This window comes from Charadrius vociferus, unplaced genomic scaffold (genome assembly GCF_000708025.1).
Source record: "Charadrius vociferus isolate BGI_N301 unplaced genomic scaffold, ASM70802v2 scaffold186, whole genome shotgun sequence".
NCBI lineage: Eukaryota > Metazoa > Chordata > Aves > Charadriiformes > Charadriidae > Charadrius > Charadrius vociferus.
Genome location: NW_009648793.1, coordinates 1521251 through 1665429, shown reverse-complemented (window position 1 = coordinate 1665429; position 144179 = coordinate 1521251). Strand labels below are relative to the sequence as shown.

The 144179-nt window shown below is 37.8% G+C and overlaps 1 protein-coding gene across 1 annotated transcript in view; it reads right to left on the bottom strand.

Moving 5' to 3' along the window:
• Positions 1-141066: 141066 nt before the first annotated feature.
• The window catches only part of DTHD1 (death domain containing 1), a 20320-nt gene continuing 17207 nt past the window's right edge, over positions 141067-144179 (bottom strand). The window contains exons 9-10 of the mRNA XM_009886821.1: positions 142770-142827; positions 141067-141356 (exon numbers count right to left, since the gene is read on the bottom strand). Of these exons, the coding sequence (XP_009885123.1) occupies positions 141067-141356; positions 142770-142827 (348 nt within the window). The remainder of the gene's footprint in view (positions 141357-142769; positions 142828-144179) is intronic.

Sequence of the window (144179 nt, the reverse complement as noted above, 5' to 3'; positions counted from 1 at the left end):
TTGCTGAGTGCCTCAGTTGCTGCTGCGGTTATGTGTGTTGCTGTTTCCTAAATGTGGAGCACATCCACTAGCACTAGCAGGGCTCTCGGCTATCGTTATACCTGAACCAGCACCACTACTGTCTCTCTCCCTCTGTCATCATTGTTAAATTCTGTACTTTTTTCTGGGATTCTGAGGAATGGCGTGTTTTAGGTTAGAATTAACCAGGCATGTTTAGTAAACCTTGTTACTAACTGAAGGCAAAAAAAGTTATTCTCCTGATTCGCCCCTGATTACAGCTACTAACTATGGACACCTTTGCCCCATGGTACCAGAAAGAGCAGAAGCCTGAAGAGCACTGCTTGTGCAATATTCTACAAGGAATTTAAATTTCTCATGCTCAGTTTGAATGTGAATTTTATACACTTGCAAATTTTGTTATGACAATGATTTTTTTTTTTTTTCTGCTAGTACGGTATTTTTTCTTTTAATTTTGTTTTATTTTGAAACGTATCCTCTAATATTTGAACTGTGCTACCAGTCACATCTTAGCCTGTTCTTTATGTCTTTAGCTATTTGACTTTCCACTTTTTTGATTAGAGAGTATATTTAGAATCTGTAATTTCAGTGGTTTCTTTCTGGCTATGTTGTAGATTGACATGTTATTACTAGCTATGACATGTTATTGCCAGTTATTGAGACAATTCAGTGACATGAAATTAATCTAGAAATAGCTTTGGGAGATGCTCTGCAGGTAAGCTGGTAGGCCGGTAAATATACCTTGCTGTTGTTAAATGATTGTTTAAAGCATTTTGAAAGAATGTTATAGCAGTAATGGAACAAAATAAAGGATACGGTATGAAAAACTAGCAAAGAGATCACCAGCCTGAACAGACACAAATTTAAAACTATACCTGCTCTGCATTGCAGCTGAAATTGTCTTTCATAAGGAAATCTCTGCCTATACCTGTTACCTATCTTTTCTGACTGACTAGATGCTAGGAGAATGGCTATGACAGGTTTTGCTGCCTAGAAACTGTAAGATTGTGATTGAGAGACAAAACCCAATAAAAAAACACCATCGGTCTGTCAAACTCATCTGACCTTCTGTCCCTTTGAGTTTATTCCTAATTAGCCTCATTGCTGTGCTTAACTTAAATAATTATCTGTTTCAGTCATCCACAGGGATTCTTCCCTACCTTTCACTAATTCGGGGGGCTATCCATAAGACCTTTGATCATATGTGTAATTGTCCAGTGTAGTTCTCTGGGGATTTTGTGTGTTTTATCATAGAGGGAAAATGTTAAGGTCTAACTATAGACCTGTGGGAGGATAAGGACATGGCCATCAACTTCACCGTTCATTCTCCCTTTCACTTGGGAAATGTGCGGTTTCATTCCTCCTTCTGCAACAGATGTCTCCCAGGGCTGGGTCTGATTTTGCTGCAGCACAGTGGAACCTGCCTAGTGTCTACCCTGCCATGGACCAGCAGCGGTCAAGACCACCCTACTTCCTTTCTGCTGCCTTTTTCCTAATGAGATTGGTAACTGTACTTCACTGTTCCAGCAATGTGAATTAGTAGATAGTTTTTTGATGCTTCCTTCCTTCTATACCAGATAATTTGCAATAAGCATTGGCCAACTTTTAAGATCTGTTTTGCTAGTGAAGGAAGAAAGTGAGGTATGAAAGCAGAGTAGGAATGTTGATCCACTGAACAGTAAAAATAGGCAGGATTTGGCATCAAGTACAGCTCCACTCCCTCTAAGCCCTCAGAGGGAAAAAAAAAACAAAACACCAAAAAAAACCCACCAAAAAAACCCCAGCAGTTAATATACTGCATTTTTGGTGTAATAATCTCTAAGCGTAGTGTAAAAATGAGGTGGGGATTGTCTGCATTGTGAATGGATCTTTTAAATCTGTATCTTAGCCTGAATGACTTCATTCTACAGCACTCTACTGCTTCTACTGTAAGGTTTCATTAGGTTTTTTTTTTTTAAAGAAGATGAGACACAAGGCCATATTAGATTTCAGAAATTGAATTTGGATGAACCCAGATTTCAGAAAGCTGGGTATTTAATGCAATTTCCAAACTGCCTGTTTGACTGTGAGCCAAAGATATTGTGCTTTGTAGACACTAAACAGAAAGTTGAAAAGGAATCTGTAGCCAAATCACTCAGTTCACCTTCATAGTCCAAGAAATGACATATGCAACTTGTTAAGATCAAAAACTTAAGCAGCCCAACTTTGGAAAATGACAGGAGAAAATTTGTTTATGCAAACTTCTTTCGGTCTAGTTGCTAAGATGGGCCAAATAAGATTCATTGCAGTGTCTTTGCAAAAGCTACTAAATGATGCAGTATTTTTTCCTGCTAGATGTAGGTTTTAGCATTTCATCTCTAGGCTGCTTTAATAATAATGTATGAGGTGGCAGAAAAGAGTACGGAGATTTAAAAGGAGAAATATTTCCATGGAGTTATTGAATGCATAACAAACTCAGATATTTAGATCCATGGCACATAGATGTTACTTTCATTTAGAAAAGAAAAAAAAAAAGGAGCAAGCCTCTAGGGAGACGTAACATATTCTTCAGCTGTTTACTATCAGTTGACAAATAGGCTTTCTCAGAATTTTTAATGCACACTCTGTTAGAGGTTGGAGCTGATTATGTAGCTAGAGATGGTTTTACTTTCTTGCAGTCATTTGTCTCATCTTCCACTCTTTCGTATGTGCCTAATTTTCTCTCTTTTCCTTCTTTCCAAGTTCACTAGTTGCTGTCTCTATAGCCCTTGCTCTTTCATGCCCGTAACTCAATCTTTCTATGTTCTTCCACCTCACCCTTTAGACTCCTCTTGTGTGCAGCCTGAGCATCATGAAGGGAAACTATGGAAGGTGCATCTTTTTTCTGATGTCCAGTGCTAGGGTTCAGTGCTTGGCATCAACAGAGAGAGACCATTGACAACGGTCTCCAGGGGTCCAAGGCAGGCCGCTGACAAGGGCCTCTTTGATCTCCTGAAGTCTGGGATGGAACATTCATAAAATGGAGTGGGCACACTCTAGTAATTTACAAAGGAGCTCGAGCATACTGTGTAGGACTAAAATTAGAGGTGTCTCAATTTTGAGAAGCATGTGCTGTGCATGTGTGAGTGTAAACCTTCTTATAAGTTGCTTGTAAGTTGCTCATGTCTTATAAGGGGCACAAATATATCTCCATTCCATACTTGCAACGTCTGGCTTTTTATCCACTCAGTAGAAGGCTAAAATCTTCATAGTAAAGAAATTAGAAGCTTATTTTATTCAGAGCCTAATTTTAACCCAGTTTCTGAATGTAATAAGGCTCATACTGTGACGTTGTCTTCCTGTTACTTCTCTGATCGTCAACAGGATAGAAGAAAAGAGGCCCAGTGAAAGTATGGATACAGACTCAAAAAGAAGGGTTCAAAGTGGAGTAGTTCAGTCTTGAAGAGTAAAAAGTTGCCAGAGGTATAGGAAACTGCAAACCCAATCTCAAAGTGGAAGTAGGCAGGCGTTGCGGTGCAAGCACTCTACCTCATAGCACAGAAACTGAGCATTTTTTGTGCTACACTGCATTGCACTGCACTGCACTATGCTACGCTACTCTCCTGTCTTGCTGCTTCCTTCATCTGGCATGTTATCTTCTGACTTTCTCTGAAGATTTTTTTTTTTTTTAATGCGTGCTCTCCTTTAGATAACTTTCTTTCCGGATTTCTCTCCTCTCTGCACTTCGCCCCCGCCACCCCCAGCCGTTTTCAGGATATATCGAGTCTGGCACTGTTCCAGTTGGTCGGCTCAGAGGAGAATGGCGATTTCTGAAAACTCATTTGCTATGAGGGGTGGAGTTTGCCAAAGTGCCTGTTCAGCTTAAGGGACAAACAGTCGGCTTGCTGCCAGTCCTAAATGCATACTTAAGCAATTGTCCTAGACAAAGCCAGGATATTGAGAAACTTTGTGATGAACTCAAAGCTGTATATTTCCTCTTTTTATTATGCCTTCAATATCCTAATGATCTCAAGTTATAGCTTTGTTAGCAAGATAAAGCCTTAGTTAGGTGGTTATGAGGATAGTTTTTGATGTAACAGACATTACAACCCTGTGAAAAAAGAAAAGGGGGGCAATTATTCTTTTTCTCCTTGAGCCTGCTCTTTGCCTCTGTACATGAGTGAATTAGTGACAAATAAATAATCACAAAGTTTTCCTTAAATGGAATTCTCTAAATGTCTCCAGGCATTATCATGAATTGCACTATCACAACCTTAAGTTACCAGCTTTGTGAATAATAGAAGCAGGCAAATAAAATACTATCACTACACATAACACAGAAAAAAACCCCAACCCTTACTGATAATGATTACAAGTGACAGTTTCTTTCATGCAGTCCATAAGCTGGGGCTTGAACTTGTATTAGTGCCACATCTCATTATGCAAAGTGATTGTGGTGAGGGAGAGCAAAACAAACAAAAAATAACATTCATATAACATTGAGGAGCACTCAGTTAAACAGAAATGTTTACCTTCCGCTCAGGAGTGTGTTGTGACAAAGACCACAAATACATAGGTGTCTGATATAAATCAAATTTGTGTGAAAAGCTCACCTGACGTAAGCATACAAGTAGCCCATATAGCTTAAGAAATGCAGGTCAAGAAATATTAGGTCAAGAAAGCCTGAACTATATAGTCTCACAAATAACTGAAGTTATTTATAGTCTCTTGAAATAACCAAACGGGAGAAATCAATTCCTCAGAAAGATAAATAAAAGAAACTCTATTCTGCAGTAAGATTCTGTAACCCAGCATCTAACACAGGGATAGTCAAAATTCAAATATCTTTCAATGAAAATTTTTAGACATTACCTTTTTTGCCTTTCAGAGTCTCCTGTAACAGGACCAAGCATGCTGAAATGAGAGTTATGCTTCCTGTCTGCTCTAGCCAGTACAATGGGTTTTTTCTTTCTTGCTTTCCATTTGACCTCAGTGCTCTCTATCTGGCAGCATTCCCGTTTGATTTCAGGAAAAATATTCCACGTGTTGACCTTACGTGATATGTGGCACTTGTGACTTCAGTCATTCTTCTGGCAGGTTTCAGTCTGGATCTTGTGTTTTCGCTATTGGAGGAATAGTTTTTTGTCCTTTAGATGATCAAGCAAAAGATCAATCTTTTCCGTGTGGAGAAAATGCCTCCTTCTTTATCTTCTCAAAGAAAAAAAGTGATGGATAATTTAGTGCTGTTATAGACTAAAAGAGAGGGAGGGAAGGATTTCTTGCTTGGGTCTCAATGTGAAGGCCTTCAGAAACACCCACTAAGCACCACTGGTTGTACGGGTAAAATGGAGGTTCAAGGTTTTAGACAATCTTTGCCAGGAGTCAAGGATTATTGCCAATATATATATTATTGCCAAAATATATTTTGATTATTGAAGCAAAAGTGCACCTCAGAAGAATGCCTCATGCTATATTCATGTGTATTGTGCTCCACACATCAATTAAAAATACACTTTCATCTGCTGCAGACAGCCTAGGAAATTTTGAAATGTGTCCACGCAACAAAATTTCTTATCACACTGTGGATTCCAAGACCCAACAATTATCCAAAGTGTTTATCTGAAAAGCAAGCAGGCTTTAAGATCCACCTTAGTTTTAAAAATATTTTTGGTATCACCTCAAGTGGTTATCAGCAAGAATTGGAGTTTACCATGTAATTAATTTGTTTGTCAGGCTAGGCTGTTGACAAAAAGTAAGGAATAAATGCCAGTCTCACTGCTTGCAAATATGGCAGTTACTCATCTCCTAGTATGTGACATCGTTTGTTTGAGATTTTCTATTTATTCTTCAACACCATAAGGGAGAAATGCAGTAGAACTAGCCTTATGATTCTTGGAGTTCTTTTGTTTTGTGAGTATGTGTGTATACATATTTGAAGCAAATCTGTGCGAAGGAAAATTGCTACTTCTTTGAAAACAGAATTAGTGATCCTGCACATACACTTGTCAAAAATGCCAGAGAATACTCTGAAACCTTGATATTAACAGAAATTTGGTCTCCTTCATAACTGCCTACTTTATAGTGGATAAGCATCGTAATTCTCTATATAGAGAAACTGTGGGGTTTTCTTAGTATATATTTTACCGCATTGTTCACCATCCACAGATGAAAGTTGTTACTAGAAATATCTTTGGAATATTTTTCATCTATTTTTAAAATTATTGCATAGACCTGGATGAGCATATTTGATATCTATAAGATACGTTAATGTATTGCTCTGCTGAAGTAGAAATGAAACACGTTAATGATTTTTTCCCCCTTTAATAAATCTGTATAACTTCAATGCATTTTAAAACAGTGGGAACGAATATTCTGTATATCACAAAGAACAGATTTTCATTGAAGCGTTGAGGTCTGTTAAGACCATCAGATTTTTAGAGGAGGCCCTCAAGAAAGCAAGACCGCTTCCATCCCAGACCCCCAGCTTCGTACTGAGGCTCAAACCTGAGGCTGCCAGACTTAGGATCTCACAAGCATGACTTAACCAATCCCACACAGATGGTGCTCAGCATCTTGCAGGTTAAGGAGCAATTTACAATTAGTAGCTAGAGTTCACAAATTTGGCATACCGCTGTTGGAATCTTTGCAAATAGTTATTACATGTTTAATTATCAAGTACTCTGTGCACATTGTTAATTTGCCTTCCCATAATTTTGTGTTACTGTGACTGTGTCATAGTTAATGCATAAAAATAGGGCTAATTAAAGAAATAGTTGTTAGGTTTTCTAATGGATCCTTCTTTAAAGGCACAATGGTTCTTTCTGATATTAAATACACTTTATACATTTGTATATCAGTGCATATAAATACCGTTCATTGGAAAATATGAGCCAATATGTAATAAGATGTGAAACTATGCAGTAACTCTTGTCATGTAGTTTGTAGGAAATGCTTAAATGTTGCAAATCCCACAGTAAAACAGCTGTGTGTTTTTTTTCAAAGACAATGTAATTATGTAAAAATGTATGAAAGATAAATTTAATGAAAAATGAGTTAGGATACTTCCCTTTTTAGTTTTCATAATGCATCCTACTGCAATGACTCGTGTCGCCTCCTGTGCACGGTGTGAGCAAATGGCTGTCACCAAGAACTATCAACACGAGCTGGCGGAGTGTGATTTGCAGTAATTTATAGACCAGTTCTCCTTGAGTTTAACTTTTTAGGATGCTTAAATGTGCCTTCAGCTACCCGTTAGGAGTGCAAGTTGTGTAAAATAGTTACTTGCAAGGTATATCATTCAGGAGTGATACATATTTTCTGTTGAAACTGTTTTTTCCATCCTCAGTGAAGTGGGGATGTTGTAAAGGTATTGTGAGCTGGGGTTTTTGTTGTTTATTTGTTTCAGCAGGTTGTTTGACTCAAATATTTCAGCTGTAAATCAAAACTGTTTTGACTTGAAATGTTGTTTTTGTTCCCACGCAACCTTTTGTCTTTGTTCTTCCTGAAGAGGAGATTGAAAATTTTTATTGAAAAAAGCATAGTTCATGTAGTAACTACAATTTGTAAATCTAGATTTACTAGTAATTCTAGAAGCCTGTATTTTTAATTTGGGAACTTCAGATTGCCAGTGGAAAACTGCTTTAGGGTTTTCAGTGAAACTTCAAAATTTCATATTTGAAGTTTTATTGAAAAACACATTCCAGTTGAATGTAACTTTAAAAATCTTTTAACATTCATAACGTAATGTTTGGATGTTTCTGTAGAGTATATTCTGAACGGGTCTGGAAGGCTTTACAATGTTTTTCTGATCAATTCTTATATTCAATTCTAGCAGTGTATTTTGGCATCATAGATTTTGGCAGATGAAGGCTAAGGTAATTCAGACTTTGCTTTGTAGCTGGGAATTTAATGTTTATATTTAAGCATATGCTTAATTTCTGCCTGTGAAAATGAATACTTCGTTTAAAAGTAGTATTATTTAGCACTTAAAGTGAACTAGTTAGTGGCCTAAGTATGTCCTTGAAGAGTCTGGACATAAAGTTCGTACTTACTTATATTGTAATTTTATTTATGTGTGAGATGGCTCTTTTGTGTTGTTTTCAAATAGATTCACTACCTCAACTTCTTTCTTGAATCATCCTGTCAGTCATTCCAGGATGCAAAATATATGTAAAAAACTTGTTTGTATCCAATATCTGAAAACCTAGCTGTTGGGATGGACTCACCAGTCAGTGCATGGGTTTCTCTCTTCTTCCCAGGAGAATTTTTTACATCAAAGTTTCTTAACATTCAAAGCCTATGTGTTGAATATTCTTGCCATTGAATGCAAAGTCGGTGACAGTGTCAATCAGGTTTTTTTGTGAGTAACAAGAAAGGAAATATGTTGGAGGAATCCTGTAGTTACCGTTGCTTTTGAATCCAGTATTGCAATCTTCTTGACACAGATGCCTTCCTTTACTGGATGGAGCCATTCCTTGCCGTCCCGAGTCAGCAATATAGCGCTCCTTTCCTCCTCAGAAATGAGGGATATGAGTCTAGTTAGCCTGACTGGCATGTTTCACTTTTTGGAGTAATGCCAGTGGAGCAAAGCAGGGACTTGCCTCTCCTGCTTACTCTTGGGCAGCAGTCTCTTTGGGATAGTAGCAGAGAGCAGGGGGATGCAGGTGGGAACCTTATGGTGTTCCTGCCTGCACCTTCCTCTCCCAAATGCCACCTGCAACCTGCTGCATGTGGCCAACAGAAACCTCTGCTGCCTTCTACCATCTGGTGATACAAAAGAATAGCAAAGAAACCCATAACAGAGGAGGATGGAAAAAACATCTCCAGCTCCGCCTTTTTGGCTGCCTCTCAGTACATGAAGACTAACGCTGATCTTTGAGCTAAGAGAAGATGTTAGAAATAACAGAGATGGCGTACTGTTCATGTCAGCTCTCATTCCTGGAACCATGTTTTCCTTACTGGTGCCTTACTGTACAGCTCCAAATCACACCAGTCAATTGTTACTTGGATTTTCAGTTGTTTTACAAATTTTTTTACAAAGACTTTCTTCAGTGAAGGCTTGGTGTAGCTACCTCTGGCTAGCTAGGTGATACACTCCAGCATCTGGGTATGTGTGTGCACCTGTGTAAGTCAAATTAATAATACAGTTTCAATATATGAAGAGAGTCAGATTCTAAAGATGAAGTGAGAAAAATACTTTTAATAAGTTTACTTTGTTCCATACATAAGAGGGGTGTTTTAAGGCTGAAGGGAGGGTTCTGTTTGTTTGATTTGGGGTTTTCTTGTATTTTAAATTTCTTATTTAAAATAGTGAATAATGAAAATAAACCAGTATGAAAAAATGCATATTTTGATTAAACAGATTTGAAATTGAAAAAGCTGATCAAGATACACTTAAAACTTTCAAATTTTTCCTATTAGTTTTGTTTCTGAAACTAGTGCATAACAAAACCAAAAGAAATTCTTGAATCCAGGCCAGATTTTAGATTCCAAATGAATACATTTAGAACTCTTCTAGTACACAGATTATTTTTTTTCTATTGTATTTAAAGCACGTGTCTTTCTGTCAGATTAACAGTCTCCAGAGGAATACCATTATGAATAAAACTGTTATTAGTTATTTCTAATTCCAACATTTCTTTAAAATTGTTTCCATATGGAAAAATGGAGGAATTAATTTGCAATTAAAATTTGCCTATATTAGCTTATACTGATGATTCACTGCTTCAAACTGAATTAGATTTTTTTGAGTTGTTAAGTGCAAATGGATCCATGACTTCATTCAGTTTTCAGGTAGAAATGATAATTAAATACCAGAATGTACAAGTTAAGAGAATAATATTTTTAGTGACTGTTGCATAACTAGAAAGGCTGAAGGTCATTCCTGTAGCAGGCACACAGGTATACCAGCATACAGTGTTCAGGAAAGATGAAGACTGAAAAAAAAATATCTGAAAGAAATTATTCTGTAGAAATTACTCTGAAAAATTTCTATAGTAAGAAGAATTTGTTGATAATTGCCAAAGTTTCTGGAAATGCCAGTTAGTTACTGGAATATCCCCCTTGTTTTCAGATTAATACACCTGTCTCTAATGAAAAATAAAATAAACATGAATGTGTAAGCATTGTTTATTGGGACTCAACCATTCTTCTGTCCTCATGCAATGATGTATCTGAAATGTTGTTAGGGGCACATAGCTCACAAGCTAATAACATTCAGGTGAAGGAAGGCTTGTGATCAGAAAACATAAAACCACAACAAACAGAAGAAATATTAGTAATATGCTGAAATACAAGTCAATCTGAAAGATAGGCCTTAGGACATACTTTATACAGAATGTATGTTCTTGTGCTTAATGTGAGAAAGATTCCTTGAGTAAGGTGAAAAATTGGCTGCTGTACTATGTGAAGTGAATGTGACTGAAGAAATGATCCTGAATAGATTAGTCTTGGGGCAATACTTTCCACAGAAGTGAATAACCACCTAAATTTCTGCTAAACTTTGGGAGTGCAATTCTGCCTTCACCTCTTTAGCTATGATATTAATTCTTTTCATGTTTGTCTTGTCAGAGAGAAGGTTAAAGAAACTGTGAAGTGCCAGGTTAGATTTATGTGGTCTTGCTCAACAGCATGCCAGGTGCATCTTTAATACCAATTCTGCAACTAACTTCACTGCTGACAGATGCATTTTCAAATGCTGAGAGCATCAAGAATTCCTTGGTGCTTCAGGAAACGAGTGCTGTTATCAGAAACGAGTTGCAAACTGAAATTCTGTATCACAAGTAATGGAAGCTTTAGTGCTAATAATAATGCAGAAACCATGTAGTTCTGCATACTGCGTAGGCACATGCTTAGTGTTAGACATGCAGGTCTTATTGCTCAAAACAAAACTACTTCTTCAGATTACAAGTTGAGACTAAGAAACTTAATTTTGACAGGGATTTTGTTTGGTTTTTTTAAAGAAAAAAAGGTGGTCTTTTAGCTTTTTGTAAACATCTCTTTTACATTGAGAGAATTACTATATTAAATTAGGAACTGTTAATAGTTTATGTAATGAACAGGAAGTTTAATTTTCTCTTGAATTATAGTTTCCTCTTTTCAAATGATGAAGTGTACATGAATGGCAGCCTGTGCCAGTGCTCAGTGACACTCACAGTGAAAAGGTGTTTCCTGATGTTCAGAGGTAACCTCCTGTGTTTCAGTTTGTGCCCATTGCCTCTTGTCCTGTCACTGGGCACCACTGAAAAGAGCCTGGCTCTGTCCTGTTTGCACCCTCCCTTCAGGTATTCATAGAATGGTTTAGGTTGGAAAGGACCTTGAAGAGTTCCAACCCCCCTGCCATAGACAGAGACACCTCCCACCAGATCAGGTTGCCCAAGGCCACGTCCAGCCTGGCCTTGAACACCTCCAGGGATGGGGCATCCACAACCTCTCTGGGCAACCTGTGCCAGTGCCTTATGACCCTCAAAGTGAAAAACTTCTTCCTAATGTTTAATCTAAACCTGCCCGCTTCCAGTTTAAAGCTATTCCCCCTTGTCCTATCACTACATGCCCAAGTAAAAAGTCCTTCCCCAGCTCTCCTGTAGGGCCACTTTAGGTACTGGAAGGCTGCTATAAGATCTCCCTGGAGCCTCCTCTTCTCCAGGCTGAACAGCCCCAACTGTCTCAGCCTCCCGTCATAGGAGAGGTGCTCCAGCCCTCGGATCATCCTCATGGCTCTCCTTGTCATATACATTGACAAGATTCCCCCAACCCTTCTTTTCCTCAGGCTAAACAGTCCCAGCTCTCTCAGCCTTTCCTCGTAGGAGAGATGCTCCAGTGCCTTCATCATCTTAGTGACCCTTCTTTGGACTCCGTCCAGTAGCTCCCTATCTTGATTTTGTTTTTTATTACACATGTACAGATACCCTTCTTTATGATCAAATTTGGCCACAATGCTCCTTGAAAAGTGCTACCTGGTAAAAGCTCAGCTGTTGACTAAGTTTATTGCTACTGGCCAGCTAAGACTATAATACAAAGTGGATATATATGTATGTTGCAAAATGAGTTTACCTATAGTATTACAAGGAAGTTAGCCATAGCAATATTGAGCTCAGCTTGGGGTGTTGACTTGCATTTCAGCTTTCGCCTTTTCTTCCTTTAATCCTCTTTTTTTTTTTTTTTTTCCTTGATATTTCTCATCTATTTTAGGTCTTAGGCATCTGGGCACCAGCACTGTCCTTTGCCCCAGTCTGTGTTCTCTTACGACAGAGGTGTGTCGTCCTGCTAATGCTTTTCAGTATTACTGTAACACCTGCTTTTTAGTGTCAGGCAGCATATTTGAGGGTTTTCCAGCGCTGAGGTGGCTACTTGAGCTTTCAGATTTTGTGTGCTTATCCTAACTAATCTTCTATTCCTTTGAAGTGTGCCCGTTTCTAATATTAGTCCAAATTATGAATGATTTCAGTGTCAAGAATTACTAGTAAGAGTGTATTAAATAATGTGAACTCTTACTAAGCTTCTTAACTGGAGGAAGGCTGAAGAATCCTTTCATACTAACTTTTCATACCTCTCCATTAGAATTTGGTCATGGAAGCACAGAAAGAAATGAGATAGTCTCTCTACATCATCAGTGAAAACTGTGGGAAGTACAAGATGACCTCTTCATTCTAAAGAGAGCTTCAAATGCAGTCCTCTTCTGCAGAAAAAAAAAGTAACTAAAATCATTCTGAGCAGTAAGCATTCCAGTTATATTGCTCACGTGCACGCAGATAGAAACGCATGAGGTGGCTTTGTGTGTCATTCAATTTAAAGTCACTTACACAAAAATGAATATTAATAAAGTCAGAATTTGAAGAGGCAGCATGTATTCTGAAATGAAAATATTAGAACGGAGACTGAATGGCCCTAAAATGGTGCTCTTTCTGTGTCAAAATATGCTATTAAATTCCCTTTTTCCTTCTAAAATAGCTGGAAAATAAACTGGTAACAACCATCATTTCTCCTTGCTTATTAGCACAGATTATATTGCTATTCAACCCACAGTTTCATGAGTATTTAAAATAAGTAGGAAAATAACACTCACTGTGTTTATTTACATTAATGTTAACTGATCACTGTTATAAAAGCTATAGTACAATGAATGTAGCGTGCAAGCTGATTTCTGCAGCAAATCACTGAGGCAAACTACAAAATTAATTAATCAGCTCTATATATATGAAACATACAAAACCTAAGTTATGAAGGTGACGTTTTAACTTGAGGTACATACGCTATAGTTCAGATCATTAATGAATATCTACTCTGTATTTTGAAAGGACTAACTTAGCAATTAGAAAGCAATTATAAGCCCATTCAGGTGGAAGACAATTTAAACTGAAATAGGGTGATATTAATTGGGAGCAATTTAAGAACATTTAATTAGATGCCCCCAAAGCCCCAATTCCATAATTGGAAGGGAAAGCCATGCTGTTTAAAAAAGAAACTAGCTTATATTGGGAATAAACTTTATTTATAAAACAAATCCCAGAGAAGAGGAAGAATAAGAGGTGGAAGAGAAGATAACTTGGTAGGAACCAGTATTATCATACACTGGTAAATTCCTTTAGAAGCTAGGAATTGGAAGAAAAATAACAGAAACAAACTGGAAAGAACTTAGTGACCAGTGAAGCAAAGGTAGATATCTTACTTTCTAAAGTGTAATAGCACTCGTATCTATCCATTTGATTGCATTAGTAGCTGCAAGTTGTGGAAATCTCCATCTTAGAGACCAAATACAGATATTTTTTTTTTCAATAGCTGTTACTGTTCCATGTTTGTAGGTGGGGGCCAGATACTTCTTTAAGTCCTGATGAAGAAACTGTTTCTTCTCAGTTGAAGCTATTATGAGTGAGAAACGACAGCAAGATACTTTTTAATTAGGAGAATGAGTATTGCTTTTTTTTTTTTCTTTTGTCAGAAGAATGACAGAATTTCTATATGATCTGATCTTTTTGGCTTGCTAAATTAGCATAAGTGCTAATGATGACACTTTAACGTTAGTTTCTTGGTGCAAATCTTTCCAAATTCCAGAATATGTCACTTTGTCTTAAGGACATAAGGGGCTGCAGTAGTGTGTGATGTATTTTCTGATGTTATTCTAATAATGGTGGAAAACCAAAAGAATTCCGTTTTGTCACGTTTCCAAGCAGTTTTCTTGATAATTTTTGTATAGTTTTTACTTGTTTGTTTTTATGGGAAATCTTGAGACAGAAAGGGCAGTGGAGTTGTTAAATGCTTTAGAAAAGGTAAACAGAAGAGAGGAATTGTTAAGTTAGAAAAGGTCACGTTTGGACAGATTGAATTTGAGATGATGAGACTGCTCCTAAAATGTGATGTCTGAGAGGAAGAAAGGAAGACCCTGAAAGGCAAAGATATACCCTTGAAGATCACTCTTACAAGTCTAAATCTGAACAACAGAAGAAGCAATGATGAAAGGAAGCCATCTTCATACCCATATTGTAGCTCATGTAGCAGAAGTAAGAATTGTTCTGTAGCTTGAAAATCAGATTTGCCTTTGTAGCCCTAATGATCCTTTTATTTGGGAGGACGAGTTGGAGGAACCTTGTATTAAAAAGGCTCCCACACTCCCTTTTAGCCGAATCCAAAGCCTTTTTGTTATCACTATAAAAAGATTTAATGAACCACTCCACAGACAGGTGTACTTTGGGTAGCTTTGATATTCACAGCCATTCTGGTTCAGATTCTACTCCAAGTTGTCCTGATTCCTGACCATTCTCTCTGAGAAAGTAGTGGGGCATACTGCATTATCCAGGTTACAATCAATTAGTTCTCAAGCTTTCTATAGAGGGTTTTCTATGCCAATAATTCTTCTGCAAAGATTTTCCTGGAGGATAATCCTATCATAGTACTAAATCTAAGGATGTGCAGGGCAAGCTGTCTGTCTTATTGTTGGAATTAAAAGCGATGATTTCTGAGGGGTTAGATTCAAAGCTTTTATCAGCATTTGACTGATGAAAGCAATCGCTAATAGAAGTGTTTGCTTTATGTACATCATACCTGATTACCCTGCATTACTTATCTCAAACGTCTTAGCTGGCCTAATGGGACTATCTGAAGTGAAGAAGAAGATGAAAGCAAGAAGCAGCAGGTACTTAAAAAACACTCAGCTCTGACTAGTGAAAAGTCTGCTTTGGGAAAGTTTTAGCTGCTGATTTGACTAAGGAAAGTAATATGACAATTAACGTAACTTTGAGTAAAAGCCTGTTAGCTTCAATTTGAGATTCTGGCCGGACCTATGTTTGTTTCAGTTTGTGTTATATCCTGGGGAAATTGGTATTGAATTGAAAGCCTCTTTTTTTACTCTGACTACTGAATAAAATGTTAATGCTTCGATTTTCTAGACTTGCTGCATATCAAATCAGATGCAAGAATCTCTGCATGTGCTTGTACATTTTGTCTATTCAGTCTTGACAGTTGGTTGTGTTGTCGACTTTGTACAGTTGTTGACTTAATTTTTAAAATGGTGTCTTCAAATTGAATAAAAAAAAAAAAAGTATCTGGGGGTGTTGAACTTCATCCAGGAATTTACAACATCCCGATATGGCATGTAGCTTTAACTATTAGGTGAAGTAGGCCACTGCTTAGAGTCTAAGAGATGTTGCTGGAAATGATTGAGTGCTCCCTCTGGTTTAGGCTGGCTGCATCAGAGAGTGTCTGAGAGCCCTTGCTACCCATCAGATAGCATGCACGTGGGTAGGTGAGTTTAAGTGCTCCTGCCAGGGAGGAATCTTATCAATACTTAGAAATACTTAAAGGGAGGGTGCCAGGAGGATGGTAACAGTCTGTTTTCAGTGGTGCCCAGTGATAGGACAAGCAGTAATGGGCACAAACTTGAACGTAGGAAGTTCCATCTAAACACGGACTTCGTTACTCTGAGGGTGGCAGAGCACTGGCACAGGCTGCCCAGAGAGGTTGTGGTCTCCCACTCTGGAGACGTTCAAAACCCGTCTGGATGCCGTCCTGTGCAACTGCTGTAGGTGACCCTACTTGGGCAGGGGGGCTGGACTAGATGATCTCCAGAGGTCCCTTCCAACCCTGACCATTCTGGGAATAGGTGGGGCTGTGACTGCAGCCATTATCAGCCCCTCTTGCTCCCACCAGCCCCTAGCCTGGCAGAAGCAAGCATCGCTTTCCAGAGCCTTCCAAATCCACCCCTGACTTACTAAACCATTTCTGTTCTCAGGCTGTTCCTCCTCTCCCTCCTCAGATGACAGCAGCCATGGTGTAGAGGAGGTATAAGACTGATGCAAGGAGAGGAAGACCCTTTATCTGTGGGGAGGGAGGAGGAGAGGCTGGAGCAGGAAAATGATGGTAGAGGTAGGGATGGAATTGCCAAGACAGAAAGGAAGTAGGAAGGAAAGTCCCAAGGCTGGACCCAGTCTTTACTGATGTTTTTGTTTCTAAACAAAATTGTGTATCTGTCTTTGTATTTTTCTTTTTTTTTGTTTTGGTTTTTTGTTTGTTTGTTCTTCTATTGGTTTACAACTTGATTACTTCTATTTGTTGTTTGTATGACATTCTGAATGCTTTTCTCTGGGGAAGAGTCCTCACAATACCTTAAGTAGGTTGTTTTTAAAAGCTGTATTGTTTTCAGGCTATGTCTGAATAACTGCTTCTTGACATATTTACCTTGATAAACAAGCTTTTTTGAGTCCTGCAGAATATTTCCCAGTAGAGCAGACAAGAGCTCACAATGTTCCCTGAAGATTGCTTTGTTTAATGTCAACTCCTCCTCAGTTATCCATCTTCATTTATGAATTAATCAAGGAGAACATTTTTTGTATCCTTACCTACCCCAAATCATGGCTTGGTAATACCAACATTGGGACTTTGGGTGCTGTTTCCAGCTGATGAATGTGATAGCTTTAATACTAATGAGCATATTCAGCCATACTTTTCATAGGATAAGTAGTCCTCATGAAAGATAGACTATTTCCTCAAATGCAGCCCACTTTAGAATAGCAGTAACTGGTAATAAGCTCCTTAACAAGAGTCCAATATCCTTATAGCAAGAAAATGCAGATAGAGCTGATGGCAACTCTCCGAGGAGTGAGACTTACCCATGAAGTGCTTTGTGAAGCGGGCAGGCGCTTTGTTTGCATTGCTCAGAGAACAGAGAAAACTGTAGCATATCATGTCTGTGCAGTTCTTTGCTGTTCTCTCTGATCTGCCGGGTTGATGCTCAGCTTGAAAGGTTTTCAAACCTGGTACTATCCGATTTGGGAGGGTAGAGGTGGCAAGACGAATAAGGGAATGCTCCTGCCCTGAAGACCTCATGTCTTTTTGTGTAAGAGACAGGAGTCCCCTGCATATTTTACCCTGCAGTGAATATGGGAAGGAAACCTTGTAGGCTTCATGCATAGGGCAACATTAGAATGTCTTGTTTTATTTACATTATTGTGTTCTGGACAAGGCCTTTAGTAGGAGAAGGACAGCTAAACTGAAAGACTACAGGAAAAGGGCAGTGGAGGAAGGGATAGAGAGCGAGCAGGATGCTGGAGACCTGAAGTTACAGTTTTCTGGATATTATTTTTGGTGGCAGTTTGGAATTTGTTTGTTCATTCTGTTTCTGTGTGGCTGTTTTAATTCTGGATCTTTTGTGTCTTGCTCATTGGTGGTAATAAAGCAGCTCTGCCTTTACCAAGGGAGTGATGCGGAACGAATGGCCGGAGGTGGTGGCATGGCAAAGCAACGAAAGAGGCAATGAAAAAATACTGGCACCTCTAAGGAGAGCAATGTCCTTATGCTAGTCTGAGATCTAGGAAAGGAGTAGTTAGGATGGACACAGTCAGCACTGAATAGAGAGCATCCGCATTGTACATTGTGGAAAGAGGTGTGGTAACATCTGAACAGCACGGTTCCTGAGAAATGCAGTTATTTCTTGTCTAAATATCAGAAGTTCTTTTTTTTCTGTTCTGCTGAGATACTTTACCTTTAAATAAATAAGAACAACTCTGGTTTTGGTTTTTTCATAAGGATTTATGCTTATTTGCTAAATACAATAACATTGTTTTTACATTATTATTATTGTAGCATAATAATATTTCACAAAAACATTTTATCTTTTCTCTTCCGGATGTTTTCTTTGTGTCTTCTTTTGAGGGCATTCTGATAATTGATGAAATCATTGGAAGTGAGCCTCATTATTCATTATTAGTTTCATTTTACCCATTAGATGATACTTCATGCCAAAATTACTTTTCTCAGAGTGATTAAATCTTTTGTTAACACACAATACAAGATTTCACAGCGAATGTTTCGCCTCATCTTTGCCTGCTTTTAAACGCTATCAATAGATTAATCAATTATTTCCAGTATTTGTGTAACCATCCAGGTATACAGAGATACAACAGAAAACAAAGTAATCTCTGTAGTCCAAAATGGACAGGCCCTAATTAGTGTCTTTCTTGTACATATTGGCAGGAGAGGGTGCTGCCACGCAGGCCCAGAGAAGCGAGGAGCTTGGCTGACTGATCCCGAACGGGAGGTTTTGGAGAGGAGGAAGTTTTGCAGACCTGTGTTCAGGAAACTCTGATTTTTCTCTCTTTAATAGATGGGCTTTTTAACTAAATGTTAATTTAAATAGATCATTGTAACTTGTTACGAGTAAGACAATATAATTGTCAGGCGCACAATATGATCTTTCATCTCTGTCTTCAACTATTGTGCTTATAAAGGTGTGAGAGGTAAAATGTTGAGCTTTAAACATAATATAACAGCTTTAGTATTTTGGCACAGATTCTTCTGACTTTAGTATGAACAAAATTATGAAAAGCAATTTGCTTGATAGTTATGCACAAAGCATAAGACTATTTTAGTTCTTGCTTATTGTTTCATCTCTAAGCCTTTTTCAGGGCTGCTATTCCACCTTTGTGCCTTGAATGGAAGAGTTGGGACTGGTGAGGAAGAGCAGGGAGGCAATGCTGAGGAGACTACGAGCATCCCTTCCTTTCCTGCCTTTATCAGTGGAAGAGACAGGGAATCCAAGTTACTCTGCACCTCCCTTATGTTTTTCATATATTCTAAGCCACTTTCCCTGTAGTGTGGTGTAAACTTTGCACGATTTGGAATGCTCTGAGCAGGGGCAGATTAGCCACTGCACCACAATGTGAAGCTTTTTGCAGCCCCAGGACACTCATGTAAGATCAATAGCTTTTTGTCTGTGAAATTGCCAGAGTAAATGTTAAATGTCAGACTCTCCACTGTTGACCTGTATGAGGGCAACCTCCTGTGCTGGTCATATGGCAGCTGTATAATAGACAGGGTACTCTGCACAATCCTTTTGCAATACGTTTAATTCTGCTGCTGCAGCAGGGTACTCAGCATAGCTCACCTTTGCACAAGGTCTGCTGAAGGAAGAGTACCGGTGCTATTTCTTGTGCTGCAGGACATGCAAAACGCAGGTGTGTGTAGCCTGGGTCACAGTTCCCTATGTCACCACAGCAGCCTTCTCTCTTCCAGCAAGAGCCCGCCTTTGCCTGCCTCGTAGGCTTTGCTTTAAACACTTGGGCCAATGTTTTGTAAGCATCCGGGTGAGTCAGTTATTCAGCTGTTCTCCAAACTGGTCCTTTTTATTTCACATGTGATTTTGACTAAGTGTACTTTGGAACTGTATTTATTTAAGATTGAGGTAACTTGTATGAGGTAGTAGCACGGGGTGTTTGGAGGTGGCTTTGCCTTACCACTTTGAATTAGTTGAGGATTATACATGCCATGCAAAAGAAGCTACTTCACTTTGAGATGGAGCATGGCTTTTCATGGAACAAACTCATAGTCTGTACCATGGCACAGTTAAGCCCTACCGGGGTACAGCACCCAGAGCTGGTGGAAAGGGCTTGTATAGTACATGTTGAATTGAGACCATCTATCACAGAGCTCCATCTTCTAATGGAACTTGCTCTTAAATCATAATTCTATGGTCAGACTATTATAATGCTGCCACATAAGATCTAAACTTAAGAAAATTACCTACATGACAACACCAGGGTAAGTAAAATTATTTTCCTATAACAGATCATGAACTGTATCCAAATGAAAATTTTCTCAGACTCTTACCAACAATGCCAAATGGATTAATTTCAAAGGGCTATAGTATCAGCCAGTGGATTCAAAACTGTAAGTTCATGGACAAAAAGAGGAGGCAGATGAACTGTGAGGAAAAAAAGGTGTTCTCCATCTGTTGCCTGTGTAAAAACTGTTTGCAACATGTTCCTTGACGTATGTTGAGTGCGTAAGTGGGTACTGCTGCTCTTGGTTTGGCATAATGGATATTATGGAATTAGATGTTGTTGTTGCAGCAAAAGAATGGTCTCTGGTTCAGCTTCATTCATAATCACTGAAAAGCATCGCATTATCAGTGAAAACAAAAGCAGTTCTATATTTAATTTATAAGTCTTAAATAACTTTTCCACTTCATAGGGCAACCTGTTGACAGCTAAGGTCCTTGCTCAACAGATTTTGATATTCAAAGTACTTCCCATGTGATAAAATTGCCTCATTAAAAAAAATAGCTCAGTCACAAAAATTATTTTGATCTTGTATTGTTTTCTCTTTACAATTTTTTTCCAAGTGCTGAACTGTAAAGCTTAAAAGCTTATACTTATGTATTTTATCAGTTTGAAGAGCTATCATGGATTCCTTGCACTCCCCTAGGAGAGTTGTTACTGCTGTTGATTTGATACATGATTATTCAGGCTCTTTCGTAATGGCGAGACCAAATCTTTCTCAGAGGAACAGACAGGCAGGTTTGAGGTCCTCCCTTATTTCTTTTGTAATTTTCTCAAGTTATTACTTGCTGCTTCCTGGAAATGCAAATGAAGAGAGCTTAAAGGGAATATTTGGAAATTCCAGACCATGACAGGACGGTCTGAAAGGGCCTGTTGCCTTCTAATACAAAATGCAAATGCATTTTATGAATAATACACTATACTTATTAGTCCCAGCAGGATATAAGTACAATTGAAAGCAAGTAAAATAACTATTTAAATATCAGGCTGTGGAAGTCTACTGCATTTGCATCAAGATCAACCTGTGCAGGCTAGTTAGGGAATAATTAAGGGAAATTATATTCTCCAGTACATTCTCCGGGATGCCTGTTTTCTGTAACTGTCTACTAATGAACCCCAAGAGAATTCCAACAGAGCAGAGAAACAAAATGTGATCTGATTTATTCTTAACAATTCTCGCTTCTTTCATAGTAATATAACACATAATTAGCAAACTTGCTCTTCTGGGGTTTCATAACTTTTTGACTGGAAAACTCCAAACTGGTTCTATGGTATCTTTGATAAGATTTTAATGTAAGATAACTGAAAAAATGTTCGATTTCTGTGAAACGTAGAATAGAGCTACTTTTGGAGGCAGACTGCTGTCGCAGAACCAGAGCAAATGATAAATGCTGGCAGTATGAAAATAACGCCTGTGAATTCCTTCAGTCTCTTGGACAGAGTCTTGAACACAACCTTAAAAAATACCCAAAGACATTATGCTATGCAGAAGCCCAGGACACATAGTCCCAACATTGTATTAAAAGGTCCAACAGTAATGACAAATCTTTGAAATTATGAACTTTCTTGAATCCACTGAAATGTTCCAGAAAAAGATGAGAATCTGGGGAGTAATGCATAAAATCAGTTGTATTTCAAGCAATTCAATTTCTTTAAAGACGAAGTACTTCACTGAAAACTATTCATTGTCTAAACTGCAAATAGTTTGATAGGACTTATTTCTGTACCTTTGGGCTACATAAATCTCACTGGCATTAGATTCTCAACTTGCAAAGCCACTGTACTTTTGATACTAAACGACTGCATGAAAGAGAAAACCACACCCAAGAGAACATGATCAAAATTAAACGCTTGTGGTGATATGCTTTCCAAGCTTTAGCCTGTATAATAGGCACGAGGATGAAAAAATAACCTTTTTGGAGCCTTGTTTTTTTACAGTTCATAAAATTGTAAGTCGAAAACTAGCTGCATAGATAGCACAACTGTGGTAAAGTAGTAGATGAAGGCATGTTATGTTTTATTTGACACCGTTATCAGAGTAACAAGATAAGCGACCCTGAGGTAAATACCACTTGGACTTTCTCTGTATGAACTGATGACTAGTGATATTATTAACATCTCTCATATATTTGTCCAGCAGCTCTTCCAAGAACTTTGCCTCTTCTATTTTTCTCATCTTTAGCTGAAGGCATGATTAGTGTGGTCTGGTGTTTGCAAGCTGTCCTATAGCTTAATGCAACTTCCCCTCACAAGAACTATGTTAATTAGTTGTTTTTGCTTTACAACTGGCACTGTTTTAGAATTAACAATGTCGTATTAGACAGACCCTATGAACATGCTTTTCTTTCAAAATTGCCTTTTTTATAAATCTACTTCCCTGATAGAATACCCCTTAATTGACATTTTCTAAAGTTTATTAAGTGCCATTTATCATTTTATAGCAATGCTGAGTTTTGCCCTCAAAACAATAATTCACCACAATAGCTACACGCAAAGGATTCAATGAACTTTTTGATTCTTGAATGACTTCTCAGAGATTTCACAGATGTACTTTCTGAGGGATAATTTTGTTCTTACTGTACCATCTTGGGTGAGCCAAGAGCCACAGCAGATCTGCTCATGACTGCCCTTTTCTTTCCATGACAGACACCAACTTTATTTAGATTCTGGAACTGCTGTTGGGAAAAAAAACAATTCCTCCTTAAAATCTGGGTTCTGGATACAACTTCTGTCATACACACAACATCTGTGTTGCTTGTTTTCATTTTGTTACTGTTTGACAAGACTAATGTTGGTATGTAACTTACCAGTTATATTAAATTGCTTATTTCAAACACTGAAAAGAGAAGTTTCCCTCTCATATGTGGAATATCCATGCCTCAGAGTGGAACAAAGCTGTATAGCGGAGGTGGCTGCTCAGAAGCATTCTGGTGTGTGCATCAGTTAAACGCCTCTAATACTCTAAATCTGGTGTTCCTCTGTTGGCAAAAACTTTGGAGGTGTCTAAAGTCTTTTACGTACTTCTATTAAGTTGCCTTGCAGAAGCTCAGAAAACCCTGTTATCTGTTCCCACTATTTGTATAAAAATCTACAGGACCCCAGCCCCTGGGTCTTCCAAATTAGGATTCCTAAATAAGAAACAAATAGTACTGAAGGAGAGGGTCTTGAGCAGGCTTCATGTGTAGCTCTGGTGCGTAGCTGCTTTGTCAGAGAGGCACACCAGGATTAGGTGCTTAAGCGCCAATCCTTTCTCAAAATCTGTCTTTGATGCTTCATATATTTTTCGTGTGAAATGATCAGCTTCTGAGCATCTCTGTTTAGCTGCTGCTGCTCTCATGATCTCTGTGGGGAGCTGAGTGACTAGCTCAAAACTTCTGGATTTCACTTCATGATAAGATGCCAGGCAGTTATTTGTTGTGAGTATGAAAAGTGAATAAAAACTCATTTCTTTCTCATTCATAGGGTATATCAAGGAAGTATGGTGGTAATTAAACTAGCTTATCGAGGACTGGTGTTTCTTGTTATTGTAGTTTTTATCCAGGCATCTGGAATTAGCTAAGAATTATAACACTGAGTAAGTAAAAATGTTAAACAGTTTGTAGCTGCCTAAACAAAAGTAATCGCTCTGCCTACATTTCAGAGCTTTAGATATTACACCCAGATAATTTTCTGTATATGTCTTGTGGATATGAAGGAATTTTCCTACATAGTTTTCCAGTAGATACTCTGCTGCTAGCCAAGTTGTAAGGGTGTTTCTGCTGGCAATGTTCCCATAAACTACTTCCTCTGGGCAAGACATTTTACGGAAAAAAAATATTGTGACAGCAGATCTTTGGAAGGAAGTCAGTTCAAATAGGGAGGGAGTTCACTGATGGTAAGAGTGAAATATATCTGCAGAGAGAAGGGACCAAAGTAGCTTAATTTTTCATTTTTATGGGTTTGAGGCTTTTTTTCAGTATCTGTTGTAGGCACCTAAGCTTGGAGTTTAGGTTGTCTCATTTGCCCCTGCTGTCAATGAGAAGAGAGAGGCAGCACATTGGAGCAGCAGCTGGACTTAGAAGCCCTGAATATGACTCTGGGGAACCCTACTACTCTCCACTGACAATAAATGAAGAGTTATGGAGACAGAGTATATAAATTAATAGCCCACATTGAACACTGGGATGATAGATATCTTTCTCCTTGTCTCAGCTCTGCTGTATACTTTTTACTGGAGGCTTTTTGTGCCATAACTGGTAATTCAGTCAACCATTGAACTTTGTCAAGTAGCCAGTTTGCACGCAATTGTTTGATCAAGAGGAGCTGATCCTACTTTTGTGTTGGGAGTTGGGCAATGGACCTGCTGATTCAGCAAGAACTCTGTCTTGTCATTTTAATTATAAATGACTTGGCCTGAAGAGGGGCTGGAGATTAAAGATATTGCATTCAAACTGTAGCATGGGTATTATAAGAGAAAATGTAAAATAACTCTTTACTTTCCCTTCTTTCCTTACCAAAATGCTTTAAAAAATGATTTCCTCTAATCAGAACTAGCATGGTAAAATATTAGCCCTGTAAATATACATATTTTTATCACCAATATCAAACAGAATTAGACTAGAGTGTTTTCACACTCAAGTTCTTTGTACCTTGACATTTATTATTATCATTGTGATTGTACATTGAAAGAGTCCAGTATTTCCTTGATTTATGAAACTTGCTTTAACATAATTATGGCATCCATGCTCTCCCAGCTTTAACTCAGTATTTAATATATCGCAGTCTTATGTCAAAAGAAGGAAATTTCTTCATGTTTCCATTAGAAATGAGATGGAAAGGCAGAATCAGACTTCAGAAATCTCCAATGGTAGAAACAACTTGTTGATAATCATTCTAGATTACTTTCTCACTATTTTTGTCTTGAAATTATGTGGAATTGAAGTATTAGAGTTTGAGTGTTGTTAATTACCTTTTCAGGATGCTGCACCAGTTAAACAGCTTAAAATTGCTTTTGATCATACGGACTTCCTAAAATTTTTTTCTTTCTTGCACAGAGATATCACTGAAAGGATCTTTCATCAAAAAAAAATGAAGTGTTTATGTTCTAAATAAAAAAAATATCTTAAACTTTATGAAGCATTCAGATGATTAGAATGATATACATGCCTGAATTTAATTACAAAAATATATAGCTTTCTATCCTGAAATGATTTACATAGTTACAGGGAAATCTTTGATTAGTTTAATAACAGTTGTTCAAGTAGCTGTCCAGGCAGGTTTTGAAAATCACTCCAAGGATTTTTTTGAAACCCTCCAAGGGTTTCTCACCCCATCACCTTCTCCAGTTGGTGAAAAACTGGAAGAAACTGACTGAGGAGAAAGAGGAATCCTGAGAGCTGATAGTCTTTAAAAGCAGATGAGAAAAGCATCGGTTAAGGTTCATGTGAGCATTGTGATCCTGCCACCTAGTGAGGAATGGACTTTGACCTCTTGATATTTTCTTTAGCCCTATGATTTTATGAAATGGAGCTAGATATTTAAACATCCAGCATCAGATATTAAAGTGTATGCCTTTTAGATCATGAACACTTAATATTTGATTTAAGAAAGGATATCAAACTAGACATCTAATTCCAGTCACTTCTTAAAAGCTTGGCTTAAGAGCAGTGGAAGGCCATATGTCACCGGGGATTATAGCCGTTGCTTTTTCAGACTGAAAGGTCAAACCCTCAGAAGTTTATTTTTCAGCAAATTCTGCAGCAATGTGAACCTCACCTAGTGCAGTTTTTTAGTTTGTTTTTTTTTCCTATAGTAAAAGCTTTCTATTTTCTCTGTACAGATATTTATGTTTTAATTATAATGCTTTTTGACTAATCATGTTTAAGGGGGTTCCTAGAGTATTTCCTACGATAAAGAAAATTCAAGAAATATGTGCAAAACTGACTTCACTACTAGGTGTGGTAGGAAGTCTTTGAAGTATGGTATAATAGAGCATAATAAAATTACTTTCTAATTCTACTAGCAACAAAAAAGACCAACATTTGTCTAATTTTTTAGTCTGTCCTATTTGTAGGAAAAGACCTGAATTGATTTTATTGTGTAATAATCACACAGTATGGTCCAAGCCAGGGAGCTTTTGGAGGAGAAAAGAGGGAATTTGGCTCCCATTTCCCACTGACTTCCAGAGGATCGGCAGGGAAATCTCTGAACAACCATGTGGCAGCAGAGAAGATACTTTACTGTTGCCTCAGGCTTGTTTGCAGATACCGATTTCTAAAATGCTCTCTGTCTTCCTGCTGCCTCTGGCCCCTGATAAAGGGAACAGAGTAGGTCTCAACCGACCTCCTCTGCACACGGGGCTGGCTGCGAGGGGCCGTGCAGCCACACCACCTCAGCTCTGTCTGTGCATCAGGGTGGTCACTGCATCACATTTTCTAGTTTCCTCTATCTCCTTCTGAAAATCCATCCCTGCAATTCAAACACTCCTGAAGGAGAAGGTCTTAATAGTATGTTTTCATTTGCTCAGATTTTTTCTACTGTTTTCTTCTGGATTTAATAAGCAATGCTGGAAATTAACTTAACTTTTTCTTTTTTTTTTTAATCGTATCTATTGGTTGCATGGTCCCAGGATCCCCTTTGTTACACTTCTGAAATTTTAGGACCTTCAGCCTGTCTTAGTTCCTTAGTTCCTCTGACAGTTTTTGGTGTACAGTGGAGATAAACGTCGATGTATTGAGACGCTTTGTAGATACCAAGACTCAAGCTAGCATGTGACTAGGGAACAAGTGTACTGACAGATAGATCCATTAGTCTTTCAATAAAGTCTTCAGATACTGATGTCATCTGTACTTTGTTTGACGGAGGAGACAAAGTGTTGAAAAGCAGGATAAAAGAGGCTGCGCTAAGTTCTGTGATTTCCCAGCTACAATAAGAGTGATAAATTGTATTACAATAAAATGACCTAAATTAATGTCTTTTAGTAGAAAGGTCTAAGGATTTGCAGGAGTGTATTTACAGACAGTGAAATAGAAGTGAATTGCAGGGGTATAAGGAGATATATACCAATAAAACAAGAAGAAAGAGTGCTGCCCTAGCCACTTACACAATTTCAAACCTTTTCAAGCATATTACCAAAATACGTTTTTGCTGCCAGGTTTTACTTCACACCTCTTTAGCGTAATGCTAAAGACCCGTCAGTCTGTCAGAATAAAGTTACAATTTCAACCAGAAAACATAAAAGAACAGAGTCTTGTGTTTCCAAGTGTTGAATAGTAGATGATGTCTTTGCTTGGAAACACTGTGTTGAAGAATTTAATTTTTTAGCATAACTGAAATCATTGTCACAGGATATAAGTGGTATTGTGATTCTCTTGGTAGGGTTATTTCTTACAAAACATCTGGTCTGAGAACATAAGTCTATCTCACAAAGAACACAGAATGTGTATTGGAATTAGCTTTTCAGATCCTAACCGTGATCAAACCAGAAGCTGTTAACTTCACAGAGGATGCTCTGCATCATGTTAGCATTACAATCCCCAGAGCAACTGGATGTTTCTTGGTTTCCTGTGGAGCAGTTGGTTTGCAAATTCGTACACTTTGCAAGAGGTTTTTCATAGTTTCCTAATATAGTCTAAAATAAATTTTTCCAATGCTTTTTATGGATTCCCTGTATTTCTGCTGTCAGAGGAAGACAGCCTTATCACATAGGATGAGTTTATCTTATTCAGAATAAAACGGACTGTTTAAGAGATCAGGATTAGAACGTGTGTTATGTTCAGAACTATTGGAAAAACTGTACTTGTTAGTAAGCTAATGTTTTTCGCCTAGTTCAAAGAATGTTTGCAGTAATTAAAAACGTATTCTGCGTTCACACAGGAAATTACTGCTACCTGATATCAAACAGAAAATGAAAGATGTTAATTTGCACAAAAGAGTCGTTAATGGTAGTACAGATTCAAAAACTGTAAATGCCCACATGTGGGCTCTGGGGACACAGTAGTCCAGCTTGCATGCTTTCTGATGTTCTTCTTGATATGGGTAGGTGATCCTCTTCCCTATAGAAGCAGGTGCATGCTGTCAATTATTCTTGTCTATATTTCCCCACGGGATGCTTGCTGTCTTATTAAGACTAATTGGTGGGTTGCTGAAAGCAACTGCAGGGCTTCAAAATCTTGAGCTAAGATAGTTAACCTGCTGTTTTCTAGACATTTTCATCCATCCCCATGACTTCTTACATACTTGTGAGCTCTATGTTCTGTACAAAATATGGCTTTGTACAGAAACTTCTGTCATTCTGGCTTCCTGAAGGAATGGAAGGAAATTCAACAGAATGAAAATCTTTTTGGTGTCAGTATTCTCCTTCAAAAAAGTTCCTGGAAATCACTGAAGTTGACTTTGCATAAAGTTTGTGAGAATAAACTTTGAATTGAATTAACACTTCGTGCAGTGCTACAAATATAAATACATTTACTTTCAATAATCTGGAAGTTTTCTTGCCTTCAGAGAGAATAAACTTTTTTTTTAAAAAAAAGATATTTCTGCTCTGAAAGGTGCTCATACAAATGTTTCATTAAAGGTACAATTTCTTTTGAAAGTTTTATTTGACCGTGTCCATCTAACGTATATGTGCAGACACAAATTTTCAATGCAAAAAGATCTTAATTTTCTTTCCCATGTTCTCCCTGGTGCTAGGGAATTTCTGCCCATGAGGTCAACAGCAAAATTCTGCTTGAGTTTCTGGTATTTTGGTGGTGTATTATCCTGCTGTTAGCGAGTATATATCTGGCTCATTAATTTATTTTTTCCATGTTTGAGATTTAGGATTCATGTTCATAGAGCCTTCCCTGTTAGAGGATCTGTGATGAATCTGAAACAATATTGTGGCTGTGTGTTATGATGGCAGAGAGAAAAAAGGAACTTCAGGCAGGTGGGGTTTTTTTGGGTTTTTTTTTTTTTTTTTTCATTTACTTGGTAAGTGAGGGGATAGGAATATGGACAGAAACACTTTTTGCCATACTGTTCTTGAATCCAGCTAAAATGCAGTTGGGATGAAACATCTACTCAGTACCACTCTCCTTTCCTTTTTTTTTTTTTTTTGCTATTAAGGTAGACTAGAAAATTATCACAGTACATTTAATTTCTTTTAGGTGCGTGCACTTAGGAGAAAGGAATCTTTCTGTAAGTGATTTTGTTGGTTGTTTGTTGGTTGTTTTTTTTTTTTTCTCTAGATATCTAGGACTTTCTTCTTAAATCCATTGTGAATTTTGTTTAATGACTTTGTTCGACACAGCAAAAGGCTGCCAGCAGAGATTGTCAAATCTCTGTTCTTGGAGATGTTCAAAACTCAACAGGAGAAGGTCCTGGGCAGCCCACTTGAGTTGGTACCATTTGAACAGGAGGTTGGATGGGATGATCTCCACAGGTCCCTTCCAACCTAAATTACTCTGTGCTTCTATTAGCCAAGCAGAATCTATTCCCCACGGTACTTGTGCTATTACAAGTACTCGTTAACAAGATTTTATCAAGTATTTTCCTATATAGAAGTAGGAATAACTTTTGATGACTGTAGGACTTAGAAAAGAAACTTACAGACATGAAAAAAGGGGAAATGATCCCCAATGTCATCCCGTGTTGAAAAGTTTTAGTTGTTTTTATTTTCTTGGTTTTGTTTCATTACACTAGAAACAAACAAAGAGGGTATTACCATTGCTCTAGTGTCATTGAAAAGAGGTGGGTGCGTTACTGTTTTGCACTCAGGCTCTTCATACTGGACTCCAATATGATAACAGATGTGCATCCACCCAGGAAATTATCATTTTCAATAAGAAGCAGAGCAGCAAATGGATTTTCATGCATGGAAAAATAATGTAATAAACTGAGCAAGGCCTTGGCTTGATAAATTTTATGTTCGTAGAAGGGAAAAAGTACAATTTGTTTAAATTTCCGAGCCTTCAATAGAGCCATAAACCAGGAACGCTTTCTACTCCCAGTGATAAAATAACAAGCAGAGGCTTACCTGGTAAATGCATTTACAAGTCTGAAGCTCCACACAGTTTTTATGTATTTCCCTTTAGACAATTTTATATTTAGTGTCAAGCATTGGAAATAGGTAGGAAATAGTAGGCGTGCTTATTTATTCATTTATTTTTATAGTACAGTGTTCTTTCTCAGGAGACTCAAAATGGTAGGAAGAAGGAAAATCACTTTCAATCCTTTATAAATCTTTCTATTCCCTAATTCCTTACTGAAGTAAACGAAAAGCTCGCCACTGAAGTCTAAGGATGTCATATGGACCTTGAGGACTGAAAAGAAACAAGAGCATTGTAAGTGAAAAGTTGACTAAGTCTAAATAAAGAAAACATCAGAAAGACTTTTCATCCAACCTAAAAATTATTTTAAATGCATACACCAACAATTGGTGTAATGTATTTCAGTATCATTGATGAGGACAGTGTAGAAAAGGGACTGAATTTCAAGCATCAAGGTATTTGTCAGAGACACTGGACAACCTAAAAATGAGTTGAATTTCTTTTTCAGTGGTGACCTCGGTTAAACAGATCTTGTTGGGAAAGACTTGCCAATAAAATATGTAGGGTGTACATCAATAGATGTCTTCTGGGCAGTGTAGAGTGGAAAATGGGTTTCTCGTATCATACTTCTTTCTGACCACACAGTTTATTCCAGGTTCAGCCATTTCCTAGTTTTCCCAAGCCTATTCCCAGCACATTGCACAATTTACAGTAACTAAGACCATGAGTTAGGTCACGATTCTTATTTGTTACTGATGTACTGACAAAAATGTGCTAGCTGCTTCACAGTCTATAAAACAGGGCTTCTGCTTCAGGGATTTTGTAGTCTATTCTACAGCTGGCCTTTTGCAGGGGGGGCAGAGGAAAGGCACTGAAAATTTTTTCTCACCTTGCATTCCTAAACAGGCAAAGTACAATATCGTTCGTTTGTTGTTTGGTGAGTGACCCAACACATGTTGTCTGATGCTAGTCTTCACAGCTGCCGGCAGAGTGATTGCTTGGGATGGTGGTGTGATCCCAATAAGGGCAAAATGGCGCAATCAGACTCTGCCTTCCCGTCACTGAGCTGACCTACATGACGGTTCTCAGCCAAGCAGGGGAGAGGACATTAAGAAAAGCCTGCTAAGTTTCACAAAGGAAACAGAATAAGTAATTATTTCAAAAACCCCTTTTGCTGTTTTAGCATCTCATAATCAATAGGAGTCCTGAATTAGCTGAGTCATGCAGACAATCCGTTATGCCGAGTGGATTTATTAGCAGCTGCCACACCTAAACTGATCACTCTGATGCCTTTGCAATCATTTAAAACCAAGTATTTAAAGCAAAATGCATTAAAACCATCTATCATACTGCTTAATCAATCACACTTTGGAGCTGTCTACGGGATACCAATTCATGCATTTGGGGCACTACTAAAAATTAATTGCAAGTTAGAGCACACATTTTACAAATGCAACCTTTAACGTGTTTGCCAAAGTAATAACTGCAATAGAAGTCAGAAGATTGGACATTGCTTTAAAAACTTCAGCTCTATTTACATTAACTTAATTTGAATGAAACATTGAATGACCTAATGGGTAGCACAAACTGCATAAATAAAAAAAGAAATTACAGATAATTTATCTCCCACAAATTGCTCAGCAATTTGCAGAATTTAGAACTATCATATGGCTAGAGGGAGAAAAAAGACTAATAAATGTTATTAGTAAAAAATATCAAAATTAAAAAAAAAGCTAGTCAATTTAAACTCCAACAAAGGTACACGTAGCACATCCATAACTTTTCAAAAATTGAGAAAAAAAATACAGCAGATATCTCAAAAATTATTAATTATATGAGTCCTCTTCATGTATATTGAAGAAAAAAATCTTAGCCATTCTAAACAAATTATTAAACTTAATCACAGAAAAAAGAGAAATAAAGTGCTACCGTGAACTGTAAATGGATGGTGCAGTATAACAGGTGCAAATGAAGGAACCATTGACAGAGATCCATCTATGTGCGATAAGGATACTGAAAAATTAAGAAATGCCATGTCAACATTTAACTTGAAAGAAATAAGGAAGGCATCACATTGGCTTGTATCAGAAATAGTGTGGCCAGCAGGACTGGGGAGGTGACGGTCCCCCTGCGCTGGGCACTGGTGAGGCCCCACCTCAAATACTGTGTTCTGTTTTGGGCCCCTCAATACAAGAAAGATATTGAGATTCTGGAGCGTGTCCAGAGAGGGGCAACAAAGCTGGTGAGGGGTCTGAAGCACAAGTCTTATGAGGAGTGGCTGAGGGAACTGGGGTTGTTTAGTCTGGAGAAAAGGAGGCTGAGGGGAGACCTTATCACTCTACAGCTACCTGAAAGGAGGTTGTAGAGAGGTGGGGGTCGGTCCCTTTTCACAAGTCACAAGTGATAGGACAAGAGGAAATGGCCTCAAGTTGCGCCAGGGGAGGTTTAGATTGGATATTAGGAAAAATTTCGTCACTGAAAGGGTTGTCAAGCATTGGAACAGGCTGCCCGGGGAAGTGGTGGAATCACCATCCCTGGAGGTATTTAAAAGATGTGGAGATGTTGTGCTGAGGGACGTGGTTTAGTGGTGGACTTGGCAGTGCTAGGTTAAAGGGTTGGACTCAATGATCTTAAACGTCTTTTTCAATCTAAATGATTCTATGATTCTGTGATTTAAATTAAGCAATTCTCTGCTGAAAATCCCTATGAGATAACATCTGTGCTGTATCGTGCCTCAGAAAAGCAAGATTTAGAAAAGATAGAATCTAAAGTTGAATGTTTCCAAAATGTCATCTTTTTAATACTGTCTTATGTGCGATAACATGAATGTTTCCAGAGAGGAATTTTGAACTCAGATAAAAATCAACTTAACAGAAATCAGACTTCTGATGAATTTTGTTTGTGATCCTTTGTAGCATTCTATTCGCTTGTCTATCTTTTGCAATTTTTGTATGAGCCACTTCTCACTGTTCTCACAATTGTCAGTTGTTCCCTTCATTAGTTTTAAATGAGTCAGAGCTAAATAATTTCTATGCGTTTCTACTTACAATATTGTTTTTAATGCAAGTATGTGCACAAAAATATAAGTGTAAAACATACTCCGGAATTTATTTTGCTACTCGTGTGATTGAACTGTTTATTTTTGGTCATCCTCAAGCAAATATCTTGCTGTTGGCATGAAGTGAAATCACTGGGTGATTTGATCTTTCTCTAACACCTTGAGGAAAGGTAGCTGTGCAAATAAAAACACAAGTTTTAAAAGAATCTTTTTACCTGAACATACCTATTTAAACAGCGCTTTCTTAGACCTGTTTTACAAAGACACAGTGTGTGTCTTCCTCAAAGTCACTTTTATGGACACTTCAAATAGACTCTCCATCTCTGTCTTACAGAGTGTCAGCGGCCGTGTTGCCGTGGTGATTGAATATTGCTTATTGCTTAAAAGACAATCATTTTAAGCGCTCTAAAATCCATTGGATTTCATTGGAAGTGCTCTAAAACATACAGTAAAGACCTAGAGAGGTGAAAGATACAGACATGAGGCATGGGCATCTGCTCTGTCTTTGCCTGATTTATTCCAGGGAGCAAGAGACAATAGAGGAAGTTTGAACACTGAAGAAATGTTTCAAACTGTGTTGTTTCTCCTGCTGTGTGAAAGGTTCAGTGGGCACACTTACAGCACTTACTGCCCTTTATGTCCCAAAAGAGAGGAGAGTCCACCTGCCTTCCCTGCGCTGTTTTGGGGTGATGTGTTTTACCAGCATCAGTTTTGGGCAGGGGGATCACAGGCAAGTGGTGTTAAAGCTACTTTTTCATGCACTTTCGACAACTACTGTGTTTTAGGCTACAAAAAATTTCTAACTTAAAATTTTCCGATGTCTGGTGAGTCAGTCTTTCTGTTGATAGCAGGGATCAATTCAAACCCTGGTGTTGTGCGTATCTTGACAGCTAGCCTACGTTGTGCACAGATTGCTAGGTGACACCTGGCAGTGTCTCTAATTATAACATCTAGCTGGTGTTTCACAGAGGCTGTATGCTTTCACTTTTGAAGTAGAGGGTTGCTTTTGTTCCATACTGAATTTCAAATGGCAGCATGTTAATAACGAGGCGTTGAAAGAACAGCAACAGATCCTGCCGATAAATGTCAATAAATGATGTCGGTGCTGTTTCTGTCCCCAAATCTGTTAAATTGATCCCTACCTGTATTAGCTCTAGGAATAGATGCTAGCTTTACATGCTTGACTTTCTATATAAACAGCTTCTATTGTCCTTAATCTGTTTTGAGGAGTGCCTTAATTTTATCTTGAATTCCTCGTAAAAGAGAGATTTACATAAACTCTGAGTAACAAACAATAAGAGTATAGGTAGGTCCATTTTATTCAAACTCTACCCTATCTGTCTTGATCTTTTTCTGGTGTTAAAAGGGTGAGAGAAAGCATTTTGCACTGAAGTGCCTATTGCTGTGCTACTGTAGTGTAGCACAGAGCATTGTTAGGGAAAGCCACATAAAACCGATGAACTGTAGGTGAGCTGTTATGCTTGTTTACATGTTTGCCGAACTTTGTAAAACAAATTGGTGATTAATACCAGCTCAGCTTTCTGCTTGGGAGGCTGAATTTGATACCTTCTTCACAGCCTTCCTATCCTCTCTATTCCTCATTTTTTGTGGTAGAGAAGAACTTTTTTTTCTGCTGCATCTGAACTTATCTGTGTGTTCACAAACGCCTTTCAGCAATCTTTTATCCAATCAATATCTGCGATAAAGATTGATGGAAATGCACATGGGAGAGCGGTTTCATTTTTGTACTCTATCTGGAAACACATTTGAACTGGGTCATGTCAATTTGTTCCACCTGAGCCCAGGCACAGTGCAACAAGCATAGTTAAAAGAGTGAAATATTTAAGTTAAAAAGACCCATGAAATAAAAGACACCTCATCTTATAAGCGGAAATAATGATTTTGGTGGTGTGGAAATTGGTCCCTGAAAACAGGTGTGTTGTTTCTTTTCACAGGTCTTTTCTGTAAATGTGAGTACTGCTAGTACATTTGTTGGAGTCAGGAAGATCCAACACAAATTTAAGTCCTGAGATAGAATCTGGGAAAGGAAAGAATTTGCTTACTTACATGAATGACAAGGGACCTTGAATCCTGAAATCACCAGGTGTCCAGGATGAGAAGAGTTTGTTGGATACGGTCTAACTGAATGATTTGGTTTCTTGAATTAGCCCGAATGCAAATTATTTTTTATTGACATTTCTGGAATATATTTAGCCTAAAATTACTCATTATAATTTTGCTTCCCTCTAAGTGAAGCAACCATGCCACTCTTAAGTGGCAGCACCATGCAGGTTTCAGTCATTTTTTTTAAATATAGGGGAGTTGACTGTATATTAAGTAAAATGGTGAAAGTAAAATTCAAATTTCAGAAGCTCTAATTACCAGTTATCCTACTTTGCATCTTCTTCAAGTGAAAATGAGTTGTTGGTTTTCTTCTTGCACTGTAAAACTTAGGAAGTGATAAGCCAAGAAAAGTTTTATGCAGATCACCTAAATTCAGGAAAAACATGCTCACAGTGGAATCCAACATAAATGGGTGGTTAAATCTATACATGTCATTACCTTTTGAGGTAAAACTTACATAGCTTCACAAACTCCCCTGCCACTCACTATATGAATGATAAAGAAATCATATGTTTATAACAAAAAAAAAAGTTTAAAATTTAAGGCAAGCGTATTTTATTTAAGTGAATTTTATGTAAGGAACTCTTATTTAAGGGAAGTGCAAAGTCCTGTACCTGGGGAAGGATAACCCCTATGCACCAGAACATGCTGGGGACCAAGTGGCTAAAAAGCAGCTTTGCGAAAAAGGACATGGTGGTCCTAGAAACTGAACACGAGCCATCAATGTGCCCTTCTGGCAAGGAATGCATCTTGGGCTGCGTTAGGAGGAGAGTTGCCAGCAGGTCAAGGGGGGTGACCCACTCCTCTACGCAGCACTGATGAGGCCGCACCTGGAGTGCTGCAGCCAGTTCTGGGCTCCCAAGTACAAGAGAGACATGGACATACTGGAGAGAGTGTCCAGTGAAGAGCCACTAAGACGATGAAGTGCTCATTGTCTGAAGTGCTCATATGGAGCATCTCTCATATGAGAAAAGTCTGAGAGAATAGAGCCTAGAAAAGAGAATGCTCTGGGGAGATCTCATCAATATCTACAAATATCTGAAGGAAGGGTGAAAAGAAGAAGGAGTTAGGCTATTTTCAGTGGTGCCCAGTGGTGAGACCAGAGGCAGTGGGCACAAACTGAAACACAGGAGGTTCCCTCTGACTGTAAGGAAATACTTTTTCACTGGGAGGGTGACCAAGCACTGGCACAGATAGCCCAGGGAGCTTGTGGAGTCTCCCTCCTTGGAGATATTAAAGAGCCGTCCGGACACGGTCCTGGGCAATCATCTCTAAGTGGCCCTGCCTGAGCAGAGCCATTGGACTAAATGACCTCCAAGGATGCCTTTCAACACTCAACCATTCAGTGATTGTGTGAAAAAAAATTATAAAAAATTATGTCATTGTAGCAGAATTGGACAGAATATCCATCAGCAACAATGTACTTAGATTTTCCCTAGTTCTTTCTCTTGCGATTTTTTTTTTTTCCTAATTTCTATAAGCCAGGAAAATATGTTACGTATTGGTTTCTGGTGGAGACTTCAAATTGTCTATGTTTCCAGAAGGCAAAGTTGCATTCAATGACATTTTGTTAGTATATTCTCAACATGCGGTCATTAGAAGTATAGGCATCTCAGGATGCTTCTATTTTCTCTATGTAAAACAGAAAACAGGGTCACCACAAAGCCCTCTGAATACTTACGATGGCAAATTTTAGCGATGCTCCCTGTACTTAAAATGGATCACCACAGCTGCAATAAGCACTAAGGACTTGTATGTTTTTTTTGTGGAAGAACTGGCTAAGCTGCTTCTCCAAGTTTTGAAAAAAAAACAGTGAATATCTGGAATAAAATTTGAGAACTGATTTTGATGAGAAATACTCACATACAGAGTGAATTTTCTGTCACTAACCATTGAGCAGTTGGTAATCTTGATTACTGTAGCGTAGCTTAATACATTTCTTAAGGGCAAAAATGACCTCTCTTCTGCTTTCTTGAGCAAGCTGCCATTTTAATTGCCTCTTTTCAGCCCTCCAACTTTTTTCTTTGCTTAATCTGTGTCCATGATTTTAATCAACCATCTGTCACCATTGGTGCTTTACCCCATGTTGTAGCTATGAACCTTATTGTAACTGAAGAGGAGACAAGACCCAAAAAAGTATCTGGAGTAAAATGAAGTAATGAAATAACAGTGGAATAAATAAATACATACAGTTCTGTAGAATTCCTAAATAGGTTCATTTTGTAGAAATTATGGTTGTTTATTGAGGATTGAACATAACTGCTGAAATTCTTCATAATCAGTGTTCATTTCTGCTTTTGTAAAACACTGAGTAAGACATAATGGAGGTAAACAATTCCATTTTAAGTAGGTAGGGATAAGCATAATCAGGGTGGTATCCTTTAGAATCCAGTGTCTGAAAATATTTTAGCAGAAGATTCAGAGCCAGAGTATGTTTGTATTTATTAGTGCACTTAGAGCAATGAAAATAAATATTTTCCAAGGCCTGCTAAGGGTGGCACTCAACATCTCACACTTTTTATTTTATACAGGGGAAGCTCGCATCCCATATACTATTGTGTGCCATAATTTCTGGCAAGTGTTGACAGTAGCTCTAAGGGATATTGCTGCACGCAGTCATGTTCTAATTACAACACAAGTCTCAGTGCTTCCAAGCAGTACTGTTTTCTAAGCTTAAAAATGTATTTTATCATGTGAAGTAGAGAATGATGCAATATAGAAATTCATACTCTATGGAATAGCATCTGGTAAGGTTAGTGTAATAGTTGATGTGATGCTAGACGTTCAGATTCTAAAATGTTTTTTTTGGCAATGGACAAATCCAAAGAGGAAAACATGAAATAACATTTTCATCTTTACTGTTTTACTTCTTTCTTAGATATGCATTTTGAAACTTTTTAAAATGTATAACGACAGAGCAGCATAAATACTGACAGTTTGTTCCTGTTTCTGCAATCCAAAGACTCAAGTGCTATGATGACAATCTCAGCTACTGATTGAGTAAACGTTTACTATGGGTATTAAAAAACAACTTGAAATATCTAAGCATAATTACAGATAGCTGCGTATATGAGACCTAAATCCAGGCTTGACTTAACAACACTACTACCAAACCACACAAAATGCTTCTGTTGAACTAAAGAAAGAAGTAACTATTTCATTTTTGCCAGAATAAAGCTGCAATTTTTTTTTATCTAGGTGAAGTCAAGGAATAGTGGTAAGTGGCTTGATCTGAAGGTGAACTGTTTGGCTACAATAGCACTGCATTAAATTACTTTGCTATAGTCAATATTTTTTTTTATGTAATTGATACTCTTACACGAATTTCAAGATACTTCTTTGATTTAGGGTTAAAGACGGATTCATCAGCCTAAATTCTCCAGGTCTGAGGTGACTGATCAATGTAATTAATCTGTATGATGATTGCCTCAGAGAATGAGGCCTGAAAATGTTCCTGGATCCGCCAGGTAAAGACAATGCAGAGTGTCTGGGAAATAGCCAACTGCAGAATCAGTAAATTCTGCGGGAGCTGAGAAACCACAGAATAGCTTAGAGCAGAGCATTTTACGTCTGCCAAGTGATGGACTGACACAGGAGCAGACTTAACTAATTAGTAAAGCCTCCATCCTTCCCATCTGGAGATTTAACTCTGGTGTGTGTGCACAGGCTGAACATTATTAATCAGGAATTGAACTAGGGTGTCTATGACTCCTAGGCAGCGTTTCTATGAGGCGTGCCAAAACAGTTTCCTTTTGGCTACACAATAACAACGCCGTTCAGTGACTCGGGGTTGTTTTTGTCTATTCTACATATGCTGAATTAAGAAACAAATGAGAAAATGCAGACTTGTAAGCCATAGTTTTCATAGCCATAAATATATATAACTTTCATTGTAATACATATATATTTACAGCTGTTTTTTAAAACAGAACATGTTTCTGGAGCGCTAAGTGGTTCCACCATCAGTGATCACTCTAGTGTTTGTATCCAAAACTACGACCCGCAGGATCAGCCTTACCAGTTAGTTGCTGGCACGCCTGCAGGTGCTCAGTTTCAGTGTAGAATTCCTTCATAACTGAGGTGGGTTTTTTTTTTCTATATATACATGTCAAGAAACACCTCCATTTGGACAGGGTTAAATATCTGCTCCACACCTAACCTATCTTGGGATTCAAAACGAGACATTTTCTACATAGGGTCCAGCAGATCAGGGTCCCACAAAACGTAGCTACAGGAGGAGAGGGTATCTTACTTCTTATCAAAGAGTTTAGAGGGAAGTATAGATGACTAAATCCCTTTCCCTGAGGGGGACTCAGACCCATATCTTTCATCTTCAGGGTGATATTTACCATCAAATGTTGAAACATTCGTCACACCAAGGAGAGAGAATAAGGCAAAGTGCTGAGAATATCCACCTGATTAAAAAAAAAAAAATAAAAAAATGTTAACCTTCAGGCCTTGCAAGTTATTTCCATAATTTATGTATGTTTTGTAATTGATATTAGCAAGCCATTAACTACAATATAAACAATTATTTGAAGAAGGACTGGCAGTCACAACTCATCCATCTTTAACGTTTTTTCCATTTTTTAATAAGACACTTTGACACACCCTCTTAGAGTAGCCTCAGGCTTTTTGATTAGAGTAGTCCCTATTAAGATGAGACATAGAATCATGGAATCGTCTATGTTAGAAGGGACCTTTAAGATCATCGAGTCCAACCATCAATGTTTGACATGTTTGATTCCAGAAAACAGGAAGAGAATTCTGATTATTTCCACAAATGCTATAGATACCACAAAACGTTTATTCACATATAGTCTGTATAACAGCTTCTAAAGGTGCTATATATTTCACAGTTTTGCAGAAGTCATCTTAAATTAAACTTTCCAGTGATACAAAAATAGTTGGAGATAACAAAGGATAAAGGATAGTAGGAGAGGGCAGAGTAAGAATTTAAGGTGTTAAGTGGTTGTTTGAGAGAGAAAATACAAGTCGAAATCTCCCATATCAAGAAAATTGTGCTATGATCTGAAAACTTCAGATTTTCCCATTTTTCTGATTATTGGTTATTGTACTTTCAAAAGTAGAAGGGTAGTTGTTGCTAAAGGATAAAACCAGAAGATGAGGGTGATATTTTAGATCTCTTCTTTCCACGTGAAGAATAAATGCAAATTCAACATCCCAATAATGGGTGTCCTTTTAAGTGCTTGGTCAGAACAATGTGAACGTTCCATTTTGATAAGCTGGTAATAAAAACGACAAAAATGAAATTGAAGCATAGAAAATAATATTTCTAGATCAAAGCTTGAAGAAGTAAAAGCAGATTCTAGAAGCTCAACTTCATACAAGGCAATGAAAGATGTAATCATGCACAGAGTGAAAGAGATTGCATTAATGAAATCTCATATTCTAAATTTACAGAATACCGTTTCTCACTCTGATATTGTGCTTTCTGTCTGATAAAGATAAACTTTTGAATTTGATGAGGGCAGTCTTTGACTTGGATACTGAACTCTGGTCTTTAGAAGTAGCTTGTGATTGCCCGGTCTTTTTTGGTATCCTGTGGAGGAACATATTTTCACTGTTGGGTCATTTATTTAGTTCTGCTCATAGTTCGTCAGGTAATACTCTTACCTCACACCTTATAAACGTTTATAAAGTGATTTATAAAATCTTACATTTACAGAATTGAAGTCCCTGTTTTCCTCTTGAACCCTTTGTCATGGCTTATTCCAGAATAGACAACATAAGAAGCTTTTCTCATTCACTGGAGTCTGTGACTTGTATTCCAGATATCTGTCTTCTCTACTTTTGTGCTGTTCACACCATGTCTAAATTTGTTTTGCTTGCTTCTGCTTACACTTGGTTCTTGCCATCACAATTATTGTGAATGCTTATTTCTCCCTGAATTGAGTTCTCTCTCTCTGACTTCATTTCCCTTCAGATCCCAAAGTCAAAACTTTGATTCTAGGTGAATTCTACTAACATAGCAAACAGAATCACAGTTCTCTCCCTACTTTTACTCATCCTAGAATAACCTTTATCCTGGAAAAAAGGACATTGTCCTTGGGGGTGAAAGGTGAGTTGAATCTTTCATGCGAAGGACTGTTTTTGCAAATTGTATTCACATTGATAGGCATTTATTCACACAAAGATTCATGGATCGTCTCCCCATACCACCTGATTGACTATATTTTTTTTCCTGAACCTTCCCATTCCCTTTCTCATACTGCAGAAAATGCTATCCTTTGTTAATCTTTCTTCCCAACAGTCTTGCATAACTTTTCACCTCCAATTTTCTGCCTAGCTCTTTTCCTTCTTATTGCCACTATACATCATTTGCAAAAGATGTCTTTCTCATGGATTCATTCTTTGTCTTTGATACAGTCAGCTCTATGCATTTTTCTGTTTCCATGTTTCAAAGACTTTTTCTGAGTTGGTTCATAAGGCCACTCTCTATTCAGGAATTTTATAACATATCTATGACTTTCAGAAATAGAGATCAATTCTCATGCTCTTTCATCAGCCTGTATTCTTTTCTCCAGGTCTCTTATTCAGGATACATGCTGTTTAGAGACAGAATCTGGTCTTACTTCAATATTTGGAAAGTACACTCTAAATATGCGTAACGTAGTCTTAAATAGCCATTACATTCTGTTCCATGGGAGCAGCATTTTGTTAATGATATGTAATTCCTTGCATGTCAGTTATTCATGGAAATATTTGTTAGGAAAAAAAAATTCTTGTAAAGAAAACAATTAAAGGAAATAAGCAAAACAAAATAAGTAAAGCTCAGATTTCAACTGACCTCAGCTCAGTAAATTCAGGGTGTGAAAGATCGAGTCATCTGAGGTTTAGCCAGGACACAGGGCTCATAAATGCTTCCTTGCAGAAAGGTCTTTTGAGCATTTGACCATTTACTTAGGGGCTAGGACGTGATTGACCCATTTAAGGCATGATGGGTTCAGTCAGGCAAATTACTCCTCTGGGTCCCTTTGTCATGCCACCTTTTACCTGTCTTGTTCATTCCTTTGGTAAGGTCTTTGGGGCAGCGTTTGTCTTGTAGTAAGTGCGTGTGCAGGGCTTTGCCAATGCTATTTCTATCTCAGCTGTGATTTTGTCATGGAAGATACCATGAGCCATAAGAACTATATGTACTCTTGCAAGTCACTCATGTTCACGAGATCCTGAAACCTCTTGACCTGTGCAAACTAGAAAACTCTCTGATTTGGTGGTTTACTGGGTGTTCCCTGCCTTGTTTCTTCTTCCTCTGTTCAGTTTGAAAGCCATGGCAGATCATTTATTAATAAGTAACTTTCAAGTCTTCTAATGTATGTTCAAATGATAAGACTTTGAGTGAAATCCAAGAATGGCGTATGCTGACAGTTGCCAATTTAACTGTGGTTAGTAGTAAACTAAGAAGCAATGAGGGCGTATTAAAAACCTAGAAGTACTGGTTGTCAGCATGAAAATAAACTTCCAATGTGTTTTATCTATTTGATGTAAGCAATTACTTTAAAACTATTGGGATAGATTCTAGGATATTAGCTTATTGTTCTTTTATTTATTATTTGCTACAAATCTGTCTCCTGTGTTACCGACAAGAGATCTGGTATATGACTCATTTATTTCTGGAAATGTTTCTTCAGTGTACACAGATGGTGTTTATAGATCCAGTGTGAGGGGTGAGCTATTTGAGAACAGGAGATCTGCTATGTCAAAGACTTGTCATAGGTATTGTTCTCTTTTTCTGAACAGAGGAAATATCCTCTCTAGTCTGGTTCTGAGGTGTTTGTATTCGTGAAGCTCAGAAGACAGAGGCCATTTACTACTCGTTTGTCTGTTCTAACACATAACTCATCCTTTATGTGGAAGGCAGAATTCTCTTTTGTCGATACCTCTTGCCTCAGCTGTTGTCATGGCAACAAGTGGCATCTTTGCTGAAATTCAACTAAAGTATAATTTGGACATGGAGTGAAGCAATACATTGCTGAAATTTTAACTGGCTCTACCATCGTTTTCAGTCAGGTTTTGTCTTAAATATGTTTTGTTCTCACATCTAAGCAGTCCATGGAAACTACTAAGGTGTACATTGTTCCTAAAAGCAACAGAGGTCATCACAGGTGTTAAGTAAAAGAGACCAGTTATTCCAAATGCACAGCAGTTTTCTAAAGCTTGATATCCATATTTTACTGCATTTGGTGGATGTCATTCAGCGCATACGAGTTTCCAAGTCTTCTCTGTCATGCGTTATTTTTCTTTTTAGCCATGGTACCATCAATCTGTTCTTTTCTCTCATATATATATATAATGCTGATATACTTAACGTCCAGGTTACAGGAAAATTATGTCGTTTTAAAACTGAGAATGTGCAATATAACACACTTTTCTCAGACTTTAGAAATTAAAATGTGTTGTTTAATTCATGATTCTCTGCTACTTGTGCATTTTGTACTGTGCAGGCTTTCTGACAGAGCATTGTTTACAAGCAGAAATGAATTTCAGATAAACATTTATCATTCTGAAAACCAACCTCAGGAGATACCAGAGAACAGTAACAGTGTCACTGGTGAATTTGGGGGGTTTTTTTGATTGTTTGAGAGATCACAGGAAGGTTCTGCTATTTCAAGGTTCATTCCATTTGATTTAGAATTGTGAAAATGCAGCTGTAGTTGCCTTGATCACTGCAAATACAAATTTCTGAAAATTTAAAGTGAAATAGAAGTGAAAATGTTACACGTTTATGAAGGTTTTGTGACTTTTGCTACTGTTCTTTTTCTGATATAATGGACCTGTAAGTTGATCAGATTGTGAGTTCATGCCATTTTACAGTCTCCTCTACTGCCTTTCTAAATGGAATGATATGAAAGCTAGGACAGATTAATTCAGAATTTCTGGAGGACGAGCAACGACTTCCCACTGTGCCCCTTCAATATGGTCCAAGTAAGGTAACTTTTGCTGGTTTAGGCTGAAGTTACACGTCGTAACTTCATGGCATAGGCTGAGTTACCAGCTCGAGAGAATTTTCAGTCTTCTCTCCCTTGCTGTTTCCTCTTCGCCTCCCACTTCCAGGTGCTCATTCCTCTGCTTCTCTTGCGCTGGTTACATGGTAAATCAGCTAAGCTATTCAATGTCTGTTTTTTAACTACCAGGCTTGTTTGTTTTCTACCATTTTCCTGAAACTAATCTAGAAGTAAGAGTATGTAAGGAGACTGAAGGAAGAGGAGCAGAATCTCCTCTTTCAGAGGCAGCAGGCTGTTATCTCAGCTAAACTGAAATGCCTGATGTCATCTCTAGTAAGTCCAGCTACCTTTTGCCACATAGGAAGTGAAAGAAACATGTTTAGAAGATGCCTTGGAGGAGTATTTCATTGATGCTGAGAAGGACTTATTGATTTAGAGATTCTTCCTGGGTGTAAGATAATAAAAATTACCTAATTCTCAAATGCAGAGAGCTACTGTCTTTCTGGACCAAATGGTGTAGAACTTCCTGCTATAGACTATGCAGCTCATGCCTGAACTTAAGAGAGCTAAAGCTATTAGTGACATTTATTTTCGAACAGCAGCCAAAGAGGGAGATGTCCAGGATATTTTTAAGATGCAGCCAGAGTTGGATGTGACCCCAAGCAAGTGTATTAAAAAATCTGCACAGGAATCAATGACACAGAATGTGCGGAGAGATGGATTAGACTGGAAGAAGAAATCCAAGTGAGAGCAGGAAGGGAATAAGGGAGTGGTTAAACTCTGGTTTGCCTTGTTATTATTTTGGTGAAACCATGGTCAAATCCCCACAAATTTCAGAGAAAGATTTGTGCAAATGGGATGATATCAAATATCGAACTACCAAAGACAAGGAGTTCCCTTAAGAATGTGTAGGACATTCAGGTCTAACGGACGAGATGATAGAAGTCCCACTTGCCCGGCTGGAAAATCTGATCAGATATCCTGAAGCTATAGAATGCAGATGTGAGAGTGAAGTCACTTTAATCTTTTAGGATGTTTCCTCAATAAGGATAATCTTATATTTGGACATAAATGGTCTTTGAAGCACTACTTCTTCTGTTTGCATTGTACAGTTGCTGGTTACAACATCAGTGGTTAACATTGAAAAAGCAATTATTTCTCAGTTATGACTGGAGATGTTTCATAGTCCATTTTGAGCAGTTGTAAGCATTCCATGAGAAGGCAGTAGCAATGACACTTTTCTCTAACACTACTGTAATTGCCCATTTCCAACCACAGAGGCAATGCTTGTAATGATTAACTCTGCCAGGAAGAAAATGCTAATCTTTCATTCGTTCATTTGTTTTCTATGTTTCTTGTTCTGAAGTTTTCTACTCCAATTAAACAACTTGAGTTTTCATGTTAAAAACCGATTTTTTGCTCTAACAGTAATTATGTTCTTGACATTCTTTATGGTAAGCAGCTGGATTTCTCCTTGGAGATGGTTTGAATCATACCAAAAGGTACTCAGTGCAAAAGCTGGATTTCTCCTTGGAGATGGTTTGTAGCTGGAAAGGATTGAATCATACCAAAAGGTACTCTGTGCAAGTATGGCTTGTAGGTTTCACCCTTTAGCATCATTTAAATTTCTGTTACTCAAAGCAAGTGGTAACAGGAAGGGGAAGAAAAGCCACGTATTCCTCATAGCCCTTAAAATGGTGTTGCTAGAAAGAATATGCATTTTTTAAAAAAACTGTTTACATTTTTTTTTTTATTTTAAAGATGAGTTGTTATGCTGGTAAACTAGCTATATTTCAATTTTGCATTTTCTGAACTGCTCATGTAGACAGCACATTAGAAACTTGGTTCTCTGCATTCTTGCTACAAGAAGTAGGCATTGGAAGACCTTATCTGTTGTACCTCCTGCTCTTTCTGCCCATGCATATGTGAGAAAGTAGATCTGATATCATTCAGTCTGCTTTCACTAACTGATGCATCAACCCAATGCTGTGTCCTGGCTGAGAAACCCAACCAAGGAATCTGATCCACTGTCTGCGGAAAGCTCTGAGAAATGCCAGTGAGCCAGGGTTTCATGGTTTCATGCTGTGCTTTCCCCCCCATGAGGCACTCTCTCTCTTCGATTGCGTTGCTGATTGTAAAATTCCAATAACTGTTCAGTCTAATACTGTTTGCCCAGTTTGGTTAAGGTTTCCAACAGGTTTGAAAGAGTTTATGAGAAGACCAACAGACAAACAGAGGAATATTCCCACTTGCTTGTGCCTATGTCTAAGGATGAAACAGGAACCTTGCTTCCTTAAGAAGATGATGAAAAAAATGAAAATATTTCAATTATTTGTGAAATGGCAACCATGGTAACTCTTTAGCTACTACTTTCAACGAAGTGGGGTTTTTTTGATTAAAATTATTAGATTTGTTTGTCAATTAACCTAGAAGCTATGCAGAAAGCAAGGCTATTACCGTTGTTAAGCAATGGGACTTCAGCCAAGATATTTTTACAGTGACTGATTAGTAAGCCTGCCTGCAATATATCCCTCCATTTCTTTAATTAAATGGAAAGGTAACATCATCTAATGGAATATGGAATAGGGCTGCCTACCACTAGATGGTCTGATTGTGCCTTGAGCTTACACACAAGGGTAAGAGGTGAAGAAAGGACAAGCTAGCTTCAAGTCCGGCTCTGCTGAAACCTTTCAGTGGTTGATCTGGGTCCTGGTTCAGCCTTAGTAATGTGAACACAGCACAGCACTGGAATAAAACAGCTGTACTGACTGGAATAAAACAGCTGTACTGAATTGAGCAGCATCTGAGGAGCTTAGTGTACAGCCAAGGCTCCCTTCCCTCCACCCACGTAGGCTTCTCAGAATGGGACCCAGTAGAGTTAGTACTGGGTAAGAATCACGAGGAGCTGGTGACACAGGCAAACTATCCTGATGGGTCCCAGATCTTGCTTTTTTCCTCAGATATGTGACTCAGGATTGCAGATTGAGATCTCCACTGATTTTTCAAATAACTGACCAGACCTCACTTTTTGCTTTTAACCCCATAATTGCCACAGATGTGGAAGATGAATAATGGTGTCTTCTCCGACTGAGGTAAACCTCATATTTTCTTTTTCAGGGTAGTAACCTAACCCAGAAAATTAAGCTATCCTGGTTGGACTGCGCCTTTTGCAACAAAAAAATTTGATATTTCAGAGACAGGGAACATGACAGTGAAGCTTCGTGATCAGCCCAATTTCTAGAGAGAAAGACAGACCCAGCTTCTGATCTTTGCTCCTTTCCCTCACATGAGGGAAACAGTTTCTGATGTCTGCTATGACCACTTTAAGAATTGGTGACATTCATAAACAGGGTCTTTTCAGACCACAGCTTCCGCTTAACAGATGCTTTCTGAAACTGTGCTTCAAGCAGCTAGACTTCTTTTTAGATACCTATATGTGATGGGTGACATTCCAGTACCCCTGATGCAAAGGTCAGTTTTTGTGCAGTTTCTGCACTGACCATAGCTGACTCTGGCAAGGGAGAAGCTGAGGACGGCATGCTGACTGAACTGGCACCCCCTCCCTTGCTCTATGTGGCACTGAGCCCTTCTAGAAAGGCCTTTCAAAATAAAGTGGTCAATTTAATAAAGCAGATCTTAAGGAACTGCAATTTGAGAAATGCTAGATAGTTCTTCATTTTTAATCTCTTTCTGTTTTTTTTTTCTTTTTTTTTCCCAAGTTCTTTTGTGAATTATTGTAGTAAAGACTAGATCTTTTCCACTGTAATTGGGAGTGTAACTTCTAATTAATCCACTGTATTCCTTAGCAACCAAAACATCGCGAGACACAATGGAGACCAACACTAATGGCACCATCCAAAAAGACAATGATTCAGAGTGCTCACTGAAGATGATTACTGCAACAGATTTTATTTACGATTGCATAAAATGAAAAGAATTACGAGGCTATCAGATATGAATAGTATCAAGAAGATGAAAAGAGTAGTCAGATATAACTAGTGCTTGATTTTCACCCTCAGAAGGTTTTGGCTCGTCTAACTTTCCCATGGTTTTTTATGTTGTCTTATACGTAGCATGTTATTAAAGACTTCAGAATTGAATACAGTATTCCCTGGGGTTTCATTTGACAGTTCTATACATGTTCACTCTGTGCTATTTGAAGGTTCACTATTTGCTGTTTCACATTTTTTACTCTGCAGTATCTGGTACTTCCCGCTGTCTCCAGTAATGGCATATCAGCCTCTTCTCAGTGAGAAGTGAAATTGTAAAATTGTATGTTCTAGAAAAAATTGAAACATAGTCTTGATTTTAATAGAATTCTCAGCTACTGTAATGTGATAGTCTTAATTTTATATTTTTAAACTTCTGATACGGTTTAAACTTTAGTTTGGTTTCTTCCAAAGAGAAGAACTGTGCTAGAACATGTATTTATAGGTACACCAAACAGTGGTATCATGAGGAAAACAAATTTGGAGTTGTTAAAAGCAGCATCTTGATCTAGTTTGGCTAGTACACATAAAATTTGTGAAATAGATAAAAGTATCTCTTGGGCCTTGGGAGAAAGCTCACAAAAATATTTTTTTTTGTAGAAAAAATGAAATCTCTGATCTAATATAGTCAATTAAGACACATTATCATCAAATTAATAGCTAACAGTGTTATAAGCAACTGTTGGGCTTTGCTGACTTTGGGGTTGCACAGCTCAATGCACTATTAAGTGCATACCATGGCTTAGTCTAAATAGAAAAATGTAGAATAAAAGCAGTGATATACTATATCCATCTTGGGAATTTCAGCATGGAAGCTGAGACATGTCCACAAATAAACTGTGTTTTAGAAAAGTAAGGACTGTGGGGAAATTTTCTAACAGAAAATAAGTGTGGAAATAAACTCACAGAATCACAGAATGGTAGGGGCTGGAAGGGACCTTCAGAGATCATTTAGTCCAGCCCCCTGCTAAAGCGGGTTCCCCTTAGAGGAGGCTGGACAGGAATGCATCCAGGTGGGTTTCGAATATCTCCAGAGAAGGAGACTCCACAGCCTCTCTGGGCAGTCTGTGCCAGTGCTCTGCCTCCCTCAAAGTAAAGAAGTCTCTCCTCATGTTCAGATGAAATTTCCTGTGTTCCAGTTTGTGCCCGTTGTCCCTTGTCCTGTCGCTGGGCGCCACTGAAGAGTCTGGCCCCATCCTCTTGACACCCGCCCTTTACATATTGATAAGCATTGATGAGATTCCCGCTCAGTCTTGTCTTCTCCAGGATAAACAGACCCAGGTCTCTCAGCCTTTCCTCATAAGAGAGATGCTCCAGTCCCCTGATCGCCTTCATAGCCCTGACTTTGCAGCCTAACTTGTGCTGCTTGTACTTTGCACTAGCAAATAGTGTCAGGAGATGTCACCTAGGTCTGCTATGATTTTCCACACAGTTAAAATGTTAGAAGTTTTAATGTGGTCCTGGCCTTAGCATGGTCCCAGCCACACTAGGTTTTAGGGTTGGATGGATGGCACGATGACTAGTAGGAGATGCTGTTTTATGTATCCCCGCAACACTTCCTCTGTTGTGTTTAATTTACAGGACTGAAGGGAATGATATATGGCTCTAGATGACCTTTGCTGTTATTGTTAGGGATGTCTTCTTCCTCTTCCTGATTGTGAAAACAGGTTGTTTATTTTGTAAAACAAAACTTCCTAATAGTTTATATTTATACGCTCACCTAAGGAGTGATGGAGTAGCTGCCAGGTCTAACAAGGGTTGTAACCAGAGGTCTTTAAGTTCCTGATGAGTATGGAAGCCACAGTAGTATGTAGGTGCACGCAAAGTAAACAGCCTTGGTAGAGTAGGTGGCTTGACCCTGGGGCAGCTGTGGCAGTCCTCTGTGGTCTAGTTCTCCAGGTATGGCACGTATGTTATGTTTACGTACCTGTTTCCGTTGATAAAGTACCCTGGTGTTAAGGAAGTTGTCCTGTGTCCCCAGTTATGTATCTCTTTTTTCCAGCTGTAAAACAATGGCAACAATGATGATATTTAGTGATGATATTCACTATCTCAGTGAAGCATCTTGAGGTTGATAGGTGCTATGGAAGAATGATATTAATAACAAGAGGGAGTTACTGCCACAGCTGTAAATCTGTATGAAAAGTATCACACTGAACAATTTTGACAAAACTGCATTTTTCTAAAGAAAACTGAAGTATCTTGTGGGACTGTATCGATTCTAACACCGTTTTTGACAGGAATGTGTCAAAATGAATTGTTTTACCTTTTTATTTCATTTCAGTGGTGTCAAAATATTTCATGTCAAGTCATTCATTTTTCACTCTTTTTGCTGTGACTACTTATGGGTAAATTGTACCTGTGAGCTCTCTCTCCTAGACTCTGTTCTGTGGGTTCTCTTACTAGGGGTACCCTTCTAACCCAGGTGGATGATAATACTTCACAGTCTGAGTAGAGTTGAAAAGGGCTTTGCACTCTTTCTTTATGGTTTGTTAAAAGAAGTAACAATCCGTAGACACCAGTCTGTACTATAGTCAGATCTTTTTGTGGGCATCCTCACCGATCTTTCAGTCTTAATATGGAGCTCTTTCATGTGTTTGAAATGTTCTGATTGCAACTGAGTGCAATGCAGTTAATTTTAGAAGACATTTTTCTTCAGGAGCCCTGGGCATGTGACTAATTACAGAGGCATAGAATAACATTTTTTAAACTGATATAATATTTATTCATCCAAAAGTACATAGGATGCATACTGCCTGGGGCTCACCTATTGCAACACTTAGTTGAGATCTGAAGTCTTGGGAAACGACTTCAGCTCCGTACCACGTCATTGCAACAGCTTCTGTCTAACTTGGCACAGACAGACGGACTTGCCTCCTCCTGAATACTGCGACTCTTACAGCTGCACATTCCCTTCTATTTTCCTCCAGGCCAAGGTCCTTAACAGTTCAGTGGTCTTTCCAACCTTGAGAAATGGGCTGGTGAAAGATATTTCTTACTGACTGGTTCACCAGTTTTCCTCCAAGGACCTCTAGCATTCTGACTGAAGAGATCCTAATGATGACATTACTTCGTTTTCTGCTTGTTATGGCTAGCAGCCCTCTGATTTAACTTCACACAGCCAACCAAAATACTGTCAAACAGGTAAAAGGAGATACATCAAACCCTCAGACGTAAAAGAAGGAGAAAAAAATAATTCCAAAAAACCAACTGCATATCATATTGATGAGGGTTATAAGAACGCATCTTCACACCTCAAATTTATTAATGAAATTGCATTTCAGCTAGGCTAGATAAAATGAAAGTTTGATATGCGAGGAAGCATTTGTGTTAGATATTTATTTTTGCTTTTATACTTTCTGCTTAGTTTTTATTATCTTCCCTCTCCATTTGTTTCCAGTCAAGTCCTTCAAGGCTAGATCAGAAATAGGAATTGTACAATGGCCAAAGGTAGAGGTACAGAAAACTGTCTGCTCTGTTAGGACAGTCGAGAACCACAGCATAAGTCTAGTCACTTAGCAATATCCCCGCTCTGCTGTTGTGGTAGCCGTTACTGGGAATGCAGGAAAATAAAGAAAATACAGGGACAAGTTTTAAAACACTTCTTTCTGTAGTTCATTGATCTGTTGTGTTGGAAGGAGCTATTCTCAAGTACTTATTTGAGAGTTTGAAAGGTCAGCTTGCCAGGTGGTATAACTAACTTCAGAAGAAACATACTTAAAGAAATGGGGGACTGGAAAATGTCATTTGATAGAATATCTAACATCATAACTTTTTTGGTGAGGACAGCTAGGCAGAGTTTATGCAGTAGGTAGTACTGTGTTTGAGGAGTGAAATAAATACTGTAATGGCACACGAGGAAATTACTGTGAAGCTAGAGTAAGTGGGAACTAGCTCAAAAATGATTAAATGAGTAAGGAGCTGAATAAGGAATAGATGGTAATAGATGAAAAAAGTGTTGAGATAGGGAAAATGGTTGTATAGTTTTCCTGAAGGTATAGTTTTGAACAGATAGTTTTTAATATTTTAATTAATGGTGTGGATATGAAAACAAGGGAAAGGAACTTTAAAACCCTCATATGTGTTGTTTCCAAAGCATCCTTCTTTTTTGGCTTCTGTTCCAGTTCCGTTCCTTTCTCATTTTGAGTAAAACACCTGTAAAGTCCTTTGTATGATACGGTAGGAAATAACCCCCCCAGTGTTCACAGTTCTGTGAGCCTCTTGGAGATTTCTTGCACAAAATATTTCTTTTTGTGAGGCCTCGAGCACTCCATCTTCTCATAAATTGATCTCCATCTGCATTATCAATCAACTCTGTGGTGTTTGGCTAAACTTTATCATTTCTGTTCCTATCACAGGCTGGAGGCCAAATGATGGACCTGGGCTACTAAGGAGTAGTCTTTGTAAAAGTTGTGTAATGTTGTTATAGGTTAAAAAGGCATTTCATGATTTATTTGGTTAAGCAGATGTTTCATTGCTGGGATTTCTTTAATGTTCATTTCTCTTTCCCCTGTGGCAAAACCTGTGGTAAAGTAGTATGTAGAAACACTTTATAGGTAGGAAAAGATACAAATTCTTCCTGCTTCACTTCAGATTGTACGGCAAATAAAAGACTGTGATAGTTTTCTGAAAAGACAAGCATATCCTAATTCTTAGATGTAGTTGTATTTTCTTGATTTTCTGGGAAGAAAGGGAATTTTTTTCCAGTGTTTTATGACAGAATTTAGTAACTAAAGAAGAATCTGCTGCTGAGACGACTGGTTAATTTTTCCTTTATACCTTTCAAAAAGTAATGTAATTTTGGCATTTGGATAGCCAAACAACAATTTAAAGACTAACTTCTCTGGTAACCAACACATCCCACTTTTATTTCAAACGCAATTAATGCACGGCCCAAATAGGGTTCTTACCAGGCTAATACATATTTTTTATGCCATAATTCAGGAAGGAAGTATTTTCATGTTTATGTTTTTGAATTAGAGTGTAAAAAGTAAATAAATATATAAGGTATTTCATTTTTAGTATTAATTGCCCTGAAGAATCACAAATTTCCATGAAGAGTCATGAAAATTTTCATCAAATTTCATTAAGAATCCACACAATGATGTGTGATATATTTTTACAATACTATGCTAGATACTAATTCTTCCATGCTGTACTTATTGTCAGTCAAGACTTGATAGGTAATAATAATTTTCAAATTATTACAAGCATAATTGACTTGACACCTCTATTTTATAGCGTCATTTCCAATTAGATGTCCTGGAGCTAAAGAAGGGTGTATTTTTCTGGGTTCTACTGCATTTTATTACTATTGTCTATGAACTTCACTCATTTATTTACCAGGAATAAATTTTCATATGTCTTTAGGCAATCTGACATGGAAGACAGAAAAGCATAAGTTTATATTTTGTTGGACAAAAAACTGTAACTCACAGGTGTCCTATTTGGATTTCTGTGTCTTGTTATGATAGGTGGTACTGAATTAGTAAGTACTGGTACATGAAGTAGGACTGAAAATTGTCATGTCCTTGGTAGGTAAATGAGTCTTCATCTGCTGATGGTATATGCAAGCTTTTACGTTTGTAGAAAAGGCGTCTCACAGTTGAAGGATATATGATTCAAGTTCAGTGTACTCACTAGATAGGTTAATTCTGGAAGGTAAAGAAAGTATTGCAGGCGTCATGTTTGCCAGGAAGGCAAAATGACTACAAGTTTTCCAAGACTTTGATCATCTTTTATCATTGTAAACTCTATAATGGCCATTCAAACTGGTCTTTCACAATAACGAAAAATTAAAAAAGACTGAAAACCTAAGAATAACCTCCATGTTTGATAATTTACATATCTCTTAGAATTAAACTCGTTTAAATTTAGATATTGCCAAGAGGGAGTGCTCTCAACTTTTGGGAACTCTGAACTCATGGGGAAATCAGATAGACAAATTTAGTAAAATAACTCATTTTTTTTCGGGCACGTATATATCTGTTTTTCAGGTTACATGCAATAGCCCAAAGCTGAAAATTTAGCATTCCCATTTTAACAGTTGCTAGACAAAGGGAACTAAAAATTATGGTTAGATAAAGATTATTAGAAAACAACAGTGTTTTTTAAGTTTCCTTTAAAAAAATAAATGTCAGGTGGGAATAGCACTGCATAATTTCCTAAATTGCTTTGCAGATTGTCTGTTAGTAGGTGTTGCATTGTGCCGTGTAAACAGTTGTTTCTGTTTAATATTATGGCAGCATCTGCTGGACCTGAACAAGTCTGTGTTTTGTTAGGTGCCCTATAAACATTGAAAGAATGAAAAGTATCTTTGGATTCACCTCTCAGTCTGTATTGTGTTAATTTTTCTAGCAGTAAATTTTCTAGGAAACCTGATACAAAAGAGTTGAAGGATGTAGGTTCAGAAATTCTGTAGTACCACAGAATATCTTGTCTCTCCTTGGCAGAACTGAAACTTCCTCTTTTCACTGTAATTCTTTATTCCTTCTTTTACATGCATGTATGCACACATGTATATGATACTTCATATTGCAAAGAGATAGAAGTTGCACAGTAAAAGCAAAAAGTCATATATTTCATTCTTCCATATTTTTGTTTTGTTTCCTTTCAGGTATCTATTAGTGTGTATATAACAAACAGTAAAGAGTAAGGATGAAGTATAAAACTTTTTTGATTTACCTGCGCATACAAAAAAAAAAATTTTTTTTTTCTGGAGCTATGGAAATTGTCATAATTGCTTTTTTCAATTGACTGCGATACTGAAATGCAAGACTCAGAACAGCGTGTCAAAGTGTTCTCCCAGACAGCAGTGTTGTTAGACACTGGCATGCTGAGGAGAAACTATTGAATATAAGAACTAAAAAAGTGATGAACAGAAAATAGAAAAGAAACTAAATTGTAATTTTTTTCCTTGAATCTCACACTAGTTGTTTCAGATATTTTCTGTCTTTGTGTAACACAAATAACCTTTTTCCTTTCTAAAACTACTTTTTTTCCCCTTTGAGGCATTCATGATAGACAGGCGAAAGCTTGAGGTCTTTGCATTGGTCTTTGTATTTTCTATTTTAAGCTTGTATTTTAGATGACCCGTTGCATTTATCTGACTTTATTATACCACAGTTAGCAGTATGGGAAATACATTAGTAAATTTAGCATGGTCACTCATATTTTTGGCACTCCTGAGACATTTATACTTCAAGATGGACAAAGTAACCGAGAGATAGAAATACAAGGACTCTGAATTTAACATTTTTGAAAATAGTGGGAAACTAGTATTAGCTTAATATTGCTACAAAAAAAAAAAAAAAATAGAATAGCCACTCTGTCAAGTGTCACTTCATAACTCTTTTACAGAATAAGATTAAAATCGAGATATTTCACGCAACGTCAAAGATCATATTGAACTATAAGGATATGTTCACAAGCAAGTGCTGAAGTGCTTTGCCAAATCATAATCAAACTGAACACATGTAAAATGGCAAGTATGTAAACAAAACCCCTCTGGCAAGTATGTAAACGGAACTCCTCTTTATTAAGCACAATTGGTTAACATAATTATGACCTATCAAAGAAACAAATAACTAGTTCAGTCTTGGGCGGAAGAGCTAGTTACTTCACTGGAAATTCTGATAATGAAAGTATTTAAAGGTTGGATATTTAAGTGATACTATCAATGATGTTTCTGTCTATAACAACTGATATTTTTCTTCCTCAAAATCATAGCATTCCTTTGTTTTTTTTTTTTTCAAAACAGACTTAGGGTATCATTTTCTCCAAGGGCTGAAACTTAACGGTGATAACAAATGTTCTGTCAGCTGAGTTGAACAATAGGTTATTATTATGAGTCTAGCAAATAGTCTTGTGGAGCATTCAAGCAGAAGTGAGGAGAAATGGGTTCTTTTCTTTGTTCTCTGCTATGTGATATAACTACACGGTATATGAAGAGCAGATTTCCAAAGCTTTCCGGGAAACTTATCTGTCTCTAGAGATTATAAAATTATAGCTTCTTATAAAAATTGCCACCACTATAATGCCTAGTATAGGTAGGTGCTTGGTAGCGAAACATCAATATTGGCTTTACAGCAGTCACCATTTAAAATGTATACTTTTCTTCCAGAAGTTAATGATCCATTTTGCTCATTTTGTGCAGGCCCCATACAAAGCTCTTGAAATAGAGGAACATAAGAAAATGTGAAATTGAAATATTGTAGAAAATTTCACAGAATCCTGTCATTGCTAACCACCAAACGGAACGTGTGGTAGAGATCAGATTGTTGTATCTGGCATAAAGAAATTGAGAGGGGTCTTTAAACTACATCAGGAATTGAATCATCTACAGGCTTATTTATATAAATTTGACTTTAAACAATATTCTCACCAATCATAGAATTCTGAAAAGAGCATAGATCAGTCAGAGGACCTTTCTGTTATCACCTTTAGAATCAATAACAATTTTTTAGGAAAAACTCCCTATTTTCCAATAAAGATCTAAATGTCCCACATGGGAAAGACTGATTAATATGAAATGCATTGAGCATTTAAGCTGTAGAAAACTCGTGGAAATACAGGCTCCAAGGGAATTTGTACAATTACCTCCCCTAGGTCTCTAAAAAAATCACAGCCTATGTCTTGAACACTATACAGAGAACTAGTTGTTCTCCAGCACTAATGTTTAATGCATTTCCATTTCTTTCAAAGAGCAGTAAATAATTTTCCAGGAGCAAATTTTTAAAGCATATCAGCTTCCTTTTATTGTTCCCAAAGACTAGACAAAATAACTTAAAGTTCTGTGGTAAGGTTGTAATTATATGAGATATTCCTTGTGTACTTGATGTCATTCCTAGAATAGATCTTTGTGATTTCATAACTTAATTTCGGTAATAACCATAAGCTACCGTCCCTACTTGAAGAAAGCAAGGAGATAGTTTTCTGCTTACGACTGCTCATGATTTTTTATGAACCAAGATGAGGTTAAATAATATTCTCTAGTTTATAAAGACAAACTAGGAGCCACCGTGTTGGTTGAACTGTAAGTTGTATAGTTGCAAAAAGTGGGCTGCTTTTCTCCTCTGTTCCACAAGGTCTTGGGAGGGAAATGATCCGATAAATCTGTCAGACAGCTTCCTTCAGGCTCCATCAATAGTGCACTAATGAGATCTTAAAGCTGCCATCTTTTCAACATCTGTTGGAAAAAAGGAAGAGCATATGAAGTTGGGGGTAGGGGGATCTTGCCTATGTATGAGCAGCTAATACGAATCAACTTTAATAACTAAATCATTATATCAGGGCAGTATTTATGTATCACATTATGTATCATATTACTTATGGCAAATGAAAAAAGACTGGTACTTCAGGGGCTGCTCTCAAAGGGACAGTCATCAGTGTCTAAATATGTTTAGTCCCAGAAGGAAGAATGGAACTGTTGCAGCCCACTTAAATTTAGATTTTCAAGTTTAAACTTCAAGTGCAGCAACCAATCTGACGGGGAGATTGGAACTCTGCCTGCATGATATTCATGTGAACAGAGCGTAATCAGGAGGCACTCCAGTTTTGGTATCACATCCTGTCTCTTGTTTGAATTCACAAAATGCTATTGCTCGTGTTAGGCTAGAGCTAAAGCACTGAAATAAATTTTTTTAGAGAGCCAGAAACACTTATGTATGTACCCAAGCCATTTCACTGACCCTTTTGGATTTTAGTCAAGCTGTCTGTGTAGCTATAAGCAATTCCAAAGAAACAAGAGTAAATGAAAAACAGAAAAGGTGATGCCTGAAGCCTGTACTATCTTGAGAGAACTTATGGCTGTGTTCAATCCAGGTATAGGATCCCGATGTAGTATTTTACAAAAGTCTGACAAAGGTGAGATCAATCACAAGAGCGCTGCAATCCCCATTCCTTGTCTAGGTTCTTTCTGAGGTGCCCGAAAACTGCAAGGACACTGAAAATTAATCATGATTTATTATTCCATTGAAGCGTAAGCTACAGATCAGTCTTTGTTTTACTTATGTATGTTTAAATAAATTAAACATCAACAAGAAGATGCAGGAGGCAGCTCTAGTGAAATTCTGCTAACTACATGTAAATAGTTCCACAGATGGCTTATAAATAATGCAAATTGTACTCACTGGAAATCATGAATGGCCCTAAGATCAGTGTGGCGTTTCTGTAATTTTTTTCTAAGACCTGCAAATAAATGATGGACAGATACAAGAAATAAAAAAAAAAGAAGGTTATATCTAAGATTAAACCTAGACAGAATTTAGATGACTAGGCTCTAAACAGCTGAGCTTTCAAGTGTTTATCCCAGGAGTGGGTTCTGAGCTCAGAATGTCTTCTGGTCATGTCTTTAGTTTACAGGTCTTGTCAGGCACGTACTCTGGAGCCTGGGAGCAGCCCTGTGCGTATCCTGCTGGCCACATGGAGGTGGGTCCTGGTCCTCGTGGTCTGTTTGTGCATTTTAGAAGGAGGCTCTGTTCCGGGTTTGAAACCCTCTCCAAGGACCAGACATGGAGGATTTGCATCCCTGGGCTTGGAGGCAATTGAGTCCTTCCTGGAAGGCAGCCCTAACTGCTGGATGATATTGTGGAGTTAATACAAATGTCGTGTTTATGACACAGAGCATTGCTTTCCTCCTCATCTGTTCTAACGTGTAAATGGGGAGACAACATTGCACATGTCCACCTTAATTAGAGAGGACTGTGGACCATTTTTAGCTTGAAAATGGCATGGACCTTTAGCCGATAGAAGAAATACATACATATGTTAGCATATATATGTGCATGTACACATGTGCATGTGTTTAATCTATTGTGGCAATATACTTAAAAATAGCCCATAAGCATTATAATTCCAGAGCAATTAAAATGTTTTGATAATAGCTTTTTTTTTAGACAGTGATTACTTATGATCACTATAGTTTTCAAATGTGTTCAGTGGATTTGATTAACAATTTTGTTTATTAATTATGATAACCGGTATTAGACATGCTCTTGCCCTGTTGTCTCTGTAATAACAGCAGCAGTTAAATTATTATGATGAGGAAAGCAATTCATAAATATTGAGTAGCAGATGTGACTGAGGAAATGGTTTGCAGTTCCAAGGCTATCACTTTCATTGATTGCAGTGACAGTAGAGTTGCTGGAGGTTATATTTTTTTACATTAGACTTGAATTTAAAAATAGAATACTAACTCCCTGGTTTGTGTCAGATTCTGTTATTTATCTCTGATACAAAAGAGATCATGATCTGGAAAAGTAGACATTAGTTCATGTGAGACTTAAATCCATGATTTTTAAAAGCAGTCTACCTAGAAATAGTTCCCATTAATTGACTTTATTGAATTTACAATGCTCCAGATAATATGTCCTGAGGAACAGGGTGAAGCATTTATAGAACTGTGACGTAAAACGGTGTGTGTAGTGGTTTCTATTCACGCATCTGAGTTGCTCTGCTCCTCCCATTGTATCAGCAGGCCATGCCAAAGTGTCAGCCTGCATCATGAACTGATTTCCAAAGACCTCCTTTTCCTGAGGCAGGACCCTTTTGCTCTAGTGCTGGAGCAGGAAAGCGATAAGTACCTATCTCATTAATACTTGTGCTGTTACTGTGGGTAACTTCCCACAACTCAGCAACCCCTGCTCATTAGAAACACTATAAACCATTTGTTGTTGTAATCTCTTTTGGATTTTATGGGGTCTTTGGAAGTACTAAGCAAAAAGTGATGATCTGATGTATGATTTATATTCATATCGAATCATGCCAGTTTCCTTTATGTTTCTTTTTTTTTAATCTTTCAGTCTGCACAAAAATACTTTTCCAGATACATACTTACCTATATATATGGAATTTCTTTCAAGGCATAGCTAATTTGATGCAGCTTTATCATGTGATATTTGTAGTGTCCATCCCAAGTTTCTTTTGTGTTTGACTTCAATTTCTAGCGGGTATGGCAACTTAGCAGTAAAATAGAGGAGTCACCAAAGTGGTGTACAAAACTGTGAATCCTGCATACTGAACATGGAAAGTATATACTTCAATTTCATAACAACTCCATAATGGTGGGAAAAATACATACCAATTTTGGAAGAGACTCTAAGGCATATTAGAATAGTACTTTGATAACCTATTCTTAGCAAAATCCTAACCCTTCCACTATTTTCTCTCACCTTCCCGAATGCTTCTCAAAGCCAACTGTAAGTATCTTCAATAATCATAATCGTTACAATAAACTACAACAAACACTCTATGGATGCCGATCTTTTAGGAAAGCATGGTGTAATTCCTGTTCACCTGCACCTAGTAGTAGGTATTTTTAATTACTAGTAGCCTTTCCTGGAAGTCTAGTTTGTATAGCAGATGTCAGAAACTGGACCTTCCTAACATGTCTGGCACAAATGTTAAGAAAACTCCTGCAGATCAAAGTAACAGTGCTTATTGAAACTGTTGCCTTGTCATACTAAATTCATGCTCATTTTGTGTTCTTTAATGAATGAGCATTGACCTTTTGCAGATGAAACAAAATGGAATGGAGTGGCCGATACACCACAGGGTCATGCTGCTATCCGGAGAGACATCAACAGATTGGAGAAATGGGCTGACAGGAAACTCATGACGTTCAACAAGGCAAAGTGCAAAGTTCTGTACTTGGGGAAGAACAACCCCAGGCACCCCCACACACTGGTGGCTGACCAGCTGGGGGAAGCAGCTTTGCAGAAAAGGACATGGGAGTCCTAATGGACACCAAGTTGAATAGAAGTCAGTGATGTGCCCTTGTGACAAGGGAGGCTAATGGGAGGTGATCCTTACACTTTGCTCAGCGCTGGTGAGGCCACACCTGGAGTACTGTGTCCAGTTCTGGGCTCCCCAGTACAAGAGAGACATGGTCATACTGGACAGAGTTCAGCATAGGGCCGCAAAGATGATGAATGGCCTGGTGCATCTCACACAGGAGGAAAGGCTGAGACAGCTGAGACTGTTAAGCCTAGAGAAGATGTGGGGGGAGTCTCATCAGCATGTACAAATATCTGAAGGGAGGGCGCAAAGAAGGCAGAGCCAGGCTCTTTTTGGTGGTGTCCAGTGACAGGACCAGAGGCAATAAGAACCAACTGTAACCCAGGAGGTTCCCTCTGAACATTTCTGAAACACTTTTTCACTGTGAAGGGTGACTGATCACTGGCACAGGTTGCCCATAGAGGTTGTGGAGTCTCCATCCTTGGAGATAACCAAGAGCTGTCTGGATGTGGTGCTGAGCAACCTGTTCCAAATGACTTGGCTTGAGCAAGGGGGGTAGGGCAAGAAGACCTCCATAGGTCTCTTCCAACCTCAACCATTCTGTGTTTCTGTGACCTCGGATCATGTTGTTTTATATCACCTTAGATGCTTTGGAATGCAAGAAGCAAAACCAACCAGTGACACTATTGCAGGACTATATGCACAGTAATATCAAACATTTAGATTCATTTTGCTATCTTTGGCAGTTTATTGTTACAAAAAAAATTTGCTGTTATAGAGGCAAAGTCTCAGAAAGGTAGAGTTTAAAACATACTCTGACTTTGTAAGTGGAATTTAGCCTGTCCTTTTGTTCCTCTTGCACTTGCAACATTGCATGTATTTTCACACTGCTTTCCTTCAACAAGCTGTTCTAGTAGGCGCATACCGATTTAATCAAATCTTACAGCTGTAGCTGAGAAGTGTTCTGAATAATAATAAGGCTTTTATACTGAATATGACTTAATTTAGAAAATACTGCTGATGCAAGGTGGCGGATTCATTAAACTGCATAATTGGTCAATGTGCTTATACTTCAGAAAATACTACTTTTTTAAGTTAGATGACTTAATCTTTTATAGACCTTGTTTTGCTTTACAGTGCTGTTTGAAGAACAGCTCTTGTGAACCAAAAAATTTGGCCAACGATCCAGAATCAGCTTCAATAGACAGATGAGACTTCCCAGTTTGGTGCTTTTCTCTGTGGGGAAGCTCACGGAGTTTTTTGCACAAAAACACAAGATTTTTTTCCTTAGGTAAGTTTACCTTCTTTGTAAGCTGCAAAGCATCATGGATGCTGACTTTTTACTATGTTGAAAAGACCTTTTATTTGAACGATGACCATCCAACTTGCTTGCTAGTATCCCTACTTCATCAGTGCAGATGGATGCAATACAAATAGTTTTCTCTTTCTTCCTTCAGTAACTAGACAGGGAGAGAAAAAGGGACAGCTATACAGAATCACAGAATGGTAGGGGTTGGAAGGGACCTTTGGAGATCATCTAGTCCACCACCCCCACCCCCACCCCCCCAAAGCAGGTTCCCCTAGAGGAGGCTGGACAGGAATTTTGACTATCTCCGGAGAAGGAGACTCCACAACCTCTCTGGACAGCCTGTTCCAGTGACATTAAAGTATATTTGATCCCTCTCTGATACACTGAATTTATTTTAGTTTATTGGTACTTTTTGATGTTTAAATAATGATATTTTTGAAACTATTGTCGTGCATTGAGACAGAAGAACTACTGTTTCAGTCGTCTTCATGTGGGTAAAACCATAGTGCAACCTTGATACATAGGTTGTAGTGGTCAAACTTCTTGTTTGTAAGTAAAACATAAAGAACACTTCTTTCTATCAGCTTCTTTTAAGTTTTTACTTTAGCCATTACTATCAGCTGTTGAAGAAGGAAATAGGCAATAATAAATTGAGAATCTCTGTGGTCCATGCATCCCTGCTTATTTAGAAGACAGTGGGACAGAACTTGCCTTAAGGAAACAGTGCACAAGAACATTGTGGCTTAGCTTAGTGGCATTTGGAAGTTATTTGGTATAAGTATACATAATAAGACTTCAGTCTGGATCATTTATGTTGCAGTAAGGAAAAATGTTCTAGCTGCTATGGTTAGCTAAGGTAATGGCCAAATGCTTACATAGATCATATCTGGTCCTGCTTCTAGGGAAAATACACTGGGAAAATCTATTAATTGCACAAGTACCCATCTCTGATAAATAAAAGCAGGTACAAGAGAAGTGAGCACCATCCTTTCTGCTGGGAAAGGGGCAGAAGAAAATTATGTCGCTGCGTGTTGTACATGATATCCCTGGGTGTTGTACACGATATCCCTGGGTGTTGTACACAATATCCCTGGGTGTTGTACACAATATCCCTGGGTGTTGTACCTGCTCCAGCATTAAGCATCTAGTACAGGATGTATGGTGACAAGGCTCCTAGGCTGTGTTGCAGCACATATAAATGAAACTCACTCTGGCAGAACACGAAGGTAAAAGTTGAATTGGATGAAAAAGTGCTTTGATTTTTATTAACAAGTCATATCAGATTGGTTTTAATTTTTCCAAACGGATTTTATTTTTTTCTCCTGATAGAAATTCAAAGTTTTTTTGGGACAAATGCAAATGTCACAATATTAACCCATACTTCCTCTTTAGAAAAAAATTCTTGCTGATATTTTAGTCATAGACAACCATGACTCAAGATGGGAACTTACCAGAATTTCGTTGTTCTTCATTCAGCTATGTATCTCTTCACAGTTTTAGGAAATTGTCATTACTCATATTTAGAAGAAAGAGAGAAGACATTTTTAGATTTTGTTTTAGTTGGGGGTTTTCCTTTCCATAATTTAGGAACAGAAATGTTTAAACAGATTGTTATTTAATCCTATATTATTTAGCTAAACCCCCCCCCCAACATTATATGAGATTCAGAGTAGAATTGTCTGAAATACTCTTCTGATGTTTCCTCTTTTTCCATATCATTTCATTATATCCCACCTGCACTTGTTTCAGCATGACTGCGTTTCCACACTCCAGTATTGATATAAAATTTTGAAGGTTCTCCAAGTTGAAACAGTTATTGTATTTGTAATAAAGAGGCCTCCAGCATTACTAAATTTAAAAACAAAACAAAACAAAAAACCCACAAAAACCAAAACAACAAACAAAGGCATGAATGTCATACAGTGATATCACAGGGTAGGGAAATTTTAGGCAGTCAACATTTGTTGAAGAAATGAATTTATGAGGATTGATTCATTTTGAAAATGTGTATTTTCATTAATTTATATTTCTGAAACATGTTGGGACTTTATTGAGCTGAAAGTTTTACTGATGTAAAATATGCTACCATAAAACAAAAGAAATAAAAAAAAAAAACCAAAAAAGCGCCACCAAATCAAAGCTTATCATGGACAGATATTACTTTGCAGTGCACCCAAATACGATACTTATGCTAGCTAATTAGTTGCCGCCCATCCCGAACCCCTCAAAATTTAATCTGCAGTCATTGTAAGAAAGAAGATTGAAGTTTAAGATTAGTATGCACAACTGCCTCAAATTCCATTTAGCGTAGCACAAAAGAAAATATCAGTCTAAAGAAAGTGAGGATTTTTTTGGCAGGGTGTAAAAATGATTTATACACAAACCCTTTCAAAACCAAAGAAGAGTAAGACCAATAAAATCAAGGGCAAATATTTAATAGGCTTCTTTAGGAAATTCATTAGGAGTTTATTAGTAACTGTATGACTAAGTTTGCCTCATGTTTTGAATATCACTCATTATTGTCTGAACAATTCTATAGTGTTAAGAAGACTGAAATTAAGTAGTTCAAGACATATACCAGAGGAGTTCTCAGATATGGCCACTAAGGAAAACAATGTAAGTCATCTCTTCAGATAAAACTCTTCCTTGCTATTGTTTAGCACTTGGCTACAGGCTTTGTGGTGTACAGTATCCCTGAAATTGTTACATCCACCACTTCTTACTGAAAAATGGATAGGAAAGGTGCCATATTGTCACTATAGAAATCATCTTCATTATGCAGTATTTGCAAAGCTCTAATAGGATTGAGAATCAGTTGTCATAGTCAGTATTTTCAATCTTCTTCTCCATCATTTAATCCGCATAAGACGGCAGACTCTCTTTATCCATAGACTTTGGTTTTGAGTAATTACTCTTTTCTACTATTTTAAATTTCCAAGAGGTGCTGCAGTGTAAGTTACAGGTAGCTGAGAGGTCGGATATATGGGTTCATTTGTCTCAATATCCCTTCTCAAAACTTCAGTACCCTAATCTTTCTTACATTTTATCTGTAGTTATGGATAAGTTATTTGATAAACAATAAATTAGGTCTGTAATATAGGAGATTGCATTTAAAAGTATATGGTAGCTGAGCATTTCCTGCTGCTTTTCACATTTTAAAATTCATACTACTTTTTATATCTATTTGGCCAGTTGCACATTATGTTAAACAGTTGCCTTGGTGGAAGTACGTATGTACGTGCTCACTGTCCTTACATAGGAGATGTGAAACCTTCTGAATAAAGATAGTGTTGGTGTTTCTTTCCATGGTGATAAAAGAATTTTGTGCAGAAATTCAGGAAAGCTAAAAAAGCAAAGCTTTTAGGTCAGAAACTTACGTAAAACCGGATTTTTATTTATTTACTTGAACATATGTAATTTTTGTGAATATGATCCACCCACCCCTTGAAGGCAGATGCTGCTTGTATTTTCAGAGATTTCCCTCAAATCCTAATGAACACATCTATGTACTATTTTTGTCTATGTTGATATTATGCAGTACAAAAAGATACATTAATCCTGTTACATGGTAAATTAGGCAATGAGCTGTGGACATTTCCATTTCTTAATAAAATGGCAAGTATTTCTGGCTTGTTCTCCTTCAATTGGAAGTTTTCAGAATAGTAGAGATGTAGAATGAGATGAGAGTGGGGTTCCAGAGATTTCGACACTTAATTTGGGTGAACTACATTTGGATTTATTTTCAATTTCATGTATTTCACTTAACGAGCTTAGGGCTGTCCGTCTTGTCAGCTTTAAAAATAAGGCCCTGTTTCAAAGCTGAGTGGCTGCTTTTAAAAGTGGATGCCTGCTACCAAACTGGCACTTTCTGCTTCAGAAGGGTGATTAGCTGCCTCCTGCTTATGTAAGTAGATTGCTCAAACCAGATTAATTAGCCTAGAAAAAAATCCTAAAATTATGTTTTCTTCTTATCAATTTCCCATGAAAACATTAATGTATACTCTATTCCCCAAAATTTCTTACTGTTTTGAGGATAGCAGAATGCAAAATAACTCACCAAAGGTACTCTGCTGATTTAGTCCATTGTGCAAATATTTAGACAGAAGAATGCCTGCTAGTTCAGGATTGTTTTAAAGAGAGGCCATTAAAATCTAATACGCCTCCTCAAATTTGATGAGATTATTTTTTTCAGCACACTCGACAAACTGTGAACAGTAGAAAATGTAGATGGAATCCCCTCATTACCTGCTGCCTTTAGAGAGTTGTTTTCTTTGAACGTGTCTAATGTATCCTGTATTTTGAATTAGATTTAGGAAAAAGTCTGATTGAGATAAAAAACGCAGGGTTCCTATTTTTCTACTTGTGTAGTCTTAGAAAAAAAGTGTTTCCTTTTTGAGATTGTTAAAATTAAGCCCCCAAGATAATACTGTGCTAGATAAAACAGATTATCGTATCCTCTGAAGCATTATTTTTTAAAAATAGATCCCTATACATAAACATTGCATTATAAACCATGATGAAAATGGACCAGTATCCGAACTTATTCTACACTAGCAGATCTCCTAACATTAAATACGTATCCTGGCACTTACAAAAATAATTCTGCAAAGTTAATTTATACCCAGTGTTTGCTGCAACACCTGACTAGACAAACTACACCCCCACTGAGACAGCCATAGGAACTCCCATTGTACAAGATTTGCTGTATATCTGAACTGAAGCCAAGTGAAGAGTGAAATAAGAGGAATGAGAGAAACACAATCTGAAGGTTGCTGGAGGATTTCTGAAGCTGAGTTTCACCTTTACATTAGGCAACAAACCATCAACATTCTAGATAAAATGGACTGAACATCTCGCTTTCTCTCCCAAGAGTTTACTAATCCTCAGCTAGATTTCATTCTGTATGAAGTGATCAGAGGCTGCCTTTTTTTTACTTGTTGTTATATTGCATCAGAATGGCCCAGATTTGTTTCTGCTAAATTTAGCCATTTAAATGTAGGCATCTAATCTGGTCATCTAAATTACCCCAAGAGCTTAGAAAGTCCTCGGAAGGCCTGTACCACACTCTCATGTGAAGGAAAGTAGCTGGGAGGGACATACGGTATAATAACAAATACTGTATGAGTGATTTTTGTTAACTCAGGAATAACCTTTCCTGAAAAGAGAAGTGCCCTCTGGTTCAGTTTACCTTGCCCTTCTCCAAAGCTGTGAAAAGTGGACACTGCTGGAGTCAGGGGCATTGGTACTCTCCCTCTGGTGTGGGGTTTTATCTGGTGCCCAGCTACTGTGTCCTCATATGCTCAGAATTAGAACAATTTATGAATTCACCAGAGCTTCTGTCTGAAAGTATATCGCACTTGCATATATTCACACCCACAAACCAATTTACACTTGACTGGATGTAGACCCATTGGCTTAACCATCCACTGCCATAAGCTTTTTCAAAGGACCCTTTTTTTCAACGTACACTTTTAAAACAAAATCATAAGAATACCAAATCTGTTCTCCTTAAGATTCAGTACAGGAGATGAGCATTTTCAAATATTCTTGACTTTGTGGGAAATTCAGTTGATTCAATGTAGGTAACATTTTAAATGTAATTATAGCTAACGGGTAACTTACAGTTATGGTTATAACTATAAAAAAATATGTTATAGATAATAGGGAAATAGATGGTTTTCAAATGACCAAAACCTGATGTTTTTGTTGAAACTTGTTGTTTTGCCAAGCCGTGGAATCCTTTATTCAAGGAAATAACTGTTCTTAGTTCAGCAGCTAGTGCAGATACCAGCCAAAATATGTGTATTATCCTTTTGCTACAGGATCAATTTTCAGATTTAATGTTTTCAAACAGTTACTGCAATAACATTTTTTTAAGATGGCAAAAAATCTAGAAGCATCGCGAAATAATTTCATTTACAAAATTTTCAATATGTCAACAGCACAAATTATTTACTCTTACTGATTTTGATTCCAACCTAAAATTAAAAAAATAAACAAACAAAAACACAAAAAAACCCCCACAAAGCAAATCTAGAAGCACGTATGAATTCACTCAGAAAATGGTGACTCTACAAAAAGGACACTACAATAACAAGATGATAAGTAAGATACATGCTGAAAGTCAAATTATCTGTCTATGCATTCTGTTAATTAGGTCTTCTAATCAGAAATTGTTGTAGTACAACTAAGGCACTTCAGTTTGTAAAAAGATGATTGAGATGATATATAATAAAGGACTCAAATAAATTTTACGGAGAAAGCAGAGTTTACATAGAACATTTATTTATTGCTTCTTAAAATAGAAGAGCTAGTTGTGACCAAGGATAGTGCCAGGCAGAAGATTTTATGTAAAGAATAGAAATTATTTTTGCAAAACGAATACTTCCACTTTGGAACTCATTTGTAAAGCTGTGGTTGCTAGAAGAATAAATCGGAATAGCAGAGGGATTAAGCAACTTAATTAACTAGGGCAGGCCAGGCGCAGCCATAGTCTTATTTCTGGAACCTGGAAGGACACAAAGGTGAAAAAAAATCTTTCTGTATTTTTCCTGTTTCATATACTCTTCTTGTAATTGCTGGCTACCTTCAAGAAACAAGACATCGTGATGTTTGTACCTATCATGACAGTTGTTGGACTATGCAGGAAATAAGACACTAGAGGTGTCTGTCCAAACTTAAGCAGTTTTCATACTAAGATTACAGGACTAGGTTCCTTCAGCTTAGAAGGGGGATGATGGGAGTGAGTCATACACGTGTAGTGCCATTGCTGAATAGGAAAAAGATGTTTTTCACCTGCTACTGTAAAAGATGGCACAACGAGGAAATCAGACCTCAGTTTTGGTCCCCTATGACAGCTATTAGATAACAGCTAATCCTAAAATAAATGGAAATGTTAAATCAGGTTTTCAGAAATATGCCAAAACATTCTTGAAGCCTCTGCTAGGCATTTATCTATCTATTTTAGGACAGGGATTGTTATTTTTCATACGCAGACCCACACTGGGCATTATGAGAATGGACTGGCATAAAACAGTAATTTCTATTGAGAACATTTCAGTAATGAAATGGTGTAGTAGAAAATAAATCTTTAAAGCAACTTTCTGGAAAAAATAATCTGTATCACATCAAAGAAGCCTGTAGGAAAAAAAAAAACCCACAAAAATTAAATTAATCGAAGGGTTTTTAAGGAAAAAGAGCTTATTCTGAAAACCCAATTATCTGCATGAAAAAGTATATGAATTATATAATTTATCTAGTATGGTCTCTAGTCACATTAAGGATTTAGGTTTAGCATAATGAACGTTTTCTTATGGTGAGAACAGCCAAGCACCAAAATAGGACTGCACAGAAATGTTGTGGAATTTCAGCAACAGATGCACTTTAAAATCACACATGACAAATATTTGGAATGGTGTATTTAGACTTGGTCCTGGTTAGAAAGAATGGGATGGACTATATGATCTTTTGCATTCCCTTTCTACTCTATTATTAGAAATTTCTATTATTCTATGATTTACTGAGAGTATCTGACATTTACTCAGCTTCAGTATTACACAGAGCCAGATCCCCAAAAAGGACTTTGCTAAAGGTTAGATAACGGAACCGAGATCTCTCAGTCCCAAGTGGAGAGCCTGAAAATCCCGATTAATAGCTGCCAAGTCCTGCAGACATGTAAACAGCATGGTGCTCTTGAGGATCACATAGGAGAGTTTTCTGAAGAACCATAAGATCCTCGGCCGCACGTGCCGCAAAGTTGTGCAGCTGTGCAGGCACCAGCAGTGCCGGCATACAAGTAACTGCAGCGTGGCAGAGAGATGCGTGAGCAAGCTGGGAGTTAAAGCTGGTCTTGATTACCGTTGGCAAAGCAGTTGTGGAAAACGGGATTTTGTGCAGGCAGTTTACCTTGCTTCTCAGACAGTGCACAACTACATCAGGAATGTAAATGCTGTGACAACATTGTCAGGCTCGACATGACTAAATATTGTTTTGGCTCCTAGTAAGACAAATCTGAATTTAAAAATGGAATAGTTCTTGATCTCTCTGTCTTGAAAGACTCACACTAGGAAATGTGCTCTGAAAATATCTGTTCTACAATGTCTGACGTGGACTCACGATACACTGCAGGCATCTGACTTCAAGTCCAGGTGGACAAAGTGCCTCTTGCCTATGTATACGCCCTTCAGATATGTGCAAAAGCTAAGAAAACCAAGCAAACTCAGTAAGTCTATGTAGGCATTCCCCTTCTTAAAAATGTGGAGATTGCAAACTATTATCCTTTTACTCCAAATAGCCCCTTAGCTTGCAGAAGACATGGATAGAATACCATCTGACCATGAAAGGCTTCAAACCCATGTCTCTACCTCCCTAGATGATGCTCTAACTTCCAAATCATACATTACTCTTAAGCAGTACTTACTCTCGAGCCTCCCTTTTGAAGTACAACTCTTCAGTAGAGTGGGGAAGTAAAAAAAAAGCCTGACTTTATTGAGTGGTTGAGGGAATTCTATGTTGCTGTGTGTGTTTCAAGAACAGGGTACATTGATCAGTGAAGAGCTGAGGATAGAAATAGGTTTTAAATACCATCTCTCTGCAGAAGTGCCTGGCTCAGCGCTACAAGTGTTGCCCAGTACAATAAGCTGATGCTTATTTTTATTCTCAAGCACTAAGTCAGAAAGATTTACAGATTAAGGCAGACTTAAAATATAATACTTCTGCTCAGATTGTTTTTCTGTTCTGTGTCTGAATCTTGGCAAGTCATCACTGAACATACTTGTTATGTTTCTCTCTCTGAGACTCCCAGCTACATAAACAAAGTGGGGAGCCAGTGCACTTGGCCCAGAGATCTGGAGACTACTGTGGAGGCCAGGCATCTAGGAGCTTAGGCAATATGTAGTCAACACTGTCAGTGGAGCTGAGTTTTATGGATACAGCTCACAGTTGAAGGGCTTGTTTTATATGCTTTACTTTCCATGTAGGATGTTGCTTCAATGTGTAGACATTTCAGTGGGACTTCTCAGTTCCCTACACGTGAGTGTTTACCAAGACTATAGACTGGTCCTCGAAATGGTCTTCATCCTACCGTTCCAGTATGCTGAGAGCTAGCTAGTGAGATTGTTCTCCTCTGGGGAAAAATATAAAGAGTAAACCTCAAACAAAGCTATGCTTATTTCATGTGCATATTATTAAAGCGTCACAAGCTTTCTAATTTTTGTCAAAACGCCTATACTTCTATGAGAAGTAAGTTAATGTTTGACTGCTTGCTATTCCAGTACTTCTACCTGATTATTTCAATGATGTAACTTCTGAGAAGGGAAGAAACTATCTGAATTTAACTTGGCATCAGGAAAAAAAAATCCTTACAGTCATATCAAGAAGGTTAGAATAGTCTTTTAATGGAAGCAGAAAAATCTCTATTCTTCAGTCACTTAAAATGATACTAGGCAAAACATTCTGTCATTGCATTGACAGTTTGTGTAACAATTTTGCTTAATTTGTTTGTTCTTACTATTGACCCAACGGTTTTCTGAGAAACTTTTCTGTAATAGATTTCAGGGCATGACTGTTTTTCAGATTAAAGAGAGTCTTGAATGTCTCTACTATATCTCTAATAATAGAAGCATATATTCAGTGTGTGAAATTTCACAGGAATTTTTAGTGAAATTAATTGGGGAAATCTGTTCAACAGATTCTCGCTTTTCTTTTTTTGTTCCAATGACTTTAAGAGAAAGATTTTATCTGTGCATCTGTCATCACAAAGTAGTTGCACAAAAGGTTGAAGTATACCAATATAATGCAGTTTGTAAAGGTTTGGGTTGGATTTTTTCCAACATTGTTCTGTTAAGAGGACAGCCTGTTTGTCCTTTCTGTGGTAGGGAACGTGACCAACATTTGCAGGTATTATGAGGTCTGCACTGATAGAGGCAAGTGGTAGGAGATGGTAGGCATCAGCCATGGGCTGAGAAGTAGAGTCCTGTGCTCTTCACATCCAGTAAAAAGTTTCCACATATCCAATTCATAGTGCCTATTTGTTTATTTCCACTATAATTTTCTGTGCTACATTTATGCTATCAATGGAATACACAAACCTTCCCCTCAAAGGTCATAGGACTGTAGAATAAATTAAGCTGGAAGGGACCTTCGGAGATCCTCTTCTCCTTGCTCCAAGGCAGGAACAAATACAAAGTTAGTTCAGGTGGCTCAGGGCCTAATCTGGCACTGATTCTAATGTGACAAAAAGGTGAGACACATGCCACCTGTGTCTTTTCTAGGACAGCATCTTCTTCGTCTGTTTCTTTCAAGTCAAATTTTACAAAGCTTTCCTAGCTGTACAAACTCCACATGGTCTTACCGGGATCCCCTTGAAGGTCATCTTTTCTATCTCTTCTGAGGTCTGGTTTTGCATCTGCGCCTTGCCATAAATAAGCTCCTCACTGTTGCAACCTGCGCTCCTATAGGTTACTGTTTATTATTATTTTTTCCCCTGTCTAACCAGACGATATTCTTCTCCCTACTCAGCTTTTCTCCATCCTCTCCAAATTTATTGTATTATTGAAGCTGCTCCCAACAAGCATGCATGCTTTCTTCCAGGAAGAGAAACTCTTCTAGAGATTCTCACCTGACACAGGGCAAAACAAGCAAGACAAAGGACCTCACCTACACCTTTTTAAACAAAGCATGCACGTTATGACACACTGAAAACAGAAAAATGTAATGGAACCACTACAGCATTCTTAAGGAATATTTTCAAAGTGACTTAGGAATATTAGTTTTCTAGGGAACCCAGCCACAGAGGAATTGTACCCAAACAGGCAGGTTAAGCTAGTTATTGAACGAGAAGGTGAAAGCCCAGATTTTTTCTCTTCTAAACATCTGTAGAACTTCTGAGTCCCAACTCTTCCCAGCCCTGTTTTCACAGCTACTTCTGACAACAAATAGCATTTAGTTTCTCACATGTACATTGCCTGTTAGTTACTTCTTATAATTGGTTAATGTAATTTAGGTAAATGTTCTGGAGCATATTAATTACTTTGAACCTTAGCTATAAAATAAACATATTCACCATGAACATGATCTGAATTACTAAGTTTCTTCAGGCTCAAATGAGGTTTTTTTTATGTTTTAATAAACGTTTTGTACCCTTTTCATAAATGAAAACACGAGGAATGCTAGCCATCTCTCTGTTATATGATCCAGTCAATTTAACCAAAATTAACCAAAATTATTGTTGGTAGAGGGCCAAATGCTTGCAATTTTTCATATATAAAATTTATAACAACTTCCATTTCTTCAACAAGTGGAAGGCTAGCCAGATGGATTAAAAAATAATTCTATCTAAACCAAAATGCATTTAAAATATTTTAAGCATTTCTTGACTTGCATAAATTCTTTACGTTTTCCTTTCCTAACAAATTAGCATTTTGTAATCAGAGATGAATACAGAAAGCTCTCTCTGAAATTAGGCATTCTGGGACTTAAAAGGTAACCCGCTCAGATAAGAAAGCTATTTATTCATTTTAATTTCCTGTAAATTGAGTTTTTGAATATTTTCTTCTATTAACTGAAACTTTTTGCAGGCCTTTATATTACCTAGATGAAGGGTTACATTCTTTAAAGCTAAACATTTGTCCAGTCATATGATGGAGAGGGAATAAATTAGCTTTTTTCTCAAGCAAAGATCGTGGCTTATTCGCACCCACCCCACCCTGCCATTTAATTGCCATCATTTTCAAATAGTGAATTTCTTAATGTTCACCTAAGGGCATAAATTCCCAGGGATTCAGATTTTTTTCTGGCACTGATGAACACACTCTGCCATGAAACAAGTAATAAGCCTTGCAATGACTTTTGATAGATGATTCCAGTCTGATATTTTCCCTGCGAATGTTTGTTTATTTATATTTTCATGCTAGTTTTGATGTAAAGTCATGGTGTATACATGTTTTACTTTGATTTTTTTTTTCTATCTGATATGTAATCTTATGATAGGTTTTCACAGTTTCACAGTTGTTCCTCTAATATTCCATATAACTGATTTTATTTTAGTTCTTTCAGTAGCTGGAGGATAAGCATAATATACTGTGTTGTGCATAAATACACATATATATGTATAAATATATATATGATATAAGTGTATAGTGTCATGGATATCTTCTGTATGTCTCCTGTGGTACCCTAAACCCATGTATGGTTGTGCAAGGCATAAAATTTAAAGTGTTAATTAACGTTGGATCAAAATAACGAGATGGTGATATTGGTTTGTGGGTCATCAAAGAAAATAGTTACTTTTTTGCAGCGCAACTATGTTATTTGATATTGCCTTTCTTTTGATAGCAAAATATTTGGTTGCTGGTTTAATTTCTCAAGGTGCGTGGAAAATTATCTCCCCAAATAGGTATATTTAAATGTAAATTCTGTAGTTGACTGATGCTATGATATTGTTTTTTAATGCTTCATGGTTCATTAGAAGTGATTAATAACTGGTTGGCATTTGCATATGTGAATATGCATTCATCTGCTCAAGAGATAACAGAGGGACTGGCTGATCTGAAGATGTACCAGCAGGGACTGTCTGTGGTGCCAGGTCCTGGTGCTGGTTGAACTCCTGCCCAGGTGGTGTGCTCAGGTTCAGATCCTCCATGTAGCAAGTGCAACAGTTCTATGCAGAGTGTATTTGGTGCCTTGCCACTATATCAGGTACCTTTTCACCTCAGCAAATCAAGCCTTTTTTTTTTTTTTTTTTTCCACAAAAATTGGAAGAGTGCCTAATGCACCTACTACCTTCTATAAAAGGGGCACTCTTCGCTCACAACCTCCAGTTCTGAGTGTGCACAGCGTTTGTGCTGTCTGTTGCTGCTGTTGCTGTTGTCAGTGATTCAGATGAGATCTGTGACCAGGAGGCCTGCCACAGGCCATTTTCAACTTCTCCTAGCTAAACAAAGTGTATTGTTGCCTTATCTGCCCTGAGAGAAAAGCACATACTTTCTAGTGAGCAAGGCTGCTTGTTCCTGCTCTCTCCTCAGCCTCATAGCAAAATGGGCTGCGTACTTGTAGGATGGGTTGGACTCAAGTGTGTAGAGCAACACATCTCCTTCAAGGAATCACATCTCCAAGGCATGAAATAGTCATCACCTTATGAAACCTGGCTATGACAGATGGTGTCACCATCTTCACATCACTTCACCTACAGTGGGCGGTTCTTCATTTTCCCAATCCTCGCCTTTGCCTTCTGCATCATGGGTAGTGTGGCTGCAGTGTTTGCCATTGAAGACTGAGGCAAAAAAGTCATTGAGTACCTCAGCTTTGTCTCTGTCCCAGGTGACCAGTTCTTCCGTTTCCTTCCAGAGAAGGCCTACATCTTCCCTAGTCTTTCTTTTCTCGCTGGCGTACTTATAGAAAGATTTTTTGTTTGTCTTAAAGAATTTCAGTTTGTTTTCCATGTGGAGCAAACCAAGTTCATTTTTAAACTGATGCCATGACACAGGATCTGTGGCTATTTAAATGAGTCACCTATGGATGCTTTGGGATGTCTAAGTTCTTGTCAAATGCATACATTGCATGCAGTTTCTAGCATTGCTGGAGGGCTGTGCTTTGCTGGACAGCTGAAGTTTGAGTGTTAGAATAGTCTTCATTTTGTTTGCTGAACAGCAAAATAGTCTAGCTAGGCTACAGAGAGTGTGTCTCCATTCCTCCTTCCCTTTCCAGTTTCTGAACTGAAAACTGCTAAGCTTAATGGAAACACTATCTATTCCCTTATCTTTGGAGAGATATGCTATCTGGTCTTTAACCATCTGTTCCATTTATTTTTCGCAGTTTTTCCATTTTCACTACTTACTATAAAGGAGTTAAGCACGGATTTCTAAGATTTGCCTTCGAATTCGCAGTTTTCACAGGAATGGCTTTCAGATGTGATTCACTTGCATTTGTGTAGTTCCACTGTGAAGGAGCAGTCTGTCTATAGGTTTGTGCTATTCCTTTCCAAATTGTGGCTTATTATCTCTATGGTTTGATTTGATACCCATTCCTCAGTCCTAAAGGCTACTGATGGGTAACTTAAGCAGAGCTCTATGGGACACACTTTTTTCCTGTGGATGGCCAGGGACAAGGAATGACAATGAAAGATTATGCTCTTTTCCAGCGGATTAATCAATCATGATACAAAGTGAATTTATAATTTTTTTTTTTAATTAGATTCTGAATAGTTGATAATTGAGCAATTTTGTTCTTGATGTGGGAGAGCTCCTAGAAGAGTAGAAAGTCTTTGAAAATTTAATTCTCTCTGGGGTGGTCTAACACACCATGAACCTTACAAGCTTCCAGGCTTAATGGGCTTTCCTTCCAGCTTGCCAGCTCTAATTAAAGGCAAACTCTGTTTCAGTATGTTATTCTATTAGCTTGCATAAAATCACTCACATTTGCATGAGCCTGTCAAACCTCATATTCAAACCTGCCTAGTCTCCCAAATGAAGCAGGAGATTTCCTTTCTTTTTCTTCTGGCCATCATGGTCTTCTGAATTAATCGTTCAAACTCTTTGCTTCTGCAACTGTGAACCTGACAGGTAGCGCATTTCTCATTAACAGGGCATTTTGCTTGTTCTGGTGTCACACTGCTGCTTTTCTTCATGCTGCATAGTAAGCCTGTTTCCTAGTCAAAGAAAAAGTAAGTCAAAGGTTGTGGGAGGCTATATCTATAAAAATGACTGGCACTACATAATGGCACAGATGTATCCTAGAGAAAGAAACTTGACAAAATATTCAGTATTATATATTCTCACATTCGCAGAAAAAAAATATGAAATTTACATTAATATCTTACTTCATTTACAGCTTAATAGGCGCTATTATCTTTAGTTGGGATTATGACATATAATCCACAAAAATAATACAGAAAATGGAGTGATAGGAAGCCAACAAAACTCCTCCTACAAACTGTTAGTAAAGATATTGGCCTTTACTTTGAAAAGTTGGGTAATAACAATGTAAAACAATTGACTATCATTTTATTGTTGTATATATATTTGGTTTATTTTCTTCCACAATTAAAACATTAATTAGAAAAAGAGCAGAATCTGTCATGTATCTAGTTGTCTCTGTCCAGAAAATCCGCAAACTGCTTTACCAATCATACACTTTTACTCCATTGACAAGTAGCTGTAGTGAAATAGGGTGCTTATCCATGTAGAACAACTCTGTAAATATATTTGAGGCAGATACTGTAGTGTATTGCATCAAATGTAAATTCCAATGTGATTTTTCGGGTAGATAAAGTGTAATTATCCACTTAAAGTTTTAGCTAGGGCCATTCAGCCATATGCTTAATTTGTTCCTACTGCTTTGTAATATCTGAGTGCTTCACTGGACATTAATGGATTTAACTTCACAATACCATTGAGATATTGTAGTATAATTAACTTTATTATGCAAAAGCAGAACTGAGACACTGAGAAACATAGGAGCCAAATTAAAATCCATTGAGAAAAGAAAATATTTGGTCAGCTTCAGCTGGCCTTGGATCACACCCAAGCTTAGATATGAGACCTGGAAAGACTTGGCAAACAGTCTCTTAAGCAAAAAATTACTCTATTATGAAAAGGTAGTGGGATCTTTAATCAGTGCAACTGATATGAGCTGTAGTTTGAAAAGCCAAGAACACTGAAATGTCAGTATTTGTACTAAACAGTCACCAAGAAAAAAAAAATCATCAGTAGTTCTCTCCTGAAGAAAAAACAATTGTACTGGGACAGTTTTTCTTACTGTTTTTTAATTGAATAGTAAAGTATTTGAGTTGTGGTTACAACATAATTACTATCCCTGAAGCCTTCAGGTGTGCATCTGTTAAAAGCACTTTCTTGCTGCAGGGTTTTTCATAAAATAATATCAGTAAAGAACTACAGTGAATGCATCCATACATCTGTTAGTACAGTTGGTTTCACTCAGGAAAACCATCTCCTCACACCAAGGATTCATACAGCATCTCTGATAGAAGGACTGCAGGATTCATCTCACATTGGTACACAAAATACTGTACACACAGATTGATGGAACTGTAAATGTTAAATTGGTGATGTATTTCAAACATACTGGTAGGTCTTAGCTGGTATGATTTAGCTCTTAGAGAATTTACTATGGATTTATTTATTGATTTATTTATTGAGGATGACACTAAGAAAATTTTAACATTTTAGTAGTCTTTAAGGATCTTTTTAACCTCTTTAATATTTGTAACTGTAGTGAGCTTTAGTATACCCAGCTCCAGCTTCTGTCAGAATTAAAAAGCTCCCCAAACCTCATTACAATTATATGTATCAGTAAAGACTCCAGCAACATCCGTGTTAGAAAACAAGTTATGAATTCCCTAATGAGAGAGGTCAAACAAACTGAAATCTTCAGCTCAAGGTCTCATTATGTGTTATTACTCAAATACAGTCATCTGTTGGGATGCTTAGTACATAGAAATTTTTTCGTAATTTTTACTCTTAAGAAGGGGGGAAAAAGGCAGAGGAACCTTGACATTCGACCACATGGTATTTCATAATTCTAATGGATGGATTTGGACCACTGTAATGACACAGTGATACCACACAGAATTTTTGGTATGTCAGCTTTTGTAGAATAGCTCTTCCAGACCTGTCCTTTATGTTACTGCCCAACTGATTTTTGAAATGAAAGTTGACTCCTGGGCCCAAGGTGCGTCCAATGATGTTGGATCTAAGAAGCAGCTGGTTAATGTCTGCCTCTGGCCATCACAGCATGCTTCATGGTGTCGTTTTTCCTATTTGGCCTTGTTCTTTAGATGTAGGATTATTTAGCTCTAGTAACCAAAAGATCCTGCAGACAAAGCTCTCACCCTTCACCTCACCTTAATAGTTTATTTATTCCTTTCTCTTACATTTTCTATTCCATACTGAGAGTCATTTGACACATCCTTTGCATCATAATTATAGAAAAGTCCAAATAGTAGTTTCACGTTTATTTTGTTATTTGTGTGTTTCTTAAGGAATCAAAATTGTTCTAAGAGTCAGATACATAAGACACAAACTCTTCCTCAGGGTAATCAGTGTGAGAGACCTGAAGAAAGAACTGGTGATGGAGCAATAACAGATGTTCTAATACAAAGCAAATCACCTTGAATTTTAATCCTAAAAGTTAGAAATTAATATCAGATTGTTCAGCAAATTATTGGACAAAATTCTATAAGCTGTCACTTCTTAGAAGAATTTTCAGTTCTGTGTCTTCCAAATGAAACCCTTACACAAGTATTGGGTTATGAATCAATATGTTGTCACCTATAGGCAGAATTTCAGCTATGTCTCGTAAGTTATCTTGATGTCTCTTATTATAGTTTTTCAGTTCACATACTCATTTTCTGATTTTTTTTGGTGAAGTCATACTGTATTTTCTTGGCTTTTTACCATATGAAATTAACATTGCACATGCTGCCGTCATATTTGAAAAATTCTTGTGTGGCCTTCCCTCACCTGTTTGTATCTTACCTGCTTAGATTAAAACTCTCTGAAGCAATGCTAAAGAACAATGTCAGTATGTTGTTCTTTTTCTTGAAGCAGTCTGAGTCATCAATATTTTTTATATTTACTATATAATCATGAATATCAATTATCCATTCCAATTTTGGTAAAAGAATGCTAATAATGATCAAGGGTTAAATGATTGCTCTATTCTTACAAATACCCAGAAGGTTCAAACCATCTGAGGTCTAAAATTGTTGTGTACACAAAAGGTACTTTAATATAAACTCCAGCACTCTGAAGAATGGCATTCTGTTTCTTTTCCATCACAGAAGAGACTGCCTGAAATGAATGATAATTGCATGACTGAGGTCTGAAGTGGCTTGACTGAAGTGTCCCTGGTGAGTAAGTTGACCAAGGCTTCTGCCTTGCACTTTGATAAGCCCGTGAATACAGAATTATCTCATTTCTGCATGCAGGTGTGCCGAGACAGTCTGTTAAATGACTGCGTTACTTAAGCTATTAATGCACTGGTAGATAACTGGAATTGGAAAGGCGTAAGTTATTACTGATCTCCTGTATAATTTCAGGTTTAAACAAATCACAAAATTGTGAGGGGGGAAAAGAAGTCTTTGGCACAAGCAAAGACACAGTGACGCGAAGGCCAAAATTTAATATGGGACTTAGTATGTGGTGAACCAGCAGAATCTGTTAGTCTCGGTTGTGTAAATATCAGCCTGTTTTCAAGTGGTCATAACAGTTCAAGTGGTCTCCAGGGACAGGACCACAGTACTTCCCTTATGAGTCATGAAGAAAGGGCAGTGGGTCTGCACAAACCAATTATTAGCAAATAGAGTCAACTCATTGACTTCACAGTGGACATCCTAAACATGAAGGACGACACAACATGCAAAAAGCCCCTAAAAGTTTATAAAAGATGTACATACGATGAGTGTTACAGCCTGTCTGTGAGAAATTTTAGAATACTTTTGCCATCAAGCTTGAGGATACTGAACACTGATAGAAAATTTAGAAATTGTAGAGAGTTGATTGTAACTGGCCTTGGGTGATGTGTCTGTTCAGCCTCAGCACTGCGCTGGGTACCTGCTATGCCAGGAAAGCTATGGTAGAAAGACCTGGGTCAAGCCCAGCTTTCATCCATTGGTGGTGGATTTTGGAGCTGTGTGGGTGAGCTAAAGGCTTTCTGGACACAGGCACTTTTCTTCTCCGCATCCTGCAGTTCGGCCCTGTGCTGCCAGGAACCAGGGTGGAACCTGAGTGAATCTTGCACTTTACTTTTATAGGTTTGTATCTTTTAGTGAACCTTATTTATTCCTTCCAATCAGTGATTAAGATGAAGCGTGACAAGGGAGGAAAACACTGTGGAGAGAACAGGTCTTCCAGTCCAAAAAAGGAGGGAAGACTGTACTTTCTCTCTGCCTTTGCCTAACTTAAGTTTGGTCCTGTTTAGAGCATCTCTAAGTGGATTTCCTTAGGCCTTACTGGTTGAGAAATTGAATGCAGGATCCAGCCCAAGGGCATCTGTGTCTTTGAATGTGTTTTTCTTATAGTTCATGGCGCAAACTCCTCTGAATACACAGCTCCCAGGTTGCCCTGTCTTACATTAGTCCAACAGCTTTTTCTGTTCTGAACATTAATCTCTCCTTACCCATAACTCCAAATGTCCTCTAACATTTATAATGACAGATGTGCCACTACTTCAGCAGCTTCCATATGTCCTTCCTCTCTCCTGGCAGGGCTCCCTTATGTCCCCCCCCGTCTCCTGGCACAGCTCTACTTTCAAGAGTTAGTATTCCTTTCACTTTTCTCTTTGGCATTTCCATTTCTCTCATCATTAATAAATGTCTGTTGTTCAAGTTCTGTGACGCCCTATTAATCATCCAACTGAAGTTACCAGGTACTTTTTTTTTTTAACTTGGATCAATTTTTTTCCCCACTTGCTCTTGCACTGTCACTTTGACTGTGTTTAAAAAATACCTGCTAGCTGTAGATTATTTTAAGCAAAGATTTTCTGTGCTTTCATCAAATTGGAAGGTGTGCAAGTACTAACAAAATACGTTACAGAGTTCGACCAACCTTCACCTTTGTGACTTGGCGAACATTCAGTTGGAAACCAAAAGGTGCAGATTTAAAAGCTTTTAGAAATATTCTTCCAGGTGAAAATTCAAAATGTAATGAATGAGAACAGATTAATTTGTTTCTCTGTTCTCGGTCCTCAGTCTCATAGGAGTTCTTTCATTGAATTACAGACAGATCTTTGCCCCTTTAGAAAATATCAGTTGTAGGTTTTCCATATTACCAAAATTTAAAAAAAATCAATTCCAAAGAGGTGAATGGTCTTAATTAATTCATCTAAATATCCATAGTCTAATTTAGTATTTTTCTGGTTCATAGCTTGATTCTTAAGTGGAATTTCCTTTATCTGCCTGATTCTGTTTTGACTTCAATGGTAAAATTTGAGAATCTGCCCCATTTTCATCAAAATTGTTGAAAGTGTAAACCATTATAAGTAGATGAGTAGAACAGATGGTAAGAATCATGTATTTGGTTTATATAATTTTATTTATCTACATCTGTTGGTGCTTTCCAGAGTTGGAGATACACAACTGCTTTTAGTAGTCATTCAAGCATGTTAAAAATGCATATAATAAAACACTGTGTTGTTATCCCCAAATCATTGAAGTCAAATTCAAAAGATAATGGTAACCACTTACTAAATTGTAGGAAAAGTTAAGCTGTAGCCATTTTGAGAATACAAAGGATTAAAATTTTCCTCTGTCCATTTCTGAATGAGCTGGTATTCCTGGTAAGAAACAGAAAAACGCGTAAGACTTTTTCTGATAAATTTCCATTCTTCAGTTGAACTGGAAGTCAAAACAATGCACAAACTTAATGCATTTTGTACCCTTTTGAATTCAGGTACAGAAAGAGTACTAAAGAGTAGTCCTTTCTACTCATTTATTGTATTTACTATTAAAAGAATATGTAGATGTTTTTATGAGGTAAATTTAATTCAGATCACTTCTATGTTCTAAATAAGGCTAAGGTATTATGCTTTCCCCAGGAATATAATCTGCTCATGTGTGCCTGAATGTCCTTTCCATATGCATGAGTGCTCAAAACTTCCAGCACAACAAATTAATAGTCTGCACTGCCTTTTCAAAGAGGAAATCGAGACGCATGAGTCACTTTACTATTGATTCAGGGATTGGGACTGCCAAATTGCTACCAATAAAGTAATTTCCTAACATCCTAGCAATCATTGTCTAAAATTTATCACTGTCTTTATGTAGCAAAACATCACTTTTAAAAGACAGAAGAAAATTAATTAAAAATCCGGTGATGTTCAGATGGCAATGGCAAAGCTCTTTGAAATAATGCAATATATAAGAAGAAGATATGTTGATAGTGGGGGAAAAAACCCTGTAATTTTTATGTGTTTTATCTAAAATCACTAGGGAGAAAGGATTTAAAATGGTGATTCATTTGCAGTATTACAAATCATATTATGGTTCAAGAAAAAACTTAAATCGGATCAATCCCAGACACAGTGTGCTATTTGGTTAAGGTAAAATAGACTCGTATTTGACAAAATCCTTGGTTACCTAAAGAGTTTCTTTATTTCTCGGAAATGGTTATAGATAAATCAGGTGGTGGTCAGATCCACTGTGTTATTTTCACAACTCCTGCTCTACCATGGAGGAAGCCCGTGTCATTTCTCCGTCCTTTAAATATGTCCCCCAACTATTTTACTGCCAGGGGTAGCAGAATAAGCCTGTAGGATCCTGCCATAATGTGACTATCAAATGGCTCTTTCTTTCAGGCCGCCATGTTAACAAGGTGTTCTCTGGTTGCTGGTATTATTTTGTTGCTTTGTTTTCTTCCTTCCCAGTCTTACTTTATTTCTCTAGAAGCAGAATTTGAAGACCCAGAAACATCTGCTGGAGACTTGACAGTCCAACAGTTTAACCAGGAATGAAGCATCAATTGTATATATGATATTTTTTCTGTTAATGTTAACTCTATTTTCAACCGGAACAGCATTCTCCTAAAGTTATTAAATGGAAAATCTGCCTTCTCGATTTCATCTCTGATCTCAGTGGGACGTACATCATCTGCTATTATGAAAGATTTCAGATATTTGTGGCAGTTCGCTTGCCCCCGTGGCACAGCATCTATATATCTTGTCTAGAGACGATATAGTCACAAAAGAACATGAGAATCAACCCTTAGTTACATTAGTTACATTGAAAATCACCCTACAACCACCCAGCAAATATAGCTCTGGGCTTATTCTTTCCTTCAACCCAAATACTATGCTGGGCCTTCAGCAAGGTACCTTTGCCCTTCCTAAGGCTAAAAATTCCTCAGGGATATTTCTTCTGGCAGCTTTCCGTCTCCTCTGGCAACCCCTTTCCAGAAGTCCCTTCAACTGTAGCTGTGTGCTCTCTTGCTCTGAACCCCATCACTAACCATATGCAGTTTATCATACCCCAGAGGATCCCTCTCCCTCCAGGAGCTGAATATTCTCCACTGGAGAGTTCTAACATCAGCCCATGGCTGTTTGTACATAATTCTTTCCAGTCCCCAGCCATGTATGTAGCTCGAAGCATTCCCTTTCTTTAATCTTCATCCTCACTCTAGGCTGAGCCGCAGGGAGACAGGGCCCTTTGATTCATCCAGAAACAAAACGCTAGTTATTTAAAAATCCCCAATTTCCTTTGACAACTCTTCTCTATCGTTATTTGCTTTGCAGCTCTGGGCTTCCTCATTCTCTCAACCCCGAGCTGAAACTTAGACAAGATGCCTGTTGTCTTCCCCACTTCCCTACAGAGAAGAGTTCTTCATTTTCCTCTCACAACCCGTCTCTGGCTACATTACATCTGTAGCTGGGGACTTTTTCTTTCTTTCACCACCTAACTGCAGGCTGAGCCGTTGCTCAAGTTCCCTGCTCCATCCAGGGACTACACCAGTAGCAGCTCTAATGCTGCTTAGTTTCTGGGGATCTTTGTGGAGTATTTTGCAGTAAGCTTGTGTTTATGCATGCCTGTGCATAACGCACTAGAGATTTAGGAGAACAACATCATAGGAAACATGGACAGTTTAGGGTATTTGCTATTGAGACAGTACTAAGAAAACAAAAAAATCTTGCTATACTTTGGAAAGCTGAAAAGTCCTTGTAAATTTTTCCTACATGTCCCCCTGCCTTTTTATGTTGTTGTTGGACAACCTGTATTGCCAGAGAAATTCTCACTAAGATTTACTCTGCGCAGGAGCTCTGCAATGCATTAGTGAAAGCAGTATTAATATGAGGATTAATGGAAAAAGGGGTATGGAAACCTGTTACATGTGACAAGTCGCTACACATGGCACATTCCTCCAGCTTCTACATCTTATGTTCATATTACAAGTTACCTCTGCTGTGTTGTGCGTGATACTAGTAGCACAAAATGACAAAAACGCTGGTGAGGTTTGAACGGTTTTGTTGGGTTGGCCCCGAGGTAAGAGATACCCCTCACCTTGGGCAGAGCCTGGATTTTACTTTTTGTGTCAGCTGCTGTTTATGGAGATTGTGTTTAAACCTGTCTCCTGCTTCAGCCCCAAAATCTATATTTTGCTATTGAGATCGAACCAAGAGACTTAGAAAACCTTTCAGGAAGGGTGGAAATATGTTTTGTTCTCTGAAACTATTTCTTGTAAGGAGTTGAAGTTGGACAATCTTTGTCTGCTGAGAATGTTCTAACCACACTGACACACTGACATTGCTTTCTGCGAGGCTGTATTCTGAAAAATCTGGCCATTGCTTTTTATTTAGCTGGGAAAAGGGGCTTTAAGACCTGCACAGAGACAGACATAACTAAGACTTGCCCAGAAAAAGGCAAGATTTAAGACATACATCTGCAGCATCGATATTGGCTTCCTCAGCTGATACATGATGTATTTTAAGGTACGCGCATAGGCCACTCAGGGTTATGGAGTGCACTCGAGGAGCCAGAAGCCAAATGCACTCCACTAAATTAGAATTCAAAGTTAAGAGCACAAACACTTCAGGTTCCATAAATTCCGGATCATCAAAGGAAGGTGATCCAGAAAGGCTTCTCTCTTTCATTAACAGACTGGAAAACTGTAATGATTATGCTTTTAACTCAGATATGTTTTCGGTGTTTGAGTCTAGAAGCCTGTCTCTTTGTAGAAAATCCTCTACTCAATAATTCTATTTTTTTAACAGGCAAAACTATTTGTTGTTGTCATTGTTGTTAAGCAAAATTCAACAATAATAAGGAATTGCTTCAGAATATAGTTGTTTTGAACTTCCTCATGCTTTAAAAATCATTATCTGAGCTACTACGAATGCAGTATTTTTCATAAGATTTCTGTGTAAATAATGAGTTTGGAGGATGAAATGTTACTTCTAGAAACAATTCCAAGAAGTAGAATATATATAGTACCTCCTGCAATGAGGTATTATATAGTGCTGAAACACTGTACATTCATTCAAGGAGGTTTCTGCCAGGGAATGTGGAATTTCTTTTGGGGGAAGAAATGCCTATACTGACTAAACTGTAAAACTTAGATGCACAATTCTTTCTCTAGACATGTGGATCTAAAACCAAATTTATAAAAGCAGGTTAAAATGAGTTCAGTTCAGCTATTAAAACAGGTCTGTTTTAGGCACCAAAAATAAATGGTCAGATTTTTCAATGCCTTTTCTGTCAAGTACAGAAGAGTGCTGGACCATTACGCTTGCACTTTTTTGAGATGAGAGAGTTGTGGGTTGGTATACCTCTAGGCAGGAAGGAAATTGTATTTGGCGTATTAAAATCGTGATAACAGGCTATCGTATAAAGGGAGCTGCACTATCACCATTTAATTAAAATAAAATACCTGCTCTATTTTTGTAGGTTTCCTGTTCAGAGAACATATTGCATTGGCCTAAGAGAGCCTTGTGCATCTAAATGCCTGTAATGACTGAGGTAGACCTGGGGATGTACAGAAGTATAACTTTGGACTCCTGGGGAACTTTACTGTTAAAAAAAAAAAAAATAAAAAAAAATAAACCAGATTTCTTTTGCTTGGGTATTTTATCTAGGTCACCGAATACAGAAAAACTAGATTCAATCCTGAAGGGTACCAAGTGCCTCTTAGGGTATTTTCTTGGAATTCTTTTGGGAAATGACAAAATGTTAAGTACCAAAGTAACCTGAATTGTTGTCAGTTCTGCGGACAGGTAACTACTCTGCTTGTGACTTTTAAGTGAGCTACGCAAAAATTACATAACAGCTTATATAGCTAGTCAATGTACCTGTTTTTCATCCTTCTCTTGATTTTGGTTGGAGAAACATCTTGAAACACAAACACAAAAAGAGGTTTCCTTAAGTTTTAAAAATCCTGGTCGCTTGTTTCCAGATTTAACTGATACAACTGAGTAACACCTGAAAGAAGCAAATAGAAGAGGACACATAAGGTATGATAGGACATGTCTGGTTTTGTGCAATAAATTTCGTATGAATGAATCCCAGCAGAATCCTCACATGGACTGGGAAAGAGGATTCTCTCTCCAGTAGATAGAGGAACTGGGAAGCCTTTATTAAATCATGAGAATTTCCATCAGAGTCTTTCTCCACCAGCTGTGCACAGGCACATATGTATGTTTGCACTCTTCTCATATATATGCAATAAAATCCAAAATCGAGTTGATAGATGCCACAACAATTACAGGGAATGCGATGAGTTAGAGAATATCACTGGTGATTTGTAAGAGTCTGTGTATAGTTATTTCTCTTTGGGGCACACTTTATGATGTCCTCAGGGCCTTTCTAGCTCTTATTTTCTACGATTCTACAGTTAAATGCTATGCAAAATATGTTCTAAAAAATATAGAAGATTTGTATGTGCTTATATAGCTAGTATCTGACAAATAGAAAAATCCGTGGATAATAGTACTACATTACGTCTGAAGTGCCCTGGTACTTAACGTAATAAGTATGACTATACACACATAAGTATACACAACAATAATGTACAACAAGTATACACAAATTAATGTTTTCAGGCAGCTATTTAAGCTGTTTGTGGCTGACTGATTTTGTATAACTTGATACTGTAAATAAGATCTAATGAAAAGCTTGAGGGTTTTTAGCATGTATATATTTCTAATGAAGTATTTTCAGATGTTAGATATTATGGTATGAAGATGAGGAGCGTAGAGCACTGTTTTGGCACAGTAGATGATATATGTCAGAATTATATCATACTTTTTATTTTAAACAGTTAGTCACCTAAGTTGTCACTTCAAAGGAAATGTTAAAAGATCAAGGGGTATAAGGAAGACCTGATCTTAGTGCAATCCAGATGTACTTCAGAGAGGTCATTTTGTTCATTACATCTGTTTGACACTATCTAAAAAGCAAGTTCTAAACAAAATTTTTGAATTAATTAGGTTCAAATGCTGTGAAGTAAGGTTCCTATGCCGTATAAAATACATGTCTCTAACATCTGTGTTATACTGTACCTAGTGCTGCTGTTGAGATTTTATTCCTCTTCGTTCCAATACAAAAAAGATGACTTTCCTTTCGAACATGATCTTGTAATTGGTCTGGCTTCATTATACCAATGTCACTGTACTAAGCTAGAAAATGTATGTCCAGTTTATCTTCATAATAACGATGAAAATAATATTAACAGATTCACAGAAATTAAAGTCTCTTTTCTCTGCTTCTGAACTTCATTTTGTGCTGTTGAAGGTCTTATATCCTGTGACTCTTGGGAAACACTAAAGAATTTTAACCAGTCAGGTTTTCTCTTCTAATAATTTCTGAAAGAAATCTGAAGAAGTGACTCATGTGAAATGTCGATACCCCAGCATCATACTAGCAGATCTTATAATGCATCCTGTTCAAATAAATCTGTAAATTAGTGAATAGACATTTATATAAACAATCTTTTAGTACAGAAGAAAAATGTTATATTTTGTGAAAAGACTGGCATGGCTTCTGAATGCGAGTGGAGACAATGAATCAGTAAATTGTAGTACCTCATTGCCATGGGTGATTTTTATTTCATTTCTGACACCGATTGTAAGTGAAATGAGCTTGTTTACATGTGAAGCCATAATGTCAGTTTTTCTGTATTTTACGAAAAGAGAGTAAATTCCCAGTGGGTAATTGCCATTTGAAATCCTTTTGTCATCATTTCGCCACATAAAGTAGAGCTGAAAATGTAACTGGTCTGATTCCTGAAAATCCTGAAGGAAAACCTTAGCTATGATTTATAGATTACAAGGTATACTTTTCAGGCTCTTGACCTCTAGTATTATTTATTCCATCTGTTCACTGATGAGGCTCTCAAATGTGGTGAGCTAGGTACCTAGGGATGTGCTCTGAGAAGAAGAGAAAACCTGCATGCCGTGTCTCTTATAGCTAGTCAAAACAAAAAGCACAAAAAGGTGTGTTTGAAACCCTGCTGTTCTTTGCAGAGCCGAAGGGCTCTTGAGAAAGCACCTCCACCCCTGTGAGATCCCAAAATCACTCCTTAGAGTAGGCATCTGCAGCCATTCTTACAAACAGGTGAACAGGGATTACTGTTTTGTTTGCAAACGTGGCCAAAGGAAAGAGTAGTGGTGATGCTCTTATATTTTGTGGGTAAAGCACTTGTTAGACAAGGTAAACGTAGTTCCCGTTTCCCTTTCTGCCCTCTTGGATGATGCTGCTTAGCATGCAGCTCTGACGGTATGAGGAGCGGCTGAGGGAACTGGGGTTGTTTAGCCTGGAGAAAAGGAGGATGAGGGGAGACCTTATCGCACTCTACTACTACCTGAAAGGAGGTTGTAGCGAGGTGGGGGTTTGTCTCTTCTCCCAAGTAACAAGTGATAGGACAAGAGGAAATGGCCTCAAGTTACGCCAGGGGAGGTTTAGATTGGATATTAGGAAAAATTTCTTCACTGAAAGGGTTATCAAGCATTGGAACAGGCTGCCCATGGAAGTGGTGGAATCACCATCCCTGGAAGTATTTAAAAGATGGGCAGACGTGGTGCTGAGGGACATGGTTTAGTGGTGGTTTTGGCAGTGTTAGGTTGATGATCTTAAAGGTCGCTTCCAACCTAAACAGTTCTATGATTCTGTGATCTGCTTGGTAATGGAAGGGTGTTAATCTCCTCATGCTGTGCGGAACCTAAGACCAACACTTTCTGGATGGCATTTTAATTATTAGGATGAGGTCTTTTGGAAAGTTAGTGACTGCAATGGTTTTTCACATTGTACTTACTTGTTAGGTGCTGAGGTAGAATAAAAAATGAAAGGTCAGGATTTAGAAGGAGAAAAAAAGAAGATACTTTCTGCATACTTGTATTTCTCCTCTCTGATATCTGTTGAATGTTAACTAAAAGCAGTATATATTGGAACTTGATCTGTAAGCTAAAATATATTTCAGTAGTATTTGAAGTTGAAGTTAAAACTAGCAAGAATTACCCAGCAGTGCTGGAAAACATCAGAAATAAAAAATGTTCCAGAATATAAGAGCTAGCAGCAGAAACCAGGATATTAAATGAAGCAAGTAAAAATCAACAATGTAAACAGAAGATGCTGAATTGACTAAAATATGTGAAAAGAATCAGGGTTTATATTTGCATGTTAAACCTCAGACTGAACCTGTGTTCAAGCTGTTTCTTTTCACATCTTTTAACTGAAGCCTAGTCTTGAGCATATAAGCCTTGAAAACCACCAACCCATCCAAATTCAGATGGGTCCTGAAGATGGGTCCTAAAGCAACACAAATGTCCATGAACAAACATATAAGCCTTGAAAACCACCAACCCAGCCAAATTCAGATGGGTCCTACAGCAACACAAATGTCCATGAACAAGCTAGTCCAAGGGCTATTTAATCTAGGTGCTTTTGTTCTCAGAGTGTTACTAGCTATTTTTGCTGTGAATTGTCTCCTATTTCCTACCAAACTCATTTATAGTGTAACAACAATTTTTTTTCAATTTTCCAGTCTCTTCACATACTTTCAAATGTCTATAAAAGCACTAAAAAAGCAATCTCCTTAAACTTGAAATGACCTTTATTTAAAATTGATAGTGAAGTGCTGGCTGCGTAGCAAAAGACAAAGACAATCACCTTTCTTTTTAACAAACAAAAGCTGCTTGAAAAACTCACAAGTCACTTTTCTCTCCTTCCTCCACACAGATGACTCAGCCATAACCGATTGTGCTGACCCCTTGTACTCATTCAGCAGCCTGTTAACCTGGCATTAAATTGAAGAGCAGAGAGGAGGGTTGGTAGTACACTGGAGGCATTCGTCAGGTACTTGTGGATATTGCTACTTACTCTCCTTGACTATATCTGTTTGATTGAATGCTGATAACCAAGGCTAAAACTGTAGTTTAGGAGGCAAAATGTTTTGCTGTCTGCCCTCATGGACTGAAGCTTTAAAGTTTTCAGAGGGAGGCAAGGAGTGAGGGGGAGGCTCTCCTGAACTTGTTTTGAAAAGAAGACCAAAATATTAATTCAGACCTCCAAGCTGGAGCTAATACTTATGGTGTACCTACAGACTGGTTCAGAAATAAGTGACTCCATGAAGTTGTCTTAAACAAGTTCACTGTACACAGATTTCTCAGTGGATAGAGAGGATCATCTATTTATTTATCCTGCAGAAATGACTGCAATAGTTCCTAGACTTAAGGTATCTCAGTATTAGATTAATAGTAACACATTCTTTCTGTGTAGAAATACGTTGACAGTGGTTTTGAAGGCTTACAACTGTTGTTGAAAGTTATAAACCTTACAATATTTCCGTATCAGGAAGCCATTTGTAGAAATTAATGAAATAGTGAACTGAATTAAATAAAAAAGTTCTAGGAAATTTTTGCTATTTCATCTGCAGGCACTTTTCTGTGGAGATAAAGAATGTACTTGCCAACTGTATTGTCTTTGAAGGCTGACTCCAAAATGGTTGTTTCTACCTGCCTTCTGTTTTCTGTATCTCAGCTGACTGAGAGGTGGAAGGTTTGTTTTCACATAGTATTACTGAGGAACTGATGGATGGTATCTTGTCTCTGATACTCTCCATCTGGTACTGAGTTTGCAGTGCCTCACAGTTTGTCAGAATTCAAATGCTACGATCAATAATTCCTGCAGCTGCCTCGAGAGAACCTCATCTCTGGTGAATAACTTGTGTTTGAAATTAAACATAGACAGGCAAAGACTTCATTGTCTTTGAAGACCCGCACCTGTATCTTCTGTAGTTGACTTCAAAAAAGGGGTAATTTATCTGTTGATAAATCATTTTCCATCCTTTTTGCTTGTGTATTTTCACACCTAAGACACATTTTTCCTAGCTATCACTTTGAATTCTACAAGTTCGTTCTTTCTGGACAAAAAACAAAGTGCAAGCACAGTTCAGGTACCTCAGGGTTAGTGTCTTTTTATTATGATCATGTATTTGCTTGGGGGAGCCCTGAGCCTGGAAACAATTGATTTTACAGGCTAGACTCAAGGCTGAACATCACAGTATTTAGTTAAATGTATATAAAAAAATGTTATTAGAAATTAGTTTCAAATGCAATCTCAGGAATTCAATTTTGTTTTTTTTTATAACATTAATACAGATACAAAAGTAGCTGGGACTATGGAAATGGGGTGGGTGCCTTCTAGAAAGGTTCCTCTGTTTCTTTGAATGGGACACCTGAACATCAGGAACTTCTGTAATGCATTTAAATATCTATGAATTATTTGAATACCATGGAATGAATAGCTAAAAATGACTTCCACACACTTAAATACAGAATGCTTGCAAAAAGAAAATGAGTGATTTCTTTTCCTGTTTTTTAAAAGAATGTTAGTATGGTTTCAAAGTTGTATCATAAGGACCTTCATTTAATCCTTTGTGATCAAATATCAGTTGTGCTGCAGTGCAGTAAATTACAAGGGAACACCTGAATCTTACTTCTAGGCAATAAGCTGGTGCGGAAGAAAAAATAACTTCTATGAATGTTGATGGGAAGGATCCAAGTACTCCTTCAGGTGTGCTGAACCTCAATTACATCTACCCCAGATGCCACGCTTGCTCCCAGGAGCTCTGATAGTGAGAAAATGATGTTCACTCTCCTGGATTCCTGATGCTTCTCCTTTATTTTCTTATAGACTGTTTCCAAGCAGTTATCCCTCATCTTCTAGATGGCTCCTCTCTTCTGAGCACTCTGTAGACACGCCTGTTCCTCAATACACTCAGGGAGGGGATACAACAGTTTTTTCTCTGTTGTGTGGTTTAAGCTCCCATAATACAGATCCTTTGTTATATGTTGTCATACCTTTTCTTTGACAGGACCTCTTTTTCAATGTACAGGGGAGATGGTGCTCTCTCATGGAGGTGCTTTTCAGCCTTCTGTTTTACTACGTTGTTAGCGTGAGTCCCTGTTCCTCACTTACTGTCTGCTGCTCAAAGCAGGTTTAAAGGCAGGAATAAATGGCCCTGGGGAGCGGTAATGAAGGAAGTTCTTCCTATTGGTTTACTAACTGTAGATCCCAAAAGATATTTAGAAAACTTGGAAGGGTACAGAAGAAATGGAAGAAGCATGTCGGAAAAGAAGCTTGTGAGTTGCCCACAGGACTGGAGTCTGTCTTTGTCTCTGCTGTAGAATTCTTTTCATATATAGCTACTGACTTTCTGTTTGTTATTTTCACGACTCTGAAGTTTTCAGACAAACAGCTGAGCCAAAGGGAACTCTCTGAAGATTGCTTAAAGAATGGGACTTGCCTTCCTGAGGTGACACTTGTTTTTCTCCTCGTGTATCAGCTTCATTTGGTCTCAGATCTCGGGTAGACAATCTTACTTGGGTAGAATTTGAGGAATTTGTGTGCCTGCATGAATTACATTTTTTGGGAGGTTAATGGCAAGAAAACAAGGAAATGTCCAAGGTGTGAATGTCACACAGCTGTGCAGTATATGGTCTCTAGGACAGGTGCTCCCTGAAAAATCATCCTCTTTAACAGACGACTTTTTCTGTTGCTGTGCCTAGTGTCAGTTGATCTAATTCTTTCAGGATACAATCACCCAACGTACGTGAGTGGTCTATTATATATGACTAGGTTACAAACAGAAATGTTGTAGCCCATTATGCTTTGAGTATTGCTGACTGTTCATGCTGCACTCCTATATTTAGTCAGTACTTTATGGCACAATTTATGAAATGGGCATATTATGCATTTTAAGATTTGCTTTTAGTGGTGGAAATTACTTACTTTTTAAGAACTTCTAGTATGGGTCTTTTTATCATGGGTCGTTATTTCTAGATAAACTACACTATCAACCTGTGTTCTAAACAGGAATTTTCAACATTAGTTGAAATGTTAAAACACCTGTTCACTGACTGAAGGGTATATTCAGGTACGTGTGATCACTGCACTCTTTCTCAGAGCAAATCTTTCTTCATTTGATACCCTCCTAGCTAAAGTCATAAGGGCATCAACTTCGGTGTTACAGGCAAATCAAATATTTTGTTTTATTGTAGCATATCAGTTGCTGCTTTCATGTATTCTTTTTTCAGGAACTGAAAGTTTCTAACAATTCTATAGAACAGAATACAGTACATTTAAATATTTATACTGTAAAGAGATGATTTCTACAGGCTAAAATCTTTCCAGAGGGAGTATTTTGACTGGGCTTTGTGCATCTTTTCAGGCTATAATGATTTTCTCATTCCTTCTCCCTTCCACACTTCACTATTCAGGACACATGCTAATATTTTGGATCTATATTAAACTAGTCTGAATCAGACTACTCGAAACAAGCCAAATGTCTCTGGGGCTGCAAAAGTAAGAGCTCTACTTCTGTCTTGCTCCCTTTCTGGAGTATTAAAATATGACTATGTCATAATACCTAGTGGTCTTTTTTCTAATTTTGGGAGGTCTGCACATTTGTTTGAGGCAGAATATCTATTATATCTTTCTGCCTTTTGTAGGTGGAGCAGAAATGCGTTTGCCTTACTAATCTAAGACAGTATGTTTTGCATACCAGAGATTCAATTCTCTAATTTGTGGTAAAGCCACCTACAACTTTTTCCTTGTCTATACAAGTGGGAGTTAGAAGAAGTAGGTTAATTCTCAGCTCAGCCACAGAAATGCCTGTACGATGTTAATGAGCCAGTTAACTTACTGAGCTCCAGTTTCCAAATTTTTAAAATAGAATATTATTAACTGTCCATCTCGGATTCAATAACAATTTTAGAATGCAATGAGATTTGGAATTGCTTTTTTCCAAAAGTACAAGTGACTAACAAAGCTTTTTGGAGTATTTGTTGCTAAGTTGAGCTGACCTTCCTCACCTCAGTTATGTCTGCATGAGCGATAATTCTACCTACAGGAGGTTTGCAGAGTGAAACAGTTGGTACTGAGTGCCTCACATTCAGACAAAAGGGTTTCTTTTAGACTAGGTTTGGTCTGATCTCATGGACTGAATGGTTGGAATGCAGTAAGCATCATATCTTCTCATCCAGTTTCACCTGAAAGATAGACATTTCTTTGCTCCAAGACTACTCCACAATGTAAATTAAAAACACGGCAACTGCAGGTGGTTAGTATATTCAAAAGTACACTGCTGATGCAAACTCAAACACTAATGTAATTGCACCCTTAGCCTCTTGTGGGAGAATCAAATTTGAATACAGCAGATTTTTTGTGTTCTCACAGAAGTCAGTATAAATTCCACCCTCTAATAAAAAGACTTGATGTAGGGTATTTGGTTATCTTGGACCAGTCAGACATCTGTGATAGCTCCCAACAGTCCCTCTCTCTCAAATTCCCAACTTCGTTCTGGCAACAGATTCCTTCTCCAAATATTTTTAATGCCAGTTTTGAAAGGAATTTTTCTGAGGATTTCCATTTTTCCAGACACTGCTTTTTTCTCTTCACTCCCTTACTCAGGCCATTATGATATATGTAAAAACCTTGCGCAAGACAGAAATTGTGTTTGCTTTGTAGCTCTGTGTCACAGGTGAAACTGCTACCCCTTTGGAGAAGACTACAATGAATAAGGAATAAAAATCACTGCAGCTGCTTGTTTTGAACCCTGGGAAAGCAGTAGATCTGTAGGCTCCAAGCTGGTGAAAACCAGAGAAAAGCCTCATAACTCTCACAATCATAATAAAGGCTGGAAGTGAGACAGGGAAAAAGACCTGTGATAAAATCCAAAATATGTTGTTTGCAGACGGTGATCCCCCCTCTAATCTGAGAACATTTTGTGTATACTTTCACAAGGCTAATGAGGTGGGAATATGGTATTTCATAGAAAATTTATGAAAGGGTTTTTGTCATACACACAGGCAAAGGAACTAAAGTATATTCAAGTATTTTAGTCTGCCTGTCTTGGAATACTGACTGGAGTACGACAACAACTAAACATTCCTCATCTTGTACTTGGGATTTCAAGGTAGTCCAAATCTTGTGTTTGAAACAGTCAAAATGTGTATGTGAAACTATGCAGAAAATTACATTAGTACAATGTTCTGACTGAGTAATCTCTAAACTCCAACCAATTCTACCTCAGTCTGGGCAGAGTGCCACACTGGTTTTCAAATGGGATTCATTCTCGTACTGTAATGCAGAACAAACTAAATTTGTTCATTTTTAAGTAAAAAGCCACCAGATTGTTCATACAGGTTGATATCTGACTAAAAAATAAACTATTTGAAGTATTATTAATATATGTTTCAGCATACCAAATAATAATAATAAAAGGCTTAAAGGGCAGATGTTTTTGTGCACATATGTATTGTACTAACAGTCCTAAGCCTGGTTTTGCAAAACACAGTTATAAGTAGTTATTCTGTCACTAATGCAAAAAAAACTAACAAAAAAAAATCACCATCATGCCATGCTTACTTGTCAAATGCAATCCTGTAAAGCTTCATGCACAAACATACCAATGAACTCTTCATATATATTCCTGTTAGAGCAAACATATGTAAAATACCTAGCAAAACTGCATAGATTGTTTAGAAGTAAAATTAAAAGAGACTTAATTCTGACTCCTTGTACGTACCTGGAATAGCAGGATTATGCTAAGAGATTTCTTTCGATGTTTCACTTTTTCATCTCTTCATTCTAATTACCTAAAACAACTGTAAAAAGAGCAAGGAACTGTGTTTGAAAATTAAACAAGCTGCTAACAAAGAGCACCATCGTTCATGCAATGGAAGCTGCAGTTGATCTCTCAGGATCAGTTGATATGAATATTAGTTGTCGCAGTATCGAGATTTATTCTACAGTCAGCATAATGCAAAAACGCAATACAAAAATTTCCAAGCTTCAATGCTTACAACCAAATTAGTTCCACATTCAAATACTTTTTTTTCAAATAAGATAAAATAGATAAGATTTTTAAAAATTAATTTTCACTTAATATGCTGTTCAGGAAGAGCTAATAAGACCAGTGTGTTCAAACTTTGTAAATCTTTTTTAATGCAATTAGATTATCTTTTTTCCTTACATCTGTCTCTTGTTGATAAAACCATCCTTGCAATTTGTCGGGAATCTTCCAATAAAAACTAACTTTACAGGTGCGGTGAAAAACTATTAATATATTTTTGAAAGAGCTGGCTAAGTTTATCCTAACAAAAGAAAAACTCCTTTCTTGTGAAAGCTCGCAGTCTGTGATGATTTCCAGCCCCCACTTCCGAGCGAAGATAATGCTGGATGTACCACTCCCACAGGTTCCACCAAAAGCCATCTCTCCATAGCGTCCACTGTGGCAGTTAACAAAGTCCCTTAGGAGTCCACCCCTCCCAGGTGCGTGTACTTGCCCTTGTTAACACATAAATGATTGCCTGGAGTCTGTCCTTCCCAAGAATGCACACCTGGCTTGGTCAACATCAGAATGATTGTCCTCACCTCTTTCCTTTCTTTGAAACAGTTTGTAAGTGGGATCTCTGCAACCACTTGGCTGAGAATGAGGGAGCAGAGGGGGAAGCCCTGCCCGAAGGGCCTTTTGCTATGCTCACAGCTAACAAAGCTTCTGTTCCACCTCTCTTAAATTGTACTTGTGTTATTATGCACTTGGGAGTCCCCAGGTCATTTCGCGTCATCTCTTTAATTTAGCAAACTGGGTGGTACATATGTGGTTGGCACATATGTGGGTGGCTTTCTAACCAGTTCTACAAATCACAGCCTGATATATTAGAAACTGAGCAGCTGATAGCTTGCTAATCAATAATTCAGTAAAGGTCCTGAAATGCAAAGTTGCTCAGATGTGTGAGCATTCTAGTTGAAGAGGTTCATTATTGCTTTGCAAAAAGTTATATGTTTGCACAAAGAGCACAACTTTGCGAAAAATTTAAGGTATTCTTGAGACGTTATCTATCAGTGCGACAGTGTTGTCTGGAAAAAGCCTAGAAAATGGATCTTTCAGTTCAAACATTGTCATTTACACAGTTTTACAAAGAAGCTGGATTCCACACCTTGTTTCCCTTCCTAGCTGGAAAACTCTGTGCAAAACTTGCATAAAATGGGTTATTTTAAAAAAATTATTATTATTTAAATAATTATTTAAAAAAAAATAATATCCTTATTGCTGGTTGTGAATTCATATTCGTTATCTCAACCAACAGGTTGAGATAGCGTTTCTCTTATGTGTTCCATACAAATACTCTTTGTCTTGTGTAGCAGTTGTGTTACTGTGACGGGGGAGGGATGGGACGGGGGGGAGAAAGACGTTAGAAAGGTCTGAATTGTAAACCAAAGTGTACCTTAAGGAGAAAGAGGAAAGGAGAGTGAATTAAGTTAAATCTCCCTTTGCTCAGCTAAAATGAGATCATCACTTATATGGGTAATTAAAATTGCAGGAGTCTAAGATCATGTATTATCAGTAACCCTTAGAGGTTAGGTTCATCCATTGCATTGTTATAAATTATTTTGCTCTTATCCTTATGTATGCCAAAACTTGATTTTGCCTTTCCAGCAAATACATTGCTTCTGTGACTCCCAGGAGAAGGAGTTACCATCAGATGGTACCTTAGATGGTTTTCCATCGTTATCTGACCCTCTGCTATTTTATCACTGTCTTCTTCAGCCTGGAGAAGAAAAGGCTCCAGGGAGATCTTATTGCGGCCTTCCAGTACCTAAAGGGGGCCTACAGGAGAGCTGGGGAAGGACTTTTTACTAGGGCTTGTAGTGACAGGATGAGGGGGAATGGATATAAACTGGAAGAGGGCAGGTTTAGGTTAAACATTAGGAAGAAGTTTTTCACTTTGAGGGTGGTGAGGCACTGGAACAGGTTGCCCAGAGAGGTTGTTGAGGCCCCATCCCTGGAGGTGTTCAAGGCCAGGCTGGATGGGGCTTTGAGCAACCTGGTCTGGTGGGAGGGGTCACTGCTCATGGCAGGGGGGGTGGAACTCGATGATCTTCAAGGGCCTTTCCAACCTAAACCATTCTATGATTCTATTCTATGATTCTATTACCGATAGAGGTTCTTCTGTCAGTTCATGGCTGTGAACTTCAGAGATCAAACATTTTTCTAGGGAGCTGTGCCAGTGAAGAGCAATGATCCAAGATTCACAGTAAACAAAACAAATTGCTCAGTGTCTATGTGGTTAAGCTGACTAAGTGCTGTTATTACAAATCTTTTTTTTTTTTTTTCTCTGATGTGCATGCATCAGTGCAAAAATTCCAATTTTTCCATTGTAAGTACACATAGGAGAAGCTGAATTTGTATAGGGGACTGATCTCTTTTGAGTGTGAGATCCAGGCAGCTTAGAAAAGACACGCCCCTGTGTGATTTATTGTACTGTTTTCATGTCTGGCATCTGCCCCGCTTCATCTCAGTCTAAAACTGTCCCTTTGATGGATTTTCATTGGATAATGACGGATAGTCATTGTGAAGACCTTTTCATTTTCTGTTCTATTACAGAATGGTGTAATTCATGAGCAGCATTCATACAATTGTCAAATTGTGTTGATACATCTATGTGTATTTGTATGACTACCTTCGATCTATCTTCAATGTGTGGTAGGAAAATAAGCATATGACCTCATGAAGTACAGATGCAGTCACATACATAGTTCAGAAAAAAAGTGGCATAACCAAATACATCTTCTGATCAAATTCAATTGTTACGAAAATAAAATACTTCATACTAGAAGAGCAATCATAGGACCAAAAAAAAGGTATAAGAAGTTTTCATAAACAGCTGGCTACAATGGGGAAAACATAGGCGAATAACCCATACAGGATGTGTTGAACCAAGCATGCAAAAGAGAATTCGTTTTATTCAGCCCTGTAAGGCATTTCTACCAAACTGAAATGACTTATGCCGTTGACAACAGTGTTATTTTAGTCCGAAAAGGCACAAGCCTTTTTCTGATATCCATTATAAATGAGCATTTAAGAAGCAAGAACACAAAGGCATTATAATTTTTTCCCGAGTAAAATGAAATAATGATTTTTAGGGATAAGACTTCTGTGAATTAAAATTTAAGAATAAAAAGAAACAGAGGTGGACCAGCTTGGCAAGAAAAGTGTGCAGGATGATGCGTGCAAGACAAACCTTGTAATCAACAAACTGGATCCTACTGATGTGAATAAATACCTGATGGGAAGATGTAAATTTTCAGTGGTTCCTAGTGCCAGGACAAGAGACAATAGGCACAGATTGAAATACAGGAGCCAAGGAGAAGCTGAAAAAGAAACTCTTTTGTTCTTTGTGTGAGTAAAGAAGATTGGCCAAACTGATCTAAGAATTCACGGACAGCAAGCTCACATCTCCTCCCATCCCATTGTCAGCTGCCGGGACCTATTTCTTTGTGCTGGAGGCAGTTTTCAGGCACCTAGATAAGCTGGTAGGTAACAACATCAGATCAACTTCGGGGTGGATGAACACCAGGGCAGAGTACCTGGCAAAGAGGAGGGTGTACTATGTCCTTTCGGTTTGCAGCAAGCTATCACGTCAGTTCAGCATCTTATTTCAGATGTAAGCATAGAAAATTGCAGTTTCTCTTGTCTTTATGAGCAATACAGCCTGTGTGTAGTTTCTCTAGAGACCCAGTTACACATCAGGAATGGTGAGTTTAATAGAATATGTTTGTAGTATTTAACAGCTTTATATTGAGTACTTTCAAATTTATGAGAAGCAGGCCTGAAAAAGAAAAAAAAGAGGAAGAATACAATATGTGTCCATCAGTGGCACTCCTCAAGGATATTTGATGTTCACTGATTAGATGTGAAACAGAATGATAAACGAATGGCCTTTATGCACAAATAGCACCTAGATTCAGAAAAAGACATCAAGGACGTTTGCATGGTGGTCCCAGCATTGAAAACAAAGCAGTGGGATTGGGAAGAGGTGGAAGTCACTTGGGAAGAGGTAGTGGGTATGGCAGAACTGATCCACAGAAGTGAGGTCATGGGATCTGAAAGCTGACATGTGCGTTGGGAAGAAATACCAGATTCAGAACTTGAGGCATAGCTGAGGGCTCTGTCTGTCCTGAAATGCTGTATCCCTGATGCTAACTTCTGCGTCAGGTCTCCAATGAAAGGCTCTGCTTGAGTTAAATCATATTGTCTTTTTCTATTTGGAAAATTTATCAGTAAAACAGTGCTTAGCCTGAATGCTAGCCTTTGAATGCCACTAAATGCATATTTTCTAGAGTCAGCTGCTAATCTTAGCTGTAGCTGAGGGAAAGATAGACCTTGAATTGGTCAGTTGAAGGTTTCTCCGTAGATGACTCCAGCTAAGGCACCCCATGGGATCTGTGTCTTAGAGATGAAAAAGCTGGTCTCCCAACTAACAGTGCTTTGAGGAATGAAGTATGAGGGCTGATATAGCTATGTGGTAAGCTTTGAGAAAGTGTTGCTTCTGAGAGGTGCTAATGTTTGCTACAAGGACAAAGTACTGAAAAACTTCTAAAAGTAACTCAAATCAAATCCAGAAATATTGCATTTTGCCATTGACTTCAATTAATTTTTAGTCTGGTCCCAGGAAACACGGCATTGGAATAATTTCCAGATGCCTCACACCTGAAACACACAGTTGATGGTCTCTATTGGAGGTTTTAAGCAACTCATATATGAGATTATATTTAATCACTAATACTGGTGCTGCCCTAGTGCTTTCAGTAGAGTAGATGACACAGTTTAGTTCCAAATATGTTATCTCTTCAAATGAGAGATATTGCTAAAACTCCAGCTCTGTGTCAGTACAGCATAAATCTATTGTCTTTAATAAATTTACACTGTTATAAGCAGATTGTGACATGAAACGTATAATGCATTTCAAAGTTGTTTTGCACATTTAGGCAACACTTTCCCCTTCTTCCTGCTTTTGGAAGCTTTTCTAGTCTAAGGCTGGAGAAATGGCTGTGTTCATGTTCAGTTCCGCCTGCAGAGGGTATTAGCCCACAATCTGTTAAAATCGGTGTTACAGTTCATAAACAAGCATTAACGTAGGCTGAAATAGTGGCAAACTAGCTTTCCAAGGCCGATAACAAGTTTTGATCCACTTCAGAAATGAGTTTCCTTTTTAGTAATTTGAATAGATGATTATATGATTCTATGAAAGGTGGAAGTTACTTAAAAAACTGGTCTATGGAAAAAGTTGTCCAACCGTAATAGTAATTAATCCTTCTTGTTTAAAGGCTATTTGACTAATCATTATTCTACTTACTAATAGGTAGACATCCTCTGGTTTATTTTATATAAAATGAGATTAGATGGTCATAACAGTCCCATCTAATCTTCCATAAGTCAGCGAGTAGAACTGTTCTCTTAATTGATCTTGTCAGAAATAATCTCAATATACGTACAAATAAAATGGCTTTTAATCAGAAAACAACATCTTCCAATGCAACTTTCATTTTTAGTTATCTGAATTTTAGTTACTTGTTAAATCAATGTAATAACAGGTAATTTATTATCGCTTTTTCTTAGCCTTTTTCTCTGCATCTACGCAGTTCTCAGTGCATTTTCGGTTTTGCTTCAAACGGGTTTGAAGTCTTCTTTTCAATACATATTGAGGACTCCACACAGAAGAAGATATTCTGGCTTCTATGAACTATTTGCCAGCAGTTTTTCCGTGAGGGATCAGAAACATCTATGCTGATTGATAAGTAGGAAACATTTAAACTTTCCTTTTCTCTGGGAGACTTTATCTTGCTTTCTCTTCTCCATGTCCTTTTGCTGCTTTATCACGCATATTTTCAAGTTCCTCTCTTTCCCCCCTGCCTGAACTCTCAGGTTTTCACTACATGGTTTTTTCTTTCCATCTAGAATGTTTCAGTTTATATATGTGAGCAAAAATGAAAGAATTATAGGTCCTCTACATTGACTTCAGACAGATCCGTTGCTGTTGCACTTACAGAGGGTTGGAAGTTAAATGGATGCAGAATCTCAACCACAGAGTGTGAAAGTGGTTGACATCCTACTCCAGCCACGGTAAATAATTTCAATTTAAAAAAACTAACATAAATTGCCTGCTGCCAAATCCAGCTAAATGAACAGGAAGAAAATGAATTGAAGAAACAATGATAAAAGATAGAGTGATGGAAGAGATAAAAAAAGATTTTGAAAAATTCTCTTTTGTAGAATCAGAGACAGAAGAGAACATTGGCTTAAACACACTGCGATGAAGCATTTCAACTGTACAATGAGAATTCTATCTGTAGAGGATTAAACCAAACACATCTCTACTGCTAAATTAAACATGAAAGACATATAACTGAAGTTACTTTAAAAGAGAAAAGCAAAGCTATTTATAGGAGTTCTGGCTTAGGATGTCTTGATTTTTTTTTTATTTACTTTGTTCATTTTACTATTCATTCATCCTTTGAAAGTAGGAACAGTCCATTTCTATGGGAAATACATGTGGTTTTACTTTTTCTCTCCCCTTGCCCAGTGTCTAAAACTTAGGGAAATATTAGTATGGAAAAAGGATAGTGGAGGCTCCAGGTGGAGATGCGGAATAAGTTGTACTTTTAGCCTTTCTTTTCTCAAATATTCTGTCTGTGTTGAAATTGCAAATAGTGGACTTTTTTCTCTCTTGATGTATGTTGGTGACATACATCAAGAGAGGCCTGTGGTCGTCCATATAACATAGTGCAGCAAAGAAGTGGGGCCGAAATGAGAGCTTAGACAAATGAGCTTCATCTGGTAGCCTAGTGGACAGGTCACTCCTAACCTCAAGTCCGTGTTCTGAAATCTGTTTTCCAAAGGCTGTTTCTACATCTTATCTAAATATTGCTTACTGCAAAAGGCATAAATAACTTGCACTCAATTACCTATCTTGCAGTTACTTGTATTATTCAGTGGAAATAATTGGTCATCAGTTTGTAAAGATTCTCTTCTATTCAAAGAGACCAGAAAATCTAAGACCTAGAAGACCAAATACCAAAGTGAAATAATTTCTGTGAGTCTGGGATTTTGGGGTTTTGGGTGTGAATGCTGGGGGATGTAATTCCGGTAATTAGTTGGTATCTGAGACTTGGATGTGAAATGTAGGACATCAAAGTTTATGGATGGATTCAGTGGTCATAAAAACCAGCAGACTGTAAGGAGTCTGAATTTATGCACAGCTTTTTATAGATGCTGCAGGACAAATCTTCAGCTATTATAAATCACCCATGCTTATTTTGGAATGAAGCAGATGCTGAAGCTACAAGAAAACAGTTAATTTTATCCTGCTGTTGAGGATCTACAAGCTCCTCTGAGTTCAATAATGTGGTTTGAATACCTGTGAACAAGATGATTCAGATGATTCAGATTCAGCTGTCCAAAAAGGGTACCAGATGAAAAATTATTGGGTGCAATTAGTTTATCAGATGGACCAAAGCTGAAAAACATCAATAGTCTCAACAAGACTGGGGGACCAAACCCATGTTCTAAGCTGGACAGGAGCCTTGAAGTAGCATCACCACTGGTGATATGATGCTTGGCTGGAAATTAAATAATGGGGGAGGAGTCTGAACCTTTCTAAGCTAATGACAGATTTGAAGACTCTTTCTATGAAGTTATAAAGATGCAGAATTCCAGGATTTGAGATGCAAATTGCATTACTTCTTGACCATCTGTGGAAAAAAGATGTTTTTTCTGTTCCCTCTAGAATGAGGCAGATGGAAATGTTACCTTCAGGAGTGAAGCAGAAGATGAACAGAAATATTTATCATGAAAACTTCACAAGTTTAATTTTGCTGATAGCAGAATCACAAAACAAGCAAGCAAGATAGCAGTCAAATTCAAAGATACTATGAGTTACAAATGAACATCTGAGTGTTGCTGTTGACTTCAGTGAATGCAACAGACACTTCATGGGATTTGAAATGGAACAAGTGGCAGTATACTCCTCTGTGTTCTTCTCATTGCTGCTATTTCATTCACTTACTACCGAATGCCACATTACACAACATAAGTGCATATTTTACATTATGAATACATCATCTGTGAATATAGTCTCATAATACTATGATGAAATGTTTTCTGTGTTCAAACATACAAAAGAATTTTGGGTTGATATGAAATAGTTTTGCCTAAATTGTTTTTAAAATATGAGGTAGGAAGCTGGAAACATCTCTTGCTTGCTCTTTAGGATTGCATAGGTATAATTTACCCCATAATATATATTTTGACCTATTTTGTATTTTTCAAGATAGAGTTTCCTGCCTGCATATTCATGTAGTCTATTCTTATAATAGCTTTTTCTTGTATTTCAGAAAAGCATTTTCTTATCTTGTGATATTAAAGGCTTTTTGCAGTACAAATACCTGGATGCCTCTAAAATGCTTTGAGGGATTTACTAACTGTGAAAGCCTTATCTTTCCTTTCAAAGCTCATGTTTGTTTTTTCATGCCACCTACATAAGATAAAATGCATATAGGTCTGCCGTTGTAGAATTTAATGGAGTAAAATCAGCATTTACGTTTTGTCATTTTATTTTCAGTATCCACAAAAAATATTTCTACATTTGATAGAATCAACAGATTTGTTATATAAAACTGTTTTGCTTGCTCAAGTTCAGATGTCTCAGTTTGCTCCTAACCAGGAATCAGTCTCTATGCTGTGAGACACAACAAGCCTGAAAGGAGAGCACCTGCTAGCGTCCTAATTTCAGGAAAAGCATTCATCCTATTACAACCTATTCTAAAATAAGAATTACTGAGAAAAGACTCTTGAAAGTTCTCAGGTCTTTCTAATTTATGCATTTTTCATTCAGCTGATCCTTGTTTGCAGTGTTTACATGCCAGTATAGCAACTTTCAGAAGCACATAATTTCAGCAGTGCCAATAAAACCACAGACTGGTGTGTAAAACCCTTTGTAAATCATTTCTTGGACGAGCAAGGGAAGATCTTGAGGCTGAATTCATCATTTAGTTGGAAGTGTTTATGTCCTACAGATGAGCAATTATTATGGTTTAATGGACAATATTTTAGATTTGCAGCACTCTTGTAAAACTTATGTGATGTGTGCTGCAAGAAACAAATTGTGGGAGGGGGTGAGGATCTAAGTTTACATTTAAAGGGAAAAAAGGTAACCTGATGCCATAGTGACTAAGTCGTCTTGATGTAGATTTAAGCTTTATGCCTCCTTCTATGTGTTTCCCTGTGTAGGGTCTGAATGTACAGCTTGTGTGCCTGAATGTAAGAGAAACTTGTTATAGTGGGGAGCCAAATATGAGTGACTGTTCTGTACATTAGAAATGCTGGCATGCTTTGACTGTGTTAACATGGATTCATTGGAGTTGTAACCCCAGTTTCAAGACTTATTTAAGAACAAATGGAGCTAAATTCATGAATGGATTTTAAAGAGGCTATTTTAATTTATAGGTATTACAATGAAAAGAAAAATTTACTTTGTCCTTCATCCTTGAAGCACAACAAAGCCTGACTGATTTCTGTACATGAAATGAGGAAGGGAAGCAGCGGATGACAGCGTTGGATTGCTATTTAGGCAAAGTAGTAGAGGCGTGAACCATCAGCCTGTATTTGGCTTCTAATTCCACTGTTCAATGGGGTTACAGATGCAGAGAGCTTTACTGGATGGACACATTTACTTGAGAAGGTAACAAGACATAATTGACTCCTTTCAATCTTTGCTGGCAATAGCATGGGTAGAATTTACACTAAGAAAGGAAAAAGGATAGACTTAAGGAAGTGCAAAAGACTGCCCTAAAGTACAGCTCCTAGTGCCAGTAGCAAATCATGGTTTAAAAATATCTCAGATAGTGGATATGGTGTTCATTGGGAAATATAAGCAAGTCTTAGCTGCCGGTCTTCCAGCTGACAACATGTGTGGATACTTGGGCCTAAAAAGTCATTTATTGGATGCATTAACAGATCAAAACTTAGCTCTGAAGTTTTGAGCTATTATACCTGAACTCAGTGATATACCCTCAGCAATAATAAAAATACTCAAGGTTCTGAGCTTTGAAGATATTAAATGAAGTCTTTCCTGGCTTGTCCTTTGTGATTGTTAGGCAGACATATGTGCTTATTGTTTGTTTTTAAATATCCAAATCAAATCCTCCAGTCCTTCAATCATTTCTCTCTTTTTCCTGAATTCCCTCCATAATTTAGAGTTAATGAGATGCCCTGCCCCCTTGTTCCCCTCGCATACGCACTTGATGTAAGGCTACAGAAAACTGAATTCAGTGTTCAAATACAGGCTGTCCTGTCTTCACACTTGAAAGGATTGAAGTTGGTATGTATTTTGTGATCCAACATCCTTCCAAGATGTTCTGATTTTATTTTGTTTGCTATCAAAAGTTTAGAATGGCCATCTGAGTGATATAGCACTATTCATGTTTGCACTTAGTAAACCATACAGAAACAAATGAGTCCAAAATCTTTCAAGACCTTTTTTTTTTTTCCACGGGTACCTTTTGAGAAAGGAGGTTGTTGCTTTTTTTTTTTTTTCCTTTCACTTAAAAGAAAAAGGATTCATTGTGCAGTTCTACTCCCAAAGGTAGAGAGCAATAATAAAAATTTCATTTGGAAAATGTAATATACAGCTATTTTACGTGAGAGTATTCAACTATCTCTTTCTTGCCTGACAGCTGTCCATTATTGATAGTTAAATGGGTATGAATTACAACCAAGGATCTGAACAGTTTCAGCCCATGAGAAGTTGGTGGGCATGCTTGAGTTTTAATGCGTATGTCCTCTATTTCTCCAATAAACTTAATCAAAGCTTGAGTTTCAATGCGTATGTCCTATACTTCTCCAATAAACTTCATCAAAGCTAAAATACAACTGGCACTTTTCCAAATTTTAATAACCTAAGACAATTTGTGGTAATTTCATAGGTGCCTGGTACCTTAATGCTGAGCGGCTTCATAATTCCAGAATTACACATTATGTGTCATCTTTGAAGGTAACATGACCCAGTTTTGCCAACATGTGAAAACAAAAGGGTTCCTTACCTAACAGTCAACATATTTTTTTTTTAATACTTTAACAGTTGACACCAGTAATGTACTACATGGAAAATCTACCTATTTGGTCTGTGTTTTCTCCATAATATGTTTTCAAAGAGTGGATAATGAAGGGAAAAGGAAAAAGCTTTCATCCAGTCAATTTAATTTCACCTCTCTTTTGAATAAATATATTAGATATCTAGATGAAGCTCTTTCTGTAGTCAGCAGACAGAACTCAGTGATCCCAAAGAACAATCAATCATCTTCCAAAGGCCAACATAATTGTTATAAAACTCCTTCTGAGTGTGCCTGGCTCTTTCCATTGATTTCAAAGTATCCACATGATGAATTTAGACTAGATGCTTAATTTTCAGGAGTTTGATTTTGAGAGATGAATCTCATCCTCAGCTTAATAAATGGAATCTCCTATAGTCAGATGAACAAATAGGTACAAAAATCTATTTTAACAATATCACTGAGATTAGCGGAAATAACACAGTGAAACTATTTTCAAAATAAATAAAAAGCTTTTTGAATGTTTACAGATATGGTGTGAGTGCAACCATTTAACCCGGTCCTTCTGTCTCTACCCCCATCCCTCTCCCTTTCCTACCCTTATGGAAAGGAAAATTTTATTTTGCAGAAGGAAAGACCCATGGAGTAGAACAAAATAAATGCAAACACACACATATTTTCAGAGCAAAGGTGCTCGTTGCAATCAGTAATGTGTAGGCAACAGAAAGCACACACTAGAGCATACAGACACAATCTGGTTTTCTAGTTGCCCATCATATTTCTGTTTTCCTGTCCACAGGCATAGCGGACTCATGAGAGCATAGCATTCAAAAATCCATTTTTATCTCTTACTGTCTCATGGTAAATGAGATACAACTACCATCAGGCAACCATATTTTTTCTCTTTAAATAGGAATCATTTTTCCAGAGGCTCTTCTAATGTGTTTGTTGTTGTTGTATATGAATTCCTCACAAGCAGCGGCAAGGTTATGCTCATAATATCACTGTGAAATACAAATTAAAATGTTGACAAAGCCTAATTGGCATCAGTACGAGACTTCTAGGTATTTCAAGGGGACAGTGAACCTGGTAGCCCGTATCGAGTAGGCACCTGCCGTTGCACACTGAAGTCCCATCAACTGTATAGTGGGATTTGAGAATACACTTATACATGTGTATAAGCACTTTGCTGAATGCAGATGTGTATCACAGAGGATTGGCAAAGATGTAAGATTCCTGAATGAGTATCTGTCACAGTCATTCCTCTGACTGCTCTGTCTGCTAGCGCTCTGATATAAAGCTTAGGATTAAAAAAAAACCAACCACAAGTCCCCTAACCCAGCAAGTACTCTGTATGTGGGCAGATATGTTTTATCTGACTAAAAACGTGAGTTCATCAGTCGGTCCTGCCATTACTTGTAATGTGAATTGATGTTAATCATTCACAATGTAATGAAAAAAAAAACAACAAAACATTTCTACCTTTTCAGTTAATGTATGATGTGAAAAAATAACATTTTCTATTAATTTGAAGAAATTTTTCTGAATAGAGAACTTTTATTTACATCTTCCCTTAGTTAACCCATAAAGGATCTTGATATTTGGTTTGCAACTGAGTCCCATGTTCAGTTGTGAACAGGGAAAGGAGGACAATTGAGCTTTGAAGCCCTAAGGAGACATCAACATGATGTGTTGGCTTGTGATTAAAATATATCAGCTACTGGAAATGGAATCACTGTATGATGGTCTTCACATGTGAGGCCTCATATGAGTCATGGGGGATGCACAGATGTGGACAATAATGTGTGAGATGGAGAAAAGGACAGGGAATGTCCATCCCCAGTGACCTGCAGTCACAAAATCAAGGTCCGTGGCTTTTGAAATATGCAGACCGCGAGTGTGGTAGAGACATTTGGTCCAAGAACCAGACCGCATCGACTCCAAAATAACGCCCTGAAACATGTCTAATACAGATGTGAGGAACAGCACACACTGCTTTAATCCACCAATTTCCTCTTTTTGCACTGATTGGTAATGTGTAACATATTAAGAGCGTATGTTGAAGCCTACAGGAACACTGCACATGTATTAGGACAAAATTAAAAGGTTGTGTTCTTTTAAAGACAGAGTTTCACACGGAGCGGTCTGAGACTTGCCAGCAGTTTCTCACCTGCAGCACCACCATACAAGTCATCATGCTTTAAAAAAAGGTCTGCCCGTGCACTGAATTTTTAACTCTTCTATTAAACAGAAGAGAAATAATGGTATCGGAATAAGAGCAGTTATCTTTCTTATAGAAGGCTTAGTTTACCAATTAGAAACAGTTACTTTGTCAGCCAAATTTTGAAACCGGGTACTAATCTATGAATTAGCTGCCTGTTGTCTGAGGCTCCGTGTCACTATGCAAATATGCATATTGCTAAATGACCTTTGTGGTTAAATTTAGATGATGACTTAAGGAAAAACTGCCAGTCTCATTTAGTTTCCCCGAAGTCTTTGTCAGTGCATTTAAGGATCTTAGTCACGCTGGAGTGTTGCCCAAGGTACATGAATAATTAAGGAGAGTTTATAATTGAATATTTTGAAATAGTTCTTTAAAAAAATGCTAAAATGCATTGATGACATGATTAGCAAAACATACGAGACTAGTTTCTTCTTTCATGCTCCCTGTTGCCCTTTTTGTTTGAGAGTTGTTCCATGTCTGGTTTTACTTAACAAAATGCACTATTAATGCATAAGAATTCTATGCTAGGTACTGTTTAGTCTGCTTTTCCCCCCTGAGACTTCAACCAAATTTAGGGCCACCTCCTGAGACAAATGATGGTGGATTTTTTAAAGCTAAATGTTGTATTGTAATGAACTCATTTTACTTCTGTCTATGTGAAAGGACAATCCTTTCTGTTTTAAAAAAGAGGAAGTCACAGTAAATGTTTCTATAAGTAATTGAACGTCATTTACCAGGTAGAAATGCACTGCAGCAGTGATATTTACCACATCAGTGAATACAAGGCAATTATAAAATCACACCAGCTTATTAAAATTGATGAGAAATGTTATACCTACACGATTTGTTAAAAGTATCACTGTAGCTGATAATTTTACAAAGTATGCAGTGAGAAAATTACCAAGTCTGCTTATAGTAAAACCAGTAACCTTTAAATTCTTCAAAACATTTATTTGCATTTCTTTCAGAGTGAGAAATCACAGGAAAGAACTTTCAAGTAAACTGTTTTTTTCCACTAAAGTTGTAGTAACAGGACCACTTAAGATCAAGGCCTGCCCTGAAAATAGTTCTGCATATTTCACATTTTCTTTAACAGTTTTCTGACAACAACCATAGCTGATACACTTCTGTTTCTGGTTTAGACTAAAATTTCAACTTTTAAGGTATGCTTCTATTTAGATAGGTTTTCTTAAGAAATTACTTAGGCCCTTCCATGAACTTAAATTAAAAAAAAAAATAATTTTCTTCAGGTATGATTTACTTAAAGTCTGCTGAAACTCATGAGAATGTTTCTACGGACCTGCACTGGCTTAGGACTTCAGTTAGCAAAGTTTTTGTGGTGTTATAATTGTTAGGGGTTGCCAAATTCAATACCCTTATGGGGGTGAGGCTGCTGTGGCTCTGTGTTCTATGGTCCAGTTTACAGTGAGTCTGAGTATGTGAGTTTGTGAATTTGTATAGTGAGTGTATTGAAAAAAAGATCACTGCTGAAATTTTAATTAAAAAAACAGTATTCAAAGCTATGTCTAAAAATATTCCAAGTTATGTTTCTATAAATAAAGAGGTGCTCAACCAAAGAGCAAAAATATTAGCAGTATTACCCAGCCAATATCCAGTGTGCAATATTTAAATTGTAAGTCATTGCAGTTATTCAAAATTTTTATGACATCTGTAAAAATTTAAATAAGTGGCAAATTGATGGAAATTGTAGTTTGCTCCTAAAATTTCAAAAGCAGAAACAGCAGCTAAACTAAATAGATTATTCCTTATGAGACGTCTGTTCAGATCTAATATGTAGCTAATTCAATTTTCATACTGAATTAAATAAATTAACTAGAGAAATTATCATAGAAAGTTCAGGAAAAAGTAGGGAATGATGCTAACAGTTTCCTTTTAAGCTTATGGTTAAATTTGTTTATTCAAGAGTTATAAAGGTGACACCGTGTGGTAATAAAGAATATTGCTTCAGTATTCCCTCACCAGTGAAAGGGTGTTTTAAGCTGCCTTTTCTCTATATACAGGTAGAATAATGTTATAATTGAATCAGATTTGGCCAGTAATCTTTATTTCTGAAAAATACTCATTACACATTGTGTTGATACTCTTTTAGATTCAAAGTGTCTTAATTTAAAAAAATAAAGCAGTCTTCACTTTGACCTTGGTTTTTTTTTTCCCCTCACTCTAGGACTTTTGTAATAATTTACATCTTTACAGTACTAAGTGGATTTAAACACTGCTGCTTAGGTTCAGCTGAATGTTACACTGGCTCCTGATTTAGATGAACACAGAAAGCATAGAAAACCTGAGAATCAGATTAATTGCATCTTCTCTATATAGATACCGTGTGCATAAATATGCCCCTCAGAGGCAATACAGAGCACAGATCATGTAACTACGTCTGCAACACACCAAAGGACTGTGCAGTGATACCCGTGAGCCTGCTGCATTCCTTTTTTGTCTATGCACAGGCTAAAGGATAGTACGGTGGTCATAAATAATGATGGGAAAAGGGGTAGCCAAACTATTGCGTGCGTTAAGCTGCCCTCCCAGGGCTGATCGTCACAGCTGCACGGCACTGAACCTGAACTGATGGGGTCTCTAACCCTGATATGAGTGGGCAGGAGGGGTTGTGTAAGTTTGAAGTAAAATTTGTCTTACTCCCTTCAGTCTTAGCAATGTACTGAAATGGTATGTTGAGAACATGTTAGCCATTGGATGTGTGTTCGCTGCCCTGCATAAGTTATAAGAGGTATGAACTAAGAAGCGTATACCAACTGCCTTCCCCTCATTAGGCTCAGAGATTAAAGAAATTGAGGGCTGGTGTGAGAGAAAAGCTGGTAAAAAAAATATAACAAATGGGTGATTAATTCCCCTGAGTAGGTGGCCAGATATCAGCTGAAAACGTATTGGTGAAAGCAGTAGTTAAATGGTTCGCCCAGGAAACAACATGGAAGAATTTGAAATATTGCATGACATCAAGCAATTTATTAAAGGAATGACTAAAATGTGACAGAATGATAATCATGATTCTTACTTTTAAAACCTTTGTTCCACTGAGAGGAAAGATGAAAAATAAAGGTGATGTTGAGTTAAGAACCCTGTAACAACCTGCTGAAGAAATAAGACAGAAAGGGATAAAGAAAGATAATTTCAGTTTAATATACTGTTAGGAAAGGATCAATATGAATTTTACTTAAACCTGAGGAGTTTTTTTTGGTATTCCAGTGCCACATTTGGTTATAACAGGTGATTCTGTAGTTCTATTTGAGAAATATTATCAGGAATTTTTATGTTGCACTATGGCATAGATAGTAGAATTAGTACTGCTATAGTAGGTGTAGATATTGATGACTGCTCTAGAAAGATTCAGTGTTAAATATCACTTAATCCAATAAGCAGACAAAAATCACAGGATTCTATGAATATGATTATGAGTTGATACAAAATAATTCTAGTGGAACAGTACATGAAAGAAGATTTTTAAATCTGTGACATACCAATTATGGTGGAATGAAGTGAAAACTTGCAAAGTAGTCAGTTGTCCATATGGTCACGGTGTTTGTAAAGTCAGATCAGTTTACTCTTCTTTCAGTGAGGGATTAGGCAGGTACGAGGGACTGTACAGGTGGTTACTGTGGAGCAGCTGACATGCTGGATTTCAGTGCATAATTTATACTTGTCTGAATACCCGTTCCATGAGGTTCTCGGTTTCAGAAGGCAATCTTTCATTCATCAAGGGAACTAATTAATAGAATCAACTGGTTCAAGAAGCTGTGCAAGACTATAAAAGTTGATAAAACTGTGAGGAATCAGCATCTCAAGCAAACGTGGTGTGGAGAGAATTCATATAACTGGAGTCTAACCTGATGAATTTCCATCTGTGAAGTGCTAAATAAGCTGATAACCTACATGGAACGGAAAAGTCATGTGATCAGAGAAAAAATACTATAGAGGTCATATGTTAGGGTAATATGAGAATTGCCCAGATTCAAGAATTACATCTTGCCAAGATACTACAATAAAGTAAGCAAGGCTTTTCTATTTTATATTAAAATAAATACAAGCTGCTCACAGCCAGTGCCAGAGTGCTAGTCCTGCTACCTAAGGAGTGACAAAACTGGCAGCTGTTCTGTAGGACAAAACTGAGTAAGTCAACTTCCTAACAGCCAGGGGTGGTGGAGGATCAACCTCATTGTGAAGTTGTAAAATCTGGGCTAGGGCGTAGGGTTCAGGGCTGTTACCATCTTCTCATTCTCCAGTGAACAGATTTAGTGCCTCAAATCTACTTTTCAAAGAAAAAAAATCCAGCCACATATTTATAGGACAGCCAGCACATCCACGAAAGGAATAGCCTGCACACCTGCTACTGACCTTTGCTTATATGAACTCCCCATCCGTTTCAGAAAGATTTCTCTGACCCAATACAACAAAGAAATTGAGTTAATGGCATAATTTCCAAGAACCCCTAGCGGCTGCAGTCGTGGGAGCAGAGGAGCGAAGCAGCATCAAATCTTGACCTCTTTGAAGGTCAGTAAGTAAATAGTGATACAGCACTGTCATGAGGCAGATCTTAAGGCACATTTTATATTGACTGCAAGCAGTTGACTGTCTGATTCAGCAACTATCTGACATCAAGCCCTGCCAACAGTGCAGCTGGCAGGCAGGAAACTGAATAGACTGGTTGTACTGTGGGCAATAGGAAAGGCTAACTTGTACACACACACACACACACACTTACACACAAATCAAACAAATTTAAATTCCTGCGAATGCAGGCATTTCTTGCACTATTCTGTCACCATCACAAAAGCAGTCACCAGTGTCCGTTCTGAATAATGATCTTACTTAACATTTCTACAGATGGCTCCAGAATAGAACAGAAAAATCAGAATACTCAAATACCACAAATAAAACATCACTGTCAAGAAGAACTGGAGAAGACAGAAATAATGCAATTGAGGAAATCAGCATGGAGTTTCAAAGTACAAGGTGGTGCACTAGCAGATCAGTGAAGAGCAGCCTCGCCATCAAAACCTCCCAGCTAAGTACAGCAGCTGGAAGCATCTCTGTGCACTAATTAGTCATGGAGTGACTACTGCTGAGTTGCAGCTGCAAAAAGGAAAGCTCAGATATTTCAAACAGGTGAAGTATTTAGCAGTACCAGGAAAAAAAATCTAATTAAAGTCAGTTAGTTTTAAATAGTCTAGGCCTGATGAAGTTTACTGCAGGATGCTTAGAGGGTGGGTGAAGTTCTTTTAAAGCAGTTAGAGGGTATCCATGGGAATCTTTGCATGTTAGGAAAGACTGGAGAAATCATGTCCTCATTGAAAAGCAAGTGTGGTTGAGTAGAAGAAAGAGAGATGGTGTTTGAATTCTAGCTTTTGTAAAACAACAAAATAACTGAAATTTATAAGCCTCAAGAATTCTATAGGTAGCAGATCCATGTTGCTTTTCAGGTACAAATTATGACAATCCAGCTACTTTTTGTGTTAGGGTAACACGTTTACTGGCCAAATGAATCAAGTATTTTGTGGTTATTTTCTAGTCCAGGTAACAATTGTGGCTTTGACAGTCCTTTAACAGTTTGTCAGAGAAACTATTCTTTCTTCTTGAAAAGGGGTAACTAGGTATTCCATCTTAAAGAAACTGATAATCTCTAGTTAGGCATCAGTGCTCTTTGGGGCTCAGAAGACAAACCCCTTTCACTGTAGTTTCTAAGAGTTTTTTTTCTGGGGAAAAGCACACTTGTCTATTTTTCCCTATGGGCTGATTTCTATTTTAGTTTATCAACTGTGAATCGTGCCTCCCAGATGATTTCCAGCATCTGTGTACCATTTGTTCATAGAGCATAGCAGATGCTTGTTTAGACCGTGAGAGGTGTGCTGTTATATGTTGTTCTGCTACAAGATTAGAGTTAGAAATAGTCTTCAAACATTGCATTTGTACCTGCTCCTGGGAAAAATCGTCCATCTATGTATGTGGTTCAGGCAGCTGGTATACATGCAGGTTTGAAGTTCAAGATACCAGTAGATTAGTTTGGGGTTCATTTTCTGCGTGATTTCCAGCAACTTCAAAGGAACGTGGTTAGTCACTTGAGAGAAAAGAACATTGGAAAATTTCAGTTAAATATATCTAACTTCTTTTGTTGCAAGGCATTTTCTACTTTGTGCTTTTGCTCTTGGAGGTTTTGGCTGCTGTATAAACTGTGTGCACACTGCTCTTCCTCAGGGTGCTGTTCAGAGCATTTATAAACAACTCTTTTTCAAATCTCCTTTTTAGACAAGAGTATCATAAAGATCTTTTGGAAAAATGATAATAATCTTTGCTGATATGTGTGTGTAGGTAGTTTAATTGTAATCCCTGTAAAATGGGGTAGGGAGAGGGGAAGAGTACTGTGAAACTCAAAATCCAGCTTTAAATCACTGGTAATATCCAGCTAATCAGAGAAGGAATTTGTCTGGTGCTTGGTAACACCTTGTCTGTATCTCAATCTTTTAGTTCATTGTCATTTCCTAATTATTGTACTTGAGCGTACCCTGTTTAGCATTATTCTGGCTCAACAGCGAGACTTGCTGCCTTAAGTAAGTAACACTGGACTATTCGAACATGAGTCAACAGAGCTGTTAACAGCTGAGCTGTCTGTCAAAACAAACAGAAATGTGATCAAAATCCACTGATTGCTTCATTTCCTCCTCCCCTGGTGTATTAACTTAATCAAAATAATCACAACAGCTAGAATAAAGCTGTAAGTGTGCTGCATCTTGTTCAAATAGCATTTGCATTAAACAGAAGAGAAAGTTGCAAAGTACAGCCCTGCCGAAATTGGCAAGTTCCAGCATTAAGACCTTAGCACAAGCCAACGTGGAAAGTGTGCATGACAATAGTGTTTTAAAATAATGCTTGATGTTTTTGCAATGTACTTGTTACAGTTCAGTTGTCTCTTAACAAGCAGCTATGCTCTAGTTCAGGTTATTCGATCTACAGCCCGTGATCCCATGCTTTATTTATCATACATTATTCAACATCTGCCTCTAACGCAGCTATTGTTAGCGTCCTTTTCTATGAATGACTTGACTAGAGAATGTGTATTTCTTGAATACACATACAATGGTAAAGGAAGGAGGTATTTTATGGCTGTGGATCAAAGACTCAACGGCGTTAGTGTCAAATCTATGTGGTGAAGGAGTACTTAACTTGAGTAATTTTTTTCAGAGTATGTGTATTCTGGAAGTCCGAAACGGAAATTTCTGGTTTCAGGTGGATTTCTGGCTTTTGAGCTATCCTGCGAGCTTACCTATGGTGTCATTCAGGCAACATAGAACGAACATAACCTAGAACAGCCTACTCTAAATAAACTGCGTAGTATGTGAGAACCACTCTCAGATGCAAATAGATTCCAAGACTGCCAGTAAAACATTTTAGACAATGGGTTTGTTGTTCTTTTCCAGCAAACTCCCACCTCATAGGGCATCCTTTATACTTAATACTACAATAAAAAAATTTACATCACTGCCAGAAAAGCTCCAGTCTCGGCTCAAATCTGTTCCTTCTCCCAAACAACTTCGACACTTTGTCTCAATGCGTTGATGTTCACAATTCCTCTCTTTAAGTTTTGATAGGATATTACTATGTCAGCTAAGAACCACTAAGCAACAGTAGACAGTATCTACCTTGCAGCTAAGCACACTCAGCTAACCTGGGTGATTTGGGCCTGCTCTTGGGCTCCCCATAGCTTTAAACATTAATTCCAGCTGCCAGTTAACCACAGGCATTTCCCTTTGTGATTTCAGTTCTCATGCTTTTTATACCACCTGGAATTTTGTAGCATGTTACCATTTTTGTTGGAACAGAAATTTACTTTTTTGTGTCCAAGACAGAATTCCAAACATTTGAGTTCCCTCCTCCAAAGCATTATGATTCCAGACTTCAAAGAAAAGGTCATCAGAATTTGTTTGACTCTAAAATCTTCAAAATTACAGTTATTTTTGCAACAGCAAAAACCCCTCTCAAATAACTTGGTCAGACAACATAGAATACCTTCAAATAGTACTTGTCAGTGGCAGAAATCTAACAAGCAAAATATCCACTCACACTGATACTTGAAGCTTGGCAACTGGGAAGATGAGCTCTTATAATGAAGAGATCTAAGGGAATCTTAATGGCAAACAGTAGTATCAGTCCCAACTGTAACCATTCAATGTTACATCTAGTGTTCAGATCCCACTTGCTAATGGAAACACTTTCTAAACTCGGACATTTGATGACAAGCAAATGACAGCTGATAAATGAACTCGGCCTCCTGTGTGTGGCCCTAAACTTTCAATATCTAACTTCTGCCATCAGCCTCATGACCTCAGAAATAATACTGTTGCCCACAAAATAAGATAAAAAGGATAAGAGTTGAGAAATTGATGAAGATCCTTTACAGGAGACAGGCACAGCTGGCATGCTGCAATTCCCCCACAGTCCTTACTCGGGCAAGCTGCCTGAGGTAAAGATTGCAAAATGGCAGTAGAGCAGCTCACCCCTTTTCGACAGCATTTGTACTGAGACATGAGTCACTTCAAGAGATCCTTGTCAGGGCCCTGAGTGATTTTCCGCTGTCCTTCCTGGGGGTTTGTCTGCCTGAGCTCAGGGACAACTTAGAAATAGTTCAGCTGAGGGCCGTGAAAGGAACAGCAGACACATCCCTGGAGGTTTGCTCCAAGCAGCTCTTCTAGGAAGACTGAGCTGGGCCTCCCTCCTCCATTGCTTGGGGCTGCTGAGGCTCTTGTGGTTGATCCATGCCTAAGCTACTCTGCAGCCACGCTGTCCCTGTCCCCTGTTGATCCAGATCCTGACTTGAGGACCCAGCTGGAGCTTGGCCCTCCTCTGTCACCACAAGCATCGCTGAGGACATCCCCACCCCACTGGGGGTGGCAGGACAGGCCCTGGCTGGCAAGGTCCTGCCCTGCCCGTGCTGCTCTGTGTATGGGCATGCACCTATGGGGGAAAGTGTAGGGTGGGAAGGGTGTTTGTCATTTGCCTGGAAAGCCAAAGTTATTGTTGCTGAACGACAGTCGAGTTGTTTTTGTCTCTGAATATTGCTATTATTGCTATTACTGCTGAAACTCTCCCAAAGTTGTAGAAGCTGTACAACCAGTTTTATCAGCTCGTGGCTCAGCCTCAGCCGGGTGATAGGCTCGCTTACTAGCATGTTCCCACGCTCTTGATAAAGTTGTTTCTGTAGTATTCATATGGCTGGAAAATTCCACAATTCCTATGCTAGTACATCCATCTTTCAATGATGTTGTCTTCCGCTCTACATATTGCCTTGTACTGTGATTATATTTCCTAATTCACAGATAATAATTCTAATGGTTTAAGAAAAGCCAAAGTGTTTGTATAAAAGAGCTTATTTGCCTACTTCCCCTTAAAAATAGATACAGATTGTATTCATGGGTACAGCTTGTGGACATCCTCAAGGACATCTCCCACAGGAGGAGGAATGTCTGGGAAGTGCCATTAGATAGAAAAATAAACTTAGCTCAGCTCTGTTCTAGGGACTGAACTGTGGTGAAACAGAAAGGGGAAGTAAAATCCAATCATACAGAGAAAATTATCTGTGAAATTACTGTTTCAGTTTTTAAAAGGGAAACAGTAGTTTCACAGATAATTTTAAAGCTATCTCTTCTACAAAAGAAAATTCATATTCCCTTCCTTGAAGAAGAGAATTTCCACTGTGTGTTTCCATCTCCAATTCCTTCAAAATACAGATGTGGATGTAGAAGTGCAAATTATCTCTTTTCTACTGAAATGTTTCAGCCCTCTAGGACTGCTTGCAGGCAACAGGATGCGTGTCACGCTTCCAGAAGGTCTCTTCCAGTCTTACTTCCTTCAGGAAGTTTTACTCCCTTTTAAAGTCAATGGAAGATAACTATATAAAACTGAAAATGAAATACTGAAAAAGTTCTTTTAAAACTCTGTTTTTAATTAGTAGTTTATTTGCTTCCTAGGATCTGGCATTATTTGTAACCTGGAAATACTCTACAAACCTGTAAGTTTCTCTGAGTTGTTTGTTATTTCTGTGACAAGTAGCTCTATGATATACATAGAAAAATAAGAGAAAAAATCTTTTTATATCTGACTATTCACAAGAACTTGGAAAGTCTAGAATTACGTTGAGTCCAGATTATATGCTGAAGCAAAAACACTTATGTAGTCTAACGCAATACATTCTGATTGTGTTGCAGTAACTTGTAATGTGACAGTTAAGAAAGTATTTTTGTGGACATAAATATTATTCTGTCCGTTCTCATGCCTAAAGGTTAAAGTAGGTTCTGACAATTGACGACAGGAGTGCCTCACGTAAATGAGCTGGGATAGACTAGATTTTCTGATCTAGAATTTGACAAATATACCTGTCGTGGTTTAACCCCAGCCAGCAACTAGGACCACACAGCCTCTTGCTCACCCCCCCTTTCTTCTCCCCCAGAAAAGAAGAGGGAGAATAGGAAGGGAAAGGGAAAAAAAAAAACCAAACTCATGGGTTGAGACAAAAAAAAAATTAATAGAACAATAATGGAAAAGGAAAACAATAATAATGGTAAAAGAATATACAAGACAAGTGCTCTTGCCACCCAGTGAATTGGTTGCCCAGCCCGACCTCAGCAGAGATCATAGATTACCGTCCCCCATTCAATTCCCATTAATACACCGAGCATGACACCTATGGTATGGAATATTCCATTGGCCATTTTGTTTTTCTGTCTATGCTCCTTCCCAGCTTCTATGGGAAGCAGAAAAAAGTGATAAATATCACTTAGCGAGAGCTAAAACAATATGCATTATTGGCATTCCTTTCGTACCAAATCTGAAAACACGCAACCACTAGAAAGAAAATGAACTCTATCTCAGCTGAAACCAGGATAATACCTAAAAATTGCATAGGTATTTCTTGGGCTGAAAAAAAGGCTGTTTTGGTTGAAAAAGGCTTCTAGCCAGAACAGACTGTGGCTTCATGACTTTCTATGTAATGTTGGATTTAGGATTCCAGAACATGTTCCTTCAGGTACACTTATTAACTTGGAACCAAATCACAGTTTTCTGTGTATAGGCAACATTCAGAACCCGCTATGATATTTCCCTGCAGTGTTCTCTCAGTAGTTTTTCCTGTGGTTAACCATTCTCACTTGCAAAGACATTTGTTTCTTTTTCACTGAATTTGTCTGTGTTCAACTGTAGTGAATTAAACTGAAGAGCTGTATAAGCAGTCTCCTAGCTGCTCATCTCATCTCCATCCTTTAAGATAAACAGAGCTGCTTGAGTTTTTTTTCTATAACACCTTCTATGTCTTCTACTGCTTTCAGTAATTCTTTTACTGCTTCCTTCATCCGCCATCCTTATAACTGTAGCTTGAGCAGAATCAGGGCTTTGAGCTCAGCTTAGTACTATAGCAGCTTCTCCCACTGGAGAACAATTGCATGCTTCCAGCCTCTCAGCCCCATGGAACTGCCCCACAGCACTGGTGGGTCAGCTCTTTTCCTTGGAACTCACCATTGCACCCCCTTCTCTTATCATTGGGAGTAGGGTCCAGTGTGTTTCTGTGAAGGGCTTTTATGCACCATATGTCGAGATCTTTGGGGAAATATTCAGATGTTCAGGCTGATGGCAAAGGATAAGAGACTGAGTTGTATCTTTATTTGAGTGCTGCCTGGGGAATCCCAAATTCTTTCTTTCATACCGTAAGAATGGCCTCCATCCTCTGCTCCCGAATGCACGTGTTACCATATTGAATTTTTCCTTCGTTGATTGAACCTGCCTTCTTGATCACTCATTGAGTCAGCAACAAAATTTATCAGCATCGACTGAATTATTTTTGTCCTCAGCTCTGTACAGATATAAATAATTGTAAAATCAGTCCTGGAAAAGTGTGACTAAAAGGAAAATAGCCACTTGGTTATATTCCCTGTTTACATTGCGCGTTGAGATCTATTTGTTACTCAGTTTTTAATCCCATTAGTATGTGCCTTGATGATTTTTATCAACTGAATTTAACTGAAAAATGATACCAACTTAATTTGACAAGATCTATTTTCCATGTACCCAGGTTGATTAGGAGTAATTATATTATCCTCCTTTAGTTGCTTATTACTTGAATCCCCTATCAGGCTTTACATAATTACAACAATCTCTTAATACTGGCAGCATGAGACCTTTCACTGATGACACTTAGATTATCTTCCCCATGATAATGCAAGGTGGGTTTTTTTCCTCTAAATATTCCAGAGAGGTGCTTAAATACCTATTTATACCATTCACTAAAATGTTATGATAGTGTGAACATAATAATGAACAGAATAATACCCTGACTCATGTTTTATTTGGTGAAAGATTTGACCAGAAGGTTCAGAATTACTGTAGTTTGAGCTGCCATTTCCCTGGGAACTTGTGTGTATTCAAAAACCTTTCTACAAGATTTCAGTACCTTAAGCATTTTTTTCCTGACAAAGGAATATGTTCCAGGCCTTATTCTTTATTCCTGAGATTTCTTACACTGTTGCATTGGAAGTTACAATCTGAAAGAGTCAATGACCAGTTTTTATGTAGCCGTTATGCAAGTACGTATTATGTCAGGAACAAAAGAGCCGCACTTAGTGCGAGGACTACAAATCAAACTGACCTTTTGAAATGTTTTCAGATGCACCTCCCAGAAAAAGCACTTGGCCTTGAAGCAGGGGGGTAAGAGAAGGATGAGGGATGGAGGCATTCTTGGTTACCTATCATCTCCTTCTATATTTTTTCTAAGAATTTAAGGTTTATTATACTTTCACTACTTGATTTCATACATGAATATCTTCACTTGTTCATACATTAATATCTTATACTTGATATCTTCAAGCATTCAGTAGCTAGAAAGTACTTTGAAAATTTGGTTTTATTTGTCTAAAAAGTGTCTGGTCCCTGGTATGTTTTGCCTACAAAATATAGTTCAGTGAACATAGCTGCATCAGCTATATGTTTAAAACAAGAATTACCTATATTTACACACCTACAGTAGACAGGAAAATATTTTTCTATATCTTTTTGTAAGCAGACATCCATTTCTGGCATCCAAAATACCAAAGGAACACCTGTGTAAATAACACAAGAACAAATTCATAAATTAAAGAAAAAAGTCAACTGAACATTTTTATCCTCCATGTGCCTACTGGGATTAGTTTGGTCCAACAATTGTATTGTTTTGTTTCTGATTAGTAAAATAGTTTGCAATAGCCTAGGTCCTCAGATTACTTAAGAACTGATATTCAAGTGAATTTATACTTCATTTGATACACGATTTGTAAGATCTGAAAGGCCAAAATAAATGTAAAACACTTAATACACAGCCTATAAATGGATGTCCCCTGACTCTTTTCAAAGAGGGTCTGAATTGACTTGAACGCATATCAGCTTATCAGGAACTTTGCTGTTGTTTCTGGAATCCTTGTTTCTTTTTCTGAACAACAACTTTGTTCAAAGTTTTTTGTTTAAAGATCAGTGAATATTTAATATCTTTTCCTCAGTAGTTTCTTTCCTTTGGAAGATTCTCTTGAAAACCAGCCTTTTTTTCTGAGATAGGTCTCAAGTAGGTGATTAAAGGAATGAAGGACATCCATACTTCTGTCATGTGGTTGTCACTGGCCAAGTTTTAATGATAATAATTTTCCTAAATTAAGAAAATAAGCGGGGCTTTTGGTACTGGTGTCTGGGGAATGATTTGCTGGATTTTTATCTGGAAGAAATAAATGTAATATTTGATATCACCTTTGTATTCACTAAGAACGTTTTCAAGCATTCAGTATTTCAGTGAAATCTTTGAGAAGTATGTGTGAGCAGGAGCTTGGGGTAAAGGTGAGAAATATGCGAGTGCTCTAAGATAATGATGCTTAATGATTTTGAACTGAGAATGACATTTGTTCATGTTTTAATGGTTAATCGTCCTTGATCTTTAGTGGCTTGGTGTCATAGAAAATTAAGTTGATAGCTAAGTATCACACATGTAAAGGCAGAACTCCTGTCTGGTTGTAGACGCAAAAGACCTACAGTTATGCGTAGGGAGCAAAACGTAGAGCACATTACACAGAAAAAGAGCTGTGGGTTAAATCCTTAGCTACTGGTGGAGCACAGTGATTGATATCTGGTAGGGTCATGGTCCCAGATAGAAAAACCTATATATAAATCTAATAACTGAGTGGTTTTATATTCAGCCAAATACTATTTGGAAAGTTCTTGTTTTTCATGTAATTGTTTTCAGAAAATGGTGGGGAGGGGTGTTAATCTTTCTAAATCCTGAAACCAGAGTAGTGTATCTATCTGGGATGCTTCCAAAAGGGAAAAATAAACCCTCTATGCCTGCTAGAATATTTTCTATAGAAAAAGAGCTATGTACTGCTTAACACTTTATTTTTCTTATTTTTTTCCCTGCAAAACATCTCAAGGGAAAATGACTGGTAGGAAGAAACAAAAGATTTATTGAAGTTTTGCAATGGCTGTTAAAATCCAATACTTCAGTTCAAACTGACCTGTATGCCATTGAATAACCCATGAAGCATCTTGAATCATCCTTCGTTTGTACCTTGAACATCTCTTTAGTGGCGTGGCGGAATTTGGTGTAGAGGGAGGATTCATTCCCATACCAAGTGTTTTAACACTGCGTAAAGATGCAAGGCAACTACTGCAGAGTTGTATGCATCTTATTAAATTCAACCAGAGTATAAGTGGGTTGAACTGGCTAAGTGATAGTATCATGCCATGGAAAAAAAATCTGTGTGTCAACAATGATGTTAAACTTTCTTATGTGTGGAAGTGAAGCTTCTAGGGTGTATCACTTACTCTTAAGAAGTAGCAGAAGGTTGAGCTGCTCGGTGAATATTTTCCAATGCCAATCTTGGCATCCAGGGTAATTGGGACAGTGCTGGGAGATTAGGAGTGTTCAAAACGGAAATATTCTGTATTTATACTGAAGAATAGTGGCTAGTCAGTTCTCCAGACACAAGCTTTAGTTTGTACCCTTGAATAGCAGTGGTAGGAAGTTAAGAGCAACACTGTAGGAAGCAATATCGTACATGGATGGGACAGCCATCTGGAGAAGCCTTTTTCACTGCAGTTTTCAGTAAAGATGCTGTGTTTTCAAAGAGAAAATTCCAGGAAGAAGGAATTTGTTTCAGAGGCACAACATTTGTAATATACAGCAGTGTTGTATGATGACCTGCTTACAATTGTCCACCATGTAAACATATACGTTCAAATGAAGCTTTCAGCTAGTTTTTGAGATTGGCTTGAACAAGAGAATTTGAAGATATGCAAAATAAGGCTGAAGTGATTGTTACCATCAGAAAGGGGCAGAATTAGACTTGCTCACAGAATTTTCCATAAAGCAAGTTCTTTTCTGCATGAACAAGGAAACTTATTACCTTAACTGCTTTGTTCATTTCTCTCAAAAGAGAAGACTTTTTTTAGTTGTTCAGAATAAAAATGCAATAGAATTGCTCACCCCAGATAAGATTTGAAATTTAAAAGGCTTCCTTTCAACATTCAAAAACTAAAATAGCAATAAAAAAATATTTTAAATTCTTATGCCTAATCACCTATTCCACCCATTCTTAAAGTTTTGCATTTTATTTCTTCTTCTCAAATATAATGCTTCTGTGTTGAATTCCATCGTACCTTTTCTAAGGTCATTTTTTTTATTCTGATGCTGTGCTTATAACCTTTCCTGTCTTGGTGTCGTGTACTATTTTTAGAGTGTATTCTTTATTACGTGTTTTACAAGATTAGTGAAAGTCTTTAATAGAATTTGATCCTTGATTGTTTTCTTCTCTTGTTCCCTGTCACATTCCATTTGCTTCATTATCTTAATTTGTATTTATGTTCCTTTAGGTTCCTTCCTGCCTAAGGGATTTTTTCCAAGTCGATTATTACCCCTTAAGCAGTTTCTTTTCTCCTGGGGACTCTCCTCTTTTTCTGAGCCCTCCTAAGCATTAGCTGACTGGCTAGATTTACATTTCTCTACAGTGGATGCTCCTCGCTCCACTTTCTTTATTTACAGGGTTTTTTTTTGATTGGTATATGACAAAGTTAAGGTTTTCCTGTCAGCCTTTACTCTGTCATTTTAAAGCGTATCCAGTATTATGCAATCCTGATGTGCAAAACCGTACTGCTGTTTTTGTACTGGTTCTGTGGAGTGCAGTGTGGGCAAAACGTTCAGCAAAGAAAAAAATTGTTCGGTGCAGATGTTGCGGACCAAATGCTCAGCGACAGACCTGATGGCATGGCAGATACTATACGTCAATTTATTCCATGAGTAGTATCCCACTTCCCTGAGGGATATGCTGAATTGAATGGTAATATTTGCCTGGTTATGTAAGAGGATCTAAAAAACATAGTGTAGTTCAGCTTTGGTTTTAGAGTGTTTGAACCTACAGGTTCACTAAGGTTTTTTTGGAGCTCAGGAATGTCAAACATGCAACACAGGATCAATGTCCCTCTGGTCTGATTTGACAGTGGCCGTAATCTGTTGCTCCAGGGAAGAATTGCTATGGCATGCTGCGATGACATATTTTCCTAATGCAAAGCTGTGAGTGATATGGTTTATTCTCTGAAGCATGGCCTAGCCATGTTCTAGGCTATTTTGTTTTATCCTGACGTAACCCTGGATGATGTTCTTATTGATGTGGACATCTCAGGCCTTTAGAGTTTCACTGTTGTCTCTGGCAGAGTCTTATTATGGCAACTGTAGTTTAGGGTTGTTTTTTTTTTTCCATTTTTTTCCCATCATTCTCTTAACAAAAATTGTCTGTCCTAAAATGCTCCCTTCTTATTATCACTAGTACCATGAGTACATAAAAGAAATAAAAATGCTGGTTTGCTTCTTGCAGATGCTAAATTTTTCAAGCTTCTAAGCAACATCATGGGATTGCAAACACGATTCCGGTTTGCACATGGAGTTTGCCCAGGCTCCCAGTTACTGTTACAGATTGAGATCATGCTCCAGTACTACCACTCTCCTGTGAACATGAGGCTCGGATGGACAAAGAGTGACCAGAAATAAGTGCTTGGTCTCTAACTATCGAGTGTCTTTAGTGCTCTGGAAAATCAAATTCCAGAACCTCTGAATCTGAATTTTCACACATTATAGTGAGTTTTGGTTTTGTTTTGTTTTAAGGCAAGTCACAAAACTGCTCTCTTGTTTTACAGCTTCAGAGTGGCTATAATTCTGGCTATGTAGTAAGACTTAAGGAGGTTTTATAGTAATTGAGATCCATCAAACGCTGGTGGTTAAATTGCATATGTAGCTTGCAGAGAGAAACCCATTGCAGAAAATAAAGTCGCCTGCAATCCCATCATAATTTTGAGTATAGTAAAAGAAGGAAGTCTGCAACAGATTTTGAAGCCCTGACAGCACAAAAAATAAGTCAGAATTGTACTTTAGGAGACTACAAAAAGTATTGCAAGTGTAAAAATTGCCAGAATAAGCCTTCTGCTGTGGTTTACAAGCTCATTTGAAAGATTTCACTTGAACGTTTTTGTCTCAGAGGTTACATGCTGAGTCATAAATTAAATTTTTCAGAGAAAAAAGGAGGACTGTATGCTTTAATTGATTTTCTGTTTTTCTTGATTCAAACGAAAATTCTTGTGGAAGATAAATTCACCTTCTTTCATATCATACAGACTTTTGTGGCAACTTACTGTACATCTGTTTTTTCTTCTTATACTTAATATTATAATAAGAAACCCTCCTGTAGCTTGGGGGGGACTTAGAGGCCTATGGAGACGCATTATTTTTAAACTCCTTATTGCAGTGGAATAGTATGATGATGAAGAGGAAAAAAATAAATACTTTCCATCCCATTGCTTGCTGTCATAGTTTTTAAATCTTGAAATCATTACAACAACATATGTGTATTCGAAGCATCTCATGAAAGCATGTTCTCAGGTATTTTTGTCCGTTGCATGCAATCTCTATTCTCTCTGACTCAAGTGTCTAGAAGACTGTAATAAATTATCTGTAAAGGAATCAGCATTTTATTTGGTGTCACTGAGAGATTCTATACTGTTTCATAGCTCAGAGCAGCTGAACTTTAGCACAAGTGTAAGCACGTTCCCAACATTGCATAAATGTTAAAAAATTAAAAATTCAAGTATTTGTGGCTTGTACTGTAACAACAACAATCATCCTCATGGCTGCTGGGGATTGCAGGTCTATGGTAGGATAGCCACATCCTGTCCTCTCCCTCTACCACAGATAGCTCTAGCTGATTTTCTCTGACCATGGGTCATAGAAAGTCTTCTCTTCTTCTTAAGAATCTTCCCTTATTGGATACATTCCACTGCTGAGCAAAACACTGGACCACTACTGTAAGAAAGACCTGGAGTTTTTTTCCAATTCCAATATTTGAGCCTGTACCAAGCTGTTACCAAACCTGTTAAAACTGAAGTAGCATGAATCAATTATGCGATCACTTTCCAATATTAATTAACCTATAAATCTACTGGTTCCTTGAAGTTAATTTTATTGTCTTACCTTTTTTTAATCTTTAAAAATTTCAGACTAATATTCTATATAATATAATTTTTGAATAGAATTCCTGCTCACCTGTCTATTTTTAGGTAACAGAATGTCCATTTGCTGAATGAGTCTTCATATCTCATACGTATTTGTTTATCATCATCTAACATAAATTTATGTGTTGTGTTTAAAAAAAATATCAAAATCTAGCAGTAGAAGAATAAGCTAGAGGGGGATACCACCTACAAAACCTTCAGATGTGAAGACTGCAGTTCTGAGGCTAGTACAGATAGAGGATTTTGACTTAATTTCATACAGGTAATATAAGAATTACTAGAAATTAGCTCCTTTTTTTTAGGGTGATAGATACGGAAATTTAGCTCAGCCAAGCCATGTTGAAACTTCTAGGGAGTTTTGTGGGCTTTTGGAGAAGATCGTTTCCATTCGTGACCAGAATTATGAATATACAAATAAGTTGTTGAAATGTTTCTGTAGTTCAGAAATAGTTGACAGAATGGATCAGTTCTCATGGATAAGAACTGAGTCACCTAATCCAAACTGGGTCATGTTTCAGCCAAAGGATACGTGTTCCTAACCCTTTAGATATACCAGTAATAGTATTTTTGTTTTCCACTACTTACATTTCTACATAAAACTGCTTTGGTTAGTCCTTAAATGGAGTTTTCATATATTTTATACCAGAGTTTGGTCCTGGCAGGGCCAACCCAGGTAACCAGAGATAACAAAAGGTTTGCAGGTAAATACTGATGTTCCAAGAGCGTGAATGCAGTGAAGAAGGCATTCAAGGAAAAGATGAAAATGTTTAGCTACCTTGACTTTAAACTATGGAAAAAAACATTAACATAAATGAAAACACTACCTTCGAAAACTTGCAATTGAAACACTTTCCCCTCCTCCACAAGACTGTTTACTACAAATCTACCTTTTTTCCCAAATTCCTATTCATTCTTCCTGTGGAGGAAAACTTCAAATTGACATGGAGATTTAAAATATACTATAGAGAATCATAATGTTACTAATATTTGAATGAACTATAGATGTTAATCTATAAATTAAAAAAAAATGAAAAAGCTATTTTAAAGGTATGTTGTATCAAACAGATTTTTATGCCATTTAAAAGAAGCAAGGGGTTAAAATATTACCCCAGCTAAATCTATTAAACATAAAATGGCTAGAATGGCTTTGACAAGCTCATTAAAATTAATAAGAACATTTCAATGGGACAGACTGGCTGTCATAAATTATTCAGGAAAAGAAATTATGCCATTCAACAAAGCATGCATTTTATATTAAAATACAAGCAAAATTTTAACTAGCAGCTAATTTCCATTTCACCCTGAATTACTAGTTTTATCTTCTTGGGGTTTCATAACAAAAGCAGTTACAATAAACACACCCTGTATTACAGCATTGTGGATCACTTAACTTTATTACATTGTGTAGCCATGGTTACCAGTCACTGAAAAAGAAAAGAGACAAAGATTTGACAGCAGTTTATTGTCAGCCAGGAAACCATAAATCAGACTAATTTTATACCTTTTTGGACATGAACTGAGGCTATTAGTTGCTTGTCAGGTTTAGGTGTGTGTATGCGTGTCTGTGCGTGTACACAGTGTGTAATGTGACAAGGAGTGGCCGGACCCCGCTTGCAAGATGCGGTGGATTGAGCGACTGGTATAAAGGATATGTTGATAATTCCTGCTAAGTCTGTATCTGTCTGTATAATCTAGGAACACAAAAATGGACAGAGAATTCCTCTCCTTGTGACTTCAGTTCTCCACTGCTGAAGACTGCTGTTATAAAACCTTTCATGAACTTTAAAAACTGCATTTTAAACTGGTTTAGGTATTTTCTCCTATTAATCCTGCTGGAAGGCTGTGGTGGTTAGGAAGGTACTTCTAATTCCCAGTCTATATTTATGTTTATGTTCATGCTCAGGAGCCAGTACTGTGTTTAACTGAAAATATTTTTTCTATTTTTCCTTTTTTCTGGCTAGACAAGCTTTTTTTAATTTCCTTTCAAGATCCCTTCTCCTTTGCCATGATCTTGTAACTATTCCTTCTATGCAGAAAGGCTCAGCAAAGAGATTCATCACTTTAAGTTCATTCTTTTTGAAGATACACGAGCAGAACTATGCACCATGCTGCAGAGGTCTCCTCCACCTCTTCTAGACTGCCATTGGCATTTTGCTGCCCCTCTGAGAAATATTTTCGCAGTATATACTGGGATTGTATTTACATTTGGCAATGGCAATGATGAGAAAAATATGAAGCTCTTGATTAAAACTCACAGTACTTAAACACTATGTAATGAATGAATCAGAAAGACTCCCAAGCAAAGCCTAAGGGCAGAATACATTGAGCAGAAATGGTTCAGTAAACCCAGAGTAGCTTTGCTGACTTTGCATGCTCAGTCAATGCAGTTTTACCTCGTCCCCCTCCTTGTTTTGCTCTAAACTGTTCAGCTCTGTCCACTGCTCTTGGTAGCATTTGTTTCTGGAAGATTTCGGAAAATGTCCACACAGTTGAAAAAAAAAAAAAAAAAGCAGAAGGATTTAACTGTCGTACTTGCAGACTGACAAAAATCTAAGACCTTTAGGAGTTTCTGTGTGTGTAAACAGAGGGATGAGCTAAAGTATTCTTGAAACCATTTGGGTTTAGTTTTGTAAGTACCGTAAAATCTGTTATTGTATCAGCTTAATTTAGTGTTTGACAGACGTTCTCAGAAAAACTTCCAGATTTTTTGTAGCATCTTGTTTTCTCTGAGGAATGACATTTCATCAAAACTCCATAAGAAAAAAAAAAAAGAGAACATAAATTGGCTATCTCCATTAGTAATTATTCACTTACCCTGGAAAGTTTGCTGTTTTTTTAAAATATTTGGAAGTAGATGAAACAGTAAATTCTTCCGATGTTGTTACAAGTTTTTTTTTCAGTACAGAATAATTACCTCTTTCTTTCTAGAAATAAAATACATGAAAATATTTTTTACATGTTTGATTCTATACCAATTCAACCTTTTTTTATTCCTTTCCTTAATTCCTCAGCCATGGACATGGATCAAAACAAAGTATTACCATTAACACTTTGAAAGAAAGCACTCCTATTTCTGATTGCATATCTGCATCTTAAATGATTTGCATCCCTCCATCTCAAAAGGCTCAGTAAGAGACAAGTGAATAATGCACAATCTTTCAGGAATTTCTCTTCCGTTATCTTGCTGAAGTGACTTTTTACAGACCAAATTCAGGTTTGAAAATACTACAAATAGTGTCTTTGTAGAAGCTCTTCTGCGACATCTGCCGGCTAATTGGCACTTGCAGCATAAAGCTGGCATGGAATGATAACCATCCAGGCTGGAATCCTTTCAGTTCTATTAAGCTCTTTCAGCTTCTGATGCATAATTAGTCTGCTCTGGCCATAATCTGACCAAAGGCCAAAATTAAAATGGGTGATAACATTTCTGGAAGTCATACTCTCAAAAATAAACTCCTAAATAGAGAGCAATGATGATAAGGGTTATGTATGGATTTTAAAGTGTTTTAACAATTTGAAGACCCCCAATTTTTTTCAATTGAGAAATTACAGCACAAAAGGTCTTGATGAGAACAATGATGCGGTAGGTTCTCAATGGACAAAAAAGGTCAGTGACATCTAGACATGTAAGACCCCATGTAAGGTTTTGGAAAAATCTTCCGTCAAGGGGATATACCCACTGTGACATGAAGAATTTATATATGTAATGGGAGTTCAAAAGCGTGTGAATTTTTTTGAAAGACTAAAAATAGGGTTACAATAATAATAACAAAGGCCTGTCTTTCCCTTAGACTATAGATAAGGACAGTCTTACACTTGCATATTGTATTACAGAATAATTTTTCTTATATTTATGATACTTTCATTGTTCACGGAGAAATGATGAAACATGGACTCTGCTTTTCTCTTGCGCGCTTTACTATGATTTATTACAATATTACACTAGATTACTAATTCATTACAAGACTTTTGTTAACCTCTAATAGTATATGAGAAAAATGTTTTCATGTCAGGCTGTATTAACAATGAGAGCTCTTCAAATTGCCAGATTATAAAGGAATTTTTATGAAAATCAGACACTAATAAAGTAATGGAAGTACAAAGGCAATATTTTTCAGGTGATCAAAACCTTGTAATGATGCAGGCTGTTGCAAAAACTGAGTTGGGTATTTCGGGGGGGGGTGTTTTGCAATTTTTTTTTTCTGTGAAATATGTTACTGTGACAACTGAGAAAGACTGTTGACCGTTTTCTGGGAGAAAGTGAAATACAATATGAGGAATCAACCTAGAAGTTGCACTTTCTGTTTTAGAATTTTTCTAGTAAGCATATTCATGATTCTTCTTTTCTGAAGAAAAAAGTATGTCTCCTCACAAGGAAGCTTGCCATGACATTCCTTCAGCTCCGTAACATTCACTGTGTACAATATGATTCAACTCAATTTCAGATCAGCTGAAATAGGTGCATTTGCGCTTTTCCAAATGTGTCTACACTATCCAGAATTATTAGGAGACCTCCTAAGTCTATTTTCAGAGTATTATGCAATGACCTTGTCTCTACTGATATATTAATAATGATTGCATAATTAATGGATCGGCAGAGTCATTAGAGAAAATATTCCAGCATCTTCATGAAAAAAAATACTTCAAAGGAGTCTGGGAACAGGCTGGTACCTGGTATTCTGTGTTCAGACATACATTCAAGCTCTGCTATTGCTTAGAACCAGAGGAATTGCAGGTAATGCATTTCTTTGGTCGACGACTTTTCTGAGATGCGTCAGAGATGTTCAAGGACTTTTTGGTATGTCTTAGATTAAAGATTATCTCAAAATAAAGGAGTGGTTTCATCTGGGCTGTTTTATGCCAGGTTCCTGAGTGCCCCTGCCCTTTCAGGGGTTTAGTTCACTGCAATGAGTTATTGAGAAGAGATGGAAGGAGCCTCTACAGAGGCTGCCCTCCGGCAAACAGCTCTGCGTGTGAGCTCCATCCCACTTCACTTGGGAGCGGCTTTTAAACTGAGACTCTCGTGCTTGAAGAGGACTTTGCTACAGATAGTTATTTCTATGAAAACAATACTTCTTCCAGGACTACTGAAAGGATAAAAAGGATTTTTGCAAGGGGCTTGGATGGGATATTGATTAAATGCCATCTTTTTTTTTTTTTTTATTAAACCCATCTGTTGTATTCAACAGCTTACTGATCCTGCTTATTGAGCCCTGTTTCACTAAGTAAAGAGAAATTGTATTTTAAATGTTGAATATGCAAAGCCTGCTTTATGCCTTTGCGCTTCATTGGTCCCAGATACAGTTGGCCACCCATTCTGTAACAATGCCGCAAAAGGAATACAGGTGTTCCTTCCTTTCTTTTTTGCTTAACTGTTCAGTATTTAAATAACTAGCTTCTGTGTTCAGTCAGCTAAATTATAGCGAAGTTGTTTCTTTATAAGCATCTGGCTTTCTATTTTAGCTTATGTTCTGTTCAGCTGCCTTCCCTGTTTATCAGAAGTATGCAGCATCACCTTTTATTTAGGGGAAGAAACATACCCATTCTAAGCAATAAAGCTCAGATTTTGCTCTCAGTCCTGTATACTTTTTACAGCCAATAAGAACACACAGCAGATTTGTCCCATGTAGACCGCATTCTTCCCCACATCTTGATTACAGTTCAGTGAGTCCAAATCTCACTGAGGGAATCCTTTCATTTAAGAAACCATATTTGATTGAATGAAAAGCAAATGACAGCTTTGATGCTAGATAAGAAATTGGATTTTCCACAGCAACGGTCCAGCCATATCAGCCTGTGACTGGCATTTGCTATTTGGAAAGAAGCAGAATAGTCAGATATTCATCCTTCCATAAGGATTGATAGCTGTCTCAGTTGACATTCCATTGCTCCTCCCTTTTCGACAAGGTCTCTTTGGGTCCTGCTAGAGCTTGATTTTAATTTACTTTAGCCAGAAAGAGCTACATTTTGGAGTCTTTAATTGCTGCTGATGGCATTGTTCTGTTGCATAGAAGGCCACATTTTGGTCTGAAACCAGTTTTGTTTGGAGGTTTTGTTTGCAGACTATGAACTTTAGGGGGGTAGGAATCTCTTCTCTAACAAAAATTTGGAATAAAAAATGTATCTGTATATAAACCTGTTGATTGAGCCCTAATGTGAAGGGAAACCCCTGATATTGCCGCTTCCTGCCAGAAGTCTCTGGAGTCAGGGAGACTGGGAGAAGGAGGATGCTTCTGTGGACACCTGGTAGAGCAAAGGAAACAAAGTAGGCAAGCCATAAGCATGTTTGCCTTGCATGAATTGTTCATATAAATTTTTGTTAAAATGTGCATTTTAAATATGCCTTTTTGTTAAAATGTTTTTGCGAGCCGAGACAGTGTGCGCTCAGTGCTACCATGCTCTTCCAGGAGCTGAAATAACAAAAGCCACGAAGGTTACCAACAACAGCTGACAGGGAAAGCCCCAGCACAAGGCAGAACCGGTGGCAGGGATGAGGAGGGAGAGGAACAGAGGAAAAGCATGTCACCAGCCAGCTCAGCTTTGCTGGGCCACAGCAAGACTACTTACCAGTTTTAGACTGTGAGTGTCACTGCCAGAAGAGAAAAATAACTAGTGGGCCTAATCGTTACCTCCTTAAAGAACAACACCACAAATTCTTATAATTATATTAAAAATTGTTAATTCTTTTAATCTATCTCATTAGGATTCTCCCATTATTTAATAAAGATGTGGTTTGTTTAGTCATTTGATTAGTGTTTGCCACTAACATACGCAAATTTAATATAATTTTACCATTCAATTAATGTTAAAAAAAAATATCTCAACTTCCTAGGAAGAGGAGACTGAATGCACTTGTTCTCGACGTAGAGGTGCTACCAAAATGCCCAAAGTTCTTGCTGCTTTGTGCTAATGTTAATGATGCTGTACAACGGAATATCCAGATCTTTCTAGATGACATTTGGGTGTTAGCAGTGCTTTATTCACATATGTTTCAGCATGTGAAATACAGGCGTTCTGTTTTTCTTAGACACTGAGGCCATCTTGTGGCAGAATGTTGGTACTTGTATTAAAATATTAATGTAGATGGAAAAATGAAGTCCATTTTGTTGCAATATTTCCAGTATTATTTGTAGTACCATCATCCATTGAAGCATGATCATAGTATATGTACATTCTGACAGTATCTGCTGAGCTGATAACAGAATATTCATTCCTAAAGAGAAGGCACTGAAGACAAAAGATCTGATGACAAAATGTGTTAGGGCACTGAGAAAAGTGTGATAATGTTTTCCGCTAAGAAGCAGCCAGTTTACATTTAAAAGCATCTTTATTTACAGAAAGAATTAAAAAAGGACAGGATTGTTACGTCACAGTGAAGGAGTTAAGTTCCTCCTATATTGTCTCACGATTAAAAATTGATAATCCTACAGGATGAGACATTACTGAATAGATGAATTAATCTAATTAATACTATTCCTATTTATCTTTCCCTTTGCAATGCAATTTTCTCATTTATAGTAGTGATTTGGAAATGTTGCAAATACATGACCTCTGAAAATAAAATATCCAGACTGGCAGCGAGTATTGCAATTAAGATATTTATAAAGTTTAGATTAATAATTTTTAGATTTAGATTAATATTTAAAACTTATATTATATTATTAAAGGGGGAGGGTGAAAGAGGAAAATGATGGGTGAGTTGAATCCAGAAGAATAACAGTAACTAAAAAATAATTATGCACAGGTGGACTTGGAGAAAGAGCTGCATCTATTGCACATTGCTGGAGCAGCGGGGAAACCGCACAGATGTGACAGCCTGTGTAGTCACAAAGTGGTGTTTGTATGTGTAAATAGCAAGCAGTCATCTTTCTCCCTGGACTGTGTGATTCACTGGCACTTGCCAGCTACGTTTAGCCTTTAAAAGAAAGGTCAAAGTTCAGCTTTTAGAGAAATTCGTGGTGTGTTGTATGAGGTGGATTGCAATAGAGAAGCAACTAACAGAAGAATGTCAATTAGAATATTATTTCAGTAGAAACACAGTTATAAAAGTCCAACCCTGCTATTGCTCTGACTTTTAAAAATTAGGTTAGTCTTACTTGTTCTGCCTGGCAGAGTACCATGGGATAAAGCCCAGAGGGAAGAGAGGCCCAAGAAAGCTGGTGAATATTCAAGGATCACCTCCTCCAAGCTCAAGAGCAATGCATCCAAACAAAGAGGAAGTCAGGCAAAAACACCAGTAGGCCTGCATGGATGAGCAAGGAGCTCCTGGACAATCTCAAACACAAAAAGGAAGCCTACAGAGAGTGGAAGCAAGGACAGGTAGCCTGGGAGGAATACAGAGAAATTGTTCAAACAGCCAGGGATCAGGTTAGGAAAGCTAAAGCCCAGACAGAGTTAAATCTCGTCAGGGACAGTCAAGGGCAACAAGAAAAGCTTCTACAGGTACCTCAGTGATAAAAGGAAGACTAGGGAAAATGTGGGCACTCTCCAGAGGGATATAGGAGACCTGGTCACCCAGGATATGGACAAGACTGAAGTACTCAAAAACTTTTCTGCCTCAGTGTTCACTGGCATGTGCTCTAGCCACACCGTCTGAGTTGCAGAAGGCAAAGGCAGGGACTGGGAGAATGAGGTACCGCCCACTGTAGGAGAAAATCAGGTTTGAGACCATCTCAGGAACCTGAAGGTGTGTAAGTCCATGAGACCTGGTGAGACATATCCACAGGTCCTGAGGGAACTGAAGGGTGAAGTTCCAACTCACTGTCCATCACATTTGAAAAGTTGTGGCAGTCCAGTGAAGTTCCCACTGACTGGAAAAGGGGGAATGTTACCCCCATTTTTAAAAAGGGTAAAAAAGAAGACCCAGGGAACTACAGGCTGGTCAGTCTCACCTCTGGGCCCGGCAAGATCAGGGAGCAGATCCTCCTGGAAACTCTGCTAAGGCACATGGAAAATAAGGAGGTGATCGATGAAGCCAACATGGCTTCACTAAGGGCAAATTTGGTGGCCTTCTATGACAGCATTACAGCATTGGTGGGTAAAGGAAGAGCAACTGCCATCATCTACCTGGACTTGTGCAAAGCATTTGACACTGTTCCACACAATGTCCTGGTCTCTAAATTGGAGAGATGTGGATTTGATGGATGGACCACTTGGTGGATAAGGAATCAGCTGGATGGCCACACTCAAAGAGTTGCGGTCAAGGGCTCAGTAGCCAAGCGGCAACCAGTGACAAGTAGTGTTCCTCAGGGGTCGGTATTGGGACCAGTGGTGTTTAACATCTTTGTCGGTGACACAGACAGTGGGATTGAGTGCACCCTCAGCAGCTTTGCCAATGGTACCAAGCTCTGTGGAGCAGTTGACGCACTGGAGGGAAGGGATGCCATCCAGAGAGACCTGGACAGGCTTGAGAGGTGGTCCCATGCAACCTCATGAAGTTCAACATGACCAAGTGCAAGGTCCTGCATGTGTGTCAGGGCAATCCCATGCACAAATACAAGCTGGGCAGAGAATAGATTGAGAGCAGCCCTGAGGAGAAGGACTTGGGGGTGTTGATGGATGAAAAGCTGGACATAAGCCAGCAATGTGCGCTGTCAGCCCAGAAAGCCAACTGCGTCCTGGGCTGCAGCAAAAGAAGCGCGGTTAGCAGGCCAGGGGAGGTCATTTTGCCCCTCTACTCCACTCTGGTGAGACCTCACCTGGAGTACTGCACCCAGCTCTGGAGTCCGCAACATATGAAGGACATGGACATGTTGGAGCCAGTGCTGAGGAGGGCCACAACAATGGTCTGAGGGCTGAAGCACCTCTCCTATGAGGACAGCCTGAGAGAGTTGGGATTGTTCAGCCTGGAGAAGAGAAGGCTCCAGGGAGACTTTACTGGGGCCTTTCAGTACATAAAGGGGGCCTACAAGAAAGATGGGGACAAGTTTTTCAGCAAGGCCTGTTGTGACAGAACAAGGGATAATGGTTTTAAACTAAGAGAGGGAAGATTTAGATTAGATAGAAGGAAGAATTTTTTTACAGTGAGGGAGGTGATACACTGGCCCAGATTGCCCAGAGAGGTGGTAGATGCCCTGGAAAAATTCAAGGTCAAGTTGGACAGGGCTCTGAGCAAGCTGATCTAGTAGAAGATGTTCCTGCTCATTGCAGGGGAGGTTGGAATAGATGACTTTTAAAGGTCCCTTCCAACCCAAATTATTCTATGATTCTATACTGTGAAAAGAATAAATTAGGCTAAAATGATCTTTCTTTGTTTTAAAAGAAAGAAAAATTATAAAGAACTTTGAATGCAGGCCAAAGCCCTTAAGGAAAAAACAATTTTACAGGAAGCAAGACTAACAGTGGTAAACAGCATCTTTATGCTGACATTTTACTTTCAAGTAGGTAACATTACTTTGAGAACTGTGGTTTGACAAAGCAGAAGTGTTGCCTCCTCAAAGCCATAAGAAAGTATAAATACACCACCCACTTCATTTGTATTCATGTCTTCATCTGCTAACAGTAAAATCACACCAAGTGCTCTACATTTGTCACTGTCTACCATGTGAAAGGTACAGCTTCCACATAAACACACCTGAATATCAGCAAGAGCCTGTGATAGATGAGAAGTTCAACATGAGCCAGAAATGTGCGCTCACAGCCCAGAAGGCCAACCACATCCTGGGCTGCATCGAAACAAGTGTGGCCAGGAGGTGATTCTGCCCCTCTGCTCTCATGAGACCCAACCTGGAATCCAGCTCTGGAGCCCCGAACATAAGAATGACCTGGACCTTTTCAAACGTGTCCAGAGGAGGGCCGCAAAGATAAACAGAGGGCTGGAGCACCTCTTCTATGAAGACAGTCTGAGAGAGTTGAGGTTGTTCAGCGTGGAGAAGAGAAGGCTCCAGGGAGACCTTATAGTGGCCTTCCAGTACCTAAAGGGTACAAGGAAAGCTGGAGAGGTACTCTTGATCAGGGAGTGTAGTGATAGGATGAGGGATAATGGTTTTAAACTGAAAGAGGGCAGATTTAGATTAGATATTAGGAAGAAATTCTTTACTGTGAGGGCGGTGAGACAATGGACCCGGTTCCCCAGAGAAGTTGTGGATGCCCCATCCCTGGAGGTATTCAAGGCCATGTTGGATGGGGCTTTGTGCAACCTGGTCTAGTGGGAGGTATCCCTGCCCATGGCAGGGGGATCACCTGGAGGTGTTCAAGGCTATTGGATGGGGTTTTGAGTAACTTAGTCTAGTGGGAGGTGTCCCTGCCCATGGCAGGGGGGTTAGAACAACTGATCTTTAACGTCCCTTCCAAACCAAGCCATTCTATTATTCTGTGATTCTATGATACTTAGCATTCTGGAAAGAAATGAATTTTTAGAGAGTAAAATACATGGCTAAGGAATGACACAAAGACACCTGGATTGCTATCTGTAGCTTGAATACAAGAACTCAGTATAATGAATGAAATTTCTAAGCACTACATTGTAAAACTTATATGAAGAAATACTCCTTTTTCCAAATTTGGTAGTAACCTGAAAAAAAACCATTAACATGATAGATAAAAGGGAGGCAACAAATCTGTTAAATTCTGGGAACAAATTAGATATTCACATGTGATAACACTGAAATCTGCTATGACATTCACAAGTATAAAAAACATTCACTGATAATATAAAAGTCAGGATTAACTACTAACAAACCTGAAAGTAAGAAGAAATTTTCTCTGTGCATTATAATGATCTATTATGCTTTTCTCTGAAGAACCTCATAGGTATTATTACTGGATGTAGTGTAATTCATATATCTTGGAATGATTCATAAGATTTTGATAAAGTATAGTGAATAATTCCTAGTGTTTAAAGCATGTAGAAATATGATTCTATGTCAATTGAGTATGGTATGTGCAAACAAAGTCCTTAGAAACCTATGCAGACCAGTCTATAATCCTTCATACCGATATTTCAAATATCTCACTTTTCCATGGGAGAAAAGTTCACTTTTAGCAAGCAAGGACATTGCTATTTTACTTTGCTTTAGTAAAGAGGTTGCAAATTAACAAACAAATGAGCAGTCTTATCCCTGACTGGTATCCCTGTCACTTGCTCATCCAAAGATATCACGAAAATACTCACACCTTTCAACAAGAGAGAAATGGGGCTGTTAGCTGCCCGTGGTTTTGTCAAGCGAACACTTTATTTTGCCACTTAAAACGAAGTTCTTCTGAAAGATCACTTCTGCCACTCTTCCGCAAATAGCGAGACAGGAGCTGCTGTTTATCAGCCGACCTTGGAAGGGTCTTTTTCCAGCAGGAAAGGAGCTCATAGATCTGGTGTGTTAAATTATCAGGGCATTTCAGCCTAACAAGCTGAAGTATGCTCCGCTGAACAGGTAAGCGTAAAGCAAGCAATGATGTATTATCTTCTGCAAGCTCCTCTGCGAGCCAATATAGCAAGTTGTCCCATAGGGCCTCTGAAAGACAGAAATTAGTAAATTAAGGGTGTTATTCTTCTGGTGTGTAAATCTTTTGAAAAGCTTTCTAAAGCTGGAGGCTCAGTGGGTGAACTCCCCAACTAAAAATGGTTTGTTTTTTACTTTAATGGAAACATCATCGCTTCTCATTTTTAATGCAATTTTTTGCTAACTGCACTGTGACATGAAGCATCGCATGGCGGTGGATGTTGTCTACCTTGACTTCAGCGAGGCTTTTGACACTGTCTCCCACATCATCCTCACAGGCAAGCTTAGGAAGTGTGGGTTAGATGAGTGGATAGTGGGGTGGATTGAAAACTGGCTGACAGATAGAGCTCAGAGAGTTGTGGTTGGTGGTGCAGAGTGTAGTTGGAGGTCTGTAACAACTGGTGTTCCCCAGGGGTCAGTACTGGATCCAGTCCTGTTCAATATATTCATCAATGACCTGGATGAAGGGATAGAGTGTACCATCAGCAAGTTTGCTGATGACACATAACTGGGAGGGGTGGCTGACACAAGGGGTTGGACTAGATGATCTCTGAAAGTCCCTTCCAGCCCCTACCATTCTGTGATTCTGTGAGTTTATTTCCATACTTGTTTTATGTTAGAAAAATTCCCCACAGTCCTTACTTTTCTAAAACATAGTTTATTTGTGGACATGTCTCAGCTTCCATGTTGAAAATCCCAAGATGGACATAATATATCACTGCTTTTATTCAGCATTTTTCTATTTAGACCAGGCCATGGTATTCACTTAATAGTGCATTGAGCTGTGCAACCCCAAAGTCAGCAAAGCCCAGCAGAGTTACTTGTAACATTTTTAGCTATTAATTTGATGATATTGTGTCTTAATTGACTATATTAGATTATATTAGACTCTGGAGACATTCAAAACCTGCCTGGATGCCATCCTGCGCAACCTGCTGTAGATGAACCTGCTCTGGCAGGCGGTTCGACGAGATGATCTCCAGAGGTCCCTTCCAACCCTGACCATTCTGTGATTCTGTGAATTTAGTCAAAATCAGATTCAGCAATGACTTTTGGAACTACGTGGAGAAAGCTAGCAGTAAAAATAAAAGGGGTTGGGCATTTCCTGTGACTGATACATCAGCTGTACTGGAGCTTTCCCTTCCAAACTGAATCTCCTTATACAGAAAATCATATGGCCTTCAAGCACCCCACCGCAGCATCTTACAAGAGCTTATCTTACAAGAGCTTTTGCATTTCCTGGTAAACAGATCACTTTTTTTTTTTCCCTTTGAATATCTTTTAAAACGTTAACTACTTTGGTTCCTGAATATGGCATTTAATATGTCAATTAGAGTTGAAACAAATCTTGGCATTTAAAAAAAGTAAATAGCAAATATAACTGTTATTTATATTGATATTAATATATTATGTATATGTTCTTACCTGATGAATCAGAAGAAATTCTTTTTGTGCTTTGTGGACGGTTGATCAACTTTTCGTGCTATCAAAGAAAATGTGTTGAGGAAAGACAAATGAGTAAGGGATGAGGCATATTGGAGTGCAGTAAATCAGCATTTAAAATTGGTTCTGTCTACATGGAGGATTTATGTCATTATTGAAAACCAGTTAACACCATCATCAAGTATAAACCAATATACAGATCCTAATATAATGAAACTATGTCTGTTTATACCAAATGGATGTTTGTTGCATCTCATTAAAAAGTTTTTAATTTATACCATTTTACAAATGTTTGTTCAGTAGCATTATGTCATGACCCATATAGAAAATGGGTGTATAGAAAATCTGTATGTAACCTTTGTATGTGAAATGGATTCTAATTTTGAACAACGCATTAACTCTGCCTTGCTGTCTCTGCGTTCTTATTACAACTGTGTGCATACCATGCTGTTTCAAGGAAAATAACAGTTTCTAGGTATGCAGTACCTATTGTTAGGTCTAGAAATCATACTATCTAGCTATAGTTATTCATTTTACACTGTTCAAATTTTGATGAGAAATCACTAAAAATCATCAAAATTGAAAAGACAGGTTCTATTAGAAAGTACAGAGTTCTTCCTATTTCTTCCTCTGAACACTGGAGAGAAAGAAAAAATACTTTGTCCTTTTTCCCTATGACTGAGAAAGAAGAAAGTCTTGTGGGCTTTACTGTTGTTTGCTACTCCATGTAGAACAAGAAATTACTTACATAAGTACTGAGCACATGAAGAGATTAATTTGTATCAAGTGAAGTTCAGCTCTTTTTGTTGCTAAAAGCTGTGATTGTGCTCTTTTAGTGCCCTTGTTCCTTTTGTCACACACATTCAGTTGTATTACCTGGCTGTTTATGCACAGCTTTCCCTGTGAGACTTGCTCCAGGTTTATTCACTGAGCTTCTTTCTTTCATTTGTGAATTAAGAGCATGAAACTCTGAATGGATAAATTATTCTCCTTTTCCTGCTGGGCATACCAAGCCAGGGCCTTGCTGAGCTTATCTGAAATACTTTTATTATGCAGACTTTATATGTTGTTCAATATTTTGAGTGTTTCATATGTACTGAGCTACACAGCCAAAAGGTCAATATAATCATAACAGTTACCTATTCACCTGTGAATGAAACAAGTTTTCATCAGGCCTGTGCTCAGTCATCTTGGTCGGGGGTTTCAGCGTGCACAGGATGCACACGGTATGCACTGCTTGGCAGTGCATAAGCATCCTGTGCTGTTCTCATCTTGAGATCTGAATCTGCCTCATCTTGCGTGCTTCTACAGCAATTCTGTCACTGGACGTGCCCTAGTGTGAAGACAGCGTAACATGGCTAAAAAAAGCCCTCAAAATAAAGGGAATATAAA